Source organism: Peromyscus eremicus, chromosome 1 (genome assembly GCF_949786415.1).
Source record: "Peromyscus eremicus chromosome 1, PerEre_H2_v1, whole genome shotgun sequence".
Classification (NCBI taxonomy): domain Eukaryota; kingdom Metazoa; phylum Chordata; class Mammalia; order Rodentia; family Cricetidae; genus Peromyscus; species Peromyscus eremicus.
The window spans coordinates 98,658,111-98,790,885 of NC_081416.1; the positions used below are offsets into that span (position 1 = coordinate 98,658,111).

Below are 132,775 nucleotides of genomic sequence, written 5' to 3' on the forward strand. Positions count from 1 at the left end.
AAGTGGAACCTTCACTGCAGTGCTGAACTCCTAGGTCTGTTGTTTCTACAGTGTCCCCTAAAGGCTCAGGGCAGGAGAAGCCAAGCTGTGGAGGAGCTGGGAGTCCCAGCCTTCCCAAGAGCAACTAGGCAGCCACAGCATGTGGCTCCATTCTGCCATTCTCAAGGTGTGGGGAGAGGATTATTTGGCCAGAATAAGTCAAAATTCTGTGGACAGTAACACAACAGCTTAGATAAGTGTGGGGGAGAGTTTTCATGATTTTCCAAAAATCCTAGGCAAAAATGAAGTGGGAGGTCCACACCAACGAGTGTGACCTCCCTTCTTGTTCATTGACTTGCTGTTCAGTGTATATTTAGTGTATCCACTCCGCAAAGAGTAGTGAAAACAATACATTCTCAGAAGATACAAGAATTAATAAGACTGATTGTGTTAGTCTGCTTCCTTCCTTTTTGTTTTTCTTTTCACTTTTTTGTGTGTGTGAGTACATGCACATGTTTGGGCATATGTACTGGTGTGGCACATACTTGTGTGTGGGGACATGCATGTGGAAGTCAGAGGACCTCAGGCACTGTCCACCATTTTTGTAAAGACAGGGTATCTCACAGGCCTGGGACACACCAAGGAGACTGGTCTGGCTGTCTAATGAGTCTTGGGGATCTCATGGACCCATCTCTATCCATCTCCTGGTGCCAGAATACTAGTGCGTGTCATCACACCTGCTCTTTTCCCTGTGGGTTCTTGGGATCAAACTCAGGTCTTTGTTTGCAAGGCAAGTTCTTTACCCACTGAGATTTCTCCTCAGTTTGTGTTTATTACTATCACAAAATGCTTGATGCTGGAAAGTTTACAAAGTAAAGGTGCTTACTCAGTTCACAGTCTGACAACTGGAAAGTCTTAATATCATGAAAGTGCTGGCTAGTTAGGGTTTTCCTGGCTGAATCACAATATTCTCTATCACAATGTCAGGGAAGCCATTGTCATGTGCAGAAGGGAATACATGGCAAGAGAGGAAGCCAGAGAGGTTCTTGGACCAGACTGGCTCTTACAGGAACTGAGTAGGATCCCACTTTCATTGTCTAATATTTGCTTGCAGATGTTCTTGAAGTTGAATGTGACTTCTATTCTAGACTCAAAAGTTCACACGTTCCTCCTGACTTGGTTTTTCACCCAGCAGGTAATATTCTCAACCCACATCCTGTTGACCTTGTTTTCCCCTGACCATGTCTTTGTGATATTACTGTTCCCAGGGTTGAGTATGCAGTTAGAGGATGGTAGACAGCACAAATCTTGAAGAAGTAATGTAAAAATAATATCAGTAAGGGGAAGGTTTTGTGTGGCTCAATGTGAACAAAACACAATGATATACATGTACGAAAATGTCATGATGAGCCCTGTTTTTTTTGTATGCTGACTAAACATTGGAATGAATAAAGAAGGAAAAAAATGTATCTGTAAATACAAAAGAATCAGAGATCTCAGTCTTACCTTTCTGCATTCCTTATAATGTCCATAATGAGACTGTGTTCATGTATGTGCCTCGTCTGAGGATGGCGTATGCAGCATCTCATGCTGTCGGCTCGAGACAGCACCCAGCACATGCTGATAACTTAGCAAATTTATTGAGTAACAAAGAACCTACTTCTCTCTTTCAGATGACAGGCCTGACTAAGCCTCCCAACCTGGACATGGCTCCCAATGCATTTGATGATCAGTATGAGGGCTGTGTTGAAGACATGGAGAGAAAAGCACCCCAGCTGTTACAAGAAGACTTCAACATGAATAAGAAATTAAAACCTGAGTGAGAAAAGGCAGATAATGATGAAAGGAGATAAAAAAGACAACGAGCACTCCCAAAGGTTTCCAAGATTTCCACGGAACGGCTTTAGTGGCCTACACTGGGGAAATCTATGAAGATTTAAACGGAGCTGTTACAGAATTCAAGAAAAATCCTTATAAAAGGCCTTCCATTACTACTTAACAAGAGCTCTTCAACTTCTGAGTAACAATAAGTGTTACAATGTTTACCATGGCATCATTAAGAAATTACAGTGGGGAGGGCTCTGTACGATATGGGCAGTTCGCTTCCTCATCTTTGGTAGAGAGAGTAGCTCTTTATGGTTTTGGTCATGCTAGTGGGACATTGTTTATCATCAAAACCTGCTTGGGGTTTATATAAAAGCATTTTTTTACAAACCTGAATGAGATGAGATGTTAATTTCAGGATAGGAAGGATATCACAATTACACCGTAACAGCAAGTGGAAAAGGGTATAACTCTGTGAGTTTGAGGCCAGCCTGGACTACCAAGTGAGTCCCAGGAAAGGTGCAAAGCTACACAGAGAAACCCTGTCTCGAAAAACCAAAAAAAAAAAAAAAAAAAAAAAAACCACTTCTCTGCACTCCCCTCAAAGAGAGAAGAGCAACTTCAATTGCTACTATAGTGGTTCTACCAACAACAGTCATTTTAGCAGCTCAGGTGAGTCTAGGTCTGTGTTAGAGGTGGAGCTTGTGGGGACATCATGAAATACATTAGGGGGTGCTCTCTATCAGAAGACACCTGGTAGACCATGCACATGGTGAGGGTGCCTAGAAGGATGAAGTGTAGCTTTGGTAAAGCCAAGGAGCACACACCTCAGTGAAGGTGTATCAGAAATGGTTGAACACAGTGAGGGACTTCAGGAAAATGCTATTACAAGGTTGAGCCCTGTGAGGAGTGAGAAGTGCCGTCAGTGGGTATTTATTCATAATTTCAAACCAATGCTGGCCCATGTTGGGGATCTTTATGGCTGTATATCCATCATTCCTTGTGGCCTGGGTTCTCTTTTTATCCCTTGACCACATATCTCATTCTCTGCAAGGAAAGACACCATCAATTTTAGTTTGGTAATTACCTTTCAAGGCATAGTTCAAGTATCACTTATCGTAGAAATCCATCCTTAATACTTCTAGAGAAAATTACTGTATCATACTCTATGTCATAGTTCTGCAGTCAGATTCCATGGTAATCTGGTTCAAACATCACTAGCTCTGTAATTCTTGGCATGTTGCCAGATATCTGTGCATCAGTTTCCCAATTTGAACCATAAAGACCCAAATGACAAATATTCTAGTAGTATTGTTTTGAAATTAGAAGAGAGGCATTCAAGATGTATTATTTGGCATGTAGATATCAATCCACAAATGCCTTTATTTTTAAATTTGAAAAACCATGTACACATCTCAGTAATCTGATCCAAACTTATACAGGTGTGGGTCTCAACATTCACAAGAAAATCACTTGTTTACAGTCTAGAGACCTTGTCTCCTATGCCTACCACTCAGGATTTACACAGTGTCTGGATTACTTACTTACATCCAGGCTGCACTAAATGTTGTCCGAGGAAGCTAAGTTTGAGTGAGAGGCCAGGGAGAACCTGAAATGAGCTACAGTTAGACTACTGAGTACAGAGTAATCTTAGATCTAATTAGTCCTGACACTATAGGGTTTCTGGAAACATGGGAAGTCTTTGGAGCAGGAAGGGGAACTACAGAAGTGATCACAGGAACATCATGCATTTGCACAGAGAAATTTGGAATTTATATCAAGCCCAAGGAAAGCATGACCCCTACTCAGGTCCACACTCCGGTCAGAAAGATGCTGCCCTTCTGGGCCAAATGGTTGATATCCAGTCCTGGCACGCTGTGAACCTCAGGTACGTTCTAGTTCACAACAGTTTGCACACAAAAAAATACAAATTGCTGCAACAATAGACTTTCAGAAGGTTCAGACCCAGAAACCTCTTCTTAGGTATAGAAGGAGAAGCCTGTCGGGCTCCCTAGAAGGCCAGGAAGACTCTGGATAGGAAAGGCTTTTATCCCCAGTCAGTGTCTTAGAGCAAGGACCCTGGAAGTGGTGGGGATCCATCAGTTTGCTCACATCCTGGTACTTGAGAACTTTAGGAATCCTGAGGAAGCCAGAGGAGTCTAGCCAAGCATGCTGGCCCCCCAGAGTACTTTCTTGGGTTTTGAGCTGGGTGCAAAGTACTGAATGTTTAGGGGAGCTATCCCTGTCTTGAGATTTCCCACATGAAACCTTCCTTTCTCCTCCCATCTACAGGAGCCATAGACAGCCGGGCATTCCTGTTGCTTATGATGCTACCTGGTCTCCTGGTCCAGCTGCTGCCTCTTGCTGAGCTGTAGCCCTCTCCTGCCTGCAGTTCATGGGTCTGAGTGTTGAAGGGAGGCCCAGGGGCAAGAACTTGGTGGTTCTCTAAGGTCTGTGGTAGAATGAAGGGTGCAATCATTTTGGGGTATATCTACTTTAGCATTCATAACTTCCACAGACACCCAAGGACCTGCTGGGTCTATGGGTAAATTTTATGCTCTGACTTCAAGTTTACTACCCTTTGACACTTTGCTATGATTAAAAAGCAGTGTTTGTCTGTATGGTCAGCAGTAACAGTTTTAAAGTACGAAATATGTGATGAATGTTACAATCTAGGAAATAAACCATTTATAACCACACCTTGCTTTCTGTGACTATGTATTTCTGTAGGGTGTAATATTTGTTTGAAAAACTATCCTAAGGCATGAAGTCTGATGCTCACACATACACATCTGAGAAAGTTCATGTTGTACATTTCTCACAAATGCTCCAGCACCACAAATTGAGTGGGCCATAAATGTAAGGACTGACCTAGATAAAGTCCACTCCCTACTCTACCCCATCAGAAATACAGCCAGCTACTGAGATCTATCAGCCTATTTCAATAACTCTGATCATTTTTGAGGACATGAATAAGCATATTAATCTTTAAAATTTTATTATCACTATACTGCCTGGTGTGTGTGTGTTCATGACTTAAAATGTGTTTAGGGTCAGAGGGCAACTCTGTGGCATCAGCTCTTGCCTTCCATCTTTATGCAGGTTCCAGGGATCAAACTCAGGTTGTCAGTTTTGCACAACAAGCATTTTAACTGCTCAGCTATCTCAGCAACCCAGACAGGGCCATTTTGAGGTATATATGGATCAGGAAGTCTGTGTCTTGTACTCACCCTGAGTGGGTTTAGCCCAAGTGTATAAAGCTTCCCTTAATCCCCATGTTATGGAGTAAGAGACCCCTGGGGAAAGACCATAGACTCAATTCAGATTATAATTATAATCAGCTAAATGTATTGTAGCTGCTAGCAGGACAACAGTCTCTGAGCAAAACCATAGACTGTTGAATCAAGAGATGTGGGGATGAGGGAAGGTTTTTTTATATGTGAAAACCACAAGAAGACCTTGAGTATCTATCTGCACAAGCAACCAAGAGCTGTTTTGCTCTGTCAAGATTAGATAGTCAAGTGGACCTAAGAATACTCCTTGATTGTCTGCATAAGCAGGTTACAGAAGTCAAAAAGGCAGCTAGTCATATCATATTGAAGGAGATGGTCATAGCTGTGGATTTCTGGGTAGATGTAACTCAGTTGCTGTTACTGGGGAGTTTTCTTACAGGGACTGGAGACAGAGTCAAATTGTTATTAGGTACCAAGATGGATGCCTAATATAAAATGGAGGTTCTTTAGGTATTACACCATTCCCCACTGGCTGTAGACCATATGAATCAAATCATTGATAATTAATAGTAAAAATTTTAGAGATAGATTGGAATCTTCATTGTACATAGAGACCTCAGGGCTCTGGGCAGGTAAATAGAATACATGGTTCCTGATATCATTGAAGGCCATGCAGATGCTCGAGGTCTGGGCCCCCGCCTGGGGTCATGTTGTTTTCCAAATGCCACCTTGCAGCTGATGGGAGCCAACTTAACAGGCCTATACAGTCAACCAGAGCCATGGTTACATCGGGGTCTAAGAAGCTGCTGGGGACCATGTCTTGGTTCGTGGTCCTACTACTACCAGGGTCTATGTTGATGTACATGGATCCCATTTCCACCAAGGGCTACAAGGATGCCTGGCTTCCCATTGTTATTGACAATGTCAGGGTATAAGGGACATACACCTGCCAGGACCATGCCCACCTGAGTGGCCTGAGCTGACACTCATGGACATGAAGACACTGGGCCGGGGCTGCTGCTAAGGGCCATGTGTGGGTCCATGGCCCACTGTAGCCAGGGTCACTGTCAGTGTCCATGGCTCAGGTTACTACCGAAGGCAGTGCAGATGCCTGGGGTCTGGGCAAATACCTGAGACCTAGATCCACCATGGGGACCATGGAGATGGAGGGGTGAGGGTGTTGCTGCAATGCCATCCAGGGCCATGATGATGTCCTGCCTGAGCTGTGGTCAGGGGCCAAGTCTGGGTCCATGGCCCTACTTCAGCCAGAATCTGTGTTGAGATCTGTGGTTCCTATTGTAATCGGGGTCTGCGAGACTGCTTGGAGTCTCCACCACCACCTGGGATCATGTTGGCATCTGGAAACGCTGATGCTGCTGGGCCCATGTCAATCTGAGAGGCCTTTGCTACTACTTGGGGCCATGGTGACATCCAAGCCCAAGATACTACTGATGGCCATGTCTGGGTCCATGGGCCTGCCACAGATGGGGTCTTTATTAATGTCTGTCACTTGTGTTATCATAGGGGCCCAAGTGAACCATGCGCTCAACCATGAGTTTAGCACAAGGGTCTTACTGTGCTGGCCCCTCTTCTCACTGGCCAAGGGAGAGCTGACTCCATCCTTAGCTGGTCTTGGGATAACAGACCTGGATGACCCTGGCATGGGGAAGATAGCTCTGCCCCTAATAGGAGAGCAGGCTCTCCATACTTTGGAAGATGGCCCTACCCCTCTACAAGCATGTGGGAGAGTTGGTCGCACTCCTCACTGGAGGGGAGAGGTCCCAGCAGCCCAGACTGACCAGTCTGCAGCCATCCAGATACACATGCAGGGCTTGGAGCTCCAACACTCCAACACTGACCCCATCTATGACCTGCTGGAGTGTGAGAATGGACTGGGGCTGCAGAGCCATGGCCACATGGTCTACATGACCAGGGGCAACAGTGTGTGGGCAGTTTGTGTGGGGATCCAGTGATGGTGTGCTGGAGGCCAAGGGAAAGCTGTTTGGTCAAAAGAGTATACTGCATGATATACAGCAGCTCCCAATGCCAGTGAGATGAATGAAGAGACCATGGAGAGGCAAAGACAGAGGGCAGTGTTTAGTTTAGTTTTTGTTTGTTTGTTTTTTTGTTTAATTTTTGTTTTTTTTTTTACTTTTTCTTGTTTGCTTGTTTTTTTCTGTTGGTTAATTTGTTTTTTTAATTGAAATTGATATTTTATCTGTATATTTTTATTTTTTACTATTTTATTTATTTAATTACTTTTAAATATTTTTTAATCTTTATCTTATTTTTATTATTTCTTTTTTAGTTTCCTTTTGGAGGAACATTACAAGAGTGAGGGGTGGTTGTGGAGATTCTGGGAAATTCTTGAGATTGGGGTCCACAAGGTGAAATTCCCTAAGAATCAATTAAAAAAAAAAAGCTTGGTCACCTCTCTTCACCTTTTCCTGATTCCTCTTTAGCGCTCAGGTGATTTGTTGGTAGTTTTGTTTGGTTTCAGGGTTCTCACTATGTAGACCTACCTGGTCTCAAATTCACACAGATCCCTCTGTCTCGGGCTTCCAAATTCTGGGATTAAAGAAGTGAGCCACCACAACAGGCTTTCATGTAATTTGTAAAATTGGTGTGTAGGGCAAAGTTCAACCAACTTCTACTTTCTCCAGTATCTAGCACCCCCTCTGTCTGTCTGTCTGTCTGTCTCTCTCACACACACACATAACACACACACACACACACACACACACACGCACGCACGCACGCACGCATGCACGCACGCACGCACACACCCCAATCAGTCCTGTGGAGAACAATAGAAAGGTCCTAGCTCATTTTGGTACAGACAAAGGAAAAGATACAGGATGGGGATGCAGTTTGGTTGGTAGAGTGATTGCCGAGCCGCACCAGGTCCTGGGTTCTATTTTTGTACAAATAAATCTAGTTTTGTGGAAAGAGAATCAGGAGTTCATGTCACCCTCAGCTACACAGCCAGGAGAGGCCAATCCGGGCTAATGGAACCTTGTCTCAAAAACAAAAAACAAAACAAAAAATTAAAAAAGATAGAGAATAGAAACGGTATAGTATAGCAGATAATCCACAGATCCTGATAAAGGAACTATTTATTTAAAAATTATACTGGGGAGAACAACTCACTGAACAGAATAGGCCCTGGAAGGCTGATGTCCTGCCCCACACTGCTCCTGCCACCTGAGTCAATCCACACCATCCAAGCCCACAGTGAAGAGAAAGGACCAAACATGCGTGCCCCTCAGCTTAAGCTAGCCCCAAGGCCACACCTTAGGGGCTGGTACTTCAAGGTCATAGGTGGAACAGGTACCCACTACAGTATACTAACAAAGTACAACATACCTAACTTAAGTAGTTCATAAACTCGCTGGCTTCCTTTCAAATCTAATCTGAAACTGAAAGTGTATTGTCCACAGGATAAAAGGCCACAGCACTGCCTTCTGCAACACTTGCTTTTAGAAGAGGCCAGAGACCCAGCCACCAAAGACCTGCTCAGGTACCTGACAACTCTGAACTCTGTCCTCTGAAGGGAAAGGCCTCTAAAGTTGAGGGGACCCTGAGAACAATCTGAGAGCTGCAGTGGGTTTAGCCATGTGTGCGGGGGTGTCTATGACTCAGGGTTAAAGCCAGAAGGTCAGTTCTGGGCAAGAAATAGCCCATGTAGGGTGATGGAGGCAGATATAAATAAAGAAAGGACAGACATGAGGCTATAATATTTCTAGAGACTTAAAAATATAATGCAGGACTACACAATTTACCCCCCAAGTCCTGTAGAAAGCAACTGGCATCTGTGTACATAGTCTCTTATGTATATAGACTTTTACCTTCATGTACTTCCTGGGTTTTCAGGACAGAACAGGGATATGTATAATTAATCCCATTTTCTTCCCAGCTCCATGCAAACATTAGTTTCTATCCTCTTCTTTGCTTTACTTATCCACTTTTAATTTAAAAGTTTTAAAAGATGTGTTTTTACTGTAAAAACCGCACCAGGTCTCCTGCATGTTGGAAACATACGCTATTCTTTTCTTTAATTCAGGATCATAGAGTTTGAATGCAGATAAAAAGCAGGATGGAAGGAGAGTGGGAGGAGTGAGGAAAGAAGGGATAGGGATGAAGGAGAAGAGAGAGAGATGAAAGTTTTTATTGAGGCTCAAGGTGTTAGCTACATTGATATCTGGGGGAAATTTTAATTGGCAGGCACAAGTTCCAGAAGTTCATACCGGGGCTGAAGAGACTCAAGTTGTGTATCTCCAGTCTATGTGGGTTGTGAGGGGCATCGGTGCCAATAAGGCACAGCTAGGCTGTCCTTAGCTGTCCCACAGGGAAGTAGACACCAGTCCTGTGAAAAGCAAACATCTGGATCAACCACATGAGGTACTAGGGAGAGGAGGAGAGAATTGGAAGTTTACTCCAGGCTGGCTGAGCCATGCCTCCTGAATGAGAAAGTCCTTCTGCTGACCCACTAACCCTACAGGATTGCTTTCTCCTGGCACCTCCATCTGGAATTTGTCAGACTTCCTGACTTCAGAACAGAGCTTTGAAGCCTAAGTTTTAAGACAAGAAAAGGGGTGGTTCTAGCTGAGGCTGGAGAAAGAGCTAGAATATGGAGATGTGCATTGTGTAAAGAGGCTTCACTGTCCAGCTGGGTGTAGCTCAGTGAAAGGTGTTGGCCTGGCATGCACAATATTCTGGGTTCAGTCCTCAGCACCGATTAATTGGAATCTTATGCTAAATAGTACTTCCCCCATAAGAAAATTTTGAGCTGGAGAAATGGCTCAGTGGTTAGAACAAGTACTTTCTCTTGCTGTGGGATCAGAGTTCAGTTCCATCACCCATGTCAGACAGCTCACAAGTGCCTGTAACTCCAGCGCCAGAGGATCTGATACTCTGACCTCAGAGGGCATCTGCACTCATGTGCACATACCGACCAACTCCAGGACATGCATGCATACACGTTACTAAAAAGAAGAAAAAGAAAGCTTCTTTTAAAAAGCAAATTGTGTCAAAATTAACAAAGGAACTCCTTAGAAATACTAAATACTCCAATTTGAGCTGGAGTCCAGAAGTCTGTTTGGTGACAAGTTTCCAGGGAACTCCTGATACAACCAAACTTCAGGAACCATTTTGAATAACTAGCCAAATCCTAAGTGGCTCCAGGGTGTACTTAAGGCAAAAGTAAATCACCTGTGTTTCTATTTCTGGGCAGAGCTTAATTTTACCTTTTTTGTGTCTTCAGAGTCCATCCTAAACTGGCCTGGGCCGCCAGATGCCCCTGTGCCCATCTCCCAAGGGCTGGGATTATAGGTGTGTGCTTCAATAACTGGTTGTCTAAGAGGACTTTAAGAATTTAGGGAGGCTATCTTATGTAGCTGACTATAGTTATTTAACAATAATCTATAATTTTTGAAAGTTGAGGATGTACAGAAGGTGGGAACCTTCACTGCAGTGCTGAACTCCTAGGTCTGTTGTTTCTACAGTGTCCCCTAAAGGCTCAGGGCAGGAGAAGCCAAGCTGTGGAGGAGTTGGGAGTCCAAGCCTTCCCAAGAGCAACTAGTCAGCCACAGCATGCAGCTCCATTCTGCCATTCTCAAGGTGTGGGGAGAGGATTATCTTGCCAGAATAAGTCAAAATTCTGTGGACAGTAACACAACAGCTTAGATAAGTGTGGGGAAGAGTTTTCATGAATTTCTAAAAGCCATAGGCAGGAATGAATGGATGGGTCCACACCAATGGGGTGACCTTCCTTCTCATTCCTTCACTTGCTATTCATTGTATACTTCTTTCCTTTTTATTTTTCTTTTCTCTTTTTTTTTGTGTGTGTGAGTACATGCACATGTGTGGGCATATTTACTTGTGTGGGCACATGTACATGTATGGGTACATGCTCATGGGTGGGCACATGCATGTGGAAGTCAGAGGACAATGTCTGGTGTTATTCCTCAGGCACTGTCCACCATTTTTGTAATGACAGTATCTCTCACAGGCCTGGGAAACACACCAAGCAGACTGGTCTGGCTGTCCAGTGAGTCTTGGGGATCTCAGGGACCCATCTCTGTCCACCTCCTGGTGCTAAATACAAGTGCATGTCATCACACCTGCTTTTCCATGGGTTCTTGGGATCAAACTCAGGTCTATGTTTGCAAGGCAAGTCCTTTACTCACTGAGCTTTCTTATATTGTGTTTATTACTATCACAAAATGCTTGATGCTGGAAAGTTTATAAAGTAAAGGTGCTTACTCAGTTCACAGTCTGACAACTGGAAAGTCTTAATATCATGAAAGTGCTGGCTGGTTAGGGTTTTCCTGGCTGAATCACAATATTCTCTATCACAATGTCAGGGAAGCCATTGCCATGTGTAGAAGGGAATACATGGCAAGAGAGGAAGCTAGAGAGGTTCTGGGGCCAGACTGGCTCTTGCAGGAACTGTGTAGGATTCCAAGGGCTGAAATGATCTCTTCTGGTGGTGATGTCCTCCAGGACCTGGTCACTTCCCAGTAGACCTCACCTCGTAAAGGTTTCACTATCTTCATATGGCCACACTGGAGATCTTTGAAGAACAATCGTATTTAAATCATAGAACACAGTGAATACTGACACCATTAAAAGACATTCAGAGGTAAATGTAAGCCACATGCTAATCAAATATGGAGAAGTTAAGTATCTGTACAAGTAAAACATCAAGGCCTAAGACACATCTGCTAAAATATGACCTGATTCTCTTGGCAACATACACGATACATAGCTCTGTGTGTTACCAGGATTGATTGATTATAGGTCCTTATTGGGGAGAGAGGATGTCAGTCACCTCACTTCTGGAAAGAGACCCAAACAGAGCTGTTAACAGTGTCCTGATAAGCCATCCTGGGATTGGTGTGAGCAGGAAGGAGCCTGGACCTGCAGATGTAAAATAGAGATTCAGTCATTGAGGCAGAGCAGATCCATCAACAGACTGTTACAATACTGTGTGTACCCCTCTTTCACTGTCTTATATTTCCTTGTAGCTGTTTTTGAACTTGAAGATGACATCAAAAGTTCACATGTTCCTCCTGATTTGGTTATTAAGCCAGCAGGTAATATTCTTGTTGACCTTGCTTTCTCCTGCCCACATCTTGGTGATATTACAGTTCCCAGGGTTCAGTATGCAGTTAGAGGGTGGCAGACAGCACAAATCTTGAAAAGGTAGTATCAGTAAGGATAAGGTTGTATGGGGATGAATATGAGCAACATACAGTGATATACGTGTATGAAAATGTCATGATGAGGCCTGTTATTTTGTATACTGGCTAGTCATTAGAAGAAAAAACTGTAGAATCTGTAAATACTAAACAATCAGAAATCAGCCTTGCCTTTCTGCACCGCTTATAACATAATGAGATTGTGTCCATGTATGTGCCATGTGTGAGGTTGGAGTATGTGACATCTCATGCTGTCGGCTCCAGACAGCACCCAGCACATGCTGATAACTTAGCAATTTTATTGAGTAACAAAGAACCTACTTCTTCTCTCTTTCAGGTGACAGGCCAAAATGAGTCTTTCGACCTGGACATGGCTCCCAATGCATTTGATGATCAGTATGAGGGCTGTGTTGAAGACATGGAGAGAAAAGCACCCCAGCTGTTACAAGAAGACTTCAACATGAATGGGCAATTAAAACTTGAGTGGGAAAAGGCAGAGCAACGATGGAAGGAGATAAAAAACACAACGAGCACTCCCAAAGGTTTCCAAGATTCCCACGGAACGGCTTTAGTGGCCTACACTGGGAACATCCATGAAGATTTTAACAGAGCTGTTAGAGAATTCAAGAAAAATCCCGGTGACTTCCATTACAAGGCCTTCCATTACTACTTAACAAGAGCCCTTCAGCTTCTGAGTAACCAGAGTTGTCACTCAGTTTATCGAGGCACCAGGAACAAGTTTCATTACAGTGGGGAGGACTCTGTGCGGTTTGGGCAGTTTGCTTCCTCATCTTTGGTAGAGAGAGTAGCTCTTGGTGGCTTTGGTGGTGCTAGTGGGACACTGTTTACCATCAGAACCTGCTTGGGGGCTGACATTAGTGAATTTTCCTACTATCCTAAACAAGAGGAGGTGTTAATTCCAGGCTATGAAGTATATCACAATGTCACCATAACAGAAAGTGGAAAGGGATATGACACAATTTCTCTGCACTCCCCCCAAATAAAGAAAAGCAACTTTAATTGCTTCTACAGTGGTTCTACCGACAAGAGTCATTTCAGCAGCTCAGGTGAGTCTAGGTCTGTGTTAGAGGTAGAGCTGGTGGGGGACATCATGAAATGGAAGAGGGGGTGCTCCCTACCAGAAGACAGCTGGTAAACCATGTATGTGGGGAGAGTGCCCAGAATGATGAAGGGTAGCATTGGTAAAGCCAGGGGGCACATACCTCAGTGATGGTGTATCAGAAATGGTTGAACACAGTGAGGGACTTCAGGAAAATGCTATTACCAGGTCCAGCCCTGTGAGGAGTGAGAAGTGCCATCAGCGGGTATTTATTCATTCTTTCAAACCAAAGCTTCCCCGTGTTTGGGGGTCTCTATGGCTGTATATCCATCATTCCTTGTGGCCTGGGTTCTCTCTTCATCCCTTGACCACATTTGTCATTCTATGCAAGCAAAGACACCACCAATTTTAGTTTAGTAACTACTTTCTAAGGCATAGTTCAAGTATCACTTATCATAGAAATCCTTCCTTAATGCTTCCAGAGAAAATTACTGTACCATGTTTTCTGGTCATCCTCAATGGTAATCTGGTCCAAACATCACTAGCTCTGTGAATCTTGTCAAGTTATCTAATGTCTGTGCCCCTGTTTTCCCATTTGAATGATAAAGACCCAAATGACAAATATTCTAGTAGTATTGCTTTGAGAATTAAGAGAGAGGCATTCAAGACATATGATTGGCATGTAGATATCAATCCACAAATGCCTTTATTTTTAAATATGAGGAAACATATACACATCTCAATCATCTGATCCAAATTCATGCTGGATTGGATCTCAACATTCACAGGAAAATCATTTGCTTACAGTCTAGAGACCTTGTCTCCTATGCCCACCTCTCAGGATCTGCACAGTGTCTGGATTACTTACTTATATCCAGGCTCCACTAAATGTTGATCCAGGAAGTTAAGTTTGAGTGAGAGGCCAGGGAGAACCTGAAATGAGCTACAGTTAGACTACTGAGTACAGAGCAATCTTAGATCTAATCAGCTCTGACACTCTAGGGGTTCTGGAAACATGGGAAGTCTTTGGAGAAGGAAGTGGAACTACAGGAAGTGATCATAGGGGCTTCATGTTTTTGCATAGAGGAATTTGAATTTATATCAAGCACAAGGAAAGCATGACCCCTCCCAAGGTCCACAGTCCAGCCAGATAGATGCTGCCCATTTGGGCCAAATGGTTGATGTCCAGGCAGGCTGAGACCCACAGGTAGGTTCTAGTCCACACCAGCTGGCATAGAAGGAATACACATTGATGCAGCTATAGACTTTCAGAAGGTTCAGACCCAGAAACCTCCTTCTGGGCAAAGAAGGAAAAGCCTGTTGGGCTCCCTAGAAATCCAGGAAGACTCTGGATAGGAAAGGCTTTTTAACCCAGTCAGTGTCTTAGAGCACAGGAACCTGGAAGTGGTGGGGATCCATCAGTTTGCTCACATCCTGGTACTTGAGAACTTTAGGAATCCTGAGGAAGCCAGAAGAGTCTAGCCAGGCATGCTGGCCCCCTAGAGCCTACTCTCTTGGGATTTGAGCTGGGTGCAAAGTACTGAATGTTTAGGGGAGCTATCCCTGTCTTGAGATTTCCCACATGAAACCTTCCTTTATCTTCCCATCTACAGCAACCCTGCTGCTTGTGGTGCTACCTGGTCTCCTGGTCCAGCTGCTGCCTCTTGGTGAGCTGTAGCCCTCTCCTGCCTGCAGTTCATGGGTCTGAGTGTTGAAGGTCGGCCCCGGGGCAAGAACTTGGTGGTTCTCTAAGGTCTGTGATAGAATGAAGGGTGTGATCATTTTGGGGGAGATCTACTTTAGTGTTCATGACTTCCATAGACACCCAAAAAGCCTGCTGGTTCTGTGGTTGGAATTATATGCTCTGATTTCAAATTTACTACCCCTTGACACTTTGCTATGATCAAAAAGCAATGTTTGTCTGCATGGTCAGCTGTAACAGTTTTAAACTATGCAATATTTGATTAATGTTATAATCTAGCAAAATAAACCATTTCTAACCACACCTTGGTTTATATGACTTTGTATTTCTATAGGCTGTATTATTTCTTTGAGAATCTCTCCTAAGGGATGAGGTCTATTGCTCACATGTCCACAGCTGAGAAAGTTTATCTTGTACATTTCTCACAGATAATCCTGTAGGACAAATTGTGTGGACCATAGATGTAAGAGCTGACCTAGATAAAGTCCATTGCTTACTCTACCCCATCAGAAATACAGCCAGCTACTGAGATCTGTCAGCCTATTTCAATAACTCTGATCATCTCTGAGGACATGGATAAGCACATTAATTTTTAAAACGGTATTATTACTATATTGCCTGGTGTGTGTGTGTGTGTGCATGTGTGTGTGTATGTGTGTGTGTTCATGCCTTGAAATGTGTTTAAGGGTCAGAGGGCAACTCTGTGGCATCGACTTTTGCCTTCCACCTTATACAGGGTCCAGGGATCAAACTCAGGTTGTCAGTTTCACACATCAAGCATTGCTGAGCCATCTCAGCAACCCAGATGGGCCCATTTTGCGGCATATATTGATCAGGATGTCTGTGTCCTGTACTCACCCTGAGTGAGTTTAGCCCTTGTGTATAAAGCTTCCCTTACTCCTCCTCCTCATCCTCCCTGCCTGAAGACAATCGTGTCTTTTACTGCCTGTAAGCAACAACAAATATTTAATTGGTACAAATGCAAACAAAATTATCGCTAGAGGGCTATTTGTGGTGGTGCACGCCTTTATTTACAGCACTCAGGAGGCCTAGGCAGGTGAATGATGTGAGTTTGAGGTCAGTCAAAGATACATAGTGAGACCTGTCTCAGGAAAGAAAGAAAGAAAAAAAGAAAGAAAGAAAGGAAGGTAGGAAGGAAGGAAGGAAGGAAAAGATATTGTCAGAGTGGTCGACCAATGACTGGTCCAGATTGAGAACTATGCCCTGAAAGGGAGCTCACACCTGACAAGGCCTGGAGGGCCTGGACCCAGAGGGAGAATGACCCAGAGGTCTAGGATAGAACCAAACACAATTGGCAAAAAAGGTCAATGAAATGATTCCTAATGATATTCCGCTATACTCCAGTGCCTAGTCCAATTGTCATCAGAGAGGCTTCATCCAGCAACTGCTGGAAACAGATGCAGACCCACAGCCAAACACTAGGTGGAGCTTAGGGAATCCTGCAGAACAGTGGGAGGAAGGATTATAGGAGCCAGGGGCGGGCAGAGGGGTCAAGGACACCAGAAGAAAACTTGAAGACTGAACCACCAATCAGGGGGCCTGCATGGGACTGGCCTAGGCCCTCTGCATATACGTTACAGTTGTGTAGCTTGGTCTTCTTGTTGAACTCCTAACAGTGGCAGCAGAGGCTGTCTCTGACTCTGTTGCCTGCTTTTGGGTCCCTTTCCTCCTATGGGGTTGCCTGGTCTAGCCTTAACACAAGGGGAGGTACAGAGTCTTACTGCAACTTGATATACCATGGCTAGTTGATATCCATGGGAGACCTACCCTTTTCTGAAGAGAAAGGGAGGAGGAGGAGTGGAGAAAGGGGTGGGGAGCTAGGAGCAGAGGAGGGAGGGCAAACTGTGGTAGGGATGTAACAAAACAAAACAAAACAAAAACATTGGGGATATGGTCAAGAAAATAAACCATGCAGGCAGACAGGAAGTGTATGGCAGGTGCTGTGGGATGTTCTGTATGGCAAATGTGTTGCTAATTAGTCAATAAATAAAACACTGATTGGCCATTGGCTAGGCAGGAAGTGTAGGCGGGACAAGGAGGAGAATAAAGCTGGGAAGTGGAAGGCTGAGTCAGAGAGACACTGCCAGCTGCCGCCGGGACAAGCAGCATGTGAAGATGCCTGTAAGCCACGAGCCATGTGGCAAGGTATAGATTAATGGAAATGGATTAATTTAAGATATAAGCACAGTTAGCAAGAAGCCTGCCACAGCCATACAGTTTGTAATCAATATAAGTCCCTGTGTTTACTTGGTCGGGTCTGAGCGGCTGTGGGACTGGCAGGTGAGAGAGATTTGCCCTGACTGTGGACCAGGCAGGAAAACTCTAGCTACAGGCAGGGGTGGCCCTCGAAACTCATGGTGGAAAAGCAGAGTCAATAAACGGAGTGAGAACAATTGGCTCTCAGATCCCCTGCTAAATAAAATTCATGGGAAACCATCATTTGGAACCATGCTCTGGCTCTTTCTAGCCTCTGAATCCAACTCCCTAGTCTCAGTAGATAGAACACTCATTCTGTTGTGTGGGATGAGATGGTGCCTGACTTTGGAGTGGCTACTAAAAAGCTAATTTGATCTCAAAACTAAATTTGGAATCTCTTTGTTTTTCAAGACACTGTACATAAGAGTTATCCCAAAGAAATTAAAGGCTTAAGTGTGAAAAATTATTACAAAAATTCAGGAGACTATTTAGCAACAGAGGAGAAGGGGGAAGCTTATTTCGTCTCCATGCCTAAAGACCACCCCGGGGCTCTGCTCATAGCCATCCCTGGATGCAGGATGCTGGGCACGAACACAGAACATCCTCCCACAATTACCAAGGCAGGATAAGGGAATGCTCGGAGCTGTGACTGGATGGCTGGGTCTTACTGCTCAGATGTGATACTATCTATCACCTTTGTGCACAGTTCAAAGCAAGCTGCCCAGCTATCTCCAACTTCAAAAAACACTTCCGAGGTTCCTGGAAGGACAAAAAAGAGAGAAAATTTATAACAAACCCAACGATTTGAGAAATATTTAATACCAAATAAAAAAAATCAAAGATAAAGAGAACTGTGTGATTATAAAAATGTTGTATTAATTAGTTTTCTCATTGCGGTGATCAAACAGTCAACAGGAGCAAGTTAAGGGAAGGAGGACTCACTTCGGCTCACATTTCAGGGCACTGAGTCCATCAAGAGCCAGGCCTAGTGGTGCCGGCCTTTAATCCCAGCAGGAAGCTGAGGCAGACGGATCTCTGAGGTCAAGACCACCCTGGTCTACATAGAGATATCCAGGACAGCCAGAGCTACACAAAGGGACCATGTGTGAAAAAAAACAAAAAACAAAAAACAAAAAAAAACCCAAAAATTCCTTCAAGTGGGCTTAGCCTGTAGTAGTCGATACCTGGAGCAAGCATTTCATCCAGGGCACAGACTGGGACCAGGGAGCTTCAGCCTGAAGCAAGGCCAAGCTATAACTCTTGGTAGGCCATCTACACCCCATGTTCCCAAAGCCCCCTACATCCTCCCCAACCAGTGCTGCCAGCTGGGGACCAGGTGTTCAAACACATGATCCTGTCAGGGAGGGGGAGACTTTCACACTCAAACTATAGCAAACATGAATAGTAAAGTGAACTGGGTACTTACTGCATATCAGGCACTGACTGACGAGCACCTTACATGTTTACAGATTTAATTCTAAGGTGGGGCATCTGCCACCCGCTGATAACCTGAGTTGGATCTGAAGGACCCATATGGCAGAGGGAAAGCGCTGTCTCCTGCAGTTTGTCCTCTGACCTCCACACACTTGCCACAGCGCATGTACCCACACACATACACCCACAAGAATTTTTTTCATAATAACCTCATCAGGCAAGTTCTACTGAAGTAGGCTAAAATGACAGGCGAGCTGAAGGAGAGGGGACACAGGAAAAGAGCCTCCTTTGGGTCTGGCTTAAGTCTCACGTTGGCTAAGAGTCAAGAAGTTCTCCACACGACTGACCAAACTGCTTACAAAGAACAATACCCCTTTCTCAAAGAAGATCTCAAATTCCAAGTTATGAACCGTGTTTATGATCAACATGCATCTCAGCTTCCCTGTGACCTACTATAGTAAGAATTCCTTTGAGCTTATTGGACATATGTTTATATCTTACTCCTTTCTTATTAGGGATGTATACAATGTACCTTATAGACTATCTTACACTCTCATGTAGGAAAGAAAACTTACTTAGATAAAAATATGTAGGTGCTGGGGGATGGCTCAGGTGGCAATGTGCTTGCCACACAAGTGTGAGGACCTGCGTTTGGATTCCCAGCATCTGTGTAAAAAGTCGGGCATGGCAGCTTGTGCCTATAATCCCAGGGCTGAGCCAGCAGAGAGAAGAGAAGCCCTGATGTTTGCTAGTGTTGTCAAACAGGTGAACTGCAGGTTCAGCGGAGACTCAGTCTCAGAAAACAGTGTGGAGAGTGATTGATGGCATCGCAAGCTCCAGTGGTAGCTTTGTGGAATGAATCAGTGACGAGAACCTCAAAGAATTTATATGTGGACTCTCCAACCCTGTAAGAATTCTGGGCTCTCAAAGGCCCCTAGCGGTGCCCAGCCCTCTCCTCAGTAACAGACTGAAGACATCATACACACCAGCTGTTTCATGATGAACAGGCTTACCATAGTTACATACTTAGGAACTGTATTTTGGGCCCACCAGGGCAGACAAGTCTCCTGCTTGGCCTTGTATTTCAGCCTGCACATGTTATCCCACTGGGTGATGTGGGAAATCCTGCACAGCCCAGAGAACTGGTATTACTGCCAGCAGAAGACCCTCATAAGAAAGTAATATCACATCGACTACTTCCACAGCTCCTGGATGATTTTGTATGCACCTGTCTTGGCTCACCTGGTGGCTGCAGCCAGACAGAATGGAAAATCAGCCACATTTCCTTTTATGGTGTTACCGTGTCCTGATTAAGTAAAAAAATCTCTATTCCAATGTAATGGTTTATTTAACGTTCTCCCTTTAGAAGACTTTATTGTGCCATTCTAGCACCCAGAGCTTGTGATGGCATCATCTCTACTCCAACAGGCTCAGGGAGACCCAACCCTCCAGCCCCAAAGCCTGTGGCACATGTGGCCTCTCTCTTGGGTTGGCTCCAATTAGTACCTGTGGCTTTTCTCAGCAGTATTCCATGTTTTGGCCATCTCTAGGATCCTAGGAGCTCTACTGCAACTTAGGCTTTACCTTCACGGCTTCATACACGACCAACCAGGAGCTTCATGCAGGCACTCTAACATGTCTATACATTTCTTGGTCTCTGCAGCTTTCTGGAACCTTAGTGTAAGCCTTCATGACCCCATAACTCTTGCATTTTGCATGTCTTCAGATCTAGCACCATGTAGACAATCGTGGTAGTTTGAATGAGAATGGCTGCCATAGGCTCATATGTTTGAGTACTTAGTCCACAATTGGTAGAACTGTTTGGGAAGGATTAGGAGGTGTGGCCTTGTTGGAGGAAGTGAGTCACTGCAGGTAGGCTTTGATGTTTCAAAAGCCCATGCTATTCTCAGTCCCCCTGCCACTTTGTGTGTGTGTGTGTGTGTGTGTGTGTGTGTGTGTGTGTGTGTGTGTGTGTGCACATATGCCTCACAGTTCTTGTCTTAAGATGTGAGCTCTCAGCCGGGCGGTGGTGGCGCACGCCTTTAATCCCAGCACTCGGTAGGCAGAGCCAGGCGGATCTCTGTGAGTTCGAGGCCAGCCTGGGCTACCAAGTGAGTTCCAGAAAAGGCGCAAAGCTACACAGAGAAACCCTGTCTCGAAAAACCAAAAAAAAAAAAAAAAAAAAAAAAAAAGATGTGAGCTCTCAGCTACTCTTCCAGTGCCTCCATGCCTGCACGTCTGCTGCTGTGCTCCCCACCAAAACTGTCATGGGTTAACCCTCTGAAATGTAAGTCCTAATAAACTCTTTCTTCTATAAGTTGTCTTGGTCATAGCATCTCATCACAGAAGTAAAAAGGTAACTAAGATAACAACAGACAGATTAAGACTGAATTTGCCACCAGTACACCTGGGTCTTTAGCTTACAGAGAGTAGGCTGGAGCCAGTTCCCATAATAAATCCATTTCTGGCACCGGATCAAGAGGTAGCCTGGATCCTTTGTAACACAGCATCAGTGGTCTCAGTGTCTTTGAAGCAGAACCTGGAAAAAATACACTCCTAGGTGGTTCTGCTCAGAAGATGCAGTGGAGAATCTCGTTCTCCCATCACTTCCTTTTCAAGTGAAAGTTTTTCAAATGAGCTTTCAGTGCTACACCCTGCATCTCTTAGCAGATCCAGTCATACCTTCCAGCCACTTTTCTTACTGGCCCAGTACAAATTCTGTGGTTTCACTTTGATGGTGCTAATTAATCTCTTTAATAATTACAGATGCTTTGTCTGCACTACATAGGTAGCACCTCTAAACTCATCAAGACTAGTTTCTTGGCCCAAATGTACATTTTCATACCTTCTGCTCTCTATCACTGTAAATCTAACTAAGTGCAATTATCAGTAACCATGTCACAGCCTGGGTGTTACATTGTAGTTGCAAGTTTTCCTGTGTCCTGCCTGGTCCACAGTTGCTCAAACCCAAATAAACACACAGAGGCTTATATTAATTACAGACTGTATGGCCATTAGCTCAGGCTTATTATTGACTAGCTCTTACATTTAAATTAACCCATAATTCTTATCTATGTTTAGCCATGTGGCTTGGTACCTTTTCTCAGTTCTGCCTTGTCATCTTGCTTCCTCTGTGTCTGGCTGGTGACTCCTGACTCAGTCTTCCTCTTCTCAGAAGTCTCCTTATCTGCTTATCCTGCCTATACTTCCTGCTTGGCTACTGGCCAATCAGCATTTTATTTATCAACCAGTCAGAGCAACATACATTCACAGCATACACAGAACGACATTCTACAGCATCATACTGTTCTGCAATTTCCGACCAGCAAATGACTTAGTCCATTAGTCTTGAATACATCCTCAGAATTCTTTAGGGAACAAGCAGAATGCGTCAGATTCTTTGCCAGACTATAATATGAATGGCCTCTAGTCTAAGTCCCAACAGAGTCCTTGTTCCCTCTGAAATCCTGAGAGATCAGTCATAGTTGCAGCCTTTCTTTCCACACTCTGGTCTTCCACACGCTCACCAGAATTGCTCATGAAGCTTTGCTTACACCATGCCAGGGACTCTTTAATCTGCATCTCCAATTCTTCCACATCCCTCCCCCAAATCAGTTCCTAAGACCTGTAAGCCTCAGGTTTAATTACAGCATACCCACATTTTTCTATATTAGTTACTTTTCTTGTGACCAACCATCTGATAAGCAACTTAAGAGAAGCTAGACTTATTCTGGCTCACACTTGAGTGCAATGCTTCATGGCAGCAGAGGCACAGAGGAGGGAGTGGCTGTGTCCATGTCAGAGGAAATATGAGACTGCTTGCTTTTGTGTGAGCGGATCCAGAAGTAGAGAGTAGACAGGAACAAGGGTTGAACTGTACACTGCAAGGCCTGCCACCCCGGTAACCAATTTCCTCCAACTAGGCTCCACTCCTAAAGATTCCATGTGCTCCCTCTCCCCCAACAGCACCCCCAGAGTTCAAACACATGAGCCTATGGGAACATTTTATATCCAAGCCATAACAACATTGCTCTGAGACTGATCATGTGGGAAGAGTCCTGGTCTTTGTTTTTCAGTGTATACCATTCACAAGAGCTGTGGATGGCCAGCTGGCCACCCCAGTCTAGTTTCCAGGCAAACCCTAAGGGGTTCATCATTTTTATAATTCCATTGTGAAGTTGCACTACTGCCTCTGATTGTACATGATGAGAGGCACAAAGGCAACTAATAATAGATAAGGGTGATCTGAGCTTAAAAATAAACCTTCAGAAAACTTTTTGAACTCTGCCAGCAGACAGTGCATCAACACTTACACTGTACAAGCTTCAAATGTGCATCTGCATATTAAAATGTGTTTGGGCAGCCAACACTTCCCTTGACAAAAGCAACGAGAATAATGTGTGCAAAATTATTCTTCTGGGCTAGGGGGAGGTTTGGGTATTTCTCCTTATCTTGTTTGTTTTTTCCCACATTATAGCCTTAAAATATATATATATATTATATATATATATAATATATATATATATATATATAACAGTATTGTTAAGTTCTGATAACTCCAGCACACTTCACACATGTTAAACTCCCCTGAAAGTCTTTTGTTTCTATGGGAGCAGAACTGGGGTCTATATATACAGGGTGGATTATTTATTTTTCTGTTGTTGTGATAAAATACCATAAAGTACCAGAAGGGAGAAAGTTTATTTTCGGCTTCCAGTTCCAGAGGGTAAAGTCCATAAAGGGAGGGAAGGCATGCCCAGAGGTGACCTGAGTGGGAGGCTGAGAGATGACATTTCAACTGCATTTAAGAAGCTGAGAGAGCAAACTAAAAGTGGGGCTGGCTGTCAACTCTTGAAGCCCACCCCCAGTGACGTACTTCCTCCAGCAAACTTGCATGCCCTAAAAAGTTCCATAACCTCCCCAAACAACCCTGCAAACTGGGGACTGTGTGTTCTAATACACTCGCCTGTGGGAGACATTTCTCGTTCAAGTCACCACACAGGTATCTTGATGCTACCAACTAATTATTTTGAGAGCACTAAAAGATGGCTTTAGGGGGAAAGTCTGGCCTGCCTCTGAAGGTTCTAAGTGCAGGGCCTACTCTTGAAGTCAGAGAACATATGAAAGAGATACTAAAGAACGTTGGTTGATTATCAATGGTGTTGAAGTGTGTGAGACCAGTAAATGGCTACAGCTTACTCAGTAGTTAATCAGAGTACTAGGATTTTATGGTAGCTATGGAAGAAGGTAACACAAGTATAATGAGAAACTGTAACCCTTCATGGGTTTCTTAGTTTCTTTAAATTACCATAAGAAGGTGCATTGACCTGGGAGGATTATAAATAAGAACTGGGCATGGGGACACAGCTCCATCAAACACTTGCCACACCAACACAAGGGCCTGGGTTTGAGCATTAAAAAGCCAGGGATGGGGCTGGAGAGGTGGCTCAGCAGTAAAGAGCACTTGTTCTTGCAGAGGACCTGTGTCAGGTTCCCAGTACCACCATGGTGGCTCACAACCACCCGTAAATCCAGTTCCAGGGAAACAGATTTCCTCTTCTGACCACTGCAGGTACCCGGCACACACGTAGAGCACAAAACACACACAGGCAAACGCTATACAAGTAAAATAAATAAATCCAAAAGGGAGGGGGGAAAGCCAGAGATGATGGCACAGCCTTAAAATCCCAGTGTTGAGGACATGGAGACAGGACATCCCTGGGGTTTGCTGCCAGCCAGCTGAGCTTAATCAGAGAGCCCTAGCCCACAGAGACTCTGTCTCAAAAACCAAGGTTGACTGACCCTGCAGAGCAGGGTCCAAAGCTGACCCCCAGCATGCACACACGCCACCACCACCACCCCAGGAGAGAAAGAGAAGGAGAACTGTTAAAAATGAAGAAACAGCTGGGCAGTGAGTGGTGTTGAATGCTTTTAATCCCAGCACTCGGGAGGCAGAGCCAGGCGGATCTCTGTAAGTTCAAGGCCAGCCTGGGCTACAGAGTGAGTTCCAGGAAAGGCGCAAAGCGACACAGAGAAACCTTGACTCAAAAAACCATAAATAAATAAGTAAATAAATAAATAAAAATTTAATGGATATTCTCAAGCATGTTACAAAAAGAGTTTATGACACACGGCTTAGTTTTACCCTTTTAATTTAAAAGTTTCGAAGACCAAAAGTGTTATACATAGAAAATTCAATACATGGGTCAGAAACCTGTCTGGGATTATGTAGGGTTTTTGTTTGTTTTGTTAGTTTGTTTCTTGCTTTTTTCTTTTATTTTCTTTCTTTTTTCTTTTTTTCTTTTTTTTTTTTTTTTTTTGAGACTGAGTCTTGCTATGTAGCTTGACTAGCCTGGAACTCACTATGTAGACCAGGCTAGCCTCACAGAGATGGACTTACCTCTGCCTCCCCAGTGTTGGGATTAAAGGCACAAACCACCATGCCTGGAGATTGTGTAGTTTTTATGTACTTACTTTTCTTTTGATTTTTATTTCTTTAAAAGTCTCCAAGTAATTAGGAATAACTTATTGTCTTAAAGTCTCATCATTTATGAGATTTTAGAAATTTTAGAAAAAAAACTATTAAATCAATCATTTTGATTATGAGGGTTTTTTTCCCCTGTAGTACTGGGGACTGAACCTGGGGCATCATGCATGTAGCTATGATAATAGGAGAATCTAAAAGAAATATAGTGACAAAACTATCTACTGCAGGTGGGATGCTACAGACATGTAGTACTGAACAACATGAAAGAGCCAGTTTATAAAATATTGATTCCTCAGAATAATTCAGCTAGTTGCATTCACAGTCTCTTGAATGTCAGTACAAGAAATAAAAAATAACCAGGGAATTCGGATATTTCACTTCATTTGGCTTTTTCAAACATTAAAATTTTAAACTCAACATCCTTCAGGAACTAAAATACCACATTTACATTTTTGTTTCTACTGTGTGGGAGGAAGACCCATAGTCATCTTTTAACTAAAATTCGTGGTGCATTTTCATCAAAGCTTTTGCTTTAATGAAGGCTACTAAATGCACATGCACTAGCCTTTAATTTCTTTGTTGTTTTTAATTTTTTCCCACTTCATGTCTGTCGCTTTGAGAGCTCACCGGCTAAATCCCAATTGATGAAAGTGCATTGTTGGGAAACACCCAGAGGACCAGGAGACAATTAAGCAGAACTCCATCTGATAAAGGGCATGCTTGGGCAAGATTTGATGACTTTTTATTATTTTTCTTTTCCTTCTCTTCCTCAAGCTTCAAAACAGAGCAAATCTAAACCAGCAGCTGATTTTGAAGTGGATCTGCTCCACGCAGCCCACTCTCGCTGTGAGGGCTTCTGTTACACAAGTTTAAAATATCTCTCAACTGGGATGGATTGCAGGAGATGCATATTCATACTTGAACACGCTCTTCCTCCTCAATATGAGCATTTTGGGGTACCCACAAAGCTAGAATTCTGCTAAGGTTCTTGGTCAAACAAAACCAACATCCAAACGACAGTAGCGCCCAAGGGTGGAGTTAGAGTTGCTGAACCCACGGTAATAAAAAGCCCACACCACGGAACAGGGTGGCGAAAGTCCTTGCCCTGTACCATAGGGAAAGCTTATATAATTAAAATACCAGATGACCACTCAGCAGAAGCCAACCTTTCTCCGTTAGAATTAAAACAACTGAATTGATACCGGTTTTGCTTTAGAAAAAAATGAAGTAAAAGCTTTTGAAGAATAGACTGGCTGGTGTGTGTGTTTGGGAGAAGGTGGCATAGTTTCCACTCACGGAGTCTTTTTGCGTATGGGTTAGAAAATGTTCTTTTGAATCCAGAGAGTCAAGCACCTGGCGATGCCTAGGGGCTTAGGGACTTGCTCCCCTGGCATGTAGGGCAGTGGAGCCAGCGCTTAGCATTTCCAGTCTGCGGTGAGCACTTATAGCCACCAGGGGGCGCAGTGCATATTTAACAAAGCCTTTCAGAGTGCGGACATCTTTCAAGCAGGATCTAAAACTTCATGCAGAAGAACCTTGCTTCCCAGGGCTTGCGAGGGAAGTGGGTTACCAAGACAAAGGGAGAGGAACGTATTCTTGGGGTCAGGAAACTAATAAGTTGAAGAACGACATCGGTGCTATGCAGACAATGTCATTTACCTATAGATTCTCCAGATACTTAAAACAGGGTCCCGATAATGTAAAACAGGAACTCCAGAGGGGAAATGAGACACCTTGGGGATTCCCAACAGAATTCAAATTGAAGACTGCAGAATCTCTACACATTCAATAATTTATGGACGGGGTCAGATGTCATGTGCCTGGGCAGCAAAAGGAAGTCCTATAATCCACAGACTTGGAAGAAGCATCTGGCTGAGGCTGCACACAGTCCACTTGACAGCATGGCTCTAGGGCTTCTTTATATTTATTTTAAAGAGTAGAGCTGGCCCTCCATAACTGTGGCTTCCAGATCTGTGGATCCAAGTATAATAGCAGATTGAAAATATCCAGAACACACACACACACACACACACACACACACAATACCCAGGGGGGAAAATGTGTTTCCAGTAGGCATGTACAGAATTTGATTTTGTTGTTGCTGTTATTATTATTATTATTATTATTATTATTATTATTATTATTATTATTTCCTAACCAGAACACACATACACACACACACACACACACACACACACACACACACACACACAATACCCAGGGGGAAAAAATGTGTTTCCAGTAGGCATGTACAGAATTTGATTTTGTTGTTGCTGTTATTATTATTATTATTCCCTAACCAATACAGGCTAATGATGATTTCTATAGCATTTACACTGTATGAGTCATTGTAAATAGTCTAGAGATGAGTAAAGTACACAGTGGTTATATGCAAATACTATTCAATTTATAGAATGGACTTAAGCGTCTTTGGATTTCTATGTCCAAGGTGGATCCTAGAACCTTGGATACTGAGGGACAACTGTAATAGAATGTGTGTGTGTGTGTGTGTGTGTGTGTGTGTGTGTACATTCATGCATGGGTACCATAGCACTCATGTGGAGGTCAAAGGGCAATGTAATGTGTCAGTCATCACCTATTTCTTACCTTATTTGAAACAGTTTCTTGTTGGTCCCTGCTATGCGTGTCTGCCTAGTTGGCCTTTGAGCTTCTGGGGATCCTCTTGCCTCTACCTCCATAAGTGAGTGCTGGGACTAGACTCCTGTTTTGTGTCTAGTTTTACATAGACTTGGGTCCTCACGCCCATGCCAAAAGCATTCTCTCCAAAGCAAGCACTTTACCTACTTTGTTTTATTTTTGAGACGGGGGGTCGTTATGTAGACCAGGCTGGAACTTGATGTGTAGACCAGGCTCGCCTAACCTGGAACTTGATATGTAGACCAGGCTGGCACTTACGGAGATTTGCCTACTTCTGCCATTGGAATTCTGGGAATAAAAGTGTGCACCATCATGCCTGACTATACCAGAATTTTTTAATCCTTGATTAGAAGTCTTTGTACTGAAAGGTTTCTCAATATTTCTATACTACCGATTTTTTCTTTTCTTTTTTCTTTTTTTGGTTTTTCCGAGACAGGGTTTCTCTGTGTAGCTTTGCGCCTTTTCCCGGAACTCACTTGGTAGCCCAGGCTGGCCTCGAACTCACAGAGATCCGCCTGGCTCTGCCTCCCAAGTGCTGGGATTAAAGGCGTGTGCCACCACCGCCCGGCTATACTACCGATTTTTGACCTGACTATATTTACATATTATTAGGGCTGATCTGCATATTTGTTTTATAAACAGGCTAGGACCTTGAAGCTATTCAACCAAAGATAATTTTTCTTTTTCTATCCAAAAGCATTAAGAAAGGGCTTAGATTTGAAAGAACAGTGCTTAAATTACTATTAATGGCAGTTTGTTTTTCAAGATTATTTACCTGCATAATATTTTATTTTGTTCTTATGAAGATGTGAAATTTACCTTTTACTCCAAGGTTTTTAACTCAACAGAGCAGCTTCTCCCTTTTCACTTGCAAGCTGTTTTTTTTTTTTTCTAAATAGAAAACTGTTAAAAGATTCATCCTTTTGAAGACTAATTTCTTTAATCTTTTAAAATGTATTAACATAAATTACAGAGTACAATTTGCAGCTCACGTTTCTTTGTAAACGTGGCGTTTTGCTATGTGATTTTCTTTTATTGTTCCCTCAGCCTGAATCATTTTCACGCTTTAAGGATCAGAGGTACAGCTTCCTTCCGAAGGCTCCCCTGCCCCCATCACTTTACCCACACCCCCACCCTGCCCCAGGGAGACATAAAGTCCCTTTATCTTCGATTTACTGAGCTCTTACTGGTCTCTTGGAACCACTCTAAGTGGGAAATCCATAGAGGCCAGGAGTCACAGCAGCCTACAAGCCTACAGAGGAGGCCGAATTAATTACAAGCTATCTTTGATATCAAATACATTCCTCCCCACCTGTGGCCTATCCGGACCAGTCCTCCAGAAACAAGCTCAAATACCTATTGGCGTTCTAGAATCACCTTGGATTCTGTACTTCTAAGTCCTTTGGTTCAGGTCCATTCAAATCCAGTGGGCTTTTATATAGGATGGGATTTCTCAGTTAAGCAAAAGCAATTATTGTAATATTGATCGATATAAAATTTAAGCAGTAGCATTTTTCCCTAGAAAAGGAAAGAAAAAAATTCTTGCATATATTCAATAAAGGGGTGAGTCACAATTTCCCCGAACAGTCATATACATATTTATCCTCTAGAGGGCGTGAGTTTCTTGTGTCTAGTGAAAAACATGAGTCCATAGTTTTGCTTCTTGGGGCCTCTGGGGGAAATTGATTTAGCTGGGCCTTAATTGGAAAACACACACACACACACACACACACACACACACACACACACACACACACTCCAACGTCTAATCAGATAACATTATAACCCAGAAATTAGTTTGCAGTCATTCCAGAGGACAGAGACACAAAGTTCATTCAACCTGCTGATGACTGGTGGCCTCACAGTGAAGACGCCACTGCTGAGCTCTGGGCTCACCCAGGAGCAGCTAGCCAAGCCTCAGACAGAAAACAGCACCAAGCTCTTCACCGCCGGGGCTGTGTAGATGGTCTTGTTCAGCTGCTCTGGGAAGCGCCCGTACGGGGTTGTACCGAATGTTAGAAATATTTCAGAAAGAGGCAGGCACTCCGTGATGACTCAAACGGACTGCTTGTCATTGCCTGGGTTCCCTTGAAAACAGCCTGAGTCCAGAAGTCACCACCACGAAGATTTACTTAGTAGGCGATGTCAGGGTGCAGGAACGAGGAACGCTCACGCTGACCAGCTGTCCCTGTTTGTAGGACACTGGGAGGTTTTCTAAGAGGTGAGACTTTTCGTGATAAAAACCCAAGATGTCCCAAGTAGATTTGAGAGGAGTGGTCACTGGTGAGTTGCCGGACCCAGAAGAAGGGAAGCCACCTCAAGGCGGGATTTCTGGTTTGGTTTAATCCCATAGTACAGAGTGTAGAATTGTTCAAACATGGGGTGGGAGAGGTGAGCTGTTGGCTCCCATGCTCCCATGATGATACTGCTTGGAACGTTAACTCCTCCCACATCTAGGGCTTGGGCTCCCCCTGAGGGCCTGTGGACCTCCATAGGCATTCTCCACTGAGGCATCAGAGACACTGGGTGGAAGGAGGGAAGCCGCTCAGGGGAGGAGCCGCGCTGTGGGTTCTGCCTGTGCCGCTCTGTTTGCTGTGGTAATGGCCTGTGTGACAGCTAGACTCACAGATGTGAGGAGGCATCCAAGACGGGGCCCACGCAAGAAGACTGATTCTGGCAGCTTCGCTTGGCTTGTATATGGATTCAGCAGGAGATCATAACCTCTGCTTTTCGCTTCCAACTAGTTTATTAACTTAACTGAGCTAAAATGATCTTGTTTTAAATAAGAAATCCAACCCAAAAAATAGTTTTACTTCACTTGGTATATAGTGGAAGAAACTGTGTTAATAATCTCTCCTGGCTAAAAAGAGAAAAGTTACAAGCCCTCGTACCTTTCCCCCAAACTGAGGTGTGGATTTAGATGTCATCACCAGTGTAAAACAGAGTGTGAGGAACAACCTAATTTGCTGAATTTTTAATAATTAAAAAGCCAGTGTGGTGGCACATTCCTTTAATCCCAGCACTTGGCAGGCACATCCCTTTGGGTGAGAAGTCAGTCAGGTTTACAAACAAGTTCAGGGCCAGCCAAGGTTACATGGTGAACAGGATTACAGCCTGCCTAAGAAAAGTTGGGGAGTTTGTTAGTTCTAACATTGGAACCCGCATAAAGAAGGAAGGATAAAATCTACTGGACAAAATTGTCCTCTAACCTCCACATTTGAGCTGTGGCATGCATGCATACACACACACACACACACACACACACACACACACACACACTCATCATCATCATAAATTTTTAGATTTATTGGGGGGTTTTATTTTTGTGAGTGTTTTGTCCTCAGGTCTGTATGTCTGCCATGGGCATGCCGGGTACCCTCAGAGGTCAGAAGAGGTTGTCAGAGGGCATCAATTCCCTGGAAATGGAGGTAGGATGTTATCAGACATCACTTGGTTGCTAGGACCCAGCCCAGGGCATCTGCAAGAATAGCAAGTGCTCTAACTGCTGAGCCATCTGTCCAGCCCCAATAATATTTCAAAGTTTATCACGTGCCGCAACACCTTGGTTAAGTCCCACCAATGTGCCTTGCAAAGATCCTTTCTGGACTTCATATTGCGAGGATGATTTAGATGCATTGTTTGCTTTCATGGTTCTTTTAAACCTTTTATGGCAGAAAAAATTTAAAATATACAAAAATAGAACGGTATCGTGCAACCTCTTTTTAATCTTTCTGTTGTGCAAAATTTTAGAAGTAAACAAAACTAGAGAGAATAATGGAATGTACCCCTTGTACCAACCGTGACCATCCAGCTCGGGTCATCCTTTTCCATCTCCCTCAGTGAGGAAGATAAGCTGTAGCAACCAAGAGAAAGCCTGTTTATACGCTTTCAAACAAAAGCGCTATTAGCCCCTGATTGCATAATACATAGACCTGCAGTCCAGGGCTCTGTGGAATGGAATAATGTCTTCAGAAATTCAGCTGCCTCTGTCATTTTATTCTTCTGTCTTCAGAATGTGAGTGCAAAATGGCTGCCAAGCCTCCCGAAACCTGTATCCTTGTTCCAGTAAGGAGGGAGGCAGAGATGGACACGCGTCCTGCCTTGGGTTTCCTCTGAAAACCTTTCCTTGGAGTTTTATACATTTATTCACATCTCCCCGGCTAGGACCTGGGCACTGGGTCTCTATTTGCTGCAAGTGGATATGGGAGCCTGGGGACACAGCCACCCTGAATAATATCCAGGTCTGGTCAGGAAGAAGGGGGCTCTGCCCTTACACCCCACCTTCCTCTGTGCTTCCAACGCCCTCCCCTCCCACAATCCCTCAGGTTATCACTTTATTTAACAAATATTCACTGAGCATTCCCAAGGCCAGGTCCGGGGTCTCCAGAGAGAAATAAAAAGTCATTTTTACTTTTAAAGAGGTCCTGGTCTAACTTGTAGCTGGAAGCCAATCCATAATATCTAAACTCGATCAAGCCAGAGTCACACAAACACATTATTTAAAGATGTAGATGAAACCCCTTGAAGATATAAAACTGGAATTGTTCAAAGGGCTTGGTTGCCCTTGGAGACTAGACTGGGGGCAGGGAGGTGCAGAATGGAGGATTGTGGGTAGCATTACTCATTACATGTACTTCTGTGATTGGTACCAATGTAGGTAATAGTTTTGCTTGTGTGTGGGGTGGTGGTAGTTGGGGGTGGTGTGTGTGTGTGTGTGTGTGTGTGTGTGTGTGTGTGTGTGTGTTGGGGGTGGAGTTACCATGTGCCTGCATGATTTTCATAAAATGTATTTTTCTAATTCCAAAAAGGAGTATTTCGGTAAACATCTTACACAAAGAGTTTTCACCATTTTTGGTTATGTTTTCTTGATAAATTCTAAGAACTTCTGTGTAAAGACTGCTGCTACAAATTGAACAGTTTAAGTGGACTGGCACGTGGAAACCACCAGGCACATCGCAGGCACTCAGCACACATTAGTGAGAAACAAATTAATCACCCAGCGTTTTGTCCAGACTCCAACCCCTTCCCCAGGGTTTCGGCAAAGAAGTGCCGTTCTCTCCGTGACGCTCCTCTGGGTCTTTTGTGAGCACAAGCAAGGCTGGCTGCAGACAGCTTTGTGCCAATGTCAATTCAGGTTTTTGGCAGTGTACTTTGGGGATGGATTCCTAGAAATGGGTAAATGTGTAATTTTGCTAGCTCTTGCCTTGTTCCCCTCCTGTGGGGACCATGCCTTTCCCCCCTCCCTTCAGCAGTGTGTGAGCTTGTGTTTCCCTCACAGTCTCACTGTGACAGGTTAAGTCCAACCACGGGAGGTCAAGAGTGGGCCTGATGCCTCTCTCTTCTATTCCTCTTCCCTCTTCTTCACTCCCCCACCTCTTTCTTCCCCTCCCCTCCCTTCCCCTCCCCTCCTCTTCTTTCCCCTCTCCTTTCTCCCCTCCCCTCTCCTCTCTCCCCTCCCTTCTCCTCTCTTCTCTCCTCTCTCCTCCTCTCCCCTCCCCTCTTCTCTCCTCTCCCCTCCCCTCTCCCTTTCTCTCTCCCCTCCCCTCTCCTGTCCTCTCCTTTTTTATTTCCCCATCACTCCACTTGGATGGAACCCAGGGCCTTGAATACTCCAGGCTGGCTGCTCTGCTACTAAACTACATCCCCAGCCAGAACCAGTCTTGATGAGATTTGAATTTCCATTTCTCTCATCAGTACCCGTCACTCCCCTAAGCCACTGCCCACCTTGAATTTCCTTCACTCCCAGACAGCAGCTCAGCCCATCCAGCTGCTTGTCCCTTACTCCTGGAGGATCTGCATGTCCCGCTGCTTCGTCCTTCCCAGACCTCAGCAGCCCCTTCAAGCTGTTGCTAAACGACCCTCTGAGCTGCCTACCTTCCCACTCTGCCCACCCCAGCCTTGGCTACCTCCTCCTTCTGTTTATACCCTACCAGCAAAACCAGTCCATCCTGCCCCTGAACCACTACCCCAAAGCGTGTAAGAAGCAACTCTTCCTCAGGTGGGTGGAGCCTTCCTGTGTCACTTTATGAAGGAGCTCTCCCTTCCTGGGGACCGGGACTTCTCCATCCATCGGAGCCTGAGTTGTAGGAGCCTGAAGCAACACTAACTTCCACAAATGGGTCGATGTACATGGCAATGAGAGGATCTACCTCTCCTTCCATTTTCTGGTTGCTGATCCTCCATATTCAAAATTATGGAGACAGCATTCTTCAAACCCTCCAGGGCAGGGTAGCACCGTGACTCCTCAGGCTCTTACCTTCTCTGTCCTTTCCAGGTGACATTCATCATAGATTAGTGCATTAGAGAAAGGTTCACAACCACACTTGCGGCTGTTTGCTCCTCAGAGGATCTCCCTCCCATCTTGCCTGGGGCTACAATGGAGCCGTGGTCTATTTTCCTCTCCCATCAACCTACAGGTGCGCCTGCATATGAGCATCAGGCCTAACGTTCTCTTCCTCTATCCTCTGGTTAGAGGGTGCCCCAGGGGTCTGTGTGGGCTGCAGGGGAGGGGTTGTGACCCCCAGGGGTCTGTGTGGGCTGCAGGGGAGGGGGTGCGACCCCCTGCTGTGTGGCTCATTTATGCTCCATCCTAGATGTGCCCATTTCCATCATGTGACGGGTCGCTACTGTACACTCACGACCTCATCACGACTTGACAGCTTTAGTAATATCCTGCTCATGAGAGACAACCGCAATTTCATAATTACTCGATGTCTGCCCCACAGTCAGTCTCTGTGACGGCTCAGCAGCTGTCAGCAGCTGCTTTGGTCCTGGCGGTTTGTTGTTGTTCTTAATTTTGAGACAGGGTCTCATGATGCAGGCCTTGGCTGGGCTGGAATTCACTTTATAGACCGGGCTGGCCTGGAACTCACAGAACATCTGCCTGCTTCTGCCTCCTGAGTGCTGGAATTAGATGTATGGGCTACCACACCTGGCAGAATTCTTTTTGAATTCATAGTTCTTGGATGTAGAGGGCAAGGCTTAGCTAGAGATGTGTGCCGTGTGAAAAACCCTATCAGGGCTTTTCCGAGACTCTACCCAGTGTCCCTATCTCCATGGATACCTCCAACACTGAAGCACTGGGCAGAGCTGCAACCTGGTCCTGATACAGGACCCTCTCTTCCCCTACTTAAAGTTGTTAGGCTCCTGACCACTTGATACTAAGTATTAGGATAGTCTTCTCAGTGTGGCTTTCGTTGCCTCTGAAATCCAAACAACCCACCTGACATCTCTCTTAACAATAAGGCACAATAACTTGTACCTCAGAAGGGATATCACAGTGAGTCCTAGACCCAGACTCCCCAAAACCTTCTAGACAGAAATCTCCTGACTCTGTGGGGCTTCCTACCTATCTTCTCCCACAAACTGTTTTATTAGGAAATTCACCACGACAATGTATTTCTCTTTCCCAAATGGCATGATGTCACTGTGGTAGACAGAGTGCTCTTCCACAGAAAAATCAAAGCCACCAAGGTACTGGCTGGCTGCATCCTAGTGGGTGACAGAGGATTCCATGGCCTTGGGACACACAACAGGCAATGAGTGTGACTATTCTTCCCATCTACAGGTGGACACCTTACTGTTCTCCTCAGTACAGGAACTGGAAGGACATGTTGACAGAGCTGAAGGCAAGTGGGAGAAATAGGGCTGATCTAGTCAATAGAGACACTTCATCCAGGTAAGAGCTACTTAAACTAACATGTCCTAAAGGACATTTGTGGGCACGAATACAGGAGAATGACGTGTGGGTAGAATGGGGACTACCACCCTGTGTCTTTCATGTCTTCAAGAATGACATTAATTTCTGAGCCCAAATTGCCAACCTAAATGTGAACTAAATAAGTGGTTTCGACTTTAAGCTACTATTTGGGGCACAGCTGTCATGAAGCAAAGCCACATTTGGCACGCAGGCTGAAAATAAAGGAGAGGAATATAGAAGAGCAGGATTTGGGAGTGTTCTCGTTTGCTTTCTGTTGCCCTGACAAAAAGTAGCTTTGGGAGGAAAGGGTTTATTTGGCTTACAGATTACAGTCCATCATCAAGGGAAGCCAGAGCAGACACTCAAGGCAGGAGCTTAAAGCTGAAACTACAGAGAAACACTGTTCCCCCACCCTCCACTCCACACTGGCTCACTTCCTGGCTCCTCTTCAGATACCCTTCCTCTAACCCCCAAGTCCACCTGACCAGGGATGGCACCACTATTCCTAGGGAACGATGCCACCCATGGTGGACATGTCTTCCCACTTCAATTAACATAATTATGTAATCCGCACCTCCATGGCTGGAGGGCCATTTGCCAAGTGATTCTAGAGTCTATCAAGTTGACATTAACCCTAACCATCACAGAGGTTAGGCAGAACAGGCCTTACTGAGTAATTTCCTTACCATCTTTGACCACCCTGCTTCCCACATCCAACCTGGCCCCTGTGGTGCAGGCCACTCGTTAGGTAGGCCTGCTTCCTGGACCCTGGGGAGAATCCCTGCTCTGTGCCAGGCCCTGTGCGCCTCAGCCCGCAGCCACTGCTGTCCCAAGCAGAGTGTCTCCCCACCGCAGCCCTGTCTCCCTTCCCCACTGCCCTGGAGTGTGGCAAAGCTTCCTTCTGTGTTGCCTTCACGCCCTCTGAAGCAGTCTTCCCCACAGAGGCACTCTGACCACAGCATTCTACCATCCATCCCCATTTGCCCAGGGACAAAGGGTTCTGGGGAGGCAACTGGACTACTGCTAGAACCAGGACTTTCCTAGGCAAACCTGGGCAGAGTGGTGAGCGGGAAGAATGGCCCATGGGAGTGGCATTACCATGACTAGTTCAGACTAACCAGGATTTGCACCCAAGAGGCTGGAGAGGAGGTTAGCGTTCCTGAGTATGGAACTGTGAGCAATCCAACAGCAAGTGCTTTCTTATGATGCACAGAAGGGAGAAAACTCTTGAGTATGCAATCAACATAAGTGATTATTATGGGATATCATTATAATTGTGTTATGATTATTAAATGAGATATAATTGTTCTCTCATGCTGTTGCTGTAAAGATTAGACAAAATGACTTATGACATGCTTTACATAGAGAACCAATAATAGTCTTTTTTTATTAAACACTTACATTGTTCAAAGCTCTGCTCTAAAAGCACTTGTGCATTTAAAGGCATTACATGTGTTCTGTCACATATCATACAGTGTCCCAGGAACAGAAACACAAGCTCCATTTTACAACTGTTCCCGGGACATAAGAGGTTAAGTGAGATATCCAAGGCCAAACAGCTAGGAAGCAGAGCCAGGTCTCAATCAAGGTCTGACAGTGTGATGCCCCTTTTACATACACACTCACATTCACACGTACTCATACACACTCACTCACATACACACTCTCATACACTCACACTCACATGCTTACATGCATTCACATACATTCAAACACAGACACTCACACAGCATCGCACTCACACTGACATGCTCGCATACACTCAAACACACCATATCACACATTTCCACATGCTCACACAATCACATGTGCTTATTCACACTTACTCTTACACTCATGCACTTACTCAAAAATTCATATTTGTACACACACAGAGATGCACAGCCACATACTCACGTAAACACACATATATGCTTACACAGACACATTTATTCACATACAAAGGCAGACACAAACACGGTCTTATATGCACTCATACATTCTCATGCACACTCACACACACTCAGTGTGTCCACACTCATGCTCACCCACACTTACACCACACTATCACAGTTACATACCCCACACAAACACAGGTCACAGATACACACAAAATCACACACACAGGCACACAATCACATACTGTCATGCTCACACTGACACACTCACAGACACATTTCTACACACAGAGTCACACATAAACACTCTCATACTTTATCTGCCACACAGTCATACACAGTCACACAGTCACATAGGCACATTTACAAGTATTCTTACATGTGCACACACAGTCACAATCAGTCATATACTCATACATATGCACTAACACTCACAATTATGTGCACACTCATAACACTCACATATTTCCAAGTATATAAAGCACTAATACATATGCTAATGCAACTCTCACACTCATATTTACACACATGCTCACATATGAATGTAACTCACACAAAAACTAACATACACTCCCAAGCACTAATAGTATACACACTCACAAACTTGTACATGCTTTTAAATACACACATTCATGTCACAAACACATGCTTACACAGTTTGTACACAATCATACACTCATCCATAGTACACTCTCATATTCATGCACACTCATGCTCACACTCAGTCTCACACTCATGCATATTGGTGCCAACACAGTAACAAAAACTCATATTCTCACACTCGTGTATACCCATTGGTTACACAGTCATTCACATGTCTCCACACTCTTGCTGACTTAGTCAACTGCTCATACTTGGATTCTCACATCCACATATTCACACACAGACTTGAGCATGCCCATTCTCACACTCACAGCCACATACTTAGTCTCCCACACAGGAGCATGAACACTCTCACATCCTCACACACATTCAACTCTCACACACTGTCACACACACTCAGACTCACCTTAACACATCATGACATGACTCCCACTTATGTGTGTGCACCCTCACCCCCACACTTTTATACCCACACTCATGCAGACTCACACATACACACTTTCAGAGCATCCATCTTTGATAGGCAGAACATGTATGAGTAACTGATGTTGAAAGCATGGTCACATTTGCTTTCTTTAACATCTAGAATCCTGATTTCCTCAAAGTAGCTGCCATCACTCCACTCCATGGTCCATGACCCTCATCTGCGGTCACAGCAGTTCACCAGTATCCCCAACCCCATCGTGTGACTCTAGAACCCCAGACTTAGGCCCAGCACCATGGCCATCTTCACAGTCAGCAAAATGAGCGCCTGTGAAAATGTTTGAAAAACATTGGACATTAGTGACAATTTCTGCTCATAGTCAACCAGGCAGACACTTCAAGTCTTCTTATATTTACTTAATTTTTTTTGTTGGTGCACAGGTAGCTGAGCTATTTAATAATCCTCCATTCCATCTGTGCTTATATTTGAAAATTTCATATACTGCTTGATTTCATCCCTTCTGGCTTGGAATTCTGCTCAGATTTCGGTCACATTGGAAATCACAGGACTAACATTACCAAGGATAGTAACATGAGTTAGTGCTCCATAAGTAAATGAACCACCACAAAGATTGTGTCCTAGTTAGGGTGACTATTGCTGTGATGAAACACCATGACCAAAAGCCACTTGGGGAGGGTTTATTTGACTTACACTTCCACATCACTGTTCATCATCAAAGGAAGTTAGGACAGGAACTCAAACAGAGCAGGAACCTGGAGGCAGGTGCTGATGCAGAAGCCATAGAGGGGTGCTGCTTACTGGCTTGCTCCTCATAGCCTGCTCAGCCTACATTCTTATAGAACACAGGACCACCAGCCCAGGGATGGTACCACATACAATGGGCTGGGCCCTCCCTGTCAATCACTAATTAATAAAATGCCCCACAGGCTTGCCTACAACCCAGTCTTGTGGAAGCATTTGAGATCCCCTCCTCTCCAGTGACTCTATTATGTCAAGTTGACATAAAACTAGCCAGCACAGACATTTTCAGAATGTCTCATAAAAAGAATGTCTCAAAAAGGAGCAGGCCCTCAGAAGCAGCGCCTTGGTTTACTGCCTGTTCCTAAGACAAGATACCCTGGCAAGAAGAGCATCCTAAGGAAGGAAGGGTTTTATTGGCTCCTAATTCTAGGCTATAGTCCATCACTGTGAGGAAGTTGAGGCAGCCAGAACTTGAAGCTGCTGGTCATATTGCTTCTATCATCAAGAGCAGGAGAGCAATGGATTCATGCATGCATGCCAGTTCTCAGCTCGCTCTCAACTTTTCATTTGGTCCAGGACCCAGGCCGTGAAATGGCACCACCCAAATTCAGGGTTGGTCTTCTCAGTTAACCCAATTAAGAAAATCCCTCACAGGCATGCCCACAGGCCAACCTAATCTAGAGGATCCCTCTTCGAGACTCCCGCCCCACAACACCCCACAGCTGCAAATGATGGTTCTCAACCCTCTTTCCCCCTCCCTCTGGTCCAGCTGTACCCCGTAACCTCTTTTCTCACTAGCTTCATCCACTGGATTAGTTCCCTAGGGCCGCTGAGCCAAGCATCACAGACTGGCTCCAGGCAACAGAAGTTTATGGAATCAGCTGGAGATCAAAGGCTAAAGTCACGTGAGGGCGTCCTGCTCTCCCTGGAGGCTCTAAAGGAGGATCTTCCCTTGCTTCCTCCAGCCTCCAGCAGCTGCAGCTGTGACAGGAAACATCTAGTGCCTCTTCTCAGCTAATCAACACTAGCCTGCATAGGTTTATTCTCTTTTGTGTGTATATGGGCGTGTGTGTGCAGTTTCACACGTGTGTGTATGTGTGCATGCACATATGTGAGTATGTATATGGAGATCAGAAGACAGCCTTGGGTGTTGTTCCTCGGGCACCATCCACTTTCTGTTGGAGGGAGGAGAGAGGGAGAGAGGGAGAGGGAGAGAGAGAGAGAGAGAGAGAGAGAGAGAGAGAGAGAGAGAGAGAGAGAGAGAGAGAGATTTGATTATCCTAGGTCAGCTCGGTAGCCAGGGATCTCTGGGAATCCACCTGTCTCCGCTTCCCCACTGATTAGGATTAAAAGCATGCACCACCACAGCCTTTATGGGAATCAAACTCATGTCCTTTGCTTACAAAGCAAACACTTTTCCAATGGAGCCATGCCCCAGCCCCCAGATGATTATTATTACCCCCCCCCCCTTATAAAGGAGGAAATCAAGACACAAACTGAGCAAGGAAATGGCTGAGCCGGGATCTGAACCAGGTCAGCCAGATGCTGGAGCCAGCACAGCATCCTGCTCAAGAGCTTCCCAGACACCAGAAAGACCCATGGGAAACGCGTCTAGCAACTTAAAAGAGTGTCGTGGGAAACTTTGGAAAGGATAAGAAAGGACACTAAATCAGGAGCCTGGTTTGTTCTACATTTATTTATTTAGCGGGGGTGGGGGTGGGGGAAGGGTGAATGTGCTAGAGCACGCATGCAGAGGTCAGAGGTCAGCTTAAAGGAGTCAGTAGTCTCTTTCCATTGTGTGGGTTCTGGGGCTCAAACTCAAATCATCAGGCTTGGCAGCAGGCACCTTTAACCACTTAGCCATCTTGCCAGCCTGGGCGTCTGTTTTCTCTGGAACTAGTAGAAGTCAGGGGGAGACAAAATATCACAGGTCACCTGAATAGATGAAAATGGGTGCTTAGGGGCAGTTTTTGTTGGGGGGGGGAGTTTCCATTGGTGATATTTTCAAATAGATTTGATGGCAATATAATCTTAATCTGGTTAGCTTCCTATCTCATGTCATATGCCCTACTTTTGGTAAAAATTATTTGGTACCCTGGAGCCTGTACTGTCCTGGAAGCTAGTTTGTTTTGATTGACGCTAGAGCTGGTCATGCAGGCCTGATTCTACCATGAACATGATTTCTTCTGCGGGGCAGCTGACTGTTCATCATGCAGACACAAGTTTGCCTAGCAGACTATTATCTTGTGCTGAATAAAGTCCCTCTTACAGGGCCACAATCGCCACCAAGATATTCCCAAAGATATGTGGGGCCAGCCCTGCTTCCTCAGGAGATACAATCGCTCAGATTGGATTTTTAATAATAGCGACTATGTTTCATTTCAACATTCAGTGACTTCTTTGCTGAGTGCATGCTGTCTGATGTTCTGTGTGGGCGATAAGGATGGAGAAAGAAACAATCTTAGTCTCCTCCCTCAAGCAGCTCAGATTGGATGGGAGGAACAGTTGATTACAGCCAATGGGATCCATGCTTCCAGGGAACAGCATCAGCCAGCACTTTTAGCTGTGCACACCGTACAAGATGAAGCAGGGGGGAAGCAGGCTCAGTGCTTCTGCACACCCAAACGCAGCAGGGCCAGGAACAGCATGCCAGACAAAATGCCCCACCTCACCTCTGGAACTCTAGTGGAAGTAACATCACCATTCTGTCACTTGTAACGACACCTATGGGAGGTGCCAGATACTAGAAACTCCTCCATGAGTGTGCTCAGATTTCATCATAGCTGCTTTCTCGATGATTCTATCTACCCACTTCAGCCCTCAGTGCCCGTGATACCAATAAGGGGCACCTTCTTGAGAAAACCTAGGTCACATAGAAAACCCAAGATACAGGGCAGTTTGGAAAATGTCATTTCAATCTTGAAACCCCAAGTTGGGGCCTGAGATTGACAACTTAGTTGACAAAGCCTGGCCAGGTGGTGGTGGCGGCAGCTGCGGACATCTTTAGTCCCGGCACTTGGGAGACAGAGATAGGAGGATCTCTGAGTTCAAGGCTAGTCTGGTCTGGGCTACAGAGTGAGTTCCAGGACAGCCAGGAGCTACACAGAGAAAGCTTGTCTCAACACTCCCTGCCCCCCAAAAGGGGAGACAAAGCCTGGCATCTCTGGAACAGGAAGGAGAATCATGGGCCACCACCTACTCTGCCTTTGAATCCTTGTTTGCACTTCAAAGTCCTGCCCCTTTCTGGGCCTCAGTTTCCTCATCTGACCCTGTGGGTGCTCTGAGGAAGGTTCTTGCTGGCTCAGCTTCTAGCCTTCCATGTCCCTTGTGACATAAGGGACATCCTTTGGAGAGCCTCCCACTAAAGAGAGCACTTTTCCCTCCACTCAGTGTCAAGAAGAGCCAGCGGAGCAAGGCTTTAGAGCTCTGTCTTCTTCCTGTCACCACCTAGCTGCAGCCATCACAGGGACCTCTCCATCAACATGTCCTCCCAGCCTGAGAGTGCCCTCTCTACCTGTTACCCGGTGGGATCTGGGGACAGCTTTGGAGTGAGAATCCAGACACCATCAGTCCCTGATGGGGAGGCCCTAGGTAGTCACATGACCAACCTGCACGTCTGCTTCCTCACCCGTATAAGGGAATTATTGATAATAAACGAGACAAATGCAGGAAAGTGCTCAGTGGCTTTAGATGCAGGTTGCTCAGTGAGGGCCCCTCCCTCCTTCCTGCCCCAAATCTGAGTCTTCCTCTATGGCCCTGGCTCCAAACACTTTCGATGATGTCTATGGAGGCTGCAGGAGTCCTGGAAGATGGCTCAGGAGGCCTTGGAGCACTCACACTAGAAACTCACCCTGCCTCTCCCCTGCCCCCTCTTTCCCTTCCTACACTGTATCATCCAGCCCAGCCCAGATTCCAATCCCAGCAACTCAGCCAACACCAGAATTTGAGCTGAATCTAAGACTTTCGGGCAAGTGGACCTCTCAGGAGCTATTTATATGGGATCCTTCTCCTCAAGGTCCTGCATTTCTATCTGACACTTGTGCAGGGATGAGGGACTGCTGCAGGGACCCTAGGCAGTCAGTATTCCCAGGGGTGGACATTCTTCATGTTGAGCTTGGGAGAATGTGGACCTCTACCCAACAGGACCAGGGCACCCCCATCTGGGCTAGAGATCAGTCAGCACGGTTGGGATGCTGTATTATTCTTTCTGCAAACCTGCCTTGGAGTTTCTGTCCAAGATTCTTCAAGACAGACTAATTTCTCCCGTAGAGTTCTGTTCTTGTCAGCTTCTCACAAGGGACCAAGCAAGCATCCTCGGGGCTCTTTAGAGCATGGAGCAGACTCGCAACCATTTTAACTGAGCCTGTCTGTCAGGTGATTGCTCTCTAAGGACTAGGCAAGTGGGGCAACCTCTCCCATTCACTATCCACAAATTTATTCATCTATTCATTCATGTGGACTCACCCAAGCCATCCATTCATTAACCTCTTTATTCATTCACTCAGTCATTCTGGTGCTCATTCATTCAGTGGCCCACTGATTCATTCACCCATGAACTTACTACTGCAATAGTTTTGCTGATTGCTCCTTCAAGTGTTATTCATCTACCTACCCATGCACTTCCTTCCCTCACATGGTAAGCATGTATGGAGGCTCTCTGCAGGTCAGGAATCAGGGACTCTTCCTCTCCGAAACAGCTCAATCCTCAGACAAGAGCAATTAAGGGGCTCAGGGAGGGCTGGCTGGGTAGGTCCCTATTTTTTGATCCTTTGGACCTCAGGTGCAGACAATGGAGCTAATCACATGCCTCAGTTCACAACATCAACACATCACTGATCATCAAAAAGCCCTGGTCTTTTCTTTTTTAAACATTCATTGACTTATTTGGGGAGGAGGCTTGCATGTGCTGCACCACACGGATGGAGGGCAGAGGACAGCTTTCAAAGTCGGTTCTCTGCTTCCACCCAGTGGGACCTGGGAACCAAACTCAGGTCCCAAGCTTTGGCATCCAGTGTCTTTACCTGGCCAGCTGTTCTGTCACTCCCAAAGCCTGCTCTTATTTTAGGCATTTGTTTTATCCACATTCTTCCTTACCATTCTCCTCTCTCCTTCAAGAGCAATCATGGGCCTAATGTCTAGCTTTTTGTTCATAAGAATTATTATGAGGTGAATTCTTCAAATGTGAGTGCTTGGGTTCAGATTTATGTAAATTGATCCATATGATAGATCTTAATCTCTCTCTCTTTTTCAACTCACGTATGTTTTTAGGATTCATGGTGCTGTGTGTACATCTATATGTTATCCTTACCAGCCAAACAGCGTTCAGTGATGACTGTACACCTGCCTTCCCGTCAGAGCACTACACACTCAGTCAACACCGACATCCTTGTTCCAACAGCTCAGGATTATATACACCCCCAGAAGTGGCCCCAAAGGTCACGGGACATGCACACACATGTGCCCCATCTTAAAAAACAGCTGCTAGGGTGGTGTCTAGAAAACATCAGCCCACACTCCTGTGGACGGTTTTGAAGTTCCACCCTCCCACTTCCCACCTGCAGGTGACATCATCATCTGGCTGTCTGGTTTCTGCCAGTCTACCAGGTACAAAATGGCTTGTTTCTGCCCTTTCCGTTTCTCTGGTAACCAAGGAGCTTGAGCAGATTTTCCAAATACTTTGAGTTACTTTTTCCATAAATATCTTGTTCTGGTGATTTCTGCTTTTTATTTTTTTTCTATCGAGGTTGCTGTTTTCTTGCAAAAATTTCTTGTGTATCTCAGATATTAGCATCTTGTCAGTCTTACACATTGCAAATAATGTCTCCCATTCCATCAGCTCTCTATTAACTTCGTCTGGGCTACATGTCACCAACCAGAAATCCACAGTTCCCGTGTAACTGAATTTACCAATGCTTTTGCTTATGACTTGTCCTCCACGCACACAAAACTATTCCAAATTTTCTTCTGTTTATTTTTATTTTGCTCCTTTTCACACACTCCAGGCTAGACAGGAGCTCACTATATAGCCAAGGTTGGCCCTGAATCTTCCTGCTTCCTTTTCCCAGGTGCTGGGATTACAGACATGCACCACCAAGCCTGGCTATCCCCCTCCTGTTACATTAAATTTCATCTTTCACATTCAGTCTTAGTCAGCACCCTCCTGTTGGGATCCAGTGTCCTCCTTCTCTGTATCACAAGTGAGTTTCCCCAACAATCATACTTTCCCCTAGATGTTGGCTCCAATCCTGGGGGGTAGAACTGTGGAGTTTCTAATTCCCAGATGCTGTCCTCTAAGCCCCTACTTCTATTCTATTGGCCCAGTGGTTTTTCTTGCATCGATACCACTTACAATCACATCCCTCTTTACTTTAACCTTTTAAGTTTATTTTTATGTTTATGGACGCTGCTTTTTTATTTTTCATCATTTTGTGAATATACACTAATCATACATAATGGATTGCATTGTGACATTTTTATACATGTATGCGATGTACATCAGTCATATTCACCACCCATTGCTCTCTCTTGCCCCCCTCCCACTCTGGCTGACTCTTTCTCATCCCAGCTAGTACCACTTTCTACTTCTTTTTTTTTTTTTAAGTGACCAGTGAGTTTCATTAAGATCTCACAGAGGGGCGTGAAGAGGCTCTGTTGACAGGTGCATGGGCACCTTATCAGTGGCTACCCCATCTGGAAAAGGCCTCTCCCTCGTCTAGCAACCAGGAACTTCTAAATCCTCAGGGCGGGGTAGGGCTTTGAGAGCTCCTGCCTCTGTGACAGAATGTTAGTGAGTTCAATCTTGTGGAAATCTCGTACAGGTAAAAACAGCTGCTACAAATTCAAGCGTGCAATGGACATGTCATGCCAGAAGTTGGCCTTCCCCGCTGTTCCCTCCCTTCCTCTGGCTGGAATACACTGTCTGCTCCCACTCCTGTGATGTTCCCTGGGCGTCAGAGATGATATAGATGTTCCACTTACCACTGAGCATTCAGCCATCATTTATTCTCATTGCTCTCGCCAGTTATGAGTGTCTGCAGTTACGGCTGCCCACTGCTAAACCAAGTTTTGTTGACCGAAGCTGAGAGCAGCACTCGTCTAGGGGCATAAACACAGTTATCTAGGAGGTAATTTGATGGGCACATCATGCCCATCTAGCAAAACAACAGCAGCAGCTTCCCCTCCAGGGCCTAGGACCCTGCAAGCCATATTGGCTATTTCTTTTATAGTGCAAGGCATAAAACCCAGGTCCTCGTGCGTGATAAACAAGTACTCAATGGCTGAGCTTCATCTTCAGCCCAGACATATATCCATCCCAGTCTTCTTCCTTAGTATCTCCAGGTGGTGTGTGTGTGTGTGTGTGTGTGTGTGTGTGTGTGTGTGTGTGAGAGAGAGAGAGAGAGAGAGAGAGAGAGAGAGAGAGAGAGAGAGAGAGAGAACACTTTGAATTGGATCTTACTATGCTGTCCAGGTTGGCTTTGAACTCATGATCCTCCTGCCTCAGTTTCCTAAGTGCTGAGATTACAAGTGTGTACCACCATGCTGGGCTCTCACACTAATGTTGCTGTGGAGGTGTTATCAGTGTTTGCATTTCCAGAAACACTGATGAGCTCTTTCAGTTCTAACACTCCTCTATTGACCTGTTCGCTTTTGAGTTAAGTAATAATGTTATCTGTGAAAAGTACGTTTGCACCATGCTCCAGATGTACCCGTCTTATATCCTTTCCTTTGGTTATAGCATTGACCAGGCTTTCTGAGTTAAACAGTATTGCAGATTGCTCTATTTTGCTTTTCTATTATGTGATTAAACACCATGACCAAAATCAACCTGGAGGAAGAACGGGTTTATTTGGCTTATGGGTCACAGTCCATTATCCTGAGAAACTGTGGCTTGGGTGAAAATGCCCCCCACAGGCTCAGATGTTTGAATGCTGAGCTACTGGTTGGTGGGACTGTTTGGGGAGAATTAGGAGTTGTGCCCTTGTTGGAGGAGGTGTGTGACTGAGGATGGACTTTGGGGTTTCAGAATTCTACAGCATTGCCAGTTAGCTCTCTCTCTCTCTCTCTCTCTCTCTCTCTCTCTCTCTCTCTCTCTCTCTCTCTCTCTCACACACACACACACACACACACACACACACACACACACACTTATGGACCAGATGTAAGCTCTCAGATAGTGTTCCAGCCCCATGCCTGCTCCCGCGCTCCCTGCCACGATGGTCATGGACTCATTCTCTGAAAGTGTAAGCCTCCATTAAACACTTTCTTCTCTAAGCTGCCTTGACCATGGTCTCTTAGCACAGCAACAGAAAAGGAACTAAGAGAGGAACCGAGGCAGGCACTCAAGACAGGAGCTGGAGGCAGAAGCCGTGGAGGGATACTGCTCCCTGGTTTCCTTCCTCTGGTGCTGCTCATAACGAGAATGCACCGGCACAGAAAATGACTCATGTGTTTGCTGAAGATTTTTGAGATATTATCTTTTCCAAGTCAATTTCCAATCTAGTCCCACTTCGTTGAAGTCATTTCAATCACAAATAGGCATCCTCTATATCAAACACTTTTTTCTGTACCCACTGAAATAATCATGAGTTTTCTCAATAAGTCCTATTGATATGGGGAATTACATTTCTGGGTTTTCTGGGGTGAAAACATCCTTTCATCCCTTAGGGAAAATGTTTCCCTCTGATTATGGTGCACTTTAAAATATTCCATTGCATCTACATTTTCCATAGAAGTTTGCCAGTTCATAGGCAGCACTGAGGTGACATTGTTCATACCCTGTTTTTCTTTCTGTTTTATATCTGTTGTCATCTCTTGAGTTAGGATGATCTCATTTGGAAATCAAAAACCAGGCCAGTTTCCTGTACCTTTTTGGGGGAATGGTTTTTATGAACTAGAAACTAACCCTTCTTTTAAACGTCTATAAGGCTAACTGGGTAGGAGCGTTTTGTTGTTGTTGCTTTTTGCCAATTTCACAACGTACAATGTGTTGTGGTCATATTCAGCCTTCTCCTCCCCCTCCCCCTCCTGCCGACTCCTCCATCCTTCCAGACAGTCCTCTTCCTATTTCACACACACACTCTCTCTCTGTGTATGTGTGTATGTGAGGGAGAGACAGACAGACAGACAGAAACACAGAAAGAGACTCATGAGTTTAATTAGAGTTATGTGCGTCAGCATGTGCAGGAGGCTATTTACCAGAGCATGTTCATCCTACTAATGGCCACAGCACTAAGAAAATGACCTCCCTCCCCTGGCAACCATCAATTGCCAAAAGCTCCTTGTGGAGAAGTGGAGTCCCATGAACTCCTCCCTCAGAGGATTTCTTGAGAGGACATCACAAACTATAATTTCATCCCTTTAATACATATTTATCAATTTGAACTATATGTTCTGTGAGTTTTATATTCTTCTAGAAATGAATTTTCCCCATCTAGGTTTTGTTTTAAACCACAATCAAGGTGTCTTTATTCTATAAGGGAATGGATAGTTCAACACATGCAAACCAATAAACATGGCTAGGTCCCCATCGCTCACCTTGCTTAGAAGCCAGTGCCAAATGGACCAAAGAACTCAACTGAAAACATGAAGCTATGTGACAGCACACATCGCTAGTCCCAACATTCAGGAGGAAGAGGCAGGCAGATCTCTTGGCTTTAAAGCCATCCTGGTCTACATGGTGTACTGAGGCTAGCCAGGGATATATAGCGCAGCCCTTCCCCTCCCCCCAAAAAGAAACAAACAACAACAACAAAATAAAACAAAAAACCATGAAATACTTAGAAGGAAAATAGCTCAAAATATTGACATAACAGCAAACTTTCTGAATAATATTTCAGTCCTCCAGGAAATAAGGCCAACAATAAACAAATGGTACCTCATGAAATAAAAAATATAACAAGAGTTCTCTCATCCAGGTTCTAAAATCATTATTGTTTATTACCATCTTTTATTGTGATTTTTATTCTTTGGCATCTGTAATATTTTCTGGGTTTGTCATCTACTTCACATATTTTCATCTTCTAAGATTTAATTATTTTTATTTTATATGTATGGGTATTTTGCCTGCATGTGTCTATGCACCACATGCATGCAGTACCAGCAGAGGCCAGAAGAGGACGTCATATCCCCCTGGAACTGGAGCTGCAACTTGAGTTATGAGCCAGGGCACGGATACTGAGAGCCAAATTTGGGTCCTCGGGAGGAGCAACTAGTGAGCCATCTCTCCAGTCCCCTTCTTTTGAATAATCGTTCTTACCAGAGATCAGTCTTACTAATCTTTTCAAAGAGCCAAGCTGGTGGCTTTGACAATCTTCTCTGTTACTGTTGGTGTTTTCCGCCCAGTATTTCCCTTCTTTGGGGTCAACCTCTGGTGGTAAATGACTTATTTCACTCATTTTTTGAATGATTTCTTTCTTAATAAATAACCTTAAAATGTAAATTTCACTGTGTCCTGCTTTGGCCATTTTACAATATGGTGAAAGGTTTTTACAATCTAATTCTAAGTACCTTGTAGTATAAAAAATAAAAAGGTAAGATTCTTTTTACTTTTTGAACTGACAAGAAACTGAATAACATGACATTTAGCTCCCAAATCTACAGAAATGTATTCTTTTTTATTATCGATACCTATTAATGTTTACATTTATGATTTTGTGGTCAGACAACATTGTAGCTTGTGGATCATTTGTAGGCCTCTGTGTGGTTCCCTAGATGGTCTCTTTTTCAAATATTCTGTGTGTGCAGGAAGATGCCGTGTTCCCTAGTGAGTATTAAAGATGTGTGCTGCGGCTCTTTGCCTGTGCCATTTTGCATTTCAACCAGCAGTGAATGATGTTGAGAATTCTGATAACCTGCTTCAGTCTTGCTTCTGGAATTTCTTTGTGTTGGTGATCTTAAGTTCCTGAACTAATGTATCTGGTTGTCCGGTTTCCCCCTCCATCTCCCCAGATGGATATGCTCTGACTCCTTTAATCTTATGTCTTCTGTTTTGTTTAATAAAGTACACTGGCATCAACTCTTTTTTATTCATATTTTTTTTTAGACATGCTCTCGCTATGCCATCCCAATTGGCCTGGAACTTATTTTGCATCCTAGGTTTGCCTTGAGCTCACAATCCTCCTGCCTGGGCCCAAGTTCTGGGATTTCAGGCATGAGTCACAAATCCTGGCTCCACCACCGACTTTCTGCAGACATTTCCTCTCCCCTCGTCTGAACTTGTTATCTGGATGCGGGAACCTCCATCTTTTCCTACAGCTCTTACATTCACTGCCACACTAGCTCCTGGCCTCTTTCCCACACTGCCTTTGTCAAGAGCTGGTCTAGCCGATGTCAAATTTCTCAGCTCTCTCCAGCAGCAGCCACCATGGCCAGCACTTACTGCCTTCTCTACTCCAACCATTTTTCCTTCATGCCTGATACTTCGACTTGGTTCTTTTATAAAGATTTCTTGCTCTAACTTCATGCTGCTATTATCCGCCCATATCTCCTTAAGTAAATTCAAGGCATTTATTTTAGAGCGGGGCCCATCTGTTCCAGCAAGTCTGCCTCAGACTGCTCTGTGTTGTCTAGTTTTCCATCTTTCTTCTAACCAACCAGTGTATTCTTTTGACCTGTGAGCCAGTTGCCTTGGGGACACCCTTGGGGGGTGGAGAGCCCCAGGGGATGAGCTACAGACAGGCCCTGTGTGTGCTGGGGTCTTGGCTTTAAGCAAGTGGTGGAGGTGAGCTCCCAGCACCCCACAGCCGTGGTTGGAGGCTGTGGCTCCTGACTGGAGCCCTCTGAGCCACAGCCCCATGAGGAGGCCTCTCCCCAGATGTGCGCAGCTGTCAGGACAGGCAGTGATTGTGCAAGGCAGCCTGGAGGCTGCGAGTGCTTTCCTCCAACCTGACTTTTCACTTCGTTCTCTCCTCATGCCCAGTGCACCCCGGGCTACTGTCCTCTGCTCCTCGGATCCCACGCTTCCTACTTGTTTCTATAGCTTCTTCATAAATGACTTGCGGATTGAGAAGGGCAGCCATGTCGGCAGGAAGCCATCTCTCCGTCAGGTGTCACACCTGACCCACCAATCTCCAGCCATGATGATGCCCTCTGCTCTCTACAGGGACTCATCCTGGTGTGTCCCTCCCACCAGAACAACCCGGCCGTGCTGTGTGCACTGAGGTTTCACTCACACACAGCCCCCCATGTGACGTGGGACAGCCTCCCTCCCAGCTCCCTCCCATCCTGATACTCCAGCAAGGCTCCACCCCTCTGATGCTGGACAAGAGAACTATCACCAGTGAGGAATCCAATGCCTGTCCTGCCCGGAGAGGAGAGACAGCTCTGGATGGCTTATGAAGACAGGGAGCCCAGGTGCCTCTGTGTGGTGACAGCTCTTGGCTTTGTGCTTCAGGAGGGAGCCCACAGGTGTGAACTTCTGTCAGGCGAGGCCTCCCATTAATATCCCCTATTCTGCCCCACACCATGCTGCCTCCCCATCTTCCTAACCCTGTTCCCCACTTGCTGCCCAGAGCCTAGCCTCTGGGACAATAGCTGCCCTTATCTCCCCGGGGGGACCCAGATCCTCTCACATCTTCACATCCCTGGATCTAACACACACACACACACACACACACACACACACACACACACACATGCACACACACACACCAGGACATTGCAACATGGCTGTAAAACAGCCTCTTCTCACCCTCTCTCTGTTACCTTCACCCTGTCTGACCACCTCTGACAGTCCTTAGTTCACCCATCCAGGGCCCCACACTCTCCCCAGTCCCCTTCTTAAAGAGACCCAGTGCTGAGACGGTCAGCAGGAATGAGGGGCCGAGGCTTTGAACTAGCCCCCCTAACTCGCCACCTCCCAGCCTGCCCTTCCAGCCTGTCTGCAGCCCCCTCCCCTATCTGCCTGTCCTCCCACCTAACCACAAGCTCCCCTTGAGCCCAGGCTTCCCCTGCCTATCCCACCTCAGAAGCATGGGGGAGGGCATACTGCTCTCTCCTGCTGACCAGTGCTCTCTTGCCACCGGTTCAGGCGTAGGGGGTGGGGTGGGGGAGGGGTATCAGCTCTCCCCACACCTGACCACGAAGCTTGTCCTGCCCTCCTCAAGGGCCCCAGAGAGAGACCCCTCAGCAGGCAGACCCCTCCCCCCAGGGATACGGCATAGCACTCAGGCAGAGCTCATGGACCTCCGTCTTGTTTAGAGTGCCGGCTGTGTAGGGCCTGCGTGTGGTGATGAGCGTGTAGACTAGAATGGACCCATGAGGCTGTGTGTGTGTGTGTGTTGCTGTGGGAATGCTGTGGTGTGACTGAGTGTGAGAGGAGCTTATATAGGTGAACAGGAGAGACATTAACCCTGGAACACACCTGCAGGACACACCAGTCCCTGACCTCTGGGGAAGAGGGTTGCCGTGGGGGTGCCACCTGGTGGCCATAGCAGCACTGCATGCCACCTTACCCCTGCAACCCTGTAAACCGGCAGTTCTCAACCTGTGGGTCGTGACCTCCTCGGAGGGGTCAAACAACCCGTTCACAGGGGTCGCCTGAGACCATTGAAAAATGCAGGCATTTATTTTACTATTCATAACAGTAGCAAAATTACAGTTATAAAGTAGCAAAGAAAATGATTTTAAGGTTGGGGGTCACCACAACACGAGGAACTGTATAAAAGGGTCGCAGCTTAGAAAGGTTGAGAACCACTGTTATAAACACAGGATGCATGTGCACACACTCCTCCTATCCCAGCTCCTCCTTTGGGGCCAGCCCACTTGCTGGTCACCCATACGCCTCACAGCCCAGCCTTGGCAAAGTATCTCTCCAGACCTCGAACCGCTCAGCTACATAATGGGCAGTGGCACCCATGCCCCAGAAACTTGTGATGTTCAAATAAAATGCCAACTGGGACCATTGAGGGCAGGACCATTAGAAGCGCCCGACGGGGCTGGCTGTGTGTCCTGTGACTTTATGAGGGCTGTCTGCAGGCTCTATGCAGATGTCCCTTACCCCACCCAGCCTTGTCCCTGGTCCTGGTCTCCATCCCTGACATCCCCAGGGAGCTTCCCTGACCACCCTGCCAGAAAGTTCAGTCATGCCTGAGCTCCTCCCGTCACACTAGGGGTACGGTGGGGATGAGCAGACGTCTACACTATCGTGGGACAGGGACCCCGGCTCCCAGTACACTTTCCTCTCTCTGCAACCACAGTCCCCTGTTCACCAAGTCCTGCAACATCAGCATCTCTCAGGTCCACTCCTCATCCAGCAAGGGCCACGCTTTACCCAGAGAGGCAAGCACCACTGCTTGGCATCTGGGCCCTTCCTGGGTTAGCCTCATCCCCCTTGTCTCTGTACTCCTCCCCAAGTCACCTGCCCTTCATCTGTGCCTTTATAGGGACAGTTTCTTCAACCACAGGGCTTTCCCCTTCTACCTGCAGGAAAACAGCACCTATTCATCCTTCAGCTTAGCTGTGGTTCTCAAGCTTGGGCTCCCAGCTGGCACATCAGGGCCTAGAACCCAGGCACTTGGGACTGAGATGGATTGGTCTCCTTCACCTAACTGTGAGACCCTTGGGGCCACAAACAAAGAGCGGGTTAGCATGGCCCCCAGCACAGAGTTCTGCACGCACAGAAAATGACTTGCAGGTTAGTCACCTAATCTGATGGCGAGGAGGGCTATCATAGCCTGGGCCTGCAGGGAGGCAGAGGCTGGGAACAGATATCAGATGCAGGTGGAGGGGAGCAGCAAAGCCTCTTGGGTTTACACTCAGGTTTTTTTCCCCTTTGTCCAAAGGCTTACGGAGGGGTGCTGGTGCATGTTCAGCACCGAGGGTCGTGTGCAGAACAGTTCCATGTACCTGCATCAACCTTAGTGTCAGCCCAGTACCATTAAACCAGCCATCTCCTTCCAATCTTGGGCCAGGCACTGACCCCCAGCCTAGCCTAGGAGCCCATGGCTCTGAGAAGAGAGAGCCTAGGGGAGCTCAAAACAGGACTGGGCAGAGGTCGCATGAAATCTACATCTGGAGGCCAGGCACCAGCCTGGACATCCTGAGACCACTCAGTCTAGACAGCTAATTCCAAACCCGCAGGCTGTGAGCAGAGCAGCAGATGGGCTCTGTGTTCCCAAAGGTGAGGCTGGCATCCCAGGACATCGCTGTGGTCACAGGATGCCCTGTGGGTCTCCTCCAGGCCCATCCACCCTTATGAAAGGAGAATAATGTCCAGGCTCCTCACAGATCATCGTTGATTGGTCAGGATGTGGTGAGCAGAAGGTGAATGGGAGGGGCTAGGCAAACTGAGGAGAGGAGCCACCTCACAGTTCCCAGCAGAGTTCGCCGCTGTTTGTGCAGCAGCAAATGCCCGTACAGCTGCACGAGCAGGGACAAATGCCACATGCACAAACCAGGGTCAAATCCCGCATGGAGACTCACACTCAGAGAGACCCCTCCACAAAACTAGGAGAAACTGGGATGTGGGACTGATGGTTACCCGGACAATCCTGCAGGTAGAGAGAGGCTCTGAGGTCCGGGCATTATGACCAGGGCAGGCCAGCATGCAGAGGTGTAGAAGGAGCCACAGGTCACCTCCTCCAAGTAGCTTCCCTGATTGCTTCTGACTCTGAGGTCTTCCTCTCCAGTCCACAATCTGATGCACTCCCTCACTGTTTCATACCTGAGCCTCCGGTGTGCCAACCACCCCTAGCCCTCATATCTGGCCCAGGAATTATCTCAACGGGTCTATGACACATCCTGGCCCCAGAACAGTTGTGCCCCAGAAGAACGATTAGGAACTAGGGGTAGAGGTTTCAGTAGCCCGAGTTTCTAGGGTGCTGGCCTCTGCCAGCTCTTTCTCCTCCACCTGCTGACAGACAGAGTCCACAGACAGCCTCCTGGGGGAGGGTTGGTAGAAAGAAATAGATTTATTCTCATGTACAAAGCACTCAGCCCACGGGACCACATACGACAGGTGCACAGAGTCCTAGAAAAACGCATCTCTCTAAAGGCAACTCAGAGTAGGTAAGGCAGGTGGCCCCTCCCCCACCCACAATACACACGGAACAGAACAGAAGAGAAGCCAGTGGCCACTCACCCAAGAGGCCCAGCCCTAGGGGGAGTCTCCTGAGCCCCTGGGGCACATGTGGATATGGCCTTAAAGAGGAGAGAAGCCCTGCGGGGTGAGGCCAGGCCCCTCCCTCACGGCAGGAATGAGAGGGCTCAGGCCAAGGAGATACACTCAGAGGAAAAGAAAGGTGAGGTCCTCTGTGCCTCGGGGTGGCAGAGCATGCCACAGCCGCTCGCGGACTCCACAGAACTGTGGAGACTTTGATCTAAACAGAGACTAGGCTGTCTAATGATCCTGTCTTGCCTAGCTAGGGAAAGGAACTTGCTTCAGGCCACGCCACCTGAAGGGCACATAAGGGGCTGTCTCCCAGCTTGAGGATCCTCCCTGCCCATCATTTCTGTCCTTGCTGCTGGAGCACTTTCTTCCCAATTACCCGCCTGTCAGCTTCCTCCAAGGGTCCCAATCCTACCAGAAGCACAGGGGTGTCCTCAGGACACCTCATCCTATGGCTATTTCTAGCTGGTGACTGTTGTATACCCTCTGCTCACTCAGCAGTCTCTTCCGTGAGGATCTTGGAGTCCCCAGGGAACGGGGATTCCTCCAGGAAAACAAGGCTATTGACCTAGTAGAGCTATAACAGGGTGACAGAAGAAACCGTGACAGTGCTCAGGGATGGAGCAGCTTGGGCAGGACTGGGCACGGTATGGTCAGAGGTGCAGAACGGAACCCCCTGCCACTGGTCACCACTGAGCTCTTGAAGAACAAATGGGCAAGTCTGTGTGAGACTAGGGATCTTGCTTCCCTTCTACAGATGAGAAAGCTGAGGCCCGGCCCAGGAAGGGTAGTATGTGCCGGGTCACAGGGGACATCCTGGCCTAGAACCCAGGACCCATGGCTCTGGTTCCCAATGCATCAGACAGACTGGTAGAGAGCTGTGGAAGGAGGGCTGGGCAGGGAGGGTCCCCAGAGGGGATCACTCAGCCTCAAGGCTGCAGCAGCCATTGACAGGAGCCCTAGGGCCATCCAAATCGGGCACCTCGTATTCCTCGTCCAGGAAATCCAGCGAGTTGTTACTCGGGAGGCCTCGGATGGTGAACTTATGGGACACCTTGGTCCAGTGCTCACGGTTGGAGGCCACACGTTCATACAGCTCTGCTGCCTTGGGGAACAGGTCTTGTAACAGCCTGGGGGGGTACAGGGGGTGGGGTTAGAGGTCAGAAAATGGAGCAGACAGCAAGACAGTTGAGGACCACACCACAGAGAGCATTTCCATTAAGGCTGTGAAGCCTGGGGATTGGGACGGCATGAAGACCATGGGGTCTGAGGGGGAAGTGGCAGGGTCTCGTGCTAGCACTGAGGTGGATACACTGCCCTGCCCTCTCTACACCTGTCCCAGCTGTGCCCGCAAGCTCACTTGTAGATGGGCATGGCGATGTGCTCCATGAAGCTGATCTGCAGCTCAGGGATGTAGGCCTTCTCCCGGTCCATCATTTCCATCGGTCTGTTGCCCATGGCCTTCTCCTGCAGGCACCAGATCATCAGGTCTGGCCCTCCTGCTCCTCCACCAGGTACCAGGTAGGGCCAGCTAACCCAAACCCTCCCAGCCTCGTGCCAGGAACACCTCACCCACCCCGCACACCACCACCCTGGGCATCCTGAGATCACCTGACACGTACCAAGTCTCCCTGGGAGAAGAACTCTTTGTAGATCAGCTCCTGGAAGGTAATACTCTCATCATCTCCTGCAAGTGGGATCTGTCCACCTAAGCCCATTCCCAGGGTGGCAAACTGAGGCCCAGTGTCTCAGTCCCACCCAGGGCCTACCCTCACTAGCTTGACAGTAGATGGTACACTACAGAGCCTGGACTCTGCCCACTTCACACTGACCACTAATTTATTGTGTGACCATGGGTAAGCCGGTGCCCATCTCGGAGTCACTTCATCTGTGGTCCTGAGGTGGTCTGGATTTCTGAGTCCCCAAAATACAACCAGGCAGAAATCAGCACAGAAAGGTGTTCAGGATGCTGTAGGGGCACACGGGGCTGGGCAGAGGATATAGCTTGTGTTTCCTCAAGTGGGAGGGCCCATTCTTACCGCAATTTTTCTAGTGGTCTTCCAGCCCTTTGTCTGGTCAGAGAGGTCACAGGAAGTCATGAGGAGGCAGAGAAGAAGCCTGTGGTGCTGTTTGTTGGTTCGGTCATAACCCACTGTGGAGGGACAATGGAGTCAGGGCAAAGGGTCCACGCTCCTGTCCCTTCTGAGAACAAGGGCCCCACAGCCTGTCCCAAAGTGGATCTGGAGTGTTCCATGGGGAGCAAAGCACACCTAATGGAAGCTGGGAGGCCAGCATTGGGTCCGCCTGGAGGGACACCATAACCAGGAATGGGCTAAGGGCAGGACAGAACCACGGCAGATGTTCAGGTGAGCAGATCTCCATGCTAAACCACCCATCCCTCCCCAACAGTGAGGTGTGGCACCTTCAGCCATCTTCTGCAGGTCCTTGAAGATGCGGAGGTGGTGTGCCAGGTCTGTGGCCAAGATGATGTCCCTCATCAGGTCCAGCATGCGCTGATAGTCCTGGAGAGGGCCAGGGAAGGGCATCACGGTCCCTGCTGCACACATCCCTTCCACTCCAAGGCGGGTCTGCTCCTCTGTCTAGCCAGTCCCCAGCTCCCACCACACAGACCCCCACACAGCCCCATCACCTTCCGGGAGAAGTGGTCAAAGATGTTGCAGCCGTGAGTGTTGAGGATGGCAATGGCCTGAGCAAAATGATGCCTCTGTGGGGAGAGGAGAGACGGGTCCCACTGGATCAAAGTGTCCCCATGACCAGAGGCTCCCAGAGAGGCAGGAAAGCCCAGCAGGGACAGGACCCCAAGCTCAGCAGAGCAGGCAGAAAGGAGAGTTAGGGTCCACGTTCCCTTTGTGAGTACTCTATTAGAACCCTCTGTGGCCCTGGGCAAGTCCCTGGCCAGCTTCCTGACGCAGAGCCCTCAGCTGTCACATGAAGGGGCCTGATAAGGTATGCTCAGGGGGCCTCAAAGGCTGGAAGAAAATTCTGAAATGATCCCCTGATGTCCTGGACACTAATTCATGCAGAAAGTATTTGTTTGCTGACAAGGGAAGGCAGTGAGGGAGAGAGGGCAAGGCCCCGTCTCCTGATAGAGAAGGGCTGTCATTCGGAGGAAGAGCAGGCTCATCCCAGGGGACAGAGGGCAGAATCAGGGTTGCCGCAGGGCCTCCTGGGAGACAGTGAGCAGGCCGTAGATCTCTATGGGTGCAAATAGGGGCAGCCTCTGGAGGGGAGGCAACCGGAAACAGCCTGGGGCAAGGTGACCTTGGAAATGTGGTTCCCACCCTGAATCAAGACCTGCACAAGGGAAGTTCAGATGTCTCGGATCCTGTTCCTGACCCAAGAGGCCGCTGGAGAGCAGACCAGCCCTGGGGACTCTAAACTGAGGGATTAGAGCTGACCCAGGCCTGAAGGGCCAGGTAGGTTTGAGGGGCGGGGTTGCTCTGTTCCCGCTGGTTTCACAAGCCTGGTGCAGGCTGACACAGTGGCCCCAGTCACACCCCGACCTGTGCTCGGTTCAGGAAAATGAGGTCCGTGAGGCACAACTCCTGCAGCCTAGCTGGAGAGCATGGCTTGAGAACTGTCTAACTTGAAAGCCGCTGGCCTTTGGGGGTTCAGGACAGGGGCTGGGCAGGATGGCAGTTTACCTCCATGACAGAGCCTTCCGAGCTGTAGAGTGCGGCCAGCACAGATTTCTGGAAAAGTCCAGAAAAGCTCCGGTTACCCCTCCCATCTGGGTCGGCGTGGGCACCTCCCACTGGGGTTATTGCTCCCTCCTCCCACCCCAGCTGCGGGTCTCACGGCCATCCACGGGCTGAGAAGGGCAAGGCAGAGGGCCCCCATTGTGAGGAGAGCAGGATCTCACCGAGGCCACCTGGAAGGAGTTGTTTGTCCCTCTGTGGTCCAGGTCGTGACACATGCAGGAAATAAACAAGGCAAAGATCTCGATGTCCCTAGGTGGGAGGTAGTAAAGAGAAATGTCACCCAGAGCTTCCGCCCTGGGTGCCTCAGAGAAGAGACAGCTGGATGAGATGCCCAGGGACCACCCAGCGGTCAGGAGGTTCTGGAAAGCAGCTCTCCTTCGGGAGTGCGGCAGCCTTGGGGGAATCAGGCCCATCATCCTCTGTGGCTGAGCAGCCCCCTTGTAGAAGGTGGGGGCTGACTGGCATTCCCCCCTGAGCAGAGAACGAGTGGCCAGAAAGGACCTGCCACACACCTGGGGCTTGTGGTAAGGACAGCCACTTACTCGAGGTAGCTGGAAAGCTCCAGGTTCTTATAGAGCAGGTAGCAAAAGTGAGAGACAGAAAAGGCGTGCATCCAGTTGTGGTAGGGTGGATCCCGGTAGCCTTTCTTCACCATCAAGCAGAACCTGGGGGAGCCGAGACAGCAGAGGGGCCTCAGCCTCGCCTCCTCCGGGAAGCCCTCCAGACTCTGCCTGTTACATTTTCTTGTCTTTCTTTATTCATGATCCGGTGTCTGAGAGTGGCTCCTCATTCACAGATCCCTCCCTGATCCCACAAATCCAGTCCTCCCCCAGGCATCTTTAGAAAGACCCCTCCCGAGAATGCTGGGGGCAATGGACATGAGGTGGGGACAACTGGAGATGGAAACTGAGGCTCTGCCCCAAGGGCAGTGCTGGGGCACACACCGGGCCAGAGTTGGGCAGTCAATTTTGTAGTTATTGATGAAGTTCATGTCTTGCAGCATGCTCAGGATGGCCTGTAAAGCAACGAGAAGGGGTGTCAGAGGGACTGTCACTATCAAGATGTGGCTTCTGTCTCTACCTCTCTTGAATCCTCACACTAAAAAAATTAGTCTTGAAACTCGCCGGGTGGCAGTGGCGTATGCTTTTAATCCCAGCACTCGGGAGGCAGAGGCAGGCGGATCTCTGTGAGTTTGAGGCCAGCCTGGTCTACAGAGCGAGATCCAGGACAGGCACCAAATCTACACAGAGAAACCCTGTCTCAAAACAAACAAACAAACAAAAAACTCTGAACCTAAACTAAAGGACAATTAAATAGATGAACAGGCATGCGTCAAGCTGTGAACTATCCGAAATTTGAGGGATCTGAGAGCTAAGACTTCTTGGAAACAAGCCCACATACAGTCTTAGAAGAACAGAGACAGGGTTTCAAGCCTCACGGCCACGCACCTAGGGTAGCTTTGAACCACCATCCAGCCCACGGCTGTTCCCTAAGCAGCCCATGGCCCATGACGGCAAGCGGCATGCCCAGCCTGTCTCTGAAGGAGCCTCCATAGCCCTCCTTGGTGCTTCTGCCTCACCCGGAAGTTCTCACGCACATCTAGCTGGCATCTACACTTCCCACACTCCACCCTTCTCACCCTGAGAAGGGCCAGCTCACCATAGAAGTGTCGTCCTCAGGCAGAGAGCGAGGAGTGTAGGTGAAGTTGGCAAAGTTGGAGTCAATGGCAGCCACAGGTTGGATCCCATCATGGAGAAGCTTGGTGTACTCATCATCAGAGACCTACAGTGGACAAGCCAGGCGTTAGCAGACGGCCTCTTCCCTCTCCAGTGTCCTTCCCATCAGATTCCCATGCAGATGGGGGATCCCTTGTCCAGCATTCATCAACTTGGATCCCAACTCTTCATATTGTCACTGGACAGATCGCCACAGCACAGCACTGCAGCCCACGTGCCTGTGTCCCCTGCCTATGCACAGAGGACCACATCCATGACAGCCAAAGGCAAAGACAGCGGGCGTCCCCGTTCGTGATACCCCAACCTGTGCTTTCCCAGCCACTGAGTCCCGTAGTTTGTCTCTTGGGGAAAGCTTTCGAATGCGTAATTTCTATCCCTCCTGTATCTATTCCCAAGGTACTGGGACAGGTGAGAGGAAATGTCCCAACGAACAGTAATTGTCATATACTCTAAGCTAAGGCTTGAGGTAGCTCTTTTGAAGCAGGGCCTGGGAATGGGATTGCAGTATCAGCAATTAGGATCACGCAGGGATGCATGACCATGGCAGCCAGAGAGTGGTAGGAGAAAGACCCCGAACAAGGTTTCAGCCTTCAGGGCTTCCCCAAATGGGGCATAGTCTCTGGACATGGGATGAAGGTAGCTGTCTGAACCAAATTATCCCCTGGGTGAAAGCCTGCTGGTTGCTTCCAGACTGGGGCTGGACTGAGAAAAAGGCTCGGGAGAGAGGGGTGTGAGAAGCGGGAGATGGTCCCTAGGCAGAGCAGGAGGCCAGGTACTGATGGGGGTCTATTTTCACGTTCTCAAGAGTCAGCAATAGGAAAGCTCAGCCTGGACCTGGGCTGCAGAGGATTCTGGGAGTCAGGGAAGAAGTGTGGAGCAGGTGGCCCCAAGACCCTAAGACGTACTGGTGTTCCAAGCAAGCCTCACCTTCATATGGTACATCATCATCTCATTGGCCAGGTGGCTGCGGTACTGGGCCTCGTTCACCTTTTTGTACAGGAGAGACTGAGGGGAGAAAGTGAGAAAGATGGGGCTGGAGTTGGAGGCTGTGACACTCTCCGAATGCCCAGAACTGGCAGGAAGGGGTCCGATTGCAGAAGTTCTCCTTCCTGTCCCATTGGAGGCCCAGCATGAACCATTAGCAACAGCCCAGTCTTCAGGTTCTACCCCCACTCAGTTCTCTCACTGGCCTTCTCCATTTTCTTAACATCTGAGGCACTTCATGCATGTGTCTGCAGTGCATGAAGACTGACCCAGACTTCAGTGATGGAGCCATGGAGCCCTTGGAGGAGATCAGAAGGGGGAACTGACTTGGGAACCTGGGCTGGATTTTCAGGCTAGAGCTGCTAAGAGCCTGGACAGAAAGGCCCAACATTTGCCAAAAAGACACTGATTAGTAGACTGGGTTGGAGTTGCCAGAGGAGGGGTGGCATCTTTTTTTTTTTTTTTTTTTTTTTGGTTTTTCGAGACAGGGTTTCTCTGTGTAGCTTTGCGCCTTTCCTGGGACTCACTTGGTAGCCCAGGCTGGCCTCGAACTCACAGAGATCCACCTGGCTCTGCCTCCCGAGTGCTGGGATTAAAGGCGTGCGCCACCACCGCCCGGCGGAGGGGTGGCATCTTAGCAATAAGGTTTTGTATGTGTGTATTGGGGTTTTTTTGTTTGTTGAGACAGTGTCTCATGTAGCTCAGGCTAGCCTCCAACTTGCTGTGTAGCCAAGATTTTGAACTCCTGATCCTCCTGCCACTCCCTCAAGTTCTGAGATTATAGGCCCATACCACCACCAGCCTAGTAGAACTAGGGGTTTTTTGTTTGTTTATTTGTCTTATCTTTCTCTTTTTCATGATCCTCAGAAGCAGAGTAGACCGGAAATAGTATCCCCAGCTTTCATGCTGAACCAGCAGAGGCGGCCAGCATGTACTGCAGTCTGCACAGCACCCCACTCACTGGGACCTGAGCCCTATGCATGGATGGACAGACCAGAGCAAAGAGAACCGACGTGGGGAGTAGAAAAGCACTCTCCCCGCCCCGGTCGCGCTCCCTTACGTGGGCGATGCTGATGCCGCAGTAGATGGAGAAGGCTGTGGCCAGGTCCTCATCGAACTTGCTGAACCATGGCCCATTGATCTTGTTCACTAGTTCAGCCACACCGATGACCTCTGGGAAGAGAGGAAAGATAGGAATAGCTGGTGAAGGGGTCCAGTGAGACCTGCCTTTCCCTAACTCTTCTGAAAGTAATTGTTCAAGCCCAGGCAATCCCAATCGCCTCAACTCCCGGACCCCAGCAGAGCGGAAGAAACTAAACCTGGTTCCACTACGCCCCGCCCCGGCTCCGCCCAGCCCCTCCAGGCCCCGCCCCCGGCAGCCCGGAGTTCTCACCCTGGTTCTCGTTTTTGATAGGGAAGCAGAGGATGTTGCGCGTGCGGAAGCCAGTGCTGTCGTCTACGCCGCGATAGAAAAGCGGATGGGCGTATGCGTCTGGGATGTTCAGGATCTGGCCCGTGGTCGCCACGTGGCCCGCGATGCCCTGGTCCGCCGGGATGCGGATCTCATAGCTCTGCCCAGACAGGGATGGAGTAGAAAGCAGAAGTTGGGCTGGCTATAGACAACCTTCATATGTGGCTTGTTCCCCAGGGTCCTTGCGTACTCCTGGACACCTTCCATACTTCCTCACCTCATCGTCCACCACACCGCCATCGAACACCTTGGCCACCAGCTCGTTCTGATCCAGCAGGAACACCGAGCAGCTGTGGAGAGAAAGTGGTTGGTCCGTCGGGTCCTGACGCCCCGCCAACCACGCATGACTAGGGTAGCGATTTCTGAGGCCCTGGAGGAGTGTCCTGACCTGAGATACTCTCCTCAGAGCTGGCCATTTCCAAGCATTCCATTTGTTTTTTCTTTGTTTTGTATTGTATTGTTTTTAGTTCCTACTATGTGACACTGAAACCTATGGCATGCTAAGCTAGCGCTGTCCCGGCTGAAATAAGGACCCAGTCAGAAGGAAATGCCGGACAAGAAGAAAGGGAGGGGCAGAGATGGTGAGGAATGAGGCCTCAGTCTCCCTCCCCCATCCCACGTCTGCTCACATCTCTGCATTGCTGAGGTTTCTGGCCTCGGTGATGATCTCCTGTAGCAGAACAGAGACGTCATCTAGAGGAGGGGTAAGGAGAAGTTCCATGAGACCTGAGGAGTGCCAGGCAAGCCCTCCACGTCCCCTCCCCAAATAGCCTGTGTGGCAGACAGTCACTCACCCAGGTGAGTGAAAAGGTTTTTTGCCACTTGGAGAAGAGCCTGGGAAGGAGGAAGAGAAGATCATAAAGTGTTGGGTCAGAGCTCACCCTAACCAACCCCCTGCTGCCAATGGCCCAGGGATGTTCTCATTCCTTCCCCAGGGCTCCCGGAATAGGCTGGAAACTGACATGTCTAATGAAAACCTTTGGGTACTAAATGAAGGAATAGAGGGATAGCCCAGAGAAGATGAGCCAGAAGCTCCTGGGCCTCACCACCTTTGCCTCTTGCTGCCCAGATGTTGCGGTAGTGCCAATGTTAGACACTAGAGGGCAATCCCAGACAATGCCTAGAGCCTAGGGAACTCCTGCCCTCCTCTTTAAGAGACTTCCAGGTCACTAGGTTACCTAGCTGCACCAGGGCAATGCTGCCATTAGCCCAGATAACACAGGCATGCAACTGCCCTAGTGGACAGCCTTCTGGGGCTGGAGCTGGTCCCCAGGAAAAACCCCAGGCAGGCAGGACAGCCTTCTGGGGCTGGAGCTGGTCCCCAGGAAAACCCAGGCAGGCAGGACAGCCTTCAGGCAGGCAGGCAGGCACTCACCTGACACTCACACCTGAGCTTCTGCTCCTTCTGGAAGGCCAAGGTGCTGGTGAGCACCGTGCCTGTGTAGTGGAAGCAGTGTTGGATCACGTGTTCATCCTGGTCCGTGAACCTGGAGGGAGGGGTGCTTCACCCGAGAGGGGAGGAAGACAGGGTTCTCAGCCCTTTTCTCCTTCCCTCCGTGCTGCCTGGAAGCCCATATCTACCAGCTCACGGAACTCTTTGCAGGCTGAGGACACCCACACTCCCTGCCTCCCCCTTCAGGCTGAATGCTCTCTCAAGGGTAATGTCTACTTGTCCTCAGTCCAAAATGTGGGTTCCTCCTTAGACTACTGCTTTCTTTTTGTTTGTTTGAGGCAGGATTATAAACATGTTGCCCAGGCTGTCCTGGAACTGCTAGGCTCAAGTGACACCCCCCCCCTCCACTTCAGACCCTCTAGAAGCTGGGGCTACTGCTATGCCACCACACCAGGAGAGCTATTGCTTCTCGAAACCAAAGCCATATCTCCCTTCTCTGATTGGAGTCACTCAGACCAGGGCTAGCCTCCTCCCTCAGACTAGAGACTTGCCAAGACCAGAGCCGGCTGCCCTCCTGCTCTTCTATGATGCCCCCACCCACCCCTGCGGCCTCACAGAGAGGCAATGGCAAAAAACAAAACAAAAAACAAAACAAAAACAAACAGATGACGGAGAGTCAGCAATCTTGCATTAGCAAACTGAGGCCCATCACTGCTGGGGTAACACCCCTGCCTAGTCCCGTCTCATACCCCCTGCCCTGCCTCTCAGCTCCAACTCCTTATGGACACCTCCCAGCCCCAAACTCACAAGTCTCCTCCAAGCTTGTTGAAGGCGCAAGCCAGAGCCACCACCTGGTCAGTGGCCCGGCTGATGACAGGGACACATAGCATAGCCTGCAGCTCACAGCCCAACATGTTTTGTAGCTGCTGCACATCATCCTGCAGAGATACAAGGGGTAGTGAGCCAGGGCAGGGGAGGAGGGGCAGTGGGCCTCCTCTCCCCACTCTCCACCACACTCTGCAACCTGCTATGGCATGAGGATGGGATGCCACAAAGTCTCTTGGTCTTGTCCTCCCATTCCTAGGCTATCCCATTCCCAAGACCCTGGGGCCTGAGCAAGGGGTCTCCCCCTCCCTCTCCCCTGGCTCGGCATGGCCATGGCTTACAGAGGTCAGGTCCTTCAACTGGATACACTTCTTGTCTTCCACCACCTGGCCCAGGCGTCCCATGGTCAGCTAGAGAGTGAAGAGAGACCCAGTTGGCCCAGATCTCCCTGTGTCAGGGGTCTCAACTCATCCTTCTCTTCCAAGTCTGCAAGTTCCCACACACTCTTTGAGCAGTTCAAAGAATGGATGGAGCTGATGCTGAGGAGCAGAAGATGGGGGTGTAGGAAGGACTGGGGTAGCCAATAGTGGACTTGATGGTTCTCCCTAACTAGGGAGTGATAAGCAGACTCCAAAGAATCTCACTGATCTCAGGAGATTCTAATAGACTCATGTCTAGAAATACTCCAGCGGGAGGGAGCTGATCCCACATAAGGCTTCCTCTAGTCTTTAAGAGATTGCTCCTACTGGAGCCTGAGCATGAGATACAGTGCTCCTTTGTAATACTTCTAAATAGACCTCAAGATCTGGACTAGTCCCGCCAAGAGATTCTAGCAGGCCCCAGTCCTGCTGGGACTCCGTGGTCCCTGCAGGCTCCAGTGCAGAGGACAGAGGTGGAACTTACAGGAAAGCTGATCTCTTCTCCCAGCACTTTATCTCCAATAACCTGTGGAACCCAGTAATGGAGACAGATTAATGGAAGGAAAGCCAGACATGGGTCACCCTGCCCTGCAGTGGACCTGGGCCCTCACCTTGCAGGAAAGCTGCAGATTGTCCTCTGACACAAGCAGGAGGCAGCAGTGAGATGCCTGTGTCTCCTGCTGCAGCTGCAAGGGGGCAGAGAGAGCTGGGCTGAGTGTGGGGCTGGGCCACCCTCTGGCCTGGGGGGGGGTGTCAGGCTTTGGGGAGAGTAGAGAGGATGGGACATCCCCATGGGAATTGAGATGAGAGGCCCAAGGGTCTGCTGGTCTTTGGAGAGAGATGGGGTGGAGGAGAAGATGCTCAGGGACTCACATATTGAAGGACTTTGAGCTGCAGGGAAGTGGCATCCAGGTCATAGAGTTCCCCTGCAAGGACAGGGCTCAAATCAGAGAGGGCTCTGCCTTGCCTGGGCGCTGCTTCCATGCTCCACCCCTGCCTCTCCTCAGGCCCCACCTGACCACCCAGAAGACCCACATTCTTTCCAATGCTATCTGGGTTCTGCCTTCTGCTACACACACCTCTCAGGCCCTTCCTTCTCCACAGATCTAGCCCCGGCCCTGGCCCCTCCAGGAGCAACCCTGTTGGTCCTATCGACCTGTCCAAGTCTGGCCCTCACCACACAGTTGCAGGATCTTTCGGTCATGGTCGGTGTACCCCTTCTCGTCCTTTTGATCTTCAGAGGCATCCACTGAGGTGTTCTGGACAGCTTCAGGCCTGCGCTGCTGCAGAACCTGCACCCTCCGCAGGGCCACCAGAGTCTGGGACAGGCAGAGCAGTAAGCACACCCTTACCCCACCTTGCTGCTGGTGCCACTACCCGACTTCTCCCCTTTGCTCAAGCAGCTCCCTCTGTGGGCCCCACAGTGCCCATTGCCCACTGCTGTTCTGGTCCCAAACAGTTCAAGCCGTTGGCCCCTCCCCCTCCTGAGAGTCCCCACTGCCCTTAGAGCCTCCTTCCATCCATGGCCAAGTATAATTGTCTCCACCCCTTGCTCACAGAGGCTTCCAAAAGGGTCAGATTTTTCTGTCTAACACCATCCTGATTAAGACCACAGATGCCCGAAATCTTAGGCAGAAAAGAGCCTGAGTTATGCACAAGGTACTGGACTCGTCGCTAACCTAGGTTAAGTCAATGCTATCATTATCCCCATCTTCAGCTGTGAAACGGAGGCTCACAGAGGCTGCATGGCTTGCTCGAGGTCCCAAAGCTTCAAGGTGGTAGCGCTGGAACCAGAAGCTAGGTCTGCCCAGCTCTCTGGCCAGGTCCTCTTCCCACCAGCTCTAATAAAGGCCTTCCCCAGGCCCTGTGTTACCGTGGTCCTACCCCACTCACATGCTTCTCCACGGCCTGAAGGCTCCACTCCTCACTGTCACTCAGCTGGCCACAGTGCACCTGGCGGGGAGGGAGAAGGGACCAGCTGTGACCTTCCCCAGCCTGTCTTTGCTAGCATGTCCTCCCATGGCCAGCACACACCAGTCGCTACCAACACAGTCTGCGACCTCCGTGTAAGCCCATCTTTCGGGCCAGGCAGCCAGCTCTGGGGGTCATTTTCCCAAGGAAGACTTCTAGGGCAGGTGCAAAGGGCAGAACTTTTCTGTCTCTGTCCCATCACTTTCCATGCTTATTGTCCCCTTCCTGGAGAAAACTGTCCCATAGATAGCACAGTCCAGGTGTACAGTGTCAGGAAGGGGACCTTAGATCCTTCTCCATCTTCCACACATGGAGCTTCAGGCTAAGGATTTGTGGAACTGGCTTCAGCCTCCCAGCTCCATCTTTCTGGGTGGGGTTTGAGGTGCCCTTACATCTGGAATAAAGGAGCCCAGCATAACATCTGCCAGGGAAGGTGTGCAGCTGAAATGAATGGACTGATGGATGCTTTTTGCCTTACATGGGATCCTCACCACCGTGAGATGCAGTCTCCCCTTTACAGATGAGCCAGGATCCAGAAGGGGTGAGGGGCTTGCCCAAAGTCACCAAGCAGAAGGTGGCAGAGTTGGGACCACTCCCTCCACTCCCTCCCTTTCTTGTCTACACTTCCGCTCTCTAGATTCATTCTTACCACCTCCATAATCTGTGTCCCCTGTGCCAGTCACCAGGGCTCCCTTCAGCCATATTCCATGCTCTGGAAATCTCTCTTCCTCCACCCTGCTTGGGTGTTGGAAGAGGAAGTGTGGAGGGGAAGGAGGGATGGCAGTCTAGGAATCCACCGTGGGCTGCCAGCAAGGCTCCCCACCTGCCTTCTCAACTTCTTTAGCTTACTCAAAGCTGCTCGCCACCTGTGGAGCTCCCACGGGGCTTGCAGGGGTGGGGGGCTCCACCCTGCCTCCCTTGCCCCAGCAACCCCTGCCTGCCTCTCTGCTCTGGGTCCCCTGCCAGGAACAGATGGAGAGGAGGGAACCAGCAGGTTCTCAGGAAGCTCAGGCTCTGGCCCGGAGCAGGATGAGTCGAGCTGGGGTGCACTTGGGAGGTGGGGGTGGGACCTTATACATAAGGGAGTTGGGCGGGCACCGACAGCCTGGGCTGGGAATCTCAGAGGGAATGGTATTTGGGAGGCTTCCTGAATTGGAAGTACAAACAGAATAGGAGAGAGAAGAGAGAGGGGAGGGGGTTATAGACCAGAGGCTGTCCCAGTTAAGTGCCACGTGGGGGGTATGTAGGAAGGTAAGGCCCAGGGGTGGGGAGTAGAGATGTCCAAGGGGCCACAGAAGGAAAGGCCTTGAACTTGGAATTTAGGGAGCCATGACAAACTTTAGCATCTGACACCTGTCATCTATGGGATGAAGGGTAAATGTCAGGAAGCAAGATTAGAGCTAGGGAGACTGGAAGAGACCTGGGTGGGAGGGGCAAGGGCTGTGTTGAAGCTTAAGCTGGGAATGAGGCGCTTTCCTACAGGACAGGAGTCTGAGGGCATCTGAGGCCAACTGCATATGCTTTACATAATTATGCTGGCTTTTTATGGTTAGTATGTGGAGGGCAGCGTCCTTCTTGCTCCTTCTACTTGGACCCATCTCTCAGGAAGAGGGGCAGTTGAGACCCCTCTAGAGCTGGGGGGGGGGTGGAGGAAACCAGCTCCTGGGCTTTCCAAAGGCCTGGACCCAGATGCAGAGCTGGGGGTCTGAAAATGCTGAGGGAAAAGAAGAAACTGTGATGTTCCCTCATCCCAGCATGCACTGCCGGGCTGCTTCAGCCCGCCCACTCAGCATGTGCTCAGACACACACACAGGTACTCCCTTGAAGACCCTAAAGCCCCTTCGCATGTACACACTTGCATACACTCTCCCATGGAAATACACACACACACACACACACACACACACACACACACACACACACACCTCCACTGCCCACACCATCCACATGTCTGCATTCATACCAGCACACAAGAAATTAGTTTATACACCCACACCCATACTTCCAACATCTCCTAACACAAGCCAGTTAGTCTCCCCAACACACTTCCATGTGGTAACATTTACTCTTGTAAATGTTAATGTTAAGGTGGGTGTCTGAGGCTCAGTGGGAAATACTGATCTGTGGGCACCAGGGTTTAGAAAGAATTAAAAACCTGGCCAGGCTACCAGGCCCACCCTCATCAAGTTCAACATGACTAATGACGTGAACGCTCTGTTGTCATGGAAGGAGCTAACAGGCACAGCTAGGGGAGGGGGAACAGGCACAAATCATGCATCATACGCCAGAGACCAAGAGCCACCCACTCCTCGAAGGGACTTGGTATCCCAGAACTGAAAACCGGTAAGTGAATTTCGACACCAAGAATCTGCAGTCAAGGCGCTTGAACTGAGCTGCTAAAGCTCAGAACTCAGGCACACAGCCGTGCACCTGGACTGCACGTTTCTTTTTTATTTTGTTTTGTTTGTTTGTTTTTCGAGACAAGGTTTCTCTGTGTAGTTTCGGTGCCTGTCCTGGATCTCGCTCTGTAGACCAGGCTGGCCTCGAACTCACAGAGATCCACCTGGTTCTGCCTCTGGAGTGCTGGGATTAAAGGCGTGCATCATACTCTGGTTTCTCTTCAGATCGTATAAATCTTTCGCCTTTTACTAAAGGCGTGCGCCAGCCACCGCCGCCCGGCTTGACTGCGCATTTCTTAGCAAGTCTGGCAGCAGCTCCATCAAAGCCCAATGCTCCTCAGGACTCCCCGGGCTCCTGGCTAGAGCTGGCCAGCGTTCGAAATTCTCCCCTTACTTTTGACACTGTGCCATGCCCTCCAGGACTCAACGCAGAAACTGGTGATCTATCTAGGTCATTTCTGTGTTTCCAGAACATAGCACACAGAGCTTGACACCTAGTAGAAAGAGGTCTTGGATGGATTGTATGTGCGTGTGTGCGAGTGTGTGCGTGTATGTGTGTGTGTGTGTGGACAGTGGACACCAACAGCAGATATCCAGGTAAAAATTGGAGTTATCAAGGAAGGAGCTGATGATTTACGGCCCTCCCTCTTCCTTCTGTGCCCTCTACCTTCAGGATTGGGTAGCAGCTGGGTACCCCACGGCTGCCTGTGTTGCCTCTGGGAGGATGAATGATCCTGTGACCCTGGGAGCAGCTGTCAGATGTGTGTGCCTTGGGGAGCAGGCATCCAAAGAAGTGTGTTTCTACCTGACTGGGAAGCTTCAGGCTTAGAGGAGAATTGGACAGTGAAATGCTCTAAATTCCCTTCAAGAGCTCTCCACAGTCAGGATGTGTGAGGAGATGAAGGAATGTCTGTCAGAAACTTGGGTGCCCCAGGTAACATCTTTCTTGGTGGTGCACACCTCACACTTCAGCCTGGCTGGGATCACACTCCTCCCCAAGCACCCCCTGCTCTCCCCTTGCCCTTGCCTCCGCCCTTTCCTTTCTCTGCCTTCCCACCTCCTGCCTACACCCAAGGCCTCGCTCAGATGCTCTCCCCACTGTGGGACTCCCCCTGGATGCTCCAGCTTCTGCCGCCAGAGCACCGGCTGGCAGCAATTACTTCATTTGGCTTGTGGTAGCCTGAAGGTGTCCCTGCCTGTCCCCAAACTGAAAGCTCCAAGAAGTAGAAACGGCTTGTTCCAGCACCCAGCCAGTGGCTGGCTGAATTAAGATGACACTGGAGTTTCCTCTCTTCAGGAAACTAAATCCCAGACTCCTGGCGTAAAGCTAGCCAAGGCGAACATGGCATCCACCCTTCTGTGCCAAGATGAACAACTTCCTTAATGTCTTCCCCTTGGGGATATACTTTTCTTCCCGCCTAATCTTCACTGTATCAAAGTGAGGATGGGCTTGCAAGGAGCCTGGCACTTCTAGGCCCTGTTCTGTCTAGGCCCTGTTCTGTCTGAAAGGATGTGCTGAAGCCACGGTCTCCCCAACCCCACTTTTACACCTGCCCCGCCCTGTCCTTAGCCCACCAACTCCTGGCTAGAGCTGACCAGCATTTGCAAGGCTACCCAAGAAACAGGGTAAGAAGCAGGGTATGAGAGTTCTGTCTAAAGGTCCCGTCCCCAGGGAAGCACAAGCATCAGTAGGCACTAAACCTCAGTAGGGGTGGTTCTGAGCTCGCTCCCTCCCTCAGGCAGATGTGGCCTGGTGTCAGGGAGTCAAGCCCAGCACCCCATCGCAGCTGGTAGCTGCCCTCTCCACTCCCACTGCCTGCCCCGCAGCTCAGGAAAGGTCAGGCGCCTCGGAAATCTTTAATTCCCTTTTAATGAGCTCGGGAGGAATCCCTTGGTGCCTCGTTTATTTGTCCCGGGCGGCGCCACTCTGACGCTGGCAGATTCCCAGTAACTGTGACTTGGGGTGCAAGCCTTTTCCTGGGATAGGACAGGATTTTGACTTCCATCTCCATATGGGAAAAGGGATCAGAAGAGTAATAGAATCTTTGCTGGCAAGATTCAGCCACCTTTCCAAGGAGCTGTGAAGCAGGGGCCTGGGAGACCCCGTGAGGGGCAGCAGAGAGCACCCAGGAGCTCAGGGAAAACAACCCCTTAAATCCCCGTGCATCTCCACCTCTGAGGGAGGCCCCTTCTCCTCTCTCTGGTTCACAGTTTCAAGGGGCATCTTGGTCCCTGGTTGTCACCCAGGCAGCTCCATCAGGGACACCCACCTCTCCTTAAGTCCCTAGCTCCCCCAGCTCTGATATTTAAACTGCCTAAGTGTCTCTAGCGGTTGACAGTCTCACGGCCACCCGTGCCCTTTCAGTGTCTGTTGGTCACAAGCACCTCACTGTGTCCCTGTCCTCTTGGACACTACCCATAACCCATCCAGAGTTTCCCAAGAGGACACTGATGAGCTTAGGTCTAGATGGAGCTTGGGTTACCCAGTGGACCAGTGGGTTCTTCCTGCCAGGGTGAGGCCCAACTGTGAAGCTGATCCAGGCTCTGGCCAAGCCCTCATTTCCTCCAGTCTATCCCAGGTGCCCTGCATGCCACCTCCTCTCTCTAACACACACACACACACACACACACACACACACACACACACACACACACGGGGGCGGGGCAGACTCCAGCCACAGATGTCCCCCCTGCTTTCCTCTCCCTCATCCTACCCACAACCCAGCCACGTGGGCAGGCTCTTACCAGGATGACAGCTGCCACAGTTCCAGCCTCCTTGTCCACCAGGGGTATGATCAGCACTGCGGGGGGGAGAGAGGGCAATGAGGTGGTCCTGCAGGCCCCGTGAGGCCCGGAGATACTGAGTCAGGACCCAGGGGAGGAGACAAAGATGCAGACAGAGAGGCTGGGACAAAGACACAGAGAGACCCAGAGGCCCGGTGAGACGGAGAGCGGACCTGAGTCAACGACCAAAGCAACCACAGCAACAACCCCTGAGTAAAAGGAGAGCCCCTCACTTGACAACTTTCTTGTGATTCTCCCAGAAACCCTGGGAGCGAGGGGAGGGGGGAGGCAGGCAAGGACGAGCATCCTTGTTCTACAGGCAGGGAGCCGAGGTCCAGAAAGGGGAAGTGACTTGCCCAAGATCACTCAGCAAGTCAGGCCTCCTGACTCCCAGTCTTGTGCACTTTCCACATCGAGACAGAGGACAGAGACCTAGAGAGACTGAGACATGAGGCAGAGAGAGACATGGCGGACAGGGGGCATGGAGAGGACAAGAAACAGACATGGACAGTGACAGAGAGCATGGCAACAACTACAGCCCCATCTGGCAACAGGCACAAGCACAGGGTCACAGCAGTCACCAGTCACTGAAGCCTAGAGGGGCCAGGCCCTGAACACACGCCATCTCGTCTGTGCCTCAGAAACATCCCCTCAAGAAAGGCACCGCTGTCCCATTTTACAGTCAGGAAAACCGAGGCTTTGGGAGATTAGTAGCATGTTAGAGAGAGAAGTAGAGGAGGGATTGCTGGAGACGCAGAGCGAAAGGAGGAGACAGATGGGGGTGAGTAGAAAGCAGACACGACCTGGGAGCCGAACCACAGCCTTCCCCATCCCTGCCCAGTTCCCAGCCCTTACCTTGGGTGCCAGCAGCCAGTGGAGCCACCAGCCTAGTCAAGGGCTTTCCTAGTAGGTCTGAGGAGCCCAGTCCATTGCAGCTCAGCCGCTTCCCGGAGATCACCGCCTCTCTGAAAATAAGACATGGTCTCACCTCTTAGGCCCTGGATCAAAGAGGAGTTGGACCCACCCCCACCAGCCTGAAGTAGACAAACAGGCTGAACACACACAGGCATCTAGACGATTTGCGTCATGGTGGACATAAGGGAGGTCAAAATGGGAGTGGGACCCTGCCCCACCCCAACCCGTGTAGAAGGACTGGTAGCCACAGCCTGGTCTTCCATTTGACTGCAGATGTGGAAAAGGTCCAGGGCAGGTCTTCGGGTAACAGAGAGCACAGGAACATCAGGGCTCACAGCTGGGGTGTCAGGTCAAGTCCTGACCTTGCTCCTTGACCTGAGCATCCCAGGAGGAACTGAATTGAGGAGTATACAAGTCTCCCATCTGTTCCACAGGTTTTAGCGCTAAGCACGAGAGGGGGACTACACAGGAACCACCTCGCTAGTCGCTGGGCATTCCCTGCACACCATCACAGTCAGATCACACAAGCACCTTAAAGTAGACAATGTACGAGTTACTTTTTCTTCATGCCGCAACAAAATCCTCGACAAAAGCCACTCAAGCAAGGAAGGGTTTGTTTTGGTTCACGGTTTGAGGGTACAGTCCACTGTGACAGGGAAGGCATGGCTGTAAGGGCGGCTGTAGGTGTGGCCACAGGAAGCATGAGGCAGTTGGTCGCCTTGCATCCACAGTCAGGAAGCAGAAAGAGATGAATACTGGTGTTCACCCTGACGTCCCATTTGTTTCTTTTTTAAATTCAACTTGGGACCCTAGCCCATGGGGTGCTTTAATTAAACCTCTCACACAGAGGTGTATCTCCTAGGTAATTCCAAACCCAGCTACGCTTACAATGAAGATCAACCATCACAAGCCACCTGCTACCCAAACACATCACTTTAAATCATAACATTCGTCCTCTGGTTCTCAAAGTCCACCTCCTGATGGAAACTGTATGTAGTTTATGTTGGGATTCCTGGCCACTCCTCCAGCTACATGACCGCACACACGCAATTCAGTAGCCAAGTAAGGAGCCTTATGTCCATGAGCTGCGAGTAATTGCATGAAGCGTGATCACTCAATCTGCGCATACGTGGTGTAGCTCCATAAGCCCATATGCGCATGTGCAGGGGAATCCATAAGAAGCAGGACACAGACCCTTCCGCAGCCGCCTTCTTCTTCTTCTTCTTCTTCTTCTTCTTCTTCTTCTTCTTCTTCTTCTTCTTCTTCTTCTTCTTCTTCTTCTCTTCTCCTCCCCCTCCCCCTCCCCCTTTCCTCCTCCTTCTCCTCTTCCTCCTCTTCCTCCTTCTCCTTCTCCTTCTCTTTCTCCTTCTTCTCCTTCTCCTCCTCCTTTTCCTCCTCCTCCTCCTCCTTCTTCTCCTCTGCACACAAGTCTTCCACAGGCCTGGTCACGCTCTCTTCTATTCCTCCCTTCTCCTAATAAAACTCTGCTCTGATAATGGGTTTTGTCGTGCCTCATGACTTTTCCTCTCAGAGTAAAAGTGCCGCATTAGAACCAACAGTTTATGTGTAAGAGTCCTCAAAGCTTCTGACCATCCTTACATTATTCAAAAGCTCAAAATTTGACCTCTCATCTGAGGTTCAAGGCAAAATCTGAACTGTAAGCCACTGTAAAATCAAAAAGTAAGTCACATACATCCAATATACAACGGCACACAGTAAGCCTTCCCATTCCAGAAAGAAGGACTAGGACCATAGCAAGGAAAGGTCAGACCAACGTGAGACAGAACATTCAACAGAGCAAGGTCCAGATCTCCAAGCGTAGCATCTACGGCTCTTGGTGGTACTATCTGGGTGCCAACAGTCTTGGGTAGCCTCACCCATCCAGGTCTGCCACCTGTAGCATAAATAATCCTCTTTCTTGAACTGGCTCGACTTCACGCCTGCTAATTTTCTTGTGGATGGATATTCCCTACATCTTCAACATCCTGGGCTCTCCTTGAAACACAGGCTTCACTTTCAGAATTCATGCAGTGACCTCTTGGGGCCTCCTAGCAAGGAATATGACCCTGAAAAGCATTTTCTGAACTCAGAGGCTTTCTGGAACTTTAGTTCACACCTACATGGTCCTACGACTCTTATATTTCACATGTGCCAAACAGACACAATATGGACGACACTTTGAAGTTCTGGTATCAGCTGATGATGTAGTCTGGCCCACTTCTACCACAGCTGTAGTCACTAACCTTTGTGCACTTTGGTGGCTCAACTAGGAAAATGTTTCCCTATGCAGTTGTTTTGGGGCCAAGAGCCCCTACAGCAGCATTCTCCGTTCATTCTCTTTCCTTTCGAATGAATCTGCGTTTTTAAAACCTGGAGCTTCCAATGGGTATGGTTTAGCCCTTAGAGCACATTTCCTATTGGCTCAGTGCAAAGTAAAATGTTTCTGTTTGATGTTGCAAATCTCGTAAACTTGTAGACACCTGTCAGCACCCACTGACATGTCTACATGTCTAATGTCTACAGCTTTAACCTCCACATTCACATTCCTTTCCTTGATAAACTGCACATTTTTCATATCTTTCTGCTTTGAATTCTCATTATAAGTCTCCAAAATGTAGTGAACAATAACTATGCCACAGCCTGAATGTTTCCAGATTATTTGCAGGATATAAAACAAATATCCAGTTCCCAATAGACTCCTCATTCCTATTTGAAATTTTGTGAGACACAACTTCATTGATCACATTTCTACTGGAATTCTGGTTTTCCGCACTTACACAAGTCCATTACACAAGGTCCATTAAGCTCCTATTATAACATTCTAGGGCTGCTCTAGCCTCCAGCTCCAAAAAATAGCTCACATTCTTCCCACAAAGCAGTTCTAAAGACCTGCAAGCCACATGATCAGGATTATTACAGCAATGACCCCACTTCTGGTACCAATTTCTATATTAACTTCTTTTCCTTTCTGTGATGAAATACCCATCAAAAACAATTAAAGAAGGAAGGTTTTTTTGGCACACACTTTGATGGCACGGCTATCATAGTGAGGGCAGGGTTTGGCATGGTGGTAAAAAGCAGTTCCATTTTGTTGCCGCAGGAATTTGAGGCAACTGGTTGCATTGTATTATAGTCAGGGAGCAGAGGAAGGTGAATGCTGATGCTCAGAGCTCTTTCTCATACATATTCAGTACACAATTTCATGCCATAGCCCTTCTCCTTACTGATCCTTCATCCCCACTGAGCCCCACCCCCTCACAGTGCCCTACCCCCTCACTGTGTCCTTCATTGGGTTTTTTGTTACCCCAACCTATTCCACTGAGCCCCACTTAACTTATCTTCCATGCCCTAACTCAGTTCCATCCCCCATTGATGCCTACCCCTCACTCTGCCTCTGTGATGGTAGTGCCCATATTCAGAGTAGATCTTCACTCCCTGCTAAACCTCTCTGGCAGCATCCTCACCGACACATCCACTACTGTTTCCGAGGTGATGCCAGCTCCAAACAAGTTGGCAATGAAGATTAACCATCACATATTAATTCAGAATCCCTAACCACTCTAGGGATTAAAAATGGTTGTCATCTTCGTTTTGCAGTAGAGAGGCTGAAGGACAGACTGGTTAAGTGACCTGTCTGGGGTCACATAGCTAATAAGTGGGAGAATGAAGCTCTGAACCCAGGCAGCTGGCACCAGATTTTGGTTTAATCACTATGCTTGGACAACCCCAAAGACATGTGGAGTGTGAGCCTCAAGCAGGGGACTGGTGTATGTGGGGGTAGAAACCGAGGCAAGAAAGGTTCGTTGTGAGAAGAAGAGATTTCTCTCTGCCCTCCACACACATCATCTTCCCCCAGGCCTCTGACTCTTCCTGCTTAATTAAGCACCTGATTTTTCACCAAATGTCACTCCCTGATGATTAATTGCCCTGGGTTCCTCATCTCTCATGCTATTTCCCCTTATTGTGTTTATAAGAACTGCCTGGCCTGGATAGAAAAGTTGGGACTCTGGAGCGTGCAAATGGGGTCATTAGGGGAATACAGCCCAGATCAGATGAGGAAAGGGAGGGAGTGGCCTGCAAGTCACCAAGTCAGGAGGTCACAGCTGCTGGAGAAGTCAAGGACCAAAGAGGTCGAACATCTCTTTCAAGGTCACAACACAGTATTCTGAACCAGACTCATTCCCTCCTGGCCCTTCTGACCAGTTCAGAATCTACAAGAACCAGTGTGTCTCGCATCTGCTGTCCTGCACACCCAGAGCCTTCGAGGCTCCTGAGTGATGGGAACCAGTTCTTGGCTGTTCCAACTGCTTGAAAGCAGGGAGGCAGGAGGGCAATGGGAGCCACCTTTCCTGTTGACCAAATTGATGAAGGCTGGGGCTTCTTGGGAGTTTCACACCCCACCCTGCTGGGTGGCTTCAGACACGCTGGAAGCTACAATGGGGTGAAGGTCCCTGCGTTGCTGGTCAGTAAACTATAAAACCTCACCCACCAGCCCAGACTATCCTACTCCCCATTCCTAGACTCAGCTGCACCTGTCTCCCAGGATCCTGTGCACACGGCCTCAGGAGTCTCTGGATCTGGTTCACAGCTCCAGACTCCAGAAACTCAAAGGCTGCCTGGAGTATCAGGGTCATCCTGGATGTCCCTGAAGTGCAGCAAAGATGTTTCAGCCCGAATGTATCTTCTCTATCACCTTCCTGTCAAAGCAGGGTGACTCCTGTGACTCATCTGTGAACTGTCCTGGCACCTCTCTCTTCCTCAGGTCCTCTCGGTAACTGATGAGTTGCTCCCCATGTGCCACTCACAACTGTCCCCTGCTCTCTACTCCCAGCTACTGCCCAGCCTCAGTGGAGATACTCTACCCCAGCCACTGGCCTCCTGTCCTCCCTAGCAGAACAAGAATCCACTTCCTAGACAAAAGGCCTCATGGGTACACACTGCAGTCTCATCCTACATGGCCCTTCTGGGTCAGCTTCAACAGTGGGAGCTGACGTGAGGGGTGGGACTCCTACCTGACTCAGGGATCCCAGCATTGTGTAGAGACAGACACACAGATCCACATTGGAGTTGGGTGCCAGAGCTACGACAAAGGGATGAAGAGCCTGCCCAGTCCACCCTCCTATGGAATGGAAGTGAAGTCAGAAAAGGCTTCCTGAAGGAGATGCCTGCGTCCTGAAGGACACACAGAGGTCAGAGAGACAGACACACTAGGATGATCGGGCAGAGGGAACTGAATGTGTGAAGGCTCAAAGGGGAGAGGATGACAGGCCTGCTGGAAAGTACAACCACCAGAAAGTAGGTGAGGCTGGGCAGTGGAAGGCGGGGCCAGCAAGAGCCTAGGGCCCTGGGGAGCTGGGTTTGATCTTGGGGCAGAGGAAACCCTGACAGGGATTTGAGCAGGAAAAGACACGGCTGAGTTTGGTTGCAGATCCTTCAAGCCGTCAACCTGGGTAAAACTCTCTCTAGAAAAAGAATATTGACACTGGAAATCCGGTCTCAGTGGCCTTGGGACCAAAGCTGAGAGAGCAGCCTTGACTGGAACCGGGTCCTCACCAAGCATCAGTGCCTTCCCAAATCCTGAACTCTTAGGAAGTTCTGGCACCTTGTTTGAACTCTGTCCCCGCTGGTCCAGCCACAGCACATAGCCCCAGGCAGGGGCACGTTACACACACTCCCATGGGCCTCCATTTCCTTGGTCACATCCTTCCGAGAATGTGTGCCACCTGAAGGCTCCACAAATGCCCACAGACTGTATAGAAGGGTGGCGAGATGGGGGTTCCTCCCCCACCTGGGAGAGGCTCGACTATTGTTAAACCCCAGAGTTCTTCCCTCTCACTTCCCGCTTCCTTCAGAGAACCTCCTGCCTCTTCTCACCCCTCTCCACCATCCTCCAGGCTGATGATGAGCACTGGGGGGCAGGGGACTCAATCCCCCAAGTCCAACTGCCCAGACTGAGTTTCAATGCCTCAGTCTTGGTGCCGGGGTGGTCATGGCCTGCCCCACTGAAGAAAAAGACAGATGGGCACGGAGTGCAGAGAGGAATGGGTGTGGAGTTTATGACAGTTCCGTTCCTTTAACAACTATTTGTTTAATAGAGAAAGAGTTGAGGGAAAAGCTGTGTGTTGGTAAGGTCAATAGCCTGGAAAAGGGCCACGTGTCCAGGCCCTTTCCACCTCCCCGGAGCTCCTGCATCCTTCTCTGCCTCCTCCTTTACTGAGACCTGCCCCTACCTGCTCCCTCACTAATATCATCCTTCACCACTCCCCACCGAGCCCCAGCCCTAACTGAGCACCCAAGCTTCATACTGAGCCCACTTTCAATGAGTCCTTTCCCACAAATTCCATCTTCTCACTGATGCATTCAACTCCCTGAGCCCTTCTTACAGACCCTTCATCCCCACTGAGCCCCGCCCCCTCACCGAGCCCCGCCCCCTCACCGAGCCCCGCCCCCTCACCGAGCCCCGCCCCTTCACTCTGCCCCTCATGGAGTCTTTTTCACCCTAACCCACCCCACCGAGCCCCACTTAACTTATCCTCCATGCCCTAACTCAGTTTCCATCCCCCACTGATTCCCACCCCTCACTCAGCCTCTGTGACGGTTTATAATGGTTGTCCACTTGACAGGACGTGGAATCGCCTTGGAGACAGATCTCTGGAATTTTCTAGACTGGATTCATCAATGTAGGAACTCATCCTAAATGTGGGTAGCCCATTCCGTGGGCTGGGATCTCAGACTGAATAAAAAGAAAGCTAGTTGAGTGTTCACCCTTCACGGCTTCCTGAGAGTGGATGCAGTGTGACCAGGCCTCACGTTCCTGCTGCTGAGCCTGACCGCCATGCTGGACTGTCCCCTTGAGCCCCTCACTGAACCCCATGCCTCACTGAACCCCATCCCTTCACTGAACCCCAGGCCCTCACTGAACCCCATACCCTCACTGAAACTCATGCCTCACTGAACCCCATGCCCTCACTGAACCCCATGCCCTCACTGAACCCCATGCCCTCACTGAACCCCATACCCTCACTGAATCCATCCCCTCACTGAACCCCAGGCCCTCACTGAATCCCAGGCCCTCACTGAACCCCAGGCCCTCACTGAACCTCATCCCCTCACTGATCCTCCATCCCTCACTTAGCCTTGCACTCCCACTGAGCATTAATAATCTCTCTCTGACCTTTCATCTCTCTCTTGAAGACAAATTATGATCTAGGCCAGCATCTGGCTCTCCTCCACCAGAATATAAGACTCCAGAAATGGGAACAGATAGTCACTGTCCTTCAAGACAAACCAGATGGACATCGGATTCTGCCACGAGAAGAGACCAGGTTTGCCTTGAGGAAGACACTGCAGATGGTAGCCAAGGCTAGACAAGTGGCAGCTGGAAGGCCTGAAGTTCCTGTACCTGGCAGTGGGAAATCTAAGACTTTGGGATGCCAAGAGGAAGTTGTCTGGTTGGGGTCTGAAACAGGCTAGGAGACTGGGGTGGGGAGCTTCAAGGGTTCTCTCCTTTCCGGTCCAGGGTTCCTGTTGAAGCCAGTAGAATTCAGGGCTGGCCCAACCTTCCCATCTTACAGAGGGGTAGATAGAGTCCCAGGGAGAGAGCAATGGGATTGTCATCACAGCAGCACTGCCCTGGAACCCAAGCCTCCTGCTTTCCAGTCCTGACTCTTCTGAGGACAGATTCTCCCTCTGGAGGCTACAGTGACCTGCCCCCTTTTGTGAAGACTGGCTCTTTCTCATCAGCAGGGAATCCCTTGTGCATGGCTCCTGAAGTGGGTCTCAGCTGAGCCACTGACGATGGGCAGGGGAGCATAGGTACAAGCAAGCATGGGAAGACACAAAGGCAGACCACGCTGGAGCCCCTAAACTGGGCATGCATGACGCCCGCAGAGTGGGCAGAGTCGGACCACCGTCTCAGCTCATTTTCTGCCCATCACCTCAGCCTTATCTGCCTTTATGAGCCAGGCTCCAGTCACACCTGCTGCTGTTTGTCATCCGGCAGCTGCCAGCAGCCTGGTTTCCTGCAGGAGCACCCCCCCCCTCCACTGCCCACATAGCTGCTCACAGGCAGGTGCTTCCTCTACCTCTTGATGTTAAGAGAAGCCTGTATCCTATTCCACCCGTTTCACAGAAAGAGACTGAGGCCAAAAGGAAACTCGTTCTCTCGAGGGCAGCCAAGGTTAGTCTTCAGTTGGGTTGGGGAGTAGAGAGCAGCTAGCAATCACTGGACACTGCTAAGCACCTGTCATCCACTGTCTTACTGAACCAAAATGGAGGCATTTAGGGTGGGACACATGAAGGCAGGGGTGAGGCTAGGCCAGAATCCAGGCCTGTCTGCCTTCCACATGCTTGGGTCTCAAGCTTCACTCTGCTGGAAACACTCAAGAACAGGGCCCAGGCCACCCTTGAGCCCATCAGCCCAAGTGGTGGGCATGAGCTCCCTCAGGCCCCATACACCAGACCAGGTATGGGCAGGCAGAACAGATTCCAGAAGAGGTGTGAGGTCCTAACTGCTAAGTTCTGTGCCCTGGGACACCACTACCCCATCCTTTCTGCCTTCTGGAATCCCTGGCTTCCCTGTCCCAGAGGGCATTAGCCTCCTATCTCCATGGAGTTCTGGGCTAACTCCATTTGGGCATTCAGTTTTAATTGTCTTTACTTCTCCTTTTCCAAAGGCTCTACTGGATAGGCAGCCATTGTAGGGAGGATGCTGAACAGGCCACGAATGCAGAAGGTCAGAGCCCCTCCAAGCTGCCCGCATGCAGATACCACCAACTCCCCAAGGGAGCATGGCCTGGAGTGCCAGAGAGAGAAAGCTCCTCAGGAGGCTCCCTCCTGTCTCCTGAGCCTACCACTCTGTACACCTCTTCCCAACACCCAGGAATGCCTTCCCAGGCTGCTGGGAAACTTCCTGGAGGAGGTGAGCTAATATCAAATGAAGAATTATGGGTGGGAGGGACTGGCTCAGAGGAGAAAGGGACATTACAGCTTTTTTGTCTTTAAGATTCAGACAATCTGGCCTGGTGGTGGTATAACTATTCAGGAGGTTAGGTCAGTAGAAGAAAATGTGTGAGTCTAAGTTGGGCTACAGAGTGAATTCCAGGCTAGCCTGGGCAACTTAGTGAGACCCTGTCACAAAATAAAAAGTATAAACTCGTGGGTTGGAGGATGAGTCTCAATAGAGTACTTGCCCAGCATGCAGAAGGCCCTGTGTTCAATTGCCCAAAAGTAGGAAGTGTTTGATCTGGCAAATGATGGTGCAAACACCACACAAGGCAAAACCCTCTAGAGAGGACACAGAGGCTGGAGGGGACTGAGCTTTGTTCACCGCAGTCCTCCAGGGGGGAAGTTGAGAGCAGAAATGGAAAGGGAGCATGTTAACTCTCATGGGCCTCCCAGACCTGTGACAGGACAAGAGGAAGGTCTCTGGAATGGGGGAGAGGCAGCTCCTTCTGTCCACAGGAGAACGCAAGGAGACAGGCCACCATCTTAGAACCCAGGGTATCAGGGATCAGAAAGGACCCAGGACCACGAGGCTGGCATCTCCAGGCAGGATTCTCCCAGGACTTCTGTGACTAACAGTGGCCAGGGTAGCAGCCCAGGAACTACCAAAAGAACTGCGTGCCTGGACCAAAAGAGCACGGCCTTCTGGGAGCAGCTCCATCTCACTGTGCCCACTGTGCCCACTGCTCCTAACCCAGTGCTCCCATAGTCTTTAAATAACAATGATGGGTCTTCCAGAGACTGTCACCTCCCTGCTCCCACCAAGAACTGTGTCTTAGGCCCAGCTTGGTCTCACACCTGGCTTGCGGTCTTGAACATGTCTCTCAGTGTATTCTTGCTGGAAAAATGAGGCAGCTGAACTCACTGGGCTCAGAGGTATCAGGGACCCTAGTGTGCTGAGCTCTGGGTTCTTATAGCCAGAGCAATCATTTAATCATCCCAACAGCCCTACAAGTACTACTATTGTCACCAAAAAGTAAAGCAAAATGGAGTCACACTCCAAAGGATGTCTGGTTAAGGGCACACAGCTGGTACACAGGGAGGTGGGAACTGAATCTAGGTAGCAGCAGTCCAGAAACTTCTGCAGATCCCGTGTTATCTCTGACCTTAGGTACAAGAAGCTGACCCCGTGTGTTCCTGCAAGCCAGGCATACTGGGATCCCAACCCCAAGCCTCATGGTAATGCTCAGGGCATGCTGGGGTTGGAGCTGAGAGATGCTGCAGCCCCCTTCCACCCACCCCCAGACCCCACTCAGAGCAGCCTCAACAATCCACAACTCTATGGGAGCTGGATATGATGGATCCCATTCGTAACCCCCAGCACTTGGGAGGGTGAAGCAGGAGGATCACAGCAAGTTCAAAACCAGCCTGGGCCTTCCAGAGACTTTGTATTCAAAACAAAACAAAACCTCTATGGGAAAAGAACTCTATGGAAAAGGACTCTGTGCAGAGAAGAACCTGCCCACTCAATACTTTCCCAACATAGGAGGGGATATTACTTCACATCTCCTGAACTGGGGGCCCCCCTGGCTGGGAGACTGGAGTTGGGGGTGGACTAGATGATCTGGAAGGTTCCTCAACCCTGAGGCCTCTTAGCAGTGCCAGAGGACAGAGGACAAGCAGAGAAGGACTTACCGGATTTTTCCTTCCTGCGGCAGCTCATGAGGTGGGTCCTCACACACCAGCCTGGACTCACCCTCCAGCAGGTAGGTGTAGACAGTCTCCTAGGACCAAAAGCACTTGTGAGACCCTGTAGAGGTACTGCCCAGCCCTAGCCTGTCCAAGGCAAGGCCACAGGGGAGACCTGGAGAGCTACTGCCCAGCCCTAATCTGTCGATAGCAAGGCCACAGGGCCTTGGGGGGCTAGAGCTTGGTGGTTTGGGAACGGGTTCTGGACAGGCAAAATCCATGAAATCTGCTGTTTTCCTTACCAATCACCCCAAATCCAAGGTGTGAGCCAATCATCCCCACATTGAACTCCAGCCTCAGGCATTTGGCAAACCATACTTGGTATGGCATGCAGGCCACACTCGCTTAGGATGCTCTCTCCTTCCAACACCCCCATGATCCAAGCCAGGAAACTATAGTCAGGGCACTGTGCCCGAACGCAATGGGGCCCTGGAGGGCTTCCCAAAAGAGGCAGTCTTTTAGCTGTGACTGGACCCACATGGGGTGTGGGTGATGCTCGGAACTGACCGACACAGGTAGGCCAAGTTGGCGCAGAGAACAAGAAGCATTTCAGAGCTGACAGTGGGGTGAACAGGTCCGAGAGAGTGCCTGGCTGGGAATGAGTGGGGCTGGGGCTGAAGGGCCTTAGAAACAGCTGGGAACAGAGGCTGAGCAAGTGTGCATTTTTGATCCGCCATGGCTCAGGGTGAGCTGGAGGCGCTGGCTGGACGCTCGTCAGGTCTTTAACTCAGCGCCCCTCCCCCACCCAGGACAGACCCACTCAGGTTGCAGGCCTTGTCCTGGCAGAAGTTATTGCCCCACAGATATCTACTTCCCCACGTGGGGACCCTTAGAGGCCCTAGCCAATCCCATGACTGTTGGCCACACTCTCTTTGGTAGGCTGGGGAAGCCCCCTCTCCGCTGAGGGTGGTAGGGAGGGCTTCAGGAGGAGGTATTGAAGGCTCTCCCTCAGTAAGTATAGGGTCCACAGTGCACTGGGAGAAACCACAACCCACTACCACAACCCACACCACAACCCACCACAACCCACACCACAACCCACACCACAACCCACCACAACCCACCACAACCCACCACAACCCACCACAACCCACACCACAACCCACCACCACAACCCACCACAACCCACCACAACCCACACCACAACCCACCACCACAACCCACCACAACCCACACCACAACCCACACCACAACCCACCACAACCCACATCACAACCCACACCACAACCCACACCACAACCCACCACAACCCACACCACAACCCACACCACAACCCACCACAACTCACACCACAACCCACCACCACAACCCACCACAACCAACACCACAACCCACCACAACCCACACCACAACCCACAGCACAACCCACCACAACCCACACCACAACCCACACCACAACCCACTACAACCCACCACAACTCACACCACAACCCACCACCACAACCCACCACAACCCACCACCACAACCCACCACAACCCACACCACAACCCACCACCACAACCCACACCACAACCCACCACAACCCACACCACAACCCACCACCAAAACCCACCACCACAAACCCACCAGCTGCTCCTGAGGCCCTTGGATATTCCACAGGGGGTTCCACAGGACCCTACGATGACCTCCTGTGACACTGAGCTGGGTTCAGTTGTCCTGATGTGAGGTAGGGATTATAGGACCCAGGAAATGGAGGGTAGGGGCAGACTCTGGGCCAATCCAGAGTCCCCTTGGCCCAGTGATGACGGTCCAGGCTTGAACTGGGAGTTTTGTTTGAGGTTTTTTGGTTTTGTTTTCAGACAAGGTCTCTCATGTAGCTCAGGCTGGCCTCAGACTCACTACGAAGTTAAGGCTGGCTGAGGACTTGTGGGGTCCTGCTTTGGCCTCCTAAAGTGCTGGGATCACAAGTGTGAGCCACCACCAATGCCCAGCTTCCGGGCGGAATCCAGGGACAAAGAGCCACTTGGAGAGAGCTGCCGCCCCTCAGCTCTACCCAGCCTCCTTCCTTGTCATCCAGTCTGGAGCTCTGGAGGGTTTGTTTGTTTGTTTGTTTGTTTTTTCTTTTTCTTCTTTTTTTTCTTTCCTCAAACAGGTTCAGAGCCTACCAGGGCATCCAGTGCCCAGAGAGTCCATCCTTCCTCCCACCGAGAAAGGTGGGAGGTCTTAGGGTGGCGGGGGCGGATCCACCCTTCACTTCTGTGTGTCCGCGCCTTCCGCCCTCACTCCCAGCCATCCTGGTTAAATTTAGCTGAGTTTACTGGGTAGGAGGGCTGCTTTGCGTTTCGTACACATCAGCACCATCTGCACTGGGGCTGCCTGCCACAATGGGTGCTGATGAGGAAGCCAGGTGCTGCAGCTCTCCTCCTCCTCTCCCAACCCCCACTCCCCAGGGCCCAGCCCCTCCTTACAGTCAAGCAGAGGCTCCCCCAAGCCTGGGCTCCCCTGAGCCCGTCCTTGGCCTCTTGAATAATATCTCACTGCCTCTTGGACCTCAGCTGTCAGCCCAGGCTTTAGGCTGTAGTTAGCTGGGCACCAAGACAGGCACACACACACACACACACACACACACATATACACACACGGTCCACAGTCACTGACCTGCCATCCAGATGTTCCTCCACCCCAGGACAGATGTTGTCTCAGTCACAACCCTCTCCCAAAGGATTTATTTTTGGGCGCCAACACACCACCCACTTCCTACCAATTTCACGCTCAATAAAGCTCAGTCATTAGCCCTCCTCCTGGGTGCTGAACTTCTAGGAGGTTTGGGGAAGACAGAGCTGAAGACAGGGAATAGGGGCACTTAGATGCCAAGCCCCATTTGTCCCTGTCATGCTGTGTGACCTTGGTGAGGTACCCTCCCTCTCTGGGCCTCTGGAGGTTCATCCATCACTCAGAGCCAGGGACAATGGGCTTTAGTGGGGTGGGAAGGCTGCATCCTGAGTTGGCCATGTGTCCTGAAGCCAAAGCTGCCTCTGCTGGTATGTAGAGTAGGGAGAGGATGTTCAAGGGGACTTAGATTAGATATTTCCTCCTCCAGGAAGTCTTCCATGCTCCTTGTGTTGATTCAAACCTATTCTCTGGGCTCCAAAGTTCCCTGCATCCCTCCATCTGTCACAGCTGTAACCTGCTGCTTTGACTCCTGGGAGCCGGTTCAACAGACTTCTGCTTAGAGAATGAGCAATGGCCACTGGAGTCGGAAGTGCCAAGGGCTGTGGAAGGGAGGCACAACACCCCCAACAAGGCACTCAGGGTCCAGGTGACCATGGTTGCCCCCCCGACCTACCATCCCATTCTTGGTGTTATGATGAGACAGAGAGAAGCTTAAAGACTGCCAACTGCCCAGCCTCCTGCTTCAATCCAATCCTAGGTCCACACATAAGGGTGAATCTTCTAGGACTGCCAAGACCTGATATCCAGGAAATTCTTCTTCATGTCTATCCTCAACCTCTCCTGCTACACAGACACCCAAACCCAAATGAGGGTCTGTGCAGGGTGAGGTGCAGCTCAGAGCTAAACAAAGGCTGAAGGGGAGGACAGGAAGGCGATGTGAAGGGTGGACACCTACCACTCTGGGGAGTACAGCTGAGAGAGCATCCTTGGCAGCCTGACGCAGGCCAGCGATGTCGATAACGGCGCCCAGGCTCAGCAAAGCATCCTGGAAGAGAAGAAAGAGCATGGGTCATTCTGCCTGGTGGCCCAGGCCGAGTCCTGGGCCCAGGGACTGTGAGATGAGCCCAAGACTTAGACACTTAAGCATCAGACTCTAGCAGTACTAAGGCCATAGACTGTCCAAGTCCCCTCACCTTGCATATGGGGAAACTGAAGCTTGGAGATGGACCAGAGGCCTAGCTAAGGCCTCTCAGTGCGTTATGAAGGCAAGCCTGGAGTCCACACGGGTTTCCTGTCCTTAGGAAAGGGATAACTCTGGCATCTGGATGTCGGAGGCACTATGGCCGTGTGTATCCCAGTTTCAGCTGGGTTAGGGCTGGGCTGACAGCAGCAAGCATGAGAGTTGGAGGTGGCTGAGCACAAAAGGTAAGCATGATAGAGTTAGGCCACCGCGAGCAGGGGAGAAGCAAAGTCAGCCTTGATCGCCCCCGCCTCCCAGGAACAGGCCTCGTCCTTGGAGAGCAGGAACTGAGACAACAAAGGTCTCTTCTCGCTCCATTAACTTGGCCAGAACCACAGGAGATCAAAGAGGAAGGTAACGGAATTGGGGAGCAAGGCCAAGGCAGAATGGTGACTCACACCATCCACTCAGCTGTGCCCTCTCCCCAAACCTTGGAAGTCCTTCCCGATGTCTTCCCTGTAGGTCTGTTCGGAAAGCAGAGTGAGTAAATGTGGAGCAGTGAGTGAGTAACCATGGAGGCACGGCTTGCTTCAGCCCCATTCCTGGGAAAATGATGCCATGTTGAGGGTCTTGGTGGACCCCATGGTTTGCACATGGCTGATAAAAATGAAAATGCTGAAATACCTGAGTTTATTCATAGGAAGTTGTTAGCCCAAATGGGGAGGTGCCAATTCCTCACTTCTGTAATGTGGCTAAACCACCCTCAACTCCTCGTGTTCCAGATAAGAACAAGATGAGATTTATCCAAACAAGATGACCCCGTCCAGGTGGGGGTTAGAATCCGAACCCAGCATGTGGCTAAGACTGGATAGCCAGGGAGGTTCAGCCTAAAGCTTTTGCCTCAAACCGTCACATCCTCAGACACCCTAGAGTGGGCGAGTGAACTCTGCGGTCACTGAATGGTCAGGGGACCCAAAGGATTTCACGGGAAGCTGGCACCATCCAGCGGGACACAGGCCCTCTTCCCAGCACAGCCACACTGCAGAGACTGAGACCATCAGATGAAGGGGAGCACTGGCTTCCCACCCCCAAGAGTGGTCAAGAATGAGCCAAATGCTGCCTGACGGAAAGGCTACAGAGGGTAGTCCTGAGCGGGGTGTGTGTGTGTGTGTGTGTGTGTGTGTGTGTGTGTGTGTGTGTGTGTGAATGAAGCCTGGGGTCCCTCCAGGTGTCAGCTCCGAATGCCACTGCCAAGTCTCCTTGGCTACGGCCACACACACACACACACACACACACACACACACACACACACACACACACTCTGTTTTCCCAGTGGGAGGGACAAGCAGGCACTGCTTTCCCTGCCCAGGCCTCGCTTTGACCTCTGCCACTGTCAAGGGTATACGACGTCTTGGTCATGGGTTGATGTCTATCCACTCTTGGACACTGGAGGCAGTTGATCCTAAACAACACGATCCCTAATTCTGCTTGCTTGTGACCCTCGGGCACAGCTTGCACAGCCTTAGTGCTGTCCTTCCATAGAACCCCTCCATCCTTGAAGACACCCAGCATGATGATGTCAGACCCTTCTAGGTTCTCTTGGGAACAGCTGCTTCCTCATGTAGCACAGACCAGACACACACACACACACACACACACACACACACACACACACCCCGCCGCCCCATCACCTGCTCACAACGTATTGTCACAGGCTGAAGACCACAGAAGGAAGATCTCATACCCAGACAAATCTCAAAAAAATTTTTTTTTCTTGACCCACACTCTCCAAACTGGGGCTTCGAGTACAGGAATCCAGGTGGTGGTGTCCGTGTAGACCTATTCCTTCCTGGAGGCAGGAGGATCACTGAAATGAGGTCAGAGAGGGCCTGACTTTGGTGATAGCTGCCAGTGTGTGCTAGGGAGGCAAAGAAGTGCAGCCAAAGCAATGGAGCCGGCCTTACATGCAAGAGAAAACCACAGGCTGCAAATAGCTGTCTCCCCATTTAAGAGATGGGGAAACTGAGGTTAAAAGAGAAACAATGACCATCTGTGTTAGGTCAGGGGTCACCCAAACCTCCTGATCTCCCACACCTAAGTATGCTAAGCATACTTAGCACCCAACCCCCATCTCACACCCCAGGGGCTTAGAGAAATCAAACTGTCCTTTGTTCTGATTGGCCAGCTCCTCAACCTGCCCTTTGCTTTGATTGGTGAACACCTTGGGCTGTCCTTTACTCCAATTGGCTGTTCTTGTCTGGCCTTTATTCTGATTGATCAGTTTTCTGTGACTTTTTAGGCCAAGGGCAGGACAATGGCAGTTTGGGGGTAGGTGAGGTAAGAAAACTTGGGGAGAGTTGGGGCCCAAGTGAGGAGAGTTTCTCCATCCTTGGCTGAGTAAGTAGGGTGCAGACTAGTGGAGGTGAAGCTCTAGGCCTGTCAGCCATCTCTCCATCTGCTTTGAAGTCTGACCTCCCTGGAGTGGGGTGTTGGATGCAGGAAGCACTGAGGGAAATGGGCCACTTCAGGCCTGGCACTCAGAGAGGCCTTCACAGCTTGCTCAAATGCCAGTTGCACCGGTGAATCCCCCCCCCCCCCCGTTTGAGAGTAACTTAACCTCCACTGCACCAGTTGGGGGAGGGGAAGTCAAGTTCAGAGCCAGCCTGGGCTCCGAGGACAGAGCTGCAGCCTTGGGGGAGGGAGCAGCTGTGAATGGGAAATGGGGCAATTGTTGAAATGGAGGCACAGTGGGGAGCCAGCCTCAAACAGGGTTAGCACCCCAGGACTCTCTAAAGAAGAGAAAGGGAAAAACATGGCCATATCTGCCCACATGCCCCCATGTGCCATGTATACATGCTGCAATGTATACACCTTAGCCTGCACCTGCATGTAGATACCTCATATATGCACACACAGAGAAATACACACACACACACACACACACACACACACACACACACACACACACAAGAGCCCTGCCTCAGGGTGGGTGGAGGCAGTCACATTTCCTGTCCTTGCAGCTTTTGTGAACAAACACCAGGGTAAATATCAGCATAATAACCAGGCAATTTTCCAGACCCCAGGGGAGAACCTGTGGTGTACAGACAAGAGCAGTGGTTTCCAGTCCTGTCCCAGATTGACGACAGAAGTTCCCTGTGGCCTTGAACACACCCCTTTCCTCTTCTGAGTCTTGGTTTCCTTCTTAACGTAAATGGGTCTTTCCACTCTGCTGCATCTAGTTCTGTGGTTTTATGGTTTAACTTGATGAGGGTGAGTGGGTAGGCTGAAAAATAGGTGAATGGTGGATGGGTGGATAAATGGGGTGGATGGATGGGTAAATGAGTGGTTAGGAAATAGGTGAGTGGGTGAGTGGCTAGAAAAACAGGTGAGTGGGTGGATGGATGGACAGATGGATGGATGGGTAGATGGGTGAGTGGGTGGGGAAATGGGTTGATGGATGTGTAAACTGATGATTACACGGAAAAATGGGGAGATGGTGGATGCATAAGTAGATGGGCAGGTGAGTGATGAGAAAATCAGTGATGGATGAGTAGAGTGGTTAGATGGGAGATAGGTGGGTAGACAGGTAGGTCAATGGGAAATAGGTGGGTGAGAGGACAAATGGGGTGACAAGATGGGAAAATGGGTGGAAGGCAGGTAGGTGGAGGGGTCAGGAGATGGGTGGATGGTGGGTGGTAGTTTGTGGACGGTCGTGGGAGGATGAACAGAGCCTTTGCTCTCTGCAGCCCCTTACCTGCTCTTCTCCACCTGCTGCTGTGGCCTGCCTGCCTTCAGCACCGCAGACAGCGCCATCCCAAGTCCTGCTCTTTCTCTAGGTACCAAGAAAGGGGAGGCTGTGGGAACCACGGTTCTCTGAAACCAGGGAGGTTGCTAGTTTCCTGAAACGTGGGCCTGACCCAGCATTTGTGCACATTTGGGGAGAGCAGAGGGTCCAGACTGAATTGTCTGTAACTCCTCCGTAAAGCCCAAGATTATGTGAAACCAGAAACCTTGGTCTTCTCCCCTTTGTGGCCACCCACAGAGACAGATGGCCTTGAGTCAAGGGTCGCTGACTTAAGATGGTCTCTTACTTCATCTCCATAACCCTCCATGTCTTTTCTCACCTCCACAAGCCCTCCAACTGCTTCCTCACAGCCTGGCAGCTGGACTCCCCCCCCCCCCCCGAGAAAGTGGTAATATCAAATTCTAGAGCTGTACCCCAGGGCCATCTCCGCTGATTGATCTAATCTTGCTGGCTCTGGGTCTCCTCCTGGCCTGCAGTTAGGGGATGTCCAAAGGGAGGTTCCCCAGGACGCTGGAGCTCCTCTGCCTGTCTGTTTCTTTCCTTCCCTCTGGGCCAGGCTCTCCTGGTCCCTCTGAGTGTCTCTCTGCCTCTCTCCATCATTCCCTAGTCGATGTCCATCTGTCACATGCTGCTCTCCTGTCTTGTCACATCATTTCCACCTCCACATCCTGGCTCTTTCTCCTGGATGGCTTCTCCACCCACTCTCCTTCTCTTCCCTGCACACTCCCCGCCCCCACCACTCCTGTCTCCCCTGCCTACTCCTCCCCCAGATCTCCAAGAATTCATCTAGAGAGGGGGGGGGAGCACTTGACAAAAGAATTACAGCCATGAACGGGAGCTCCAGAAAGTGGCCAAGGTGGGGAAAGTCAGAAGTCTGGAGCAGACAGCGCCTGCTCACTTTGTGTCTGGCCTCCTGTTCTGGTGAGCAATACACACACTTCCTAACCCTTCCAGGAGAGTAGGGGAGTATATCCATCTCCATGTCCAGCACATGGCTGTCACTGGCCAGCGCCACGGCCCAGGTAGAGCACGTAGTAGAACTTCCCAGGAGGACTCCTTGGAACTCAGAGTAAGGAAGCCCCAAACCCAAGCCCAGCACCCCAGGTCTCCTCTTTGGCTCCTCACAGCTGCCCAGCCACCAAGGCAGGAAACAGGAAGCAGGACAAGGTGGCTCCTTTCCCTCCCAATCCACCCACGCCTGCCATCTGCCCAAAGAGCTGCCTCCAGCAAACCTGGGGCCTGGAATATAACAAGAGCTACCTGTGTGCTAACGCTTGCATCCGCAGACCTCCCCACAGCAAGGCTGAGCTGGGCCAGAGGCAGAAGAAAGGAAGAAGGCTAGGTGACGTTGGCCAACTCAGGTGACAGGTGGGCTAGCTCAGATGTCAGTGCCCTTGAGTGACTCTAGCTACGGGGAGGGAAGGGAGCTCTCTCAGGCACTGATGGGAGTTGCAGGTGTCCCTCAGTGGTTCCCCAACTTTGGCATGTCCCAGTGTCACCTAGAGGGCTGTTGAAATACAGAGTGCTGGCCCTACCCCCAGAGTTTCTGACTCAGCTGGTCTGGGAAGAGGTCCAAGAATTCGCATCACCACCCCCAGCCCCCATTCCTAGAGGCTGCTGCTGTCCTGAGAGCTAGCTGCCTTCACTCACGCCTCTTTAGAGGCAGGGGCTAAGGAGCAGGATGGAGGGGAGGTGGGTCTTTGCTCCAGAGAGGGCAGTGCAGATGACAGGTGAATGCTACCCCAACGTGAAGAGGCTCCACAAGAAAGATCCCCACGGAGCGGAGACAGAGGAGTGAGAAAGGGAGCGTGTGCTGCGGCCAGAGCTGAGTTGGTGACAGAAGGTCACAAGGTCACATGAAAGGAGTCACCTGCAACTAAAGAGCCTAGCACTACAGGAAGGTCCTCCCTCCTCTCCCTCCTCCCTTTCCTCCTTTCCACCACCCTACTGTGCCCTCTTCTCCAGCCCCACCGCCCTGCCAGGCCCTCTTCTCCAGGCCCACCGCCCTGCCAGGCCCTCTTCTCCAGGCCCACCATCCTGCCAGGCCCTCTTCTCCAGGCCCACCGCCCTGCCAGGCCCTCTTCTCCAGGCCCACCGCCCTGCCAGGCCCTCTTCTCCAGGCCCACCGCCCTGCCAGGCCCTCTTCTCCAGGCCCACCGCCCTGCCAGGCCCTCTTCTCCAGGCCCACCGCCCTGCCAGGCCCTCTTCTCCAGGCCCACCGCCCTGCCAGGCCCTCTTCTCCAGGCCCACCGCCCTGCCAGGCCCTCTTCTCCAGGCCCACCGCCCTGCCAGGCCCTCTTCTCCAGGCCCACCGCCCTGCCAGGCCCTCTTCTCCACGGCCCACCACCCTGCCAGGCCCTCTTCTCCAGGCCCACCGCCCTTCGTAGACTCTGGCTTCAGTTGTTACTCCGACAGGGCCGCGTCTCCAGCCTCGGAGCCACACTGGAGACACGTGCACTGTAGAATACACCTGCGCCTGTCCTGGCGCCTCCCGAGGGAATCTCCACTCACTGAGGGAGGCACTTGTCTCATCCCACACCCATAGCCAGTCCCCGCCCCCGGCCTCCCACTCTGTCTCAGCCAGGCTGAACTTCTAACCCAGGTCCTACCACTGTCCCCGGCCTCTTTAGAGCCCTCCAGGGCAAGGTGTGGTGTTAGAAAGAGGGAAGCAGTTGGGAGGGAAGGCAGGGGCTGTAATTCTCCCAGTCTGACTCGCTCTCCAGTCTGAATGAGAGGGATAAGGGAGTAGCTAACACGGGAAGAGGAGAGAGGCAAGAGCTGAGTTTGGGGAGGAGGTGATGGTCCTGCCCGGAAGATACAAGATCATGTTGGTATAGGTCAGGCCCTGGTTTCTCCCCACTCTCCCCACCTTCAGCTTCCTCCTCCACACAGTAGGCCCACTCTGTCCCCATAGCCCTCCGGTTTCTCACCAGCACAGCACAGCTCCGGAGTACATCACCATAATCTCCTCACCACTACCGCTCAGTCATCTTGGCTTCCTGTCTCCGTGACCATGAGGGCTGAATTGAGCACAGTGGGACATTCAATGGAGGCCAGTGTAAGCATCTGGTGACTCAGAGTTGTGCCTGGGGAGTTATCTAGGCAGCAAGGAAACTGAGTACACTGTCCCCCCGGGCGTACAAGAACGAAGGCACACCCGAAGGCATCGGTGCCCTGAAAAAAGGCCTCGGTGGGCTGGCTGACCTCTGACTCTTGGTTCCATGAGTCCCTCACATGCCCTCAAAGGTAGGTTAAAAACTTGACACAGCAAGTCCAGAAGCCTCCCAACATCAGACATAATGACCCAATCGGGAGAAAGGGATGCTGAGTGCCTAGCTGGACCAGTGTCAGAAAGAGACATGTGTCAAAGGAAATGATGGCCAGAAGAATGATAGGATAAATAAGGGAGGGGGGGTCCTCTTACCTGGGACCCTACAACATAGTAGATGCTCCCTTCACAGCACAGTGGTCATTACCTTGACACTCTCCCATGTAACTCTTAGCATCAGCTAGCCCCCAACAAGAGCCTAGAAATGTCTGGAGGCCTGTGCACCCCTGAACAGAAAGGTGGCCCCCAGTTCTACTGGAGGCCCCAGGCAGGGAGGCAGTAGAGGTCTCTGGGTCCCGAGTCTGGCACGATGAGAGTCCTAGAGGAAGAGCCTATGGAATAAGAGGATGCTTTTCACTGACAACTTTTGACAGCATTTACAAGGTATCTTGGCAAGTCAGGAGACCTTCTGCTCTTCAGGATTGTCTGGGGGTGGGAAAAAGCCTGAGGCCAGGGCATCAGAAGCCCCCCAGTAAAAGCAAGTATCACCTGTTCTAGGAAGTTTTCCTACATACAGACACTTGTCCCCACCCTAGCCCCTCTGGGAATCCCTATGGGACCAGAGTCTATAGGGCTCAGGTGTCCTGGCATTGGATCCACAGTTTGGTATGGGGTGTATGGAAGTCCAAAGGAGACAAAAAGACTAGTCAGGTTCTCCCCTAGAGACATGGGCAGGCCCCTCTCTCTTGTGGCTTTGGGCCTTTCAAGTCCTGCTTTGGCCAAGGGATAGACTGGCCACCTCTCCAATGTGGAATGGGACTGGGTGTCTCTCTAGGCCTGGGTGGAGTCTCTCGTCTCCACTCTTCCACCTTCCTCTTCCCTGCTGTGCCCACAACAGATGATAAATGCTAAGGAGCACTGGCTTGACCTAGGGTGATGAATGGCCTGCAGAAGGAAGGAAGGAAAGGCTGACCAGGGGTCTAATGTTGGGCTCTTCTGGGACCAGGCAGAGAACTGGCTGCCCCATGGTATCTGCCTAGGGGTTGGTCCTGACTCTGTCTCCAGCCATCCCAGTACCTCCCCAGGGATCTCTGTGTCTGCCTGTCTTGCTGTGTCTCTCTGGTGTCTGTCGACCCCACAGCCTCACACCACTTCCTCCTGTGACTGTATTTGGCTTCATCCTCACAACTTAGCCCATCCCAGCTGTTCCCCAAGTCCCAGGAGAATGGGGGTATGAGAGAGATAGGGACAGAGACCAATTCAGAAACAGGGAAACACGTGAGAGCTAGGAGGGGACCTTGGAGACAGGACTGGAGGGGCAGGACCAGCCAGGGATGACCCCATCCTCCTAGGGAAACCCTTGAAGGCATAACCAGAGAACTGGGGGAGGAGAGGTCCCTCCCCCACCCCCACACACTCTGTGCTGGCTCCTGCCCCTCCTCTCCCTCTCCCTGCCCCTGCTGGAATGTGTGAGCACTTTTATTATTCCTAAAAATAGCCCTTCTTTACTGGGGGCTGGGGTGAGGAATCATCTGGACAGGGTTCATCTCAGGCATGCCCCTGCCTTTGGGATGTGTTCCTCTCTGGGCTCCCCGACCCTGTGCAGTGCTCTCCTAAATCATAAGTGTGACCCACGAGTACCCCCCTGTGGAATGACCCTGGCTCCTCAGATCCCCATGGGCTCTGAGTTCCTAGGCTGTGAGGAGCTGTTGGCAAAGTTCCTGTGGCCACCTCCAGAGGGGCCAAGGGATCAGAGGACACTGTCATTTGAGTTCTTTCTCAGTCTCTTCAAACTCGGGCCTCAGCTCAACAGTTGTCTTCTACCCACGACCCTCTTTACCCCTCCCCCACTGGCATCTTGGTTCCCCAATTTGCTGCACCCCAGCATCCTCTCTTCTCTTCTGTCCTTTCAGGCCCAGCCCTGGTCTGGTCCTCCAGGAGCCCCAGCCCCATTCCCTGGCTCTCATCCCTTCCTCTCCCCCTGCTCCCCCGTATATAGTGGGGCAGGAACTAGGCCCCAGGGACCTAGCTCATCCTCCATTGAATCGGAGTGTTGGTAGGGAGACCTTGTAGGCTCTGAGGCCCAGTGTCTTGATTCTGTACTCTTGTTGCCCCCCCCCCCCCCCGCCACATCTCCTCACTTGTACTAGGTCCCAAGTTTCACTGTCTATCTTAGCCTCCAAGAGAAGCTCATCCAGTCTCACCTTCTCCCTACCTCCATTTTTCAGCTGCAAGAATCAGTCCCCAGAGAGAGGCACAGCAGAAACTGGCCAGGACCTCCGTCACTGCACATTGATGCACAGGAGCCCAGCTGGTAGGGCTCCAGGGACAGAAGCAGGCTCTTCACGCACTCACCAGCCCCACCCGGCAGGCAGGCTGGCATCCAAAGCTATTTATTTGCCTTTGGAGGACCCAGAAGCCAGAGAACAAACATCCGGATTCTGCAGAATTTCTCCCACTCTCCCTTCTAATATCTTCAGGGCCTGGGAGCTGGAACCAGGACATGCATGTACTCATGCACACACATGCTCGTACAGTTCCACACACACCAGGGCTGGGTAATTATGACCCAGGGATCTCTGAGAGAAAATGCCCTCCTCCCAGAACCTCAGACCTTCTGTGTGATTCAAAACAAATTTTATTTTGCAAAGGAAATTTTTAATAGCACTTGAGAGGCTTTTCTCATTGCGAAACTGGGTACATTCATCAGAATTGGCCTTTTTTTTTTCTCACTCTGTGGGGAGCTGGGAGCTCTCACTTTACTGGTGACCTAAGCACATGCCATCCATAATGGTGTGTCCCTAAGGACCATCACATGACCATAGCTGAATATGTCCCTTGGGTCATGAGAGAGAAACATCTGTGTGAAAGTATGTGGTCCGTACTTCCATGGAAGCCTGTGGAGGAGTAGAGTGCATGTATCTATAAATCTTCTGTACCCATGTGGCCATCTGTATTTATGGATGGCCTTTATCACCTGTGTCCAGGTGGTCATTGAGGCTGACATGAGTCTGGTGTGTGCAGTGAGTGTGTGACTGTCTGGGAGATCATGAATGGCCTTGGTGGCTGGTCTTGTGTCTGAATGACCAAACAAGTCTGTAGTTGAGTGTTGGCATCTCCAGTCAGATTCTTTTCGCCATGCACATCCACCTTCCTGAGATCAGGACCCACCTCTCTGCTCCAGCACATGCCACACATATTCAACAAATCATTCAAGAAATCTAACCCAGTCTCAGTGGTCTGTTGTGCAAATAGTACCTTCCCCAGAGCGAGAATCAGCCATGTTTTGCCTAAGCTGACTGCAGGTACCTGGGACCATCTTTGGGAAAGTTGAGAAAGAAGTGACCCTAGCCTTCTGCCATGAGATGCAAGTCTCGGGGTAGAGAGAAGGCCCAGTTTCAGTGTCATTCAGCTGCTCTGGAGTCCTTGGCCAAGAGATAATATGCAGGTTAAGAGACCTTGTAGATAACAAGCAATGGTAAGTCCCTTCCTGTCCTCCCTCCTGAGACTAGAGGGACTGGGACTCTGGAACTAGAATGTCACATTTCAGATGAGGCGTACAGGACAACCTACCCCTTTCTGACTTCTAAGACTCTACCCCCTTGACCCTCCCTCTCCAAGGCTCAGGAGACTATCCTACAGGAGCCATGAGGAACACAGACTATGGCTGAGATGCTGGGCTCAGCTAACCCAATCTGGGGGCTCTGAGACCCGCCCCCCAACCCGACTCTTGGTTGCACTAGGAAATAGGCCTGGAGTCAGGTGGGGATTCAACCAGGGAAAACGGGGGCCTCTAGCGGGGTTTGGGGTGACCCAAGCTTTGGACCCCATTGGCTCCTAAAAGAGCCTAAGGGAGTGGTTAGAGTCTGGGGACAGGCAGTGGAGACCTATGTCCTCAGCCTGCTACCCTTCCCCACTTTCCCATCAAGCCCAGATCCCCTACTGGTGTGATTAACCAAATTATGGGTTGTTGGGTTTTGTTTTGTTTTTTTGCCATGAGCAGATTGCATCGGTCTTAATTGAATGAGGCCTTAAGAACCTGCGCTGGAGGCTGATGGGCCGGTGAGTACAGCAGGAGGCTGGGAGGAAGGAATGCAGGAACAAGTAGGGATATCACCACAAGGCTGAGCCAGGGACAGGAGGAAGTGAACAGGGAGAGGAAAGAGGGCTTGAGGGCGTGAGAGCACATCTCTCACAGGTGTGCTCATGGGTGCTCCTGTCAGCCAGATGCCTGGAGTTCCAGGGTTGAGGGGGAAGTACCTCAAGAGACAGAACCCTCACCCAGCCTGGGGGACTGCTTCCTAGAATTCCACCAACAGCCTTCTGTGGTCCTTGAGGAAACTGAGGCTTAATGAATAAAATGATGAGCTTCAGTCAGAGCCTAGAGCACTGCTCTTGGTCGGCTTGATCAGCCTCAGAAGTCTTCGACTAGGGTGAGGCAATCCTCCCTGAGTGTAGAGAGCATGAAGGACTCTTCACACCAGCTCGGAGACATCATTTCTAGCCCAGTTGAGAATTTCTCTTGTCTATGCTACAATGTTCATCCTCCCTCTCACGGTCAGCAAGTAACTCACAAAATATCTTCAGTCCCTCCCACCCCTACAGTGTCATGCTCCCTGTCACACTAAGATAGCACACAAGGACACAGTCACCGTCACCTTCTCCTAGCAGGTCCCACATACTCGGTGACACAGGGTCGCTCCAGTGTCCACAGTGACTGTCACACAGTGATTCATTGCTATCACCTTCACTCAGGGTATCTCACATTCTCGGTACCACACATCACATCGGGCCACTGTCTCACCCTTTTGCAGCCCCAGGTGAAGCTTCCAGGCTGGTTCTATGCCACACTCTCATATTGATGCCACCCAGCACCTCTCAGCCTCCAAAATAAATAAGTAAAGGGATAAAAGCGACTTGAAAGTAGCAGGTGGAATGCTGGGTAGAAGGATTTAAGAGGGGATGAGAGGATCAAGGAGATAAGGAAGTGGAAGGGTAGGGTAAGGGGAGTCAATACTAACTTAAGAAAATGCCATACGGAACTTACCTGCTAAGTGAAATGAAATAAAATAAAAATATTTCAGCAAAATGACCCAGAGAATGAGGGGGAAACACTCGCAAAGCTTGAGTCTAATGAAGGTTTTATGTATAAAGAACTCCTATGGCCCAGCAGCAACAGAAAGCAAACAATCCAATCTAAAGTGTGAACAAAGGACTGGAGTAGACATTTTCTCAGAGAAGATACACAAATGGCCATGTGGAAAGACGTTCAACATCTCTAACCATTTAGAAAAGAAAATCAAAACCACAGCGAGAGGCCATGTCACAGCCATTAGGAAGGCTATTGTCCACGAAATCCAGAAAACAGCAAGGGCTGGCTAGGGTGTGGAGAGAGGGAACTCTTCTACACTGTGGTGAGAGTAGACAGTGTGGCCACGTCTACAGCAAACAGTAACACAGCCAAGCATGCTGGTGCACACCTGTGACTCCAGGACTCCATGGCAGAGGCAAGAAGATCATGAGTTCAAGGCCATTCTGGGGTACATGGCAAAACACTGTCTCCAAACAAACAGGCCTGCCCAATGACTTGGTGGTAAAGGTGCGTGTGTCACCAACCCTGAATTTCACTCCTGGCATCCACACAGCAGAGGAGAGAACTGACTACCTCCACATTCGTGCCATGGTATACACACACACACACACACACAAGCAATTGTACACATGCACACACACTAAATAAAAAGTAGTTTTTTAAGAAACTAAAAAAAAAAGGAAAGAAAGAAAAACATGAAAATTGATGTAGCTTATTACCATATGGTCCAGCAAGAGTAATTATCAATATATACCCAAGATCGGTGAGAGCAGGGCCTTGAAGAGATCTTTATACATCCATGTCTGTCGGCACAATATCCACCACAGGTAAACAGTGCAGCTGACATGCGTGACCACGAATGGACAGATAAGCAAAACTAAGTACACTGGAATATCACTTGGCCAGGAGAGGAGGAAAGCCCTGCCACATGCTACCACACGGATGAACCCCTAGGACAGTATGTTCAGTGACATAAGAAGCCAGTCCTCAAAAGACAAATACTGCATGATTCCAATTATACGAGGTCCCTAAAGATGAAGGAGTGGGGGGGAGTAGGGATGGGGGAGGGAGAGAGCAGTGGAACAGGAGCAAGGAGTGGGGGGGCAGGGGTAGGGGGCAGGTGGGAGGAGGACAGAAAATGCTGCTGTGTATATTTTACCACAACGGAATAGTTTCCCAACTTAAGCAAAGAAAATTGAAAACAAAAGTGAAAAGAAACTACACAGTTAATGTGACTAAGTATAAACTACACATGACCAAATGTGAACTACACCTGACCAAATGTGAACTACACCTGACCAAATGTGAACTACAGGTGACCAAATGTGAACTACAGGTGACCAAATGTGAACTACAGGTGACCAAATGTGAACTACACATGACCAAATGTGAACTACATGTGACCAAATGTGAACTACACCTGACCAAGTGTGAACTACACCTGACCAAATGTGAACTACACGTGACCAAATGTGAACTACACCTGACCAAATATGAACTACACCTGACCAAATGTGAACTACACCTGACCAAATGTGAACTACACATAACCAAATGTGAACTACACCTGACCAAATGTGAACTACACCTGACCAAATATGAACTACACCTGACCAAATGTGAACTACACATGACCAAATGTGAACTACACCTGACCAAATGTGAACTACACCTGACCAAATATGAACTACACCTGACCAAATGTGAACTACACGTAACCAAATGTGAACTACACATGACCAAATGTGAACTACATGTGACCAAATGTGAACTACACCTGACCAAATGTGAACTACATGTGACCAAATGTGAACTACTCCTGACCAAATCTAGACAGCTGTTGAATCTGGGTGATAGGGCAGTTTGTTGTATTCCTCTTTGTGGTGTTATTGTGCTTAAAGTATTTTTATTTGGAGCCAGGTGTAGTGATGAATACAGTTAATCCCAGCACTCGGGAGGCAGAGACAGGTGGATCTATGTGAGTTTGTGGCCAGCCTGGTCTACATAGTGAGTTCCAGGCCACCCAGGGCTACATAATGAGACCCTGTCTCGATAAAATAGAATAAAATAAAATGTTCCACGATAAAAAGAGGTTCCTCGTCCTTGACCCTGCCCTCCATCTAGCAACCCATCCCTCCTCTGCACAGCTGTGTGGGTCACTGCTCATGTCTGCTTCCAGATCACCATGTTGCCCTGGCGTCTAGCCCCACTTGTCACTGGTGTGTGTGTGTGTGTGTGTGTGTGTGTGTGTGTGTGTGTGTGTGTGTGCATAGAAGCCAGAGGTTAATCCCAGGTGTCTTCATCATCCACCCCCCACATTAGCTTTGTCGACAGGCTCTCTCACTGAACGTGGCCCTCATTCAGCCTGGCAGTCTGGTCTGCAAGCCCCAGGGTTTCTCCTGTCTCTGCCTCCCAGGACTAGGATTACAAGTGCAGGCTGTTGTACACGGCCCTTTTTATTTTTTTAACGTGGGAGGATCAAATGCAGAGCCCGGTCCTGGGCAAGCACCTTCGCAGCCACGCTCTCTTCCTGCCCATGTGAGTGGTTCTTAGAGCCTCTTCTGCCCACAAGACGGCCCAGTCTCTTCCCTCTTTCTCGCTTTCTCTCATCAACAGTTCCAATCATTTCAACCTCCCAACCCTCGCAAAGGCTCGTTCACTTCTCAGGAGCCTCCAGCAGGCCTGCCTACCTCCCCGCCATGCCACTCAACTCACCATGCCATGCTCAGCACGCAGAGCCATCTTTCCCACTGTCTTTTGTACTGTGGTACTCCCCTGCCTCAAGCCATGGCCGTCTTCCTACAACACTGTCATACTCAGCATTGTGTGTCCACATTTCACTTTGTCGTGACCATTCCGCATCACGTGTGCAGGGTCAGGCTGAGGGCTGTGTGCGTCATAACCACTGTCACACACTCCATGTCACTTCCTATCACATCCTTGTTCACACACTCAGCTGCACTGTATCATGTCCTTGGGGCACACACTGGGTCTCACAGTTCAGTGTCAAGACAGGCGAGCCACCAGCTCAGGAACACACCTGTTACCATACGGTGTCACTTCCCCAGGTTTATGTATCTGATTCTCATGACATCATACCTGCTATGTACCCATCATTGACCTCAGAGTCACACACTATGTCTCACACACTTAGTATCTGAGTGTCACACAACGAGGTCACATATTGAGTGGCTCACTCACTCTCCACGCAGTATCCCAAGATGACTATCACACACTTCACATCACGTGTCACAAGCCCGATGTCACACACCCTATAGAACACCCATTGTCCCACAATCAGTGTCAACCGCAGCAGCACCCACACCCACCCCTTTGCTGAGCGTAGTCACAGAGCTGCTGCCTCATGTCAACACCTTTTCCTGTTGTTGTGCCCAGAGGCCTCAGCTGATGCCTGTTCCTTCAGGGGTTTCCTGTTGTCAGGGTCCAGTCGGGCCGGGCCCTGTCTGGGACATACAGCCTGAAGCCAGTCAGCAAGAACTCTGGGCTCCTCTGCCTCCCTGCCGATTCTGTATGGGCTCATGGGGTTTTTCATGGTCTCCTCTCAATATACTCAAATTCTTGAAGTGCCTGGGCTTGGGCTGGTCCCATGAGAGGGCCACAGGAGATACTCACTGGGCCTTGCCCATTGATCAAGGGCCCAGCCCCTGCTTCCTAGTGAGACTCCTGGCAGTCTACGACAAACATTGTCTGACCGACTTTGGACAAGAGCAGCAGGGCCTCAGTCTGGAAGCCTAACAGAGAAAGGAGAAGGAGGGTGGATGGCAAAGGGTCAGGAGGTCAGAGAGTTGGAAAAGCTGTCCCAGAGGAAGTCACCGCTAAGGAAGCCTCTGAGAGCTGGGAAATATGAAGGATGAGAAAGAAAAGGCTTAGAGTTGGGGAACTGGGAACCAGACAGGAGCAAAATGTCTTAGAGACGGGAACCTGGTGGAGCCAGGACTGACAGGACGAAGACAGGATGAGAGAGCAGAGGTCACTCTGTGGAATTTAGAAAAAACAGGTTCCTCCCTCCCAGGCCAGCATGGTTCTGACTCAGGCTCCAATCAGGGACTTCAGGGTACACCCCCTCCTTCCTGGCTTTTCCTGTGGCCCTACAGATTGTCCCTTATGGCTGCCAAGGCCCCTCACCTCTTGCCCGGGCCAACCTGCAGGAAGGACACGAGGAGGCCAACACACACGCTCCCCACACGGCCTGAGATAAATATTTCCCGGGAAACGGAACTTGTTCTCTGAGTGTTTACAGCCAAGGGCCAAGCAGGACAAGGAGGGGGGCGTTCATCTCTCACGCTCACGCCTGGGCCCTCAGCATCTGTCCCAACACCACCGTGGACCTGCTGTGCATCTCTCAGCTAGCCCCTGATGTTTTTCTGAGCTGACTCCTGGTTCTCAAGGAGCCTGGATCTCTCCCTAAGCCTGCAGCCTGGCCTGCTTCCAGCTTGTATCTTCTCTGACACCTCTCTCTTCTGACTACGTTTTTCTGACCCGCCTGTAATGCCATTTCCACTGTTCCCTCATCAGTCAGGGTGGGGACAGATGGATGGGCAGACAGAGAGATGGGCTAGGGTGACAGCTGAAACCTCTTCTCTAGTCCCAAGGCCCTACATGCCCCAGGCCTGTGCGGCCTGACAGGTGGGCACAGACAGATGGCAGGGCCTCAGGGCCCCCGTGGATGCCAGATGCTACAGCCAACTTGTTGGCAGCAGCTCCCTCAGGGGCCACAGGGCAGCACTGAGGCCACTTGCTTGATGTGAGAACTCAGGAGGAAGCGGAACAGCTGGCAACGGGAATGCTTGATAAAGAATGTTCAGCTAGGCCTGGAAAACGGCCTCGACTGTGGCCCTTCCAGCCTCACCCCAGTGCTCTTTGCCCAGGACCTGTGCCCCACTGACATGTGGAGCCCTCCTCATTGCCCACCTGTGCTCACTCAAGCCTTTTCCCTCCACAGCAGCAATCCTGCTTTGCACAGCTCCCAATTCTGCCCATTGTTACCCAGTGCGTGGGCCCCTCATCCACCACTGGAGCCTCCATCTTGTCCGTAGCTCTCAAACCACACCTTCCCACCTCCTCAGGGCTCCGCCTTGGGGCTGAGCTTCAGACTCTTCTACCTGGGGGTTCCTGGTCTCCGTCTCCCTCATTGGTTCTGTCAGGAGCAGACGACATGGATTCTGACAGCTCAGCTGATCTCTGGCCTTGACTCTCTCCATCCTTCACAGTTCCAAGGCCACCTCTCAGAAGTCTCCATGACTCCCCTGATCCACTAACTGAGCCTCTTTCCTAGGACTCCAACCCTATGCACAGGAATGCTCATTCACTCAAGTAGTCTTTATTAAGCATCCACTGTATGCCAGGCCCAAATGAACCCGAGCGATGAAAGAGAGTCAGATGTCTTCAGTCACTTGAGAGGAGCTATACAACCCAGTAACTGTGTGGTGTAGTGACTGCCCAGTGGTACACCTGGGAGACTGAAAGCTGTGAGTGCCTAGGGAGGGGAGGAGGCCGACTCCACCTGAAGTGGGAAACTTCACAGAGGAGGTGATATCTAACCTGGAGGGGTCAGTATGAGCCAGCACATGGGAGGCTGGAAGAGCTGGAGTGTGCTGAGGATTGAGCAAAGTCACCAGACTGACGCACTGACCGTCTAAGAGCAAGGAGTGGATGAGAGAGAACCCAGTGGGCATGGGTTCTCGGTGCCATGCCAAGGGGTGTGGTCTTTATTCTCTCCAAAAACAGCCACGGAGGTGCAAAGGATGGACCGTGCAATGGAGCACTTGGTACAGGTGCCTGTGCCTTTGTCTCAGCATCTGTTCCAGCCTTCATCCCAGCTGGAGCTCCCAGGACCCCACCTGGTCCCTGGTCCCGGCTCAGAGGTATCTCCTTGGTGTGCTCAGTTCACCAACTTTAACTGTTCCCACTGAGTGTGACGGTGCCAGGGCCTGGATCCCAGGATTAGCTAACCAGTCCCCAGCCCCCCAGCTGGCCAAGGGGCTTGCTGGGTGGGGAGGTGTGCTGACAGCATGGCCCCATTGCTGCCCCCAAGCCAGTGCCAGAAGAATGTCCCATGCCCGCAGAACTACAAGCCTCATCCCAGCTCTACCGCATGCAGTCTTGTGTGTGTGGTGGAGGGCAGGCAGTTTAGTCCTGACTCTAATGAACACTGAGCAAGAAAGCTCGTCCCACAAGCAGCTGTGGCACAGGCCTGGGCCAGGTCCTCACGCGTGCCCCGCAACTTCTCCCAGCTGCTCTGGATGCTGATGCTAATAATAGTGCTTCTGTCCCAGTAACAACCTTTTTTGTTTATTTGGGCTTTTTGTTGTTGCTTGCTTATTTATGTTGTTTAGTTTGTTTTGTTTAAGAAAAGTGTTACGTATCCCAAGCTAACCTTGAACTGGATATGAATCTGAGGATGATGTTGAACTTGGGATCCTCCTGCTTCCAACTCCTAAATCCTGAGATTAAAGGCAGGCAGTACCATGCCTGATTCACACAGAGCTGAGGATAGAGGTCTGGTTCACGCTAAGCAAACACTCTACCAACCTGAACTACATCCATCGGGAGGTCTTACCTCCACTTTCAGGTGAGGACGGGTTCAGGATGGCTACATGGCAGGCCCATGGTCACACACTGGGAAGCCACAGGCCCAGGCCCAGAGCCGGTCCTCCCACAAGGCAAAGCTGATGATGACCATCCTTTGAGATGGGTGAAGGGTGGTGGGCAGAACAGAGCTAGGCCAGTCCCAGACTAGACTCTTTAATCAGAGAAGGCAGCAGGGCCCAAACCCAGGAGAGGCAGAGAGAGACCACAGTGATGAGAACAAAGGGCTTGAGATGCAGGGAGGCCTCGTGGAGAGGACGAGGCTGGTGGAATGGGGAAGGGACGGTATGTGAATGTGCAGACAGGAACAATGGCGGGGGCACAGAGTCTGCACACAGATACACAGAACCTAGAGCCAGGCTCCTTCAGCCCCCGCAACCCTCGAGGGTCTCAGCTTCTCCAAATCCCTCCCCTCGTGGCTTCCTGGGTGGGTGACAAATGCATCTCTCCTGGCGGGTGGCCGAGGCTGATGAGATACTGCCGGCTCCCAGGAACACCATCTGTCCCAGCTCTGGGGGGAGCTCCCACCCATGGGGAATGCCATGGCAATAAATAAATTAATAATGACTGCCATCCTCCCTCTTCCTTTGGCCAGCTCCGAGCACCAGGACCCGGTCCCCCTTCAAGGGACATTCTCAGCCCTGGGCTTAGGCTGTAGTTGGAAAGCCATGTTGAGCCTCAGACCCTATGAACATCTCTTTCTCATCTTAATGAATGGGCAGGGAGGCATCTAGCCCCAGCTCTGCCCTGACCCACCCCCAGCACCTGCTCTGAATCTTGGCTTCCCCCGAACACAGCAGTCCTGGGTTATACTAAGAGCTGAATGAGGGCACGTGCCCAAAGTGCTTGGCACCAAGGGGGCTGACACAGGCAGCAACCTCCGCTCAGTTCACTTGGGCACACTGGCAGATGAATGAACCAGTACACGTATATGCACATGCACAAACATGCGTGTGTATGTGTACACACACACACACACATACCAGTCTGTGTCAATCTTCAGTACCCACAGTTCACCCCATTTTTGTTATTCGTTGAACATGGAAGGTTAATTCAAGGCACCCCAAAGGCTATCAGCCCTCCCATCAGTGGAGGTAGGAATGAGAGAAACATGGCCCCCAAGCTTAGGGAACTCACAGTGCAGGGGACAAGCCAGACACACACACAGAATCACTGGATGAAGAAAATAGGGTCCTATGGCGCACACAGTAGACAAAAGACAACAGAATGCCCTAGCACCCAACAGCCAGGTGGGAGAGCTCAGAGGAGGGAGCATGAGCCGGCTGGGACTAGAGTTGATGGAGAGTGGGAGGAGGCCATCCTGGAAGAGGGAGGCTACTGCAGAGCCCCGGAAGTGTTTAGGATGTCAGCAGCAGGTGCTTGGTGAGGCAAGAATGGCTGAGGGAGATTGTGGTAGGCTGGAGCTTCAGAGGGTCAAGAGGACGGGAACATGGAGAATTTGTGAGTAGAATGACAAGTTCAAATTTGGGTGTCAGAAAGATCCTTCTGGCAATCGGAGGGGAGATAAGAACAACTGGAAGCAAGCAGCCAGTGGGTGTCAGGGAGATGACCAGTGCAGGAACGGGGCTGGGACTCAGCAAGGGGCAGGGGACAACCAGAGAGGAGTCTGAAATGGCTTTCAGGTGAACTGAGGGCAGGGCACCCTCCAGGCTCGGCACAGAGTGAGAAGAGGGTCTTGGTGTGTGTGCCCTCAGGCTGGAAGGGGTGGGCCTGGGGTGCAGCTCCGGCCTCCAAATCCTGCACCCGCCCCCAAAGCCCGCCCGCTCTTCCCTCCACTGAGCTCTCACCTCCAGTCCGTCGGTTCTACTCCCTGGGGATTCTGGCTCCTGTGCAAGGGGGTCCTTGCTGGCTGCAGAGACAAGAAGGCCAAGGGCTGAGGCCTACCAGGCCCTCTCCCCTTCTCCCCAGCCTGCCCTCCCACCAGCCCCCAGCAAGCCCACAGGTGGCTTTCTCCTCCAGGCAGCCCCACCGGCTTGTGCCCTGCTTGTCCCCTGGGCACCTCCGTCTCTGCTTTTTCTCAACTCTGAGGACATCTTGCCTTTTGGCCTAGTGCTCCCAAGGCATAGAGATGAAGATGGTTCTACTCGTCCTGAGGTCCCTCCAGGAAACCTGCTCAGCCCTTCCTAAACCTCGGTTTCCCTATCTGTAAAAGGGGATTAGAACATCCACCTGAAGTAGTAGTAATTCTCCAGAGTAGACGTTCAAGGTCCAGAGATGCTGAAAATCCCAAGAATTTGCATCTGGTGTGCAAGCAACTCCCCCCAGTCTGGCACCGAATCCTTGAGTGGACCTCCACCCATGTCTCCCAGCACCACCTCCAAAGTGCTGCTAACAAGATGCGGCAGGCCAGACAGACACACCAAGGACTGGCTCGCTTGTTCTCAGAGGTCCACCACCCAGGCAACTTCGAGAAGCCCAGCTTCTCTGACAAGCACTGGCCTGGGCCAGCTGCAGGCTCCTGCCCCTCCCCACCCCCCACCCCCAAGCATGTCCCAGCATCGGACAGGCGGTGGGATATTCTGAGCCTGGCTTCGTTCCCGTCAGCTGCTGGCCTCCATGCCAGCCTGGCGCGGGTGCAGGGACTGATTTGATTTGGCAGCTTCGGAAGCGTGTGGTGGGGACAGGGTGGGGAGAGGGGGAGGGGGACAAGACACCCATCCCTGAAAGGAAATAAACAGCCTCGGGCACTCAGCAGGATGGGGGAGACACAGTTTGGCATGGGGAAGAGCTGGGTTCCCTGCCTGGCATCCCCCTCTTCCCACCCAGGCCCTGGACACCTGCCTGTGGCCACAGGAGTCTCTGGCCCTCGGGGGTGGGGGAGGCGGCAGTAGCTGCACCCGGTGTGTGGATGCCTGTGGAGTGACTGTGTCAGGTGTCTGGTTGTCTCACATGTCCCCTATGTCCTGTGGGGTTTCCTGCTTTGCTATGCACACAGCTAGTCCTGAGTGTCACTCAGAGCGTCTGTGTGTAGGAGTGATGGTGTAGGAGTGGCCATCTCCCTGGACGATGGTGGCTGAGTGGCTAGACCTCTACAGGGGACTGATTATAACCCAGGGTATGGCGAGATCACCGTGTTGGCTGCTGTGAGGCCTGGCATATGTTGGCTCTGGTCCATCCCTTCCCTCTGTGTGGTGACCCCACTCACCCTGCTTGTCCTGCAGAGGAAATGACAAGGACTGAAATAAGTGTCTAACCCTAGGGGTTGTCCCCACAGTCCTGAGTGCCCTCCTTTCCCAGGGAAATACAACGAGTGGCAGTGAGCCTCTACCACCCCTAGAGACTCCTAGAGAAGCTCCTGTTCAGGCACCCCATCCCTCCCTCCTTTCTGATCCCCTCAACTGAACCCCAAGTCTGGGGGACTAGACAGGGAAAGAATCTCAGCTGGGCATTCACCGGCCCTCCCCAGCTGGAATGCTGATGATCACTTCCCTACTTGCCCAACACAGCCAGGTCACACAGTTTCTACCACAGTGTTCTGGGAATGTGTATTTACCTGCCAATGCATTGCCTGAACCCTAAGAACCTGACCTCTCAAGATTCAGTCAAAAATCTACCACAGGGGTATCAAGGCTTCTGGTTCTCTGACTTATGTGTCAGAGGGGACACAAAACCCTTAGTACTAAAGAGCAACAGGACAGGGCTATGCCCAGACACCAGATAGGGAGTCACCATAGGAGGTGGAGCCTGCTTTGAGAAGATGCAAAGTCTCATCTGTTGGTTCCTCTTCACGGTCACACTGTCCTCTGGGACCTCTGTGGATCTCCCCACTCAGTCACAGGGAGCTGAGTTGCTCCTGGAGACAGGAGAGAGGGATCTTAAGGCAGAGGGGCCTTTGAGAGGAATAGACACTCATGTCCTAGCTGCCACTAAGGATTTAGTGAGGTGGAATCCATCTGCAGGAACCTGAAGGGCTTCACGTGAGATTCATGGAGGACTCACAGCAAAGAGAAGTCACTAGCAACCAGAGTGACTGCCTATCTGCCTGGTCAAATTGTCACCTGGGATGGGATTCGTTTGTGTTTGTGATATTTGTATATATCTGTTTGTATGCATGAGTGCCCATACTGGGCATGGAGGCCTGAGCCCCGCTCAGTCACAAGGTCAGGATTTTGCCAAAGGAAATGGTCATCTAGAAATCAGAGACAGTGGAGAAGACAGGAACCTGAACAAAGAAGAGGGACAGCAGTTTGGGGCTGTGGGGTAGGGCTAAGAGAAGTGAGCTGTGCTTCAGGAGGCACCTGCAGATTCTGTGCTAGCTCTATCATGGTCAGTTCTCAAACCCTGGGTTCCTGAGGCCAAGGGCAGGGTGTGCCCGTGACCCAGAGGAGAAGGGGCACAGCAGAGCTCGCCACGGCCTGCCATGTGACTCTAGGCAGGACCTTCCCCTCTCTGAGGAGGTCTTCATCAGAAAAAAAGGGTTAGATATGGTCTAGGACTTTTCCTAGGATGGTTTTTGAGGGACACACATACACACACACACACACACACACACACACACACACACACACACAGAAATGGAGACCTATGGGGATGGGAGAGAGCCTGGGGTACGTGGCTATGAGAGAGGAGGAGGGGACAGGGAGTGGCAGAGCAGAGAAGAAAGCCCTGCCGGGGAGCCACAGGAAGGCTCTCTGAGAGCCTGGGGAGGTCAGCTAGGGAGGGTTCCTTGCAGAGGACCCTACCCTTGAGACCAAGACAGGAGGTAGTACACAATGGAGCTTTGTGGATGACAGGAACAGCTGTCTCCACCCCACCTGCTTTCTAGCCTGTGGGAGGAGAAAACTGGAGCGTGGCAGACAGGGACTCTGCCCTTGAACTTGGGTCCTGACTCCACTCCTGCTCTGCAGGGATCCCAGGGGAAGGGAAAGGCTGGGGACAGTGAGGCACACCCAGGGGACCAGGAAGCTCTGTTTCAGACCTGCTCGGCAATGGGACCTGGACTGGTTTTGATCTGGCAGTCCACTAAGCCGGGGAGTTCTGGATATGCAGCCATGACAGGCTTCTCTAGGGCCCCCAAGGTTGGGTTCTAGAAGGCAAGATCTTCTTGAACCAGGATTCCTTTCCAACTCTGGCCTGGGTACTGAGGCACAAGTGGGATCCAAGAGGCAATGAGATACTAGACAACTGGGCTGGCCTTGTGCCAAATTGAGACTCAGGCTGGACTCCACCAGCTCTTTTAGGCTCCCTTGGGATAAGAGCCAAGTCTGTAGGGAGTGCAGAGAATATCCTCTAGATGGTCTCTGGGTCCCCAGCCCTCACTGGCAAAAGTTCCTGCATCTCCACACCCGTGTCCAGGAAGGACTCTGGTCCTGTTTTCCCCTCAGGGAGCTGTTGGAAAGGGGGTGAGTAGGCCCCTCCTTCCTCTTCCATCTACAGCTCTATGAAGACACCTTGAGGGCTCGGATGGGAAGAAGGATACTCTCTGGTCATAGTCTTAGATGGCTGGGAGATGGAGGCAGTGGGTGATGGGAATTACTCCCATGACATAGCTTAGAAAGTGGCAGCCCCTCACATGAACGTGCACCAAGTCTGCTGCGGCAAGAGAGAGCCCATGTGACCAGGCTAAAGGGGTCCCCCTCTCCTCTGATGTCAAGGCACCCTTCCTCCCCTCCTTCACTCAGGGGTGGGGCTGTCATCCCATCCCAAGCTATCTGTCTCCATTGCGTCTTGTTATGTTTTTAATAACTGAACATTGACATTAACAAGGCAGGTGGCTGCAGCTCTTCCCAGCAGCCCCATTTAGCATCATTGAATCATCAAATCATCAAATTCTAGAATCCTGCATGCACAGAATGTCCGCATCTTGGGCTCCCAGAGTCTCAGCATCTTAAAGTCACAGAATGTCGGAATCACACAACCACACCCGCACCCAGCCTTGGGCTGATCATGGAAGGCGAACATCGTCCCAGTGAGAGCCCCAAGCTGACGATCCCAGATTTTCAAGTCACACCCCCTCCCCCAGAGCTGGGACTCACACAGCCCTCTGAGCTATATGGACCACCAGCTTCCCCCTTTTACAAGTGAGAAAAATAAGCTCAGAAAATGGTGCAAGAGTTACCGGAAAGCAAGAAACGCAGACAGTGCCCAGCCTCAGGATTGCAAAATCAGACCTGTACAGGCCGGCGTTTCTGACAACCAGACAAGTTTGAAATTCTGAAGTTCCCATGTCCACACTGGGTCAGCAGCTGCTTGCCTCACGCCTCCATTTCTCCTTTCAGCTTCATCGTTCTCTTTCTTTCCATATCCCCAGCCTGACCTCCCCCTCCCCTGCCCACCCTGGTGTCCCAGCCATGAATGGGGGTGCACAGGACTAATTCCCTCAGGGCAAGGGACAGGAAAAGCAAAATGTCTTCCTTCACCCCAGGCACCAGCTGGAAAGGAAGGGCAGGCTCCTCAAAACAGGAAGGCCGGGCCCTGGGGGGTGACCAGGGCTGAGACAGTTCAGGGGAGCCTGAGCTAAAGTCCAGGGAAACAGAAGTATACATTTCTCATTTTCATAGATTTACATTTCTACTCATACATTTTTTTTTGGATTTGAATTCTATTAATTTTTGCAGCTTGTTTGAATTTTTCCAGTTCTGAACACCCTGCCCAGGGGAGAACACCAGTTGCCCACATACACACAGGTGGGGACCCAGCAGCCCTATCACCCTTAGCCTCGTGGCCAGTGGCCTCCTGGGAGATGCTCCTGAGATATTTCCATCCTTGGAGACTCAGGCTTCACACACACACACACACACACACACACACACACACACACACACCCCTCTCCTGAGCCCTCAGAGGTGACACAGAGCCCACCCAGTCACCCCATGCAGCTCCTTCTCCTTCTCCACCTCTGCTGCTGGTCCCCCTCCCCACCACTTCTCCCTTCCACCCATTCCCAGTCCAGGCCTTATCAGTCCCAGCCTGGACCACAGCAGCCTAAACCTCAGTCTCTGCTCCCGGGAGCTGCATGTGCACACAGGCCTGACATCACATCCCTCCTCCCATCTCCTCCCCCTCATGCCGGCTCCCTGGAAAACATCCAGAGTCCTCCACATGGTTTGTAAGTCCTGCAAATGTTGGTCGGTGCCAGCCTCACCAGCCACATCTCCTGTCTCTTGATGTCCCTCCCCCATCTTCCATTCACTCAACTTGCCCACCTTGGCAGTCCAAGATCCAGCTCCACAAGCAAAAGCATGGGACTTGAGAGGGCCAGCCTTCTTCCCTCCGTCTGCCACCAACAAGCCAGCACAGCCACCATCCTCCTTCCCGTCCAGAATGTTCTCCAGGCCCAGCTCTCAGCTCTCAGGTTTGTTTCTTTCTGAAGGCCTCCCAGCTTTCCCATTCTCTAACTCTGGGCTGAACGAGGGCCCCAGCCGGCTCTGCCTTACACCAGCCTCTGTCTGGGTCCCCTCCCTCCTCAGCCCTGGCACCTGAGTCTGAGCTACCTGCCACAGGCTGGGTGGTGTAGTATTGCCCAGGCTCAGGGAAGGTATGAAGAACCTGAGGACCAGTTTCTTGCTCATCTCACCCACCCTTCCCATTGGCATAGCATCCACCTAGGAAGGCCTCGTAACACAACAGAGTATGATTAGGACAGGCAGAGCAGGAGGTGTGAGAAACCCAGGAGTCTTTAGACTTCCAGGAGACGAGGACAGGCTACAGAAAGCATTCAGCCCAGCCCTGAGGCCACCAGAGCAGCCATGAGAGTCGGGACCAAATTTACCATGCTGGAGACCAAGTGTTTCTCAGGCTCACGGGAGCAGGTACCAGAAGAACTGGCTGAGCATTCAGGGAAGGCTTCCTGGAAGAGGAGCTACTTCTTCTTGTTTGAGAAAAGGAAGACAGTAGAAATGAGAGGTTTCCAAGGACATGGAAAAGAAAGCCTTGGCTTTGCCTGTTCTGTACTCCGGGGAGGTCAGTCAGGGAAGGGAGAGGAGCCGGGGGGTGAAGAGGGCAGGGGAGGATGGACATAGCATGATATGCTCACACCACGGCCAGGGCAGGCATGGCTGGCAAGCTGGCAGGCAAGAGTGCCCCAGCTGTGGCTGGGAAGCATTTCCTGTCTCTTTGCCAGGGGGCGTCATTAATAATCATTTACCCGCCACAGGCAGCTCAGAGGCCAGCCAAAGAACAGCGTGATGCTGGGGCCAGAGCCCAGCCTGGTGGCCAGGAGAGCTGGACAGTGGCATGTATCAGCCTTGCCACGTGCCGTGAGCCCTGGCCCAGCCACCTCATCTCTTTTCTTCTCTGGGGATGTTAGAGGGAGGAGGTTCTGGGAAGAGTGCTCCTTTAGGTCCCCTCCCTGCTCAGGGCTTCAGCTTCTCTAGCCGACAGCGTGGGCTGCCAACCCTCCGGGGCAGTCGTAGACTTCGATGACAAGTAGGAGAAGAGACCTTGGGACACAGGAAGCCAGACCCCGGTGGGGTGGACATAGAACCAAGAGCAAATTCAGGCTGGGGAGCTGCTGAGGGGGGAACCAGCTGATCCAGGCAGGAGGAGGGGGCTGCTGCACACAGAAGGTACGAATTCCACAAAACGACCCCAACACTTCCAACTGTACCTGAGTGGCGCAGAGTAGGGCCTCCATCAATGCTTGTCGACAATTACATGAGTTAACCTGTTAGCAAGCCGTCATCAAAGGACCCCAGAAGTTAGAAGGAACTAGCTGAACGATGCTGCTGCTGGTGATGACAATTATGACGGTGACTCAGCCAAGGACAATGGACAGGGAAAGGTGGTAAGGAGCTGGAGACCAGGACTGTTGACCCGAAGCCAGGCAGCTGCTTTTGCACTTGGCCAAAAAGCAGAATCTTTTCTCACCTCAGCTCCCTGCCCTCCTCACATTGCTTCCAAGACCCAGCTGAAGCACACTCACTTGAAGAATCTTCTAGAATCTAGAAGGTAATGCTGAAGCATAAACCCTAGACCCTTTCTGGCTAACTGGAATGTCTCTGTGCCTCCAACCTTAGGAGTCCTGAATGTCCTTTAATGCCTATCAAGAGTGGCCAGAAGGGCTTCCCAGGGCCTTTTCTGGAGAGTGTGATGTGAGTCTCGAGTGCCTGGGGACCTCTGCCATCAGACTAAAGGATCCCCAAAAGTTTAATCAGGTCAACCCTTTCTGGTAATGGCTTCTATGAGGACAGTGTTAATTTCCGCTCTTGATGTGGAGTCAACAAAGCAGACACACACTGAGGTCTTCCTGGTTGACCCCCTGTGGTGACACAGAGAAAGGAAGAGGAGAGCAGGGCATGGAAAAGGGGGGTTGGGCTGCTCAGTATCACTGAGGTGATGTGACCCCGAAAGAACACCGGACCATCCCAATTCTAATAGTATACAGATGGTAGGCCTGGTCAACTGCAAGCCCAGTCCGGGCTGCTCTGGCATAGAGAGGTACCTCCAGAGACACCACCCAAGCTCATGGCCAGTGCTAGACACTCCCTTCTGCCTAGGCTGTAGTAAACACAGTAGATTTGCTGACACGTGTATCCTCTCCCCACCCCTTCCAGCCCTGGCCCCAAACACGGGACAAGCTAAGAGAAAAAGAACAAAGGCTCCCTGACCACAACATCACCCGCCGCCCGCCTGTCCAGCGCCTGCTCAGCAGGAAACTCAAGACAAAGGCTTTGGTCAAAGTGAAGAGATGAAGGGCAAAGGGTAGGGGCAGCCTGGGTTGGGAGGGCAGGCGAGGGCATCTCTGGGGACCTGATTAGGAGGGAAGCAAGAACAGGAAGGCAGCCAAGCCCTCCTTGCACACATACGTCACTGCACAAACATTTATGGGGCACCTGCTGTATTCCACACATGGCCAAACATAATATGCCTCTTTCTTCACACCACACACCTTATGCACACACTTCATTACCCAGACCTCAGCCCTGCCCCAAGGCATCCCTAATTCATCCTAACTCACTGTACACGGTTCACACTCTCTTCATCACATGCAAACAGTTCCCAGGGAGAAAAGATCACAGAACCCACACCTCACACTGAAAAGTCACACAGCTCACACACACCCACACTTCACACCACACTCAGACTCCATCTCCCACAATGCACCTCAAACTCACCTCCCAAGCCACAGATGCATGCATCCAATTAAATTATACACACACACACACACACACACACACACACACACACACCTCAGACATAGAGGCACATGCAGACATACTCTGCACAATATGCATGCTTAATGTCACACCAAAATATCACACATTTATAGACACACAAAGTCCCTCAGCCTGCAAACTGCCTCCTCTTGCCTACCCTCCAACCTGGTCAACTGGCTTCTTGGTTAACCAGATCCCTTGGTCTTGACTGCACCCTTTCTTGCCCAGAGTTGCATGAACAGTCACCACAGACACATGACACTCAAACATCAACACACAGGTCCGAACATAATCCCCAAGCAAACCCACTGTGACCCTACGCCACCAAGGAGGCTGCAAGCACACCCAAATACAAACCTCCTCCACTCTCCTCTCCCAGGACATCCATTCAGAACCAACAGGACCATACTAGGACTCTTCCTGGCTACTTGCTACAGCCAAATAACATCCATAGTCACATACTCAGTCTTCAACATGCAAGCTGTCCCTACAACAACATCACACTGCCATGACAGACACAACCATATGCACACGTAAGAGTCACACACTGTGCTACAACTCCACACCCACAATTCTGCCTCTGTAGCCACACAGAGCATGTTAACACCATCGACTCATAATTTCCATACCATAATCCCTCTATGAAGAACCTCACTCAAATGATGCGACCATACAAAGCACAACACACATGATCACACAAAAGGCACACCCAACACATGCTATACACATTCAGGAACACTCACACAAGCACATACACCCCAGACTCGCCCATCCCTCACCACAGGTGAAAGACATCAGCTGGCAGTCTACCCCTTTCTCCATCCGTAAACCCAACTGCCCCAGTCACCACCGGGACAGCAGAAATAAGGGGGATATAAGTTACAAGTGCCAGTGTCCCACTTCATGATCCCTACCCACCTCATATCCTGGGCACCCTTGAGGGCAATGTTCTCCATGTTTAAACCCTTGTACTCCAGTCCATCCCGTGCCATGCCTGAGAACACAGGCAGTGGTGGAGGTCCTACACATCCCAGCCCTGTTCTCTGAGCCTGCCCCCTCCTCAACCCAAAGTAGAGGCAACTACACAGGGAAGGCATGGTCACAGGAATACCCTGGAACAAATAGAAAATCTATAGACACTGAAGGACTGAACAGATCAAGAGAGGTGGGCAACCTGGAGCAACACACTGAACATGAGGACAGCAGAGGGCCAGAAGGACAGAGCTCAAGAATGGAGAGAACTGGAAGAATAATGTGGCGCCATCACACCTCGAGAGAGGAGGCAACAGGAGGAGACTGGAGGTCTGTGGAAGAGGGAGATGGGAACTGGGAGGGGGCGGTCTGGCAGAGGAGGAGAGAGAAGCTGGGGTAGAAAAGGGGTTTGGACCCTTGAGCTGGATTAAAGATGGCACTAGGGTCTAGATGATTAGAAGAATGGGGGAGTGAGGCTATAGAATAGGACCTAGAGGTTTGCGGGTGAAGTCCTTCTTATGAGGTAGAGCTCCCTGCTGCTAGGGGCTTGGGGGGTATGGATGTGCCTGGAATCTGATATGTAGAGAGCCATAGGTTTAGGAAGGGGGTCCAGTTACTCTGAGGAGGGAGCTCCAGGTTTGTACAGAGCTGTCAGTGTGGGCTGGGGGTCCCACCGTGGATGGAGAGTTTAGGGCTCGGGATGGAGGAGTTCCAGATGCAAAGAGGAGTTCGAATCTAGAGTGGCGTTTGGGCTGTGAGCTGGAGAGTCAAGGACCCCCCCCCCCCCTTTGGTTATGACTGCAGTCCCATTCGGTACAAGACTGGTTCAGAACTAAGAGAAGGTCCCCTCTTAGAGGAAAATTCAGGAGAGGGTGGACTGTGAGGCAGACGACTGTAAGCTCTTCAAAAGACCGGGCCCCAGCTGGGCTCTCCCCGGACACCCGCTTCTCCCTGTTACCCAGAATGGGGGGCCCCCCTACCTGCAGGCTGTCGGCGCATGGCTGCGGCGGCGGCGGCTCGTCCGGCTTGAGGAAGACCTGCTGGCCCCGCCTGAGGAATTGGACAACAGCGATGAGGATGTGGTGCAACACCAGGACCATGCTCGCAGCCGCCCGCCCGCCCCACTAGCCCGGCCCGCTGCGCTCGGTCAGCGCGTCCGCAACAGCTTCGCCGGTCCGCGCGAGGGTCCGCCCTGGTCCCGCCCCGCCCCCGCCCCCGCCCCGCCCCAGGCCTCCAGGCCCCGCCTACGTCCCTGCCACCAGGGACAGCACCTTAACGTCTTCCGAAGATCAGACCCCACCAGATCCCCGCGGGCTCGCCCCCTGCCAGGCCTTCACCCTCCCATGCCTCCTCCAGCGGGTCGGCTAAGGGGATCCCCTCTCCTCGGTCGCCTCTCAGCCTTTGCTGCCCTCCGCTTGTCCCATCGCCACTCCTCCTATTTGTCAGAGCCCCTCCCAGAGTCCCGCGCACTGTCGCACCACATTCTCTCCCCATCACTTGGACTTCAGTAGCCTAGCCAGAGCCCCAAGGCCGAGTCCAGCGCAGTGCAGGGGCCGCGGCCGCAGTCCAGGAGCCCTGAGGTCCCCTCTCTCCTTCTAGTGCAGAAGGTAGAGGGAAGTGAGGGAGAAATTTAGAGGTCGCTCCAAAATGGGACGAGCCCTGAAGCGGTAGCAGATCTGTGAAGGAGACACGTGCTCCCTGACACACACAGGCGCACCATTCCCAAGTGTGGGGTGAAGGCGCTGGGTCCCTAAGGCCACCAGGTAGGTCTGCATCGGCGTTCCGGGAGACTGAAGAGGTTGCAAGCCCCAGGGCCACGTAGTCCGCAGTTCCGCGGTGGGACCCCGCAAGCTGGGAGCGCATTTCTCCGCAGAGCGGCCTCTGTGCTCAGGCGCTTGCGGCAACCGTGACGTTCCTGCGCCCCCTGGTGTCCTATGGCGACGGTGCACCCCGACCCCAGTTGCAGTTGGCTGGAGGGATGAGGGGGCTTTAGTGGCATGCAACCTGGCTCAAACTGCTTGCCTGTACCAACCTGTTTTCTAGCCTCTGCTTGCCGTTAGACAGGCTAAGGAATGAGATGTGCCTGGATTGAAGGGTGAAGTTGCGTCTTCCTTGACTTTGCCAACGTGACTTTAGCCAGATCCCCTTCTCATTTTGCTGGGCCCTGGTTGTCCCACAAGATTGCCAGAAAACTCAAACTTGGGATGATGGTGAGGCAGACAGACACAGACTCCCGACAGCCCTCACTGTGACCTTCCCTGAGACTTCTTTCTGCACTGCTGTCCCGCTTTCTGTCCTTCCCTCTCCCCCTGCCCTTGGCAGGTGAGTCAATGAGCCCCCAGCCCCCCACCTCACTGACGTGATTCATCTGAGCCCTTTCTCCCTGGGGAGCAATTTCCTTAGTGTTGAGTCACTGAGCCCAGTGCTGGACACAGTCCCGGCACCTGGCACAGGCTTGGAAGTGTCCTGGCTGTCCCAGTAACTCAAGGGGTGAGTGTCCATACAACAATTTTTCCCTCCTTCTTGCTGAGGCATGGTTCTGAGATGCTTCTTCCTGTGCTCAAAAACCCTTGGTGGCTCCCTACCAGCACCGTAAAGCCTAAATCCCTCATTTGGCATTGTAGACCTTCCAACCCTGGCTTGTCAACCAGCTCTGATACCTCCTCTCCCTTGTTTTTATACGGCCCTTTTCATTCGGATAACAACTGCCTCATTCTCCCTTCCTGGTCTGTCCTGTGCCACCCTATGCCCCTGCTCCATTCAGGAGCCACTCAGAGGCCATCTGCTCTAGGAGCCCTTCTCTGAATGCCACCTCAGTGTTGTGGGAGGCCCTTCCTGGGAGTCAGGTCTGGGAAGCTGAGGACATGGTCTAGGCCAAATCCATGTGTTTTATTACACCTTCAAAATAGGGCAGTTAGTTCTTCATATTAACACTGTACAGAACATGACATAGGCTGAGATGTGTAAAGGTTCTGCCTGCTCCCTCTTCTCTTTTCCGGCCTCAGTTTCCCCTGTGTAAAAAGGGATGGCCAATATGATGACTGTTCCCCAGGCCCAGTAACACAAACTGCTTGGTAATCCTGGTCACAGGTCACTGGCTTGGTCCTAAACTTTGGATAGCCAGGGTGGGACAAAGGTGCCCAGGAGGTGTCAGCATGGTTATTGGCCAGAGCTCCTGATTCTTCAGGGGACCTCAGCTCAGCCCTGCAGTCAAGAGCTGACCCCAGCCTGGCACGGCCCCCATCTTAAGGTTGAACCTCCACAGCACTTGCCTCCTGAGAAGTTATTCTTACGTCCCACTGGACTCTTTCCTGCTTTGATGACTGTAGTCCCAGATGCACATTCCGTCTCCCTCGGTTCTTAGAGCGTTACTTGTTCTGATTCAAACATTCTTCAGGGGGACTGAGTGAGTGCTCACGGGGTCATAGGCTCGCTGCATGACGGTGGCCAGTGTGTCTATCTGTGCCTCCACTGCCCCATCTGTGAAATGCTAACAAGCCTAGATTCAATGAATAAGCCAACAAACCTCTTTCAGCGTTTGGTAGGGTTCATCTTCACCTGAAGTCCTCAAATTCCTCAAGCAGACCCCTCAGTTGGGGCAACCCAGGCTCTGCCAAATTGCACAGGGAAGGGATCTTGCCAAACTCTCGTGGCTAGGAAGCATGCCACTCAAAGGTTAAGTCTGGTTCCGCTGGCCTCCCTAGAGATCCCGGCTCTCCCAATCTCTACAGTCCATGATCCACGATTCTTGGCTCTCCCTTGTGATTCTAACACACTTCTTGGTCTGAAACTCCAGGATTGGATTCTGGCTGATCCCTGTCTCATGAAGACAAGAGTCAGGACTAGCCTCTAAGATCTGAGTTGCACTTCTAAGCCTGGGAGTCTTCCACACCTGGCAAGTGCATATTATCTCTGTCTCTGTCTCTCTCTCTCTTCAGCATAAAGTACACCTGACATGTGTGCATGTATGTGTGTGTGCATGTGTGCATGTTTGTGACTATACAAGTGGGTGCAGGTGAGTGCTTGCATGTAGAAGCTGGAAGATAGCCTCAGGGGTCATCCACAAGAATGCTGTCCACCTCTTTTAAGATGGTGTCTCTCATTTGGCCTGGAACACATCAGTTAGGCTAGATTCTTGGTTAGCCAGCAAAGCCCCAAGAATCCTCTAACCTCCGGCTCCCCAAGCCTGGGAGAACACCACCACGACCATCATTTTCACATGCATTCTGGGGATCAGACTGAGGTCCTGGTGCTGGTGCCCTGTCTCCACAGTCCCATTAGCCAGGGTTCGAAGAAAAGGAAAACTAAGGCCCAGAGATGCTAAGTCAATTGTTCATGGGCATGCAGCTAGTAAACAGTGGAGCAGATTTCAACCCTGCCTGCCTACCATCTCTGCCTTCAACTCACGCTCAATGCTTTAAAAAAGGCAGGTAAGAAAAATGGACTTCTCATACTCTGTTATCCCCAACAATGCAGGGACTGAGGGTCCCATTCTCCCAGTCCCTCCACCCTCTGTTCATCTCTGGCATCAGGAATCCCATCCCCAGATGTCTTTGCAGCCTCTCTAATCTTCTTCTTGTCTCCCTACCCTAGGGCACACTTGGCCCATACTAGGTGTTCCTCCAAACCCCTGCCCTAGACAGGATAGTTAAGGAAAAGGTGACTCAGCTGAGAGCTTGTCACCCTGGGCCCACCTGAGCTACAGCTTCTTATAAGACCTGCACTGCCTTGTGCCTGCAGTCATGAGAGTGCCTGGGACCTGTGCATACCCAGGACCTATGCCTGAGGTGTTGATTTAGCCCCTTGTTGTATATATAAAAAAAAAAAATGGAACTCCCAGATGCATAGCCATTGCCTGGGATCAGTTGGTCACATGGACGCCATATTCAGTGTTCTTAACATTTGGAATGAGCCTCTGTGCCTGCAGAACAAGGGCCCAAGCATAGCCTCTCTAGCTATGCCCGCACATACCCCTTCCCTAGGCTTCCAGAATCCAAGGTGGCATCTGGACCTTCAGCATGGCATTCAAGACTCATCCTCGGCCATGCTCACCCCATCCAGAGCTTGTGGCTTCTCCTCAAACTTTGCCCAACCTCTTCCCCATCTGTGTTCAAGGCCCTTCCAAGGTCAAGTTGCCTGTCAAGATGACAAGTTTCTTCACTTACTTATGGCCAGACATTGGTTGAGAACTTATTCTATGCCAGGTACTGAGGATGAAGATGTTTTTTAAAAGCAGTTCTTGGGGCTGGAGAGATGGTTCAGTGGTTAAGAGCATGTACTGCTCTTCCAGAAGACCTGAGTTTGATTCCCAGCACCCGTGTCAGGTGGCTCACAACCACCTGTAACTCCAGCTTCAGGGAATCTGACACTTCTGGCCTCCTTAAACACCTGCACCCATTGCATACCCCCCAACACACATATACACATAACTAAAAAGTAAATAAATATTTAAAAAGCAGTTCTCCCCAGCCACAAGCAGAAAACTCCCATCCACTGAGAAACGGCCCCCACCAAGATGACCCAAGTGGATCCACCCACTTTTTTCCCTGTGCCTCTTCAGTGGTCCCACAAGTGAGGGCAAGGATTGTTGGATCCTGCCTTGTGTCTTCACAGACCAGTGGGGAGCACTGAAGTTCTCAGAGGAGTCTAGTTAAGTCAGAAGATGGTTCCCATCCCAACACCTCTCCATCTCCCACAAATGATCCTGACAGACCTTCTATAGAACCCATATGGGCTGCTATCTCCAGGACCATGACCTGCTTCATGAGCCTGTTTTCTGCCAGGCATGGTCCATCCTGTGCTGGACTGTGGTCAGACTATGGAGGCCCAGGTTCAAATGAGAGCCTTGCCTGGGTATCCCCAGGCAGGAGTCTAACCCTCTCTGGTCTCAGACTTCTCAGGAGCAACAAAATTGGCCTGGATCTCTTGAGGGCCCAGGAGGCTGAGGTTGGGTGAAGGGAGGACCCAAGCAGACCTAGATAGGCAGAAAGCAACTCTCCTGCTCAGTCAGGCCAGGCCAATGGCAGGGCACAAGGACCAGCTTCCAACACCAGCAGCTCCTCAAAAGAGAAACTGGCTTGCCATGACCTGAGGCAGAGCCCATGAACTAAAAAGGGGCTCCAGGATCCTGAAACTTTATTATCTTCTTTCCTAGCTGTCTGGATGATGATCATGATGATGATGATGATGTGTGTGTATGTGTGTGTGATGCAAGGCTCTGCACTTAGGTGTGTAATCATGGCGTGTATGAAAGCAGGAAGCTATGGCAAAGGGATGTTATTTCCACTGTATATGCCTGAGCTTCTGTGTATATGTCTACATGGTTATGCATGTGTTATCTACAGTAGTATGTGTGTATAAAAATATATGTCTGTGTACAAGCATGTATGTCTACATGCCTGCATGTGTGCATTGGTGTATATATATACAAGTGTACATTGAAGGCATGTATGTACAAATGTGTGTACAAGCATGTATGTGTTTGTAAGTTTATGCCTGGCAGAAGTGCCACCTATGACAACTATTCCATATGTGTGTGTGTCCCCTGGCTATGGCTGCAGATGTAGGGCAGCTCTGGCAGGAAGGGGATCTGATCACAGACAAGCACTGGGGACAATGTTTGACATTTGGGGTGGATCAGCCACAAGTCTCCTCCATTTCCATGTCATTTGCATCCTCATTTGTTTCATATGCAGCAGGTGGTCAATGCTGTGACCCTCCATGAGGAAGGGAACCCATGAGGTCTAGTCCAGAGTCTGCTGGATTACGTCATCTCAGCTGAGGAGACTCCTGAAACCTTAATGTCTTCTCTCTATCATCCACAAACTACACGAGCCTTCCTCTACACAAAGCTGCCCCGGGCCCCACACACTCATGCTCCTACACCCCCAAGCACTATCAGCCTTTCCACAGACACAGGTATACATCCTCAGAGCTCCTGTACACACACACACACACACACACACACACACACACACACACACGGGGGGGGGGGGGAGAGAGAGACATACACAGAGACACACACAGGCACACACGCACACATACACACACAGAGAGACATATACACACACAGAGACATACACACACACACGTACACACACACACAGAGACATACACACACACACACAGAGGCACACACAGAGAGAGACAGAGACACACACAGGCACACACACACACATACACACACACAGAGACATATACACATACACACACACACATACACAGAGAGAGAGAGAGAGACATACACACAGAGAGACATACACACACAGACACACACACACACACACACACACCCCTGCAGGTGGTCACTCTGTCTCAATGCCTCTGTCTCACCAGCGCCCATCCTGCTGTGGTCATCTCTCCTACCCAACTCAATCTTGGTCTCACTCCTATCTACATGAATGCCTGTTGGTCATGGGACACAGAGGATGCCCTGCTTTTGATCTGGAATCCCTGCCAAGCCCTTCAGCCCGGGTGAGGCTGTGCCCTATGGTGCCCACTGCCTTCTAACATCCCTTTAACTCTCTGGAGGAGCTTCTCCCCCACCCCAACTCTGCTGTCAGCTCCTGTGATGGAATGTTTTTGTTTTGCTCACTACAGTGACCTCAGCTTCCAGAACAAGGCTTGGTCTAGTATTGCTCAAAATCACATCCAGGAATTGGATAGGATTTTCCCAACCTGTTCAGCCTTCCTCAGTGGGACTTGCTTAACTCTGCATTTCCCCCATGTGCCTCCCCAGTCAGCTATGGTTCCTCAAGGCAGAGACTGGGTCTGCAGCAGCTACAAAGTCTCATGCCCAAGCACAGTCTGGGCACAGAGAGTAAAGCCTAGGGCATGGCAGAGCCCAGGGTATGGCAACCCCTCTGTGAGATTCAGGAACGTCTGGAATTAGACTGCTTGAATAAACTACTCAAAGTCCAGCTGCCTCCAGGAAAGAGCCCCTCGGCTGCCTTCTCTAGCATTGGAACCCCGTCCTAACTCATTCTTCCTAGCCACTCAGCCCCTGCTTGCACACTCTCTCCCGGGACAGGGAGCTTCCCTCCTCCCTGGCTCCCAGCTGTGTGAGAGAGAAAGCTGTTCCCTTATAGCATCATCCTGTTGCCTGGCTTCCCATGGGAAGCAGGAAGTGGCCAGGCAGGAGAAGAGGCAGATCCTTTGGAGCAGTCCTGGTTCTCTTCTGTACAGCTTTAGGCAGTCAAGGGAAAAAGGGGCTTCTCAGCTCTGGCCTATCTCAGGTCAGCAAATGAATTCAAGGTGCTCAGATACCCAACTCCACCCATTATCTCAGGAACCTGACCATAGTACACAGGCAGCCTGGAGAAATCCCTGGGCAATCTCTCCTGGACTTCATTGCCCTCTCACTTAACCCAGCCATCATGAGTGCCCTTTATTGCATCTCCTGCCCATCACTGGGCCCTATGAAGCTCACCCCCCACATCCTTATCCATGCAGATAAAGGTCCCCTTCCCTCCTGATCCCCAGTTCCTCCCCCTTTTGGAATCTCCTACAAGAACGGGGGAGGGGACTGTTCTGACTCCTTTCCTGGGAGAGGACCATGAAAGATGCATCCTCCTGAACTTAAACTGCAAGAACGTTGGATGGATAAGCTGGTCCTCATCTGAGATGGCTGCCTACAGCCTTCACAACCTCACCTAAATAGCTGCTATTCCTGAGCTGGGTCTGCTCCTAAGGTGTTACAATCAGTCACCATCATGTCCCTCCTCAAAACATGCCCTTCCTTCCCTGTGCCTTTTCAGAACAGAGTCTGTTTGGGACACTGAGGCAAGACAATATAAGCCACAGGGACCCAAAGCCCCATGCTCAGACAACTTAGAAACCTTCTTTCAGTGAGACCTCAGTCTATGGCTTCAAGCCTCCAAGGACTTGTACAGCCTCGTGTTCTAAGAAAATCTCAACATTTGTACTGCTCACATTCTATGAATCCAAAGCCCTGGAGTCCTTAGGGTATAAGAGCCCATGATCATAACATTCTTTTTAACCATCGGGATACAGGCCAGACTCCCACATCTGGGTTTCTACGGCCTTTGGATCTTGATGGTCTATGGGCTTGCGTTTCTGAATATCAGGGAAGGAGGCAACTGGAGAGACCCTTAGAAATAACACCCCCCTCCCAGGTAGCACCGAGAGCCATGGGGAGCCCCAGATTGTGGGGGCAGGGAAAGAACTGGGCCAGTGTGAGTGACTCAGTCCAACCCCCGACTCTAAGAAGCACCAACAGTCCATTCCCATTCCCAGCTGGGGGGATCAGCTGGCCTTCCTCGGGTTATGACAGATAAATGAGAGAACTCGGGAGCAGCACCACAGAGCCAGGCACACACGGCAGCTCAGGAAAAGACAGCATTTGATGCCCCCACCCCGGCCTCACCCCCAGTAGGCCTCACGGTTCCCTGGCAGGATCAGTGCCCATGGCTAAGACACAGGATGTTTAATCCAATGCCCAACTGACATATGACTGCTGGCCTTGCTCCCCAAACCCATCTTTGCTCCTCTCTTCCTATCCCATGATCCCTTATAGTTCTCAGTTTTAAAGACGGGCCTTGTAAGAGGACAAAGTGAGGCTAGGATCAAGGGAATCTCTCTCGCTCTGACACTCAATTTTTCCTCACTACCATGACAATGTGGGGCCTTCGGTAAAGTTCATAGCCCAGGATTTAGGCTAGGCGGCCATGGTGGCCTCTATGAGAAGATCTTGGCAAGAAGAACCAGCCAGTGCCATATCCTGGGGCCCAGTGACAAGGAGTGACTGAGGATAGTTTGCACATTTGGCTCTCCACTGAGCCTTAAAGATTGAAGAGAATTTGTTCAAGCTACACTTCGTACCTGACAAGATAGCCACCACCACCACCACCAGTAGACCAAGTCTCTCCTTTGTGGTACTCCTACAGCAGAACCATCTCCAGATAAGGCTCTCGGTTCTTTCGGATCACCCTGCGTGTGTGAGACCCTCCAGCCTCCCCTCTTTGCTGGGGATCCTTCACTCTTCTCTGCCTGTTCAAGAGGGAAGAAAAGGAACGCAGTGACCACAGGCCCACCCTGGCTTTATCTTTATGATGCTGGTGCCACTTTACAATTGGCGGGACTGACTAAACTCACACAGCTAGGAATGGTGGGACAACCAGCTAAAACCAGCTGTCTCCAGCTCCCAAGCTCCTATTCTTTGCAGCAGACTGGCTTCTGGGAGAAGAGATAGGGGCCCCCCTCTTGGCACCCTCCTTCTCCTACCCCAGTGGCCCCCAGGGTCTAGAAGGCAAAAACCATGATTCTTTCTTCCCTTGCTTTCCTGGGCTGGAAGCAGCCACACTTCCTGATTGATCCACAGTCACTCGATAGGCACAGACTCCCGTACTGGGACTGGGAGATGTGGTGTTCGGTTTCTAAGCACCCGTCGCTATGGAAGCCAGGTGCTGCCAGCCCAAGGCCTAGCAACAAGGCATGATGTGGGGCGGAGGGCATTGTCGGGGGCTTTGGAGGCAGCCAGCAAGAGAGAGCAGACTACATCCACGCTCAGGCTGGAGGCTTGGACCTGCTGCTGTGCCGGGCTTGTAAGGGGAGGAAGGAGGCAGAGAGGTGAAGTCCACACAGAGCCCGGGAGACAAGACCCAAAGATTAGAGCTGAGAAACATGCGGAGCCTGACAAAGGGAATCCAGAGGCTAAAAGGCCGAGGCACGGTCAGGAAGATGGGTGTGGGGTGGTAGAAGCAGATGAACCAGCCAGACACAGAGACAGAGGCCAGCAGTGAAGAGGCACCAGCTTTCTCAGAGACCCTACTCCTAGCTCTGGGCCTGAATGCCAGAGAGTGGGGGAGCGTCTCTGAGGAGTGACAGAGATGGATGGACTCATGACAGAAGGAGATAAGCAGAGGCAGGAGGCAATACGGCGACAGTAATAAAGGGAGAGAGAACTGGGGACAGAGGGGATGGGCAGGCCGATGAGGACCAGACTGGGAGGCAGAGCAGACAGCAGTGGGGACAAGATAGCAGAAATATGAGGACAAGGGCACTGAGGCCACCAGAGTCCTGAGCTGGCCCCAGTCCTGGGATTTTCCCTCTCCATCTGCCCGTAGGTCACGCAGACATCCACAGCCTCTTACTGCTACTCCATACCCATCGCTCCCTAAACACAGACTCATCCAGACACAAACCCTCAGTGAGGACCCTGATCAGGGGCTCCTGTCTGTCCTGCCCCTGTCGGGACCCAGCAAAGCAGTGTCAGAAACAGCAGGTAGTCAGGCCGCCGGGCTTCCAGAATGTAAAGTCACACTCCTCCGACCCTGCCTGTGTTCCCACTCCAGCTGCCCTTTCCATACAAGGCGTGCTTGTCTCCCTACAGACTGAACAAGATGACATAGTCCAAAATGAAACCGACCTCCTGCCCCAGAGGCTCCCTTCCTTCTTCCTCTACAGCAGATTCTTTCAGGGCACTGGGGACACGCTGGGACCTGAGGACAAGACAGGCAGCTCATAGAGACACAAACACAGCTGCCCATCTCAGACTGTGGCCGGGGATGGCGGAACAGCTTGGCCTCCAGGGATCAAGGAAGCGGCAGGTGCCTGGCAGGCAGCATCTCATTTAATTCTCCTTGTGCCTGGGGTATAGGTACAAGAGACTGATCCCCTAAAGGGAAGGCACTTGCCCTAACCTCCTCAGTAGCCAGCAGGCACTGAGCTGGGTCTTGAACCCAAGTCTCATGGAGCCAATGTGAGTGGAAGGATCTGGGCGAAGTCAGAGCAGGTAGGGACATCCAAGAAAGGAGTGGCCCAAGTCTGCTCATGGCACCTCCCAGGAAAGATGTGGAGTAGCCTGGGAAGATCTCAAGCCCTGCTCGAGGCCACTACTCCTCCATGGGGAGAGTCCCATCTCCTCATGGCAGGATGTGACAATAATTATCTAGACCCTATCTGATGCTAACCTTTACCAGAACCTGTGGTAATTGTTTCTCTAATTAGCACTGTGGAGGCACTGATAGCCTGTTCCGGGAGCATGGTGCACTCAGAGGTACCCCTGTGCCTCATCAGCCTCCCTCTTTTCAGACTCCTGGAGGAGGACCAAGATAAAGTTTAATTAAGTGCCTACTATGTGTCCTGTGGTGTGGAACAGTTGACATTTATTACTTTATTAAGTTGCCCACAGAAGTCTCTGGAGGCCGCTGGCTGTGTTGGCCCCATCTCCCTGCAGCTCCCACCTCCCGCCAGTTACCACAGTCAAGCAGACCTCATGGCATCCCCCCTACCCCTGTCCCCAAGAACTGCCCTTGAGGTAGGATGAGCTGTGGAGCAGCAGGTTCCAAAGGTACCTGGGAACTGGGAGGTTATTTCTCCCTTCTGTAATGGGGGTGGGTGGGGAGCAGCTTCACCCCACACACTGTACACTGTATCTGGGCCACAGTCCAGAAAATCGACCCATGGCGCCATCCTCCCCTGGGTCCTAGTTCCTGGAAGGCGATACTGAAGGGATGATCGATCTGTCTCCCAGCCTCGTCTTCTGCTGCCTTGCAGGTGGCCTCTACTATGAAGACCCGCCCCCCAGCCAGTCGGTGTCACAGTCAGGGTGAGAGCAAATGGTCAGCCTGGGGGCAGTGACCCTCATTCTCCTCTACAGCTTAACATTCTCACTACTCAGGACCAGGTGGACAGATGCTGCAAGGGTCAGTGTGGTAGATCAAGCTCACATATGAACACGTACATGTATGCACATGTATGCAAGTTGGTAGAGCAGGAGTTGTGAACACAAGATGTGAGCTGTGCAGGTATGGGTTCAAATCCTACCTCCTCCATTTCTTACATATGTGTGCTATCCATGTTACCCAGCCTGTCCGAGTCTCAGTTTCCTTATCTATATAGAAAGGTTAATGATAACATCAAACAGTTGGATGAACAAGACTACACATGTGAAGTTCAGCCACAATGTCTGCCATATATTTTTGATACACAAACGCTTTTATTAGTGTAGCTGTATATGTAAGTTGGTATACATGTGTAGGTGCCCTTAAGAGGCCTGGGAAAAACTTCTAACATCCTAGCAAAGGGGTGTGGGCAATGTTCCTTAACTACCAGGTCCCCTAAACAGGGGGGGGGGGCTAGCTACAAAAGAGGGGAACTGGCTGTGCATCCCCCTGGGGAGGGAGGAGCCTGTGCTAAGCAAGGCTGTAGGAGATGAATGGCGCAGCAGCCACCAGGCAAGACCAGTGATTAGGAGGCTCACAGCCCAGTATCCGGAGAGGGATGGGAGGGAGGCTGAGTTGCGGGGCCATCCATCAAGGCTGGCAGGCCCAGTAATGCCGCACAGAGGGATGGGGGAGAGAAAAGAGAGCTGTAAGATGGGGGAAGTGTAGACAAGCCAGGGCTGGGCCGCCAAGCCCAGCCCAGTCCCTGCCATGGTGCAACCCCGAATGAGTCACTGTTACCTTGAGACCTCAGTTTCTTCATCAGGACAATGGGGCAAAAGGACTCTTTCTGAACTCTCTCAGCTCAATATCAGGTCAGGGTCCAGAAAGAGCCCTAAGGAGAGTGTAAAGGGCACAGGGACACCTTTATCTCACACAAATGACCAATTTAGTCCGAGGTCCCTGGGGATAGGTGAGGAAGGAGAGAGAGCATAAGTCCTGAGCTGGGAATTTTTTGTTTGTTTGTTTTGAGACAGGGTTTCTCTATGCAGCAGTGGCTATTTTGGAATTCCCTGTGTAGACTAGGTTGGCCTCAAATTCACATATTTGCTCCAGCTTCTGCCTCCTGAGTGCTGGGACAAAAAGCATGCACAACCACATCAGGTCCCAACTATCCACTGTGAATCCATTTCTGGCCCTCACCCCTTCCTGACCACTGTCAAATGCTCTGATTTTCAGACCTTTCCCTGGATGTCCTGCTACCACCATCTACAGACCCAGCCTGACCTCAGGCTGCCACCATCTACAGACCCAGCCTGACCTCAGGCTGCCACCATCTACAGACCCAGCCTGACCTCAGGCTGCCACCATCTACAGACCCAGCCTGACCCCAGGCTGCCACAGGCAGGAAAAGTCCTCAGCACAGACCTAATCTATTCAAATTTCATTCAAACCAAGAGCAAAGTGACCCATGGACCCTGCCAAGCCTGAGGAGTAACAGTTACCTGGGAAAACGCTACCCAACAAGTCTGGGGCAAGAGCTCCTAGCTGGAAGGAAGCCCAGCACAGCCTAAAGGGCTGTCTGTTGCTACTAACCTAAGCAAGCTCGGGCAAGTCACTTTCTGCCTCTGGGAATCATCTTTACATCTCTAAAACAAACCCTCCCATTTAAAAATCAAGCAACAATGAAAACCTGCAGGGTCCCTTTCCACGCTACAAACTTCATGTTCCTTCCTGCTTCCCTTCAGCAGACTTCCCCCAGGTTCTCTACTATACACCCTACCTTCAGGCTGTCCCCATCCCTCCACATTTCAACCCTGGATCATGGTTTTCCCCTCAGAAGCCCTTCAAGAAGCTGCTGGCACAGCTAAACTAGACCCTCCTTTGGACTACCGCACACCTTTCCAGATCTCTAAA

At 50.2% G+C, this 132,775-nt stretch overlaps 2 protein-coding genes, 1 long non-coding RNA gene and 1 pseudogene across 4 annotated transcripts; 3 read left to right on the forward strand and 1 right to left on the reverse strand.

Annotated features, from left to right (window-relative positions):
- Positions 1 to 803: 803 nt before the first annotated feature.
- On the forward strand, positions 804 to 2,226 carry LOC131913072 (T-cell ecto-ADP-ribosyltransferase 2-like; annotated as a pseudogene).
- Positions 2,227 to 12,082: 9,856 nt separating this feature from the next.
- LOC131913139 (T-cell ecto-ADP-ribosyltransferase 2-like) lies at positions 12,083 to 14,976 on the forward strand. Its single transcript, XM_059265607.1, has 3 exons — positions 12,083 to 12,133; positions 12,576 to 13,305; positions 14,912 to 14,976. The coding sequence occupies exons 1-3, from the start codon at positions 12,083 to 12,085 to the stop codon at positions 14,974 to 14,976; spliced, it is 846 nt and encodes a 281-aa protein (XP_059121590.1).
- A 40,925-nt stretch (positions 14,977 to 55,901) lies between these two features.
- Pde2a (phosphodiesterase 2A) lies at positions 55,902 to 119,334 on the reverse strand. The gene is made up of 31 exons (XM_059270266.1): positions 119,216 to 119,334; positions 108,954 to 109,015; positions 88,147 to 88,236; positions 84,524 to 84,612; positions 73,826 to 73,935; positions 72,932 to 72,987; positions 67,710 to 67,769; positions 66,994 to 67,135; positions 66,690 to 66,742; positions 66,428 to 66,502; positions 66,301 to 66,342; positions 65,739 to 65,807; positions 65,380 to 65,510; positions 64,555 to 64,666; positions 63,974 to 64,013; positions 63,809 to 63,872; positions 63,397 to 63,469; positions 63,102 to 63,279; positions 62,769 to 62,881; positions 61,652 to 61,729; positions 60,648 to 60,770; positions 59,933 to 60,003; positions 59,531 to 59,653; positions 59,150 to 59,237; positions 58,932 to 58,979; positions 57,917 to 57,991; positions 57,689 to 57,788; positions 57,306 to 57,418; positions 56,889 to 56,927; positions 56,627 to 56,733; positions 55,902 to 56,396 (listed from the first exon to the last, which is right to left on the reverse strand). The coding sequence occupies exons 1-31, from the start codon at positions 119,232 to 119,234 to the stop codon at positions 56,186 to 56,188; spliced, it is 2,754 nt and encodes a 917-aa protein (XP_059126249.1). The 5' UTR covers positions 119,235 to 119,334; the 3' UTR covers positions 55,902 to 56,185.
- A 9,264-nt stretch (positions 119,335 to 128,598) lies between these two features.
- On the forward strand, positions 128,599 to 132,191 carry LOC131916767 (uncharacterized). Of its 2 annotated transcripts, XR_009380595.1 has the most exons (4): positions 128,599 to 128,822; positions 130,752 to 130,803; positions 130,876 to 131,002; positions 132,098 to 132,191. It is a non-coding gene; the product is annotated as an uncharacterized LOC131916767 (long non-coding RNA). The 2 variants fall into 2 exon arrangements; XR_009380594.1 differs by having other exon boundaries at positions 128,602 to 130,803.
- Positions 132,192 to 132,775: the final 584 nt, after the last annotated feature.

Coding starts and splice junctions, on each gene's coding strand:
- LOC131913139 (XM_059265607.1), top strand. CDS start 12,083: ATGACATCAAAAGTTCACATGTTCCTCCTGATTTGGTTATTAAGCCAG. Junction 12,134..12,575: donor TTTGGTTATTAAGCCAGCAG/GTAATATTCTTG, acceptor TCTCTCTTTCAG/GTGACAGGCCAAAATGAGTC. Junction 13,306..14,911: donor GAGTCATTTCAGCAGCTCAG/GTGAGTCTAGGT, acceptor TCCCATCTACAG/CAACCCTGCTGCTTGTGGTG.
- Pde2a (XM_059270266.1), bottom strand. Junction 66,743..66,993: donor AAAGATCCTGCAACTGTGTG/GTGAGGGCCAGA, acceptor CTGTCCTTGCAG/GGGAACTCTATGACCTGGAT. Junction 64,014..64,554: donor AGCTCAGGTGTGAGTGTCAG/GTGAGTGCCTGC, acceptor CCTCCTTCCCAG/GCTCTTCTCCAAGTGGCAAA.